The 144,179-nt window shown below is 44.6% G+C and overlaps 4 protein-coding genes, 1 long non-coding RNA gene and 1 other non-coding gene across 12 annotated transcripts in view; 2 read left to right on the top strand and 4 right to left on the bottom strand.

The window, feature by feature from the left end:
- LOC140206916 (uncharacterized) overlaps window positions 1-41,765 on the bottom strand; it is a 79,112-nt gene extending 37,347 nt beyond the window's left edge. The window contains exons 1-2 of one of the 2 annotated variants that reach the window (XM_072275193.1): window positions 40,273-41,765; window positions 34,180-34,310 (exon numbers count right to left, since the gene is read on the bottom strand). In XM_072275193.1, the coding sequence (XP_072131294.1) occupies window positions 34,284-34,310; window positions 40,273-41,367 (1,122 nt within the window). In that variant the 5' untranslated portion in view covers window positions 41,368-41,765 and the 3' untranslated portion in view covers window positions 34,180-34,283. Of the gene's footprint in view, window positions 1-34,179; window positions 34,311-40,272 lie in introns of those variants that run through there. The other variant, XM_072275194.1, reaches the window with a different exon arrangement.
- Window positions 31,987-32,656, top strand: LOC140207664 (uncharacterized). Its single transcript, XM_072276220.1, has one exon. The coding sequence runs from the start codon at window positions 32,109-32,111 to the stop codon at window positions 32,610-32,612; it is 504 nt and encodes a 167-aa protein (XP_072132321.1). The 5' UTR covers window positions 31,987-32,108; the 3' UTR covers window positions 32,613-32,656.
- Window positions 41,766-53,480: 11,715 nt separating the features above from the next.
- LOC140207663 (uncharacterized) lies at window positions 53,481-64,624 on the bottom strand. The gene is made up of 3 exons (XR_011888613.1): window positions 64,505-64,624; window positions 61,763-61,899; window positions 53,481-53,569 (listed from the first exon to the last, which is right to left on the bottom strand). It is a non-coding gene; the product is annotated as an uncharacterized lncRNA (long non-coding RNA).
- An 18,888-nt stretch (window positions 64,625-83,512) lies between these two features.
- On the bottom strand, window positions 83,513-83,703 carry LOC140208819 (U2 spliceosomal RNA). The gene has a single exon (XR_011888943.1). It is a non-coding gene; the product is annotated as a U2 spliceosomal RNA (small nuclear RNA).
- Window positions 83,704-84,043: 340 nt separating this feature from the next.
- On the top strand, window positions 84,044-105,233 carry LOC140207661 (serine/threonine-protein kinase Chk1-like). Of its 6 annotated transcripts, none has more exons than XR_011888611.1 (5): window positions 84,044-84,108; window positions 84,778-85,446; window positions 87,613-87,677; window positions 88,214-88,283; window positions 90,648-90,830. XR_011888611.1 is itself a non-coding variant. In XM_072276216.1 (5 exons), exons 2-5 carry the CDS (start codon window positions 85,386-85,388, stop codon window positions 105,134-105,136), a joined length of 345 nt encoding a protein of 114 aa, XP_072132317.1. In that variant the 5' UTR covers window positions 84,044-84,108; window positions 85,362-85,385; the 3' UTR covers window positions 105,137-105,233. The 6 variants fall into 6 exon arrangements, 4 of the variants coding, with proteins under 4 accessions (XP_072132317.1, XP_072132316.1, XP_072132318.1 ...); XR_011888612.1 differs by having other exon boundaries at window positions 90,645-90,830; XM_072276216.1 differs by lacking the exon at window positions 90,648-90,830 and adding an exon at window positions 104,988-105,233 and having other exon boundaries at window positions 85,362-85,446.
- Window positions 105,234-119,714: 14,481 nt separating this feature from the next.
- Window positions 119,715-121,146, bottom strand: LOC140207660 (muscarinic acetylcholine receptor M2-like). The gene has a single exon (XM_072276214.1). It carries the CDS (start codon window positions 121,144-121,146, stop codon window positions 119,734-119,736), a length of 1,413 nt encoding a protein of 470 aa, XP_072132315.1. The 3' UTR covers window positions 119,715-119,733.
- Between the last annotated feature and the right edge of the window lie 23,033 nt (window positions 121,147-144,179).

The following is a 144,179-nucleotide window of genomic DNA, read 5'->3' as shown; positions in this document are numbered from 1 at the left end:
CACCAGATGGTCCGGTGTTTACAAGTTAATTTGTCCCGGGACCCACACCCACACCCACTCATAACCCCGACCCACACAGACAGACAGACAGACAGACTGTCCCTTCGCCCCAAACCCCCTGCAGAACCACAAGGAATTGATCCACGGTCCGGGCTCGGTCGCAAAGTGAAAACCGGGGCTGAGGAGAGCCCGGAGACAAACACCCCGCTGCCCACTCCACCAACAACACGGCACAGCCGGACACATCTCACAACACCGGATCCGGTCCCGATGAAACCCGAATTTAATTTTGTTGTTCCAGATCGGACCCAACAAAAGGTGTTTTAAAATTGAAGCGCGCCTCTCACGTGACGTCACACAACAGCCCCTCCCACGCGCCTGACGTCACCCATGGTCTCCCCGTATCTGCATCTGCTGTCACGAGCACGGTGCCTTACGTCACACACGCGCTGCTGTGCTCGAACTTTTTCGGTTTAACGGCTGAGCTACTCAGCACGAGCCACGCCCCCTCCCCGAACAGTCAACAGAGGAATTGAGTTGATTGCAGAGCTGCGCTATTCCCATTGGTGCGAAGAGATGTCAATCACTGGTTACAACCAATAGTGGAGGCGGACCAGCCGAGGGGGCGTTACCCCGTCCTCTGGCGCAGCTCGACCTGTCCGTTAAAGCGGAACAAATCCCAAAGTAAATGTCCGCTTTCTGATTTATTTCCATTTCCCTCCGAGGGAAGTTGGGGCGTTTGTGAAGCGTCTCCTGCGGCCGGAGTCTGATGTATCGCTGAGAGGTAGGAGGAGACCGCTCGGCCCGTCGGTTTGATGCCGGTTCCCCGGGGAGGGAGAGGATGAAGACGGTGAGAGAGGGGGCGGACAGGATGTTTGTCCCGGTGGGGACAGGAGGGGCTCATCTGTGGAAATGTCTGAGCCCACGGTGGTGGCGATTCACCACATTGGGGGGCAAACACCGGCAGACTGTTGCCCTGCAAGCGGGGCCAATGGTCCGGGCAAAGTGGGGATGGGAGTCGCGTTGGGGGCCCGGGTGGACCGGTCCGAGGTTTTATTGAATGACAGGACGGTGTGGAGGGGCCGAGAGGCCTGCTCCTGTTCCTGGTGTCTGTGTCTTCAAATACAAGGAATAACCAGACCCTTCCCGGGCCTGCAGGATGTCCCAGTCGGTGTTGTAGAGACCGGTGCTCGGAGTCCAGTTGTTCCCAAACTGTGTCAGCCATTTGGCTGAGAGACCAAATCCAACATTTCCAAATCTGTTACTGACACAAAATGTATGTTCATAGAAACATAGAAAACCTACAGCACAATTCAGACCCTTCAGCCCACAAAGCTGTGCCGAACATGTCCTTACCTTAAAATTACCTAGGTTTACCCATAGCCCTCTAATTTGCTCAGCTCCCTGTACCTATTCAAAAGTCTCTTTAAAGACCCTTTCATATCCGCTTCCACCACCATTGCCGGCAGCCCATTCCACACACTCACCACTCTCTGAGTAAAATACTTACCCCTGACAATCTCCTCTGTCCCTACTCCCCAGCACCTTAAACCTGTGTACTCTTGTGATAGCAATTTCAGCCCTCGGAAAAGCCTCTGACAATCCACATGATCAATGCCTCTCATCATCTTGTACACCCCTATCAGGTCACCTCTCATCCTCCAGCTTGAACTCCATCTGTCACTTCTCAGCCAAGTTTTGCATCCTATCAAAGTCCCGCTGTAACCTCTCCTCCGTCGCTCCAAGGAGAAGAGGCCGAGTTCACTCAACCTATTCTCATACAGCATGCTCCCCAATCCAGTCAACATCCTTGTAAATCTCCTCTGCACCCTTTGTATAGTTTCCACATCCTTCCTGTAGTGAGGCAACCAGGATTGAGCACAGTACTCCAAGTGGGGCCTAACCAGGGTCCTATATAGCTGCAACATTACCTCTCAGCTCCTAAGTTCAATTCCGCGATTGATAAAAGTCAATGCACCATATGTCTTTTTAACCACAGAGTCAACGTGCATAGCAGTTTTGAGTGTCCTATAGACTCGGACCTCAAGGTCGCTCTGATCCTTGGCACTGCCAAGAGTCTTACCATTAATACTATATTCTGCCATAATATTTGACCTACCAAAATGTACATAGAAACACTTATCTGGGGTTAACTCCATCTGCCACTTTACAGCCCAGTTTTGCACCCTATCAATGTCCGATGTAACCTCTGACAGGCCTCCACACTATTCACAACACCCCCAACCTTTGTGTCATCAGCAAATTTACTAACCCATCGCTCCACTTCCTCATCCAGGTCATTTATAAAAAGAGTAGGGGTCCCAGAACAGATCCCTGAGGCACAGCATGCCTCCTTACTTTCTCAGTGAGCCTATCATGGGGTACCTTGTTAAAGATCATCTGAAAATCCAAGCAAAACAACATCCACTGGCTCTGCTTTATCTATCCTGCCTGTTATTTCCTCAAAGTATTCCAAGACATTTGTCAGACATAATTTCCTCCAAAGGAGTCCTGCTGAGTTTGCCCTACTTCATCAGGCGTCCCCAACTACAGTACCCAAAAAACTCACCCATAATACACACTATCACCTTCCTGACCACTGTGGTCAGCCGAACTGTCCTATAACTCCTTTATTCTGCCTCCCTCTCTTAAAGAGTGGAGTGACATTTGTACTTTCTAGTCTACCAGAACCGTTCCCAAATCTAGTGATTCTTGATACATTTTAAGAGAAAACTAAGGGGGAAATTATTCATTCAGAGGCAGGGACAGTGTGCAATGAGCTGCCAGAGCAAGTGGCAGGGATGATTTCAACCTTTAAGAGAAGTTTCCTTTGGTCCATGGATGAGAAGGATATGGAGGGCTATTGTCCAGGTGGAAGTTGTTGGAACTCGGCAGATTAATGCTTTGGCACAGACTAGATTGGCCGAATGGCATTTTCCTGTGTTGTGGTGTTCTATAACTCTAATAACTTCACAATCTCTTCAGCTATCTCTTTCTGAATCCCGGGGTGTTCACGTTCTTGTCCAGGAGTCTTATCTACCTTCAGGCCTTTCAGCTTCCGAAACACCTTCTCTCCTGGGTAAAAGCATGTAACCTCACTTCTGCCCCAGTTACTCCCAAATGGTTGGCATTTATGTAATAAATTTAATGACACAATTGTAGTGGGTTACTTCAATCTGTAGGACAATTGGGAAAGTCAGCTTTGTGTCAGATCGGAAGAGAGGGAATGTATCAAATTCCTACGAAAGGGCTTTTTAGAGCTGCTGATGGTTGAGCCTACTCGGGGAACTACAATCTTTGATTGGGTATTGTGTAATAACCCAGATCTTATTAGGAAGGTTAATGTAAAGGAACCATTAGAAGGCAGGGACAATAATATGATTCAATTCCTACTGCAATTTCTGAGGGAGAAGCATAGGTCACATGCGTAGTATTGCAATGGAACAAAGGGAATAACAGAGGCATGAGAGAGGTGATTCCCCAGGTGGATTGGAGAAGGATACTCGTGGGGATGATACCAGAGCAGAAATGGCTGACGTTTCTGAGAATAGTTCATAATGTACAGGATCGATGTGTCCCGATGAAGTAGCTCTCAAACAGCGGGGCAAGGCTACTGTGGCTGACAAAGGAAGTTAAGGACTGTATAAATGTGAAGGAAAGTGCATATAAGGTAGCAAAAGTGAGTAGGAAGTTAGATAATTGGGTAGCTTTTAAAATCCAAAACAGGCAACGAAAAATAGATAAGAATGCTAAAGGTAAAATATATGGGCAAACTAGACAATAATATAAACTAGTTATAAAAATGCGAAAGGGAGGCGAGAGTTGATATTGGACCGCTGGAAAGTGATGCTCATGAGGTAGACATGGGGAAGAGATGGTAGATGAACTTGATAGGGACTTTGCTTCCGTCTTCTCTGTGGAAGACACTAGCAGTGTGCCAGAGATCCGTGAGTGTCAGGGAGGAGGAGTGAGTGCCATTGCTATTACAAAGGAAAATGAGCTGGGCAAACTCAGGTTCTTAAAGTGGATAAGTCACCTGGACCAGATGGACTACATCCCAGAGTCCTGAGAGAGGTTGCTGAAGAGATAACAGATGCATTGGTCATGACCTGTCAAGAATCACTTGATCCTGGTCTGGTCCTGGAGGACAGGAAGATTGCAAATGTCAATCCACTCTTTGAAAACGGAGGAAGGCAAAAGAAAGCAAATTATAGTCCAGTTAGCCTAACCTCGGTGGCTGGGAAAGTGTTTGAGTCTATTATAACAGATGAGGTTTTGGGCTACAAGTAGACTAATGATAAAATAAGTCAAAGCCAGCATAGCTTCTGTACAGGGAAATATTGCCTGATCAGTCAGGGCAGTACAGAATATATCAAGGAGGCAGGTGCATGGGGTTGAGTCTGAACAATGATCAGCCATGATAGAATGGCGGAGCAGACTCGATGGGGCTGAATGGCCTAACTCTGCTCCTATATTTTATCGTCTTATACTGCTTGTGTTTTACACAGTGAAGATTGACACAAAATACTTATTACATTTGGCCGCTATTTCTTTGCTCTATTACTAACTCGCCAGCATCATCTTCCAGCGGTTCAGTATCAGCTCGTGCCTCCCTTTTACTCTTTATGTATCTGAAAAAGAAATTTTGATGCTTGATATTATTGGCTCACTTACCTGAATTTTTCATCTTGTCTCTCCTGTGTGTTTTTTTCAGTAGTCTCCTGCTGGTTATTTAAAAGCTTTCCAATCCTCCAACTTCCCACTATTTTCTTGCTATTTTATATGACCCCACTTTTGTTTTTATCAAAACAGGAGAAAATCTGTGGATGCTGGAAATCCAGGCAACACATACACAAAATGCTGGAGGAACCTAGGAGGCCAGACAGCATATATGGAAAATAGTAAACAGTTGACGTTTAGGTCAGAGACCCTTCATCAGGACAGGGAAAAAAAGATGAGATGTCAGAGGAAGAAGTGTGGGGGTGAGAGGGGTGGAAGAAGTTGGAGGTGATAGGTGAAACTGGGAGAGGGAGAGTAGTGAAGGGAAAAACTTTCTAGGATATCATTTCCTTAACGATTCTCGAAAGATCATTTCCAATGCCTCCACATCTCTTCAGCCACCACTTTCATATCTCTGGGGTGTACACCATCTGGTCCAGGTGATTTATTTACCTTCAGACCATCTCTGTTTCCCAAGAACCTTCTCCCGAGTAACGTAACTTTACACATTCTGACCACTGACATCTGGGACTTTCATATTCCTGCCAGTGTCTCCGACAGATAAGAGTGATGTACAATACTTATTCAGTTCATCTGCCATCATCTTGCACCCCCACCCCATTACTAACTCTCCAGCATCATTTTTCAGTGGTCTGACATGCACTTCCGCCTGTCTTTTACACTATATGTAGCTGAAGAAAAATTTGGTATCCTTTTTAATACTACTGCCTAGCTCACCTATGTATTCCATCTTCCCCTTCTTATTTATTTTAGTTGCATTCTGTTGGTTTTTAAAAGCTTCCCAATCCTCTAACTTCCTGGTAATTTTTGCTCTCTGCACTCTCTTTGGTATTTATGTTGTCTTTGGTTTCTCTTATCAGCCACGGTTTTGTCACCTCACCTTTAGAATACTATTTCCTCTTTGTGATGTATATATCCTGTGCCTTCTGAATTGCTTCCAGAAATTCCAGCCATTGCTGCTCTGTTTTCATCCCTGCCCATGTGCTTTTCAAATCAATTTTGATCTTTTATTTTCTTATGCCTCTCTAATTCTCCTTATTGCACATCTGACATTGGCTTCTCCTTCTCTAATGTCAGGGTGAATTTGATCACATTAAGATCACTTTCCCTTAAGGGTTCTTTGAATTGAAGTGACCTAATTAATTCAGGTTCATTACAACACCCAATCCAGAATAGCTGATCCCCAAGTGGGCTCAAACTCGAGCTGCTCTAAAAAAGCATCTTGTAGGCATTCCAGGAATTCCTCCTCTTGAGACCAACACCATCCTAATTTTCCTAATCACCTGCATGACAATCCCTCATGACGATTGTAACATTGCCCTTTTGGCACGCATTTTCTACCTCCCTGTGTAATCTGTGGACCGCATACTTACTACTGTTTGGAGGTCTCCATACAATTCCCATCAGGGACTTTTTTTTTTACATTTATTGTTCCTTAATTCTACCCACAGATTCTACACCTTCCAACTTTAATTTTACCAGAAGAGCCACACAACCCCACTACCAGCTTGTTCTTTCAAGAGGCATGTAAGTATCTGGGAAACAAGAGGACCTGCAGATGTTAGAAATCTAAAGAACTACACAAAGTGCTGGAGGAGCTCAGCATGTCAGGCAGCATCTATGGACAAAATTTAGTTCAAGGTTGAAAAAAAAACTGCCAAACAGAGCTTAATAGTTAACAAACACAACAAAGGCAAGAAGCACTACTGTAGCCTACTGACTCTCACAGCTATCTGGACTATTCCTCTTCTCACCCTGTCTCTTGAAAAAATGCCATCCCCTTCTCGCAATTCCTCCATCTCCGCTGCATCTGCTCTCAGGATGAGGCTTTTCATTCCAGGACGCGGGAGATGTCCTCCTTTTTTAAAGAAAGGGGCTTCCCTTCTTCCACTATCAACTCTGCTCTCAAACATATCTCTCCCAATTCACGCACATCTGGTCTCACTCTATCCTCCCGCCACCTCACTAGGAATAGGGTTCCCCTTGTCCCCACCTACCACCCCACCAGCTTCTGGGTCCAACATATAATTCTCCATAACTTCCGCCACCTCCAACGGGATTCCACCACTAAGCACATCTTTCCCTCCCCCCCCGCTGCTTTCCGCAGGGATCATTCCCTACGTGACTCCCTTGTCCATTCATCCCCCCTATCCCTCCCCACTGATCTCCCTCCTGGCACTTATCCTTGTAAGCGGAACAAGTGCTACACATGCCCTTACACTTCCTCCCTCACCACCATTCAGGGCCCCAGACAGTCCTTCCAGGTGAGGCGACACTTCACCTGTGAGTCGGCTGGGGTGATATACTGCGTCCGGTGCTCCCGATGTGGCCTTTTATATATTGGCAAGACCCGACGCAGACTGGGAGATCATTTCGCTGAACACCTACGCTCTGTCCGCCAGAGAAAGCAGGATCTCCCGGTGGCCACGCATTTTATTCCACGTCCCATTCCCATTCTGATATGTCTATCCATGGCCTCCTCTACTGTAAAGATGAAGCCACACTCAGATTGAAGGAACAACACCTTATATTGTCTATTTTCTATTGTCTATTCCATCTGGGTAGCCTCCAACCTGATGGCATGCACATTGACTTCTCAAACTTCCACTAATGCTCCACTTCCCCCTCGTACCCCATCCGTTATTTATTTATATACACACATCTTTTTTTCTCTCTCCTTTTTTCCCTCTGTCCTTCTGACTATACCCCTTGCCCATCCTCTGGGCTCCTCCCCCCTTCTTTCTCCCTAGGCCTCCTGTCCCATGATCCGCTCATATCCCTTTTGCCAATCACCTGTCCAGCTCTTGGCTCCATCCCTCCCCCCTCCTGTCTTCTCCTATCATTTTGGATCTCCCCCTCCCCCTCCCACTTTCAAATCTCTTACTAGCTCTTCTTTCAGTTAGTCCTGACGAAGGGTCACGGCCCAAAACGTCGACTGTACCTCTTCCTAGAGATGCTGCCTGGCCTGCTGCGTTCACCAGCAACTTTGATGTGTGTTGTTTGAAATTCCAGCATCTGCAGATTTCCTCGTGTTTGCACGAAGAACTTGCATCAATACAGTACTGACATTGACTATTTTTTATCAAAATATCTTGGTCCCATTTCAATCAGTAAAATTTACAAAGATAAATAAGAACTTTAGAAAACTTTAGAAAAAACCATTTATACTCAAACTCACTTCGATTAACCAATTGCCCACTATTGAGAACATCTACCATAAACGCTGCCTGGGGAGGACGAAAAGCATTATCAGGAATGCATCTCACCCTAACCATGGACTTTTTACTCTCCTCCCATCCGGTAAGCGCTACAGGAGCCTCCGCTCCTGCACCAGCAGGCACAGGAAGAGCTTCTTCCCTGAGGCTGTGACACTGCTGAACTTCTCATCACAGTGCTAAGCAGTATTGCATCTGTATTGTACTGCCTCAGTACTTTTATATTTGTGTGCTGTAGCACTTTTTTTTATTAGCAGTTATTTTGTAAATAACGCTATTCTTTGCATTTCTGGTCAGATGCTAAATGCATTTCATTGGTTTTGTATCTGTACTCGGCACAGTGACAATAAAATTGGATCTGATCTAATCTAACCTAATCTACCTTGGACAGAAGGAGAATGAGGAATAACACACATGAAAAAAGAAATCACACAAAAGTCAGATAAAACTTCTAAGTATATATAATCTTTCATCAAAAATGAACAGGATTCAGCACTCCAGGTGTGTCTATGCCATCGTGATAAGAAATACAGACCAGAAAACTTCAATGAGAGGCCAACTCAGAAAAATGAATCATCACTATGGAAGAAGACGTTAACCAGTGGAATGAGTATGACCCTCGATGGGAGACATCCCAATGATCTGAGCAGTCAAGATGTTGACAAGGAAGCATTGAGCACCTGACTGAGAGTTGGAGACCTCTTCCCAGAAACAGAGGGGTTCCTTGCAGAAATACAAGGTGGTTAACAAAAGGAAAAAAAAATACATGAAATACAAACAATCAAGGCAGCAAGTGCAGAAAATGCCAAGAGAAACTAAACACAATATAACACATTCCAGGATCCTGCAGCAGTTTAACTCAATCTGATTACTTACAAAGTTACAGTCAAGTGGCAAATGTCATTCACCAAACTTGCTTTAAAATACAAACTCATGATTGACGCCCATAACTTCATTGAGGCACCATAAATTCAAGCTTACATAGAAACATAGAAAATAGGTGAAGGAGTAGGCCATTCGGCCCTTCGATCCTGCACCACCATTCAGTAGGATCATGGCTGATCATACAACTCAGAACCCTGTACCAGCCTTCCCTCCATACCCCCTGATCCCTTTAGCCACAAGGGCCATATCTAACTCCCTCTTAAATATAGCCAATGAACCGGCCTCAACTGTTTCCTGTGGCAGAGAATTCCACAGATTCACCACTCTCTGTGTGAAGAAGTTTTTCCTAACCTCGGTCCTAAAAGGCTTCCCCTCTATCCTCAAACTGTGACCCCTCGTTCTGGACTTCCCCAACATCGGGAACAATCTTCCTGCATCTAGCCTATCCAATCCCTTTAGGATTTTATATGTTTCAATCAGATTCCCCATCAATCTTCTAAATTCCGATGAGTATAAGCCTTGTCGACCCTGCCTTTCATCATATGAAAGTCCTGCCATCCCAGGAATCAATCTGGTGAACCTTCTTTGTACTCCCCCTATGGCAAGGATGTCTTTCCTCAGATTAGGGGACCAAAACTGCACACAATACTCCAGGTGTGGTCTCACCAAGGCCTTGTACAACTGCAGTAGTACCTCCCTGCTCCTGTACTCTAATCCTCTTGCTATAAATGCCAGCATACCATTCACCTTTTTCACCACCTGCTGTATCTGCTTGATCCAGCCAGAGACAGAACCTCACAATTTATATGACAGTAAATACATTATTACAGATAGGATAATCTAAAATAACCATCTGGATATAATATTACAGGATAAACAAGCAGGAACAACTCCCTCAATAGATATAACCATTCCCAACACACACGTGCCTCGACCAGTGGAGCATCTCACCACAGGCATTGTTTGTGTCATCGGTCAGACAACCAAATTATTTTCTCTGCCAATTAGCTTCCAAATGTTGCTACTCTGTCACTCATTGCCATACCCCGCTACTGATTTCCTTCTCCTCATCATACATTCTTACCCCGACCATCGTCCTGAGCCCCAATCTCTGCCCTGTGCAGACCTGCCTCTGGTTCCTGACCCTGCTCTGTTGAACATCCAACTAATGGTTTCCCATTCTGCTTTCAGTCTTTAGAGGACAGTGGTGTTTTCGAACAACCCTTTAAGAAGTAGGGAAAATGACACACAATGTGGAAATGAGCCCTGAATAAGGAGATGCCAATGGCATTCTTCCTCAGCCCTGAGACTTGAGGGGGGAAGAACATCTCAGACAGAACAACTTCTTCGGTCTGCAGTAAATTCAAGGGAAACCTCTTCACCCACAGAATGGTGACTGTTTGGAACCCATCACCACAGGGAGAGCAAGAGGGGAACAACAGGGGAGGATTTAAAAGGACTGTCATGGAACAGAATTACTGGCAGGGTCCAGATGGCCTGAGTCGACTCTCTACTGTAAACTAGGTGTGTTATAAATTCATTAAGTACTGGAGACAGAGTTTAAAATAGAACTGATTTATTTGTCACAGATGCAGAATATTAAACTCCAGTTCCATTAAAGGTGAATATGCAGCAGAAGAAACTCCTCCCATGCCCAGTGACCAGGGTGCAGAACTGGGTGTGGTGAGCAGCAGCAATAATTGCAGAGTTCAGCACCGACAGTCACTCTCGAAATTGAATCAGCAACAGTGATGGACAAATATCCAGCATGAAGCTTATTGAAACTTTCTCCCCAGTGTGAACCCGGTAGTGCGTCACAAGTGTAACACGATGTAAGTTTCACTGCTAATGTAATGGCCTCTCTGTAATGTTTCACTGCTGAGGTGATGGTTTCTCTGGAGCAGCAATGTGAAATGAAATGAAATATCTTCATTGTCATTGCATAGTACAATTTGACATGCACCAATACAGCGAAAAAGAGTTTGCAACTCTCATACTCAATGCTATAAAACAAATAAAATGAATAAACAATAAATAAAATCAAGTAACCAGCCAGTACAAGCAATGTCCAGCAGTACAAAAACACAACTCAGATGCATAACAGCCATAAAACCAGTATTAAAGTAGCAATATAACACATTTATGGATGATGCTTGGCCAAATTAGTTCAGAGCAATTATAGCTCTGGGGCAAAAGCTATTTTTCAGTCTGGAAGTGCGGGGCATAGAAAGTCTTATAATGTCTGCCAGATGGAAGAAGCTCAAACAGATGATTGCATGGGTGTATATTGTCCTTACAGATGCTTGTAGCTTTCCTTAGGCAGCGAGAGCTGTAGGTGTTCTTCAGGGCTGGGAGCTGTGTCCCGATGATCTTCTGTGCACTAGAGATGACCCACGCAAGTGCTTTAGACCAGCTTTCTTCAGCTTCCTGAGGAAAAACAAGGGACTAGGTTACGAATAGAAATAACAGGGTTTTGGAGTTCAGGGCTATCCAATGACAGAAATATTCTTCCTTGTGAGTCTGGAACAGAGATTTTCGTGGTCTTTTGTTGGGGAGAGATGAGACAATGCGAATGGAGAGAGTGGGCCCTTTTTCTTTCTTTTTGTTTACTTCACTCGCCATATAGTCAAAGTAAGAATTATAAAACTCAATCATTTATTCACATCTTGTGTACCATTTGTTATATCAGGTTACTAATTTGTAACGGGTACAAATCACGCAGCATCCACCCAAACAAGATTTCTTAAGTTTGGCCGGGCTGGGGGGCTATCACCCCCTATATTAAGCTGCTAGCCAAAGCGCGAGTTACATAAGGTTACATTACTGAGTGATTTGCTTCCCACATTCAGAGCAGGTGAACGGCCTCTCCTCAGTCTGAACTCAATGATGCACATTTGGTTGATTTGGCTGAGAGTATCTCTCCCTTTCTTTATTAATCTTTTTATTGATTTAAAAAGCACATATATACAAACACGAGAATTATGTCAAATATAAATATCAATAGCAATACAAACAGACATTATCAAGATCATACATAGTATTAAACTAATTAGTATATAATAAAAAAGGAAAACAGCTAATTCTCTTATCAATTCATAAAGAGAGAAAAAATGTTTAATTTTTTAAAATGAAAAGCAAAAGAAAACACCCACAGCTCTATATAAAAAAAAGGTGGTGGTGGGGGAGAAGGACTGGGCAGTCCATTCTGAGGACACGACCAATAAAAAGGAAAGAGTTCCTGATCAAATCTAAAACTTTGAAAATAAATAGTTGGAAGAGTTATAAATCAAATCAAATGAAAATATTGAATAAAAGGTCGCCAGATTTGCTCAAATTTAAAAGATGTATCAAGTGTCTGACTTCTTATTTTCTCTAAGCTTATACAGGACGTAATGGCGGAAAGCCAATAAAAGACAGTAGGTGGATTAGAATCCTTACACTTCAATAAAATGGTTCTCCTAGCCAATAAAGTTGAAAAGGCTATCATACATTGACTGGAAACAGGAATATTTCCTGCTTCTGATGGGATAATCCCAAAGATTGCCGTAGGTAAATTAGATTGTAGGTTCAGATCCAAGACTTTTGGTAGCATTTTAAAAATGTCTCTCCAAAAATTATCTAGCTTTACGCAAGACCAAAACATATGAGTTAAAGTGGCCACCTCAGTATTACATCTCTCACAAATAGGATTGATGTTGGAAAAAATACATGCTAGTTTATCCTTTGACATATGGGCCCGATGCATTACCTTGAATTGTATCAAGGAATGGCGGGCACAAATAGATGAGTTATTAACAAAATGAAAAAATTTACTCCATTGATTACCTAAAAATGACTCTTGAAATTTCAATTCCCAAGCATGTTTAATTTTATCATTAGGTATCATTCGTGAATTCAATAACCGTTTATAAATTATAGCTATCAACCCTTTTTGAAGTGGTTTAAGCTGAAAGAAAGCATCTGTCATATTAGTTGGATAAGTAGAAGGGTAATTTGTCAGCATACCACATAAAAAAAAATCCTAATTTGTAAATATCTAAAAAAGTGTACATTAGATAAGTCATATTTATCCACTAACTGAGAAAAAGACACTAAACAATCCCCTAAAAACAAATCTGAAAAAGTTGTTATTCCCCTGGTTTTCCAAGTTAAAAAGGCCTTATCCAAAAGTTTAAAACAATAATTGAAATGGATATTACTAGAGAGAACAAAATTATTTAACTCAAAAAAATCTATGAAACCAAATCCAAATTCTTAATGTATGTTTAATAATGGGATTAAAGTCTTGTCTACTAATCTTAGAAAACAAAAAGGGAAGGGGAGCTCCCAGTAAAGAGGCCAAAGAGAACCCCTTTACTGAGATTTCCTCCAAATCCAACCATGAAGGATATTCATGTATGTCTGAATAATGAATCCAAAAAGTAATATATTGAATATAATAATTCTAAAATTTGGCAAAGCCATACCACCATCCTTTTTTAATTTCTGCAATAAGGGTTTACTCAAGCTAGGATTTTTATTATTCCAAATATAAGATAAGATTATAGAGTCTATTCTGTCAAAAAACGTTTTAGGAACAAAGGAAGGAACAGCCTGAAATATATCTAAGAATTTCGGTAGAACTATCATTTTAATAGTATTAATTTGACCTATTAATGATAATGTCACAAGTGACCATTTAGAAAGCATTTGTTGAGTGTAATAAATTAATGGAAGAAAATTATATTTATACAGGTCCTTAAAATTTTTAGTAATTTTATTACCAAGTAAAGTAATTTTTTAGCAATACTAAAGGGTACTTGATGATATTGATCTGAGTAATTATTAATGGGAAATAACTCACTTTTATGTAAATTTAATTTATATCTAGAAAAACTACTGAATTCAGGAAATATAGATAACATAGAAGGAATAGATTTCCTAGGATCTAAAATATAAACTAACAGGTCATCTGCATACAACGAAGCCTTGTGTACTTTGTCCCCTCTCTTAATAACCTGAACAGTATTGGAATCTCTAACAGCAATAGCAAGGGGTTCTAAAGCCAAGTTAAATAATAAACCGCTAAGAGGACATCCCTGCTGAGTACCTCTGTTTAATCTAAAGTAAGGAGATTTTTGATTATTAGTTATAACCGCAGCCATAGGGACTTGATAGATCAATTTGATCCAGGAAATAAATCACAGTCCAGAATTAAATTTTCCAAAACCTCAAATAAGTAAGACCACTCCACCCTATCAAAGGCTTTCTCTGCATCAAGAGAAACAACACATTCAGATTCTTTAGATGGAGAAGAGTGAATAATGTTTAATAATCTTCAGATGTTAAAATGTGAATATCCATTTTTAATAAATCCAGTTTGATCATTGGAAACAACACTAGGTAAAATACTCTCAAGTCTGTTAGTCAAGATCTTAGAAAGAATTTTAAAATCCACGTTCAGTAGAGCTATTGGTCTGTAGGAAACACATTCAGATAAATCTTTTTCTTTTTTAGGAATTAATAAGATTGATGCTTCATAAAAAGTTTTCGGGAGATTCCCAGAGGATATAGATTCAGTGAAAATTTGACATAAATGAGGTGTAAGTATTTCAGTGAAAGTCTTATAAAATTCCACTGTGTATCCATCTGGTCCCAGAGCCGTACCTGGTTGGGAAGAGGACATAGCCCTTGCTATTTCCTCTTGTTTAATAGGTGCATCTAATGTATTCGTATCTTGGATAGAAATTTTATGTATATTCAATTTTTGCAAAAAGTTATTCACAAAAGAAATATTGTCTGAAAATTCAGATTTATAAAGGTTAGAGTAGAAATCCATAAATACCTTATTAATTTCATAAGGAGCTACCATTTCAGTTCTATCAAGTCTTTGTATTTTCAGGATCTGTCTTCTAGCCATATTTGCTTTTAATTGACCAGCCAATAATTTGCCTGACCTGTCCCCATGTATATAAAATTGGCTTTTAGATTTAAGAAGTTGTTACTCAATGGGAAAGTCAAAAGCAAATCATGCTGTGTTTGGAGTTCCACCCTTTCCTTAAAGAGATCTTCACTAGGCATTACTGAATACACCTTATCTATTTCTTTAATCCTATTAGTAATCACTAAAAGTTCCGCCTTGGTTTTCCTTCTTAAACCTACTGAGTATGAAATCATCTGACCCTAAAAAAGATTTCATCGTATCCCAAATAACCAAATTTGACATTCCTTCAGTTGTATTTAATTCAAAAAATAGAGAAATTTGCTCTTTAATAAAATTTACAAGGGTTGAATCTTGTACCAATGCAACATTAAATCTCCACTGTGGTATCTTCAGAATATTATCAGAAAACATCGAAGTTAGTTTCATGGGGGCATGATCCGACAACGCAATAGCATCATATGCACAATCAGCGACAGAGGGCACCAATCGCGTGTCCAGCAAAATATAATCAATTCTTGAGTATTTATGGTATACATGTGGAAAAAAAAGAAAAATCCTTATCTTTAGGATGCCTAAATCTCCAAATATCGACCAAACCGCATTCTAATAAATAAGTATTAATACAAGTCACAGATTTATTAGGAAGTGACGAATTGGTGGACGATCTGTCAATCAACTGATTGAGACAGCCCATAATCAACTGATATTCCTTTAAATTCGGCAGCACAGAAGATAACTTCTTAAAAAATTCAGGGCCATCTATAATTAGGTGCATAAACACACACCAAACCCACTTCTGACCACATAACAGACCAGTAACAATTAAATATCTTCCAATTAAGTCAGTGACAGTATTAAAATGTACAAAATGGATTTTAGAATGAATACAAATAGATACCCCTCTTATTTTATTTACCGATAAAGAATGAAATAAGGTCCTTTCCAATACTTAAAAAAAACTATTTTCATCCTGCCTACGGATATGAGTCTCCTGCACAAAAACAATATCCTCTTAAAAATCTTTCTGTGCTTAATAGGTTGACTCATACCGTTCAGATTCCAAGATATTATACTAATTTTATTAAGATCCATATTTAAAGTGTAATTTAAAATTGTCTAAAGAAAGCTAATGCGCAGGCACAAACTAAATCTGAAGAAAGGACAAAGCATGACTTGATCAGAAAGAAAAGCAAGATAATTGACAAAAAAAACCTATCAGGATTGCCCAGTCCAAAAAAAAATTAATGTAATAGATCCACCCCCCTCCCCCGGAAACTGTCCACTAGGCAGACAGCATGCTACTCAAACCCTTGGCCCCCGTCTCCAATTAGCAGCCACTGCTTACAAAGTAATACGTTACCATCACCAAACAGACACAATAAAGGGTACATAAAAAAAAACAAGTTCCAAATCTTTTCATATTATGTCTACCAATAGATAACACCTAACTAAAACAGCCATCTTAAATTCATTTAAAATACTTAACCATGTATTCAAAAAAAGATAAATCCAACCAACTAATATACTACAACTAATGTTAAAGACTGACAATTAAGTAAATAATAAGTAAAAAATAAGTAAATAAATATATAAAATCCAAAACTATATTAACTATTAAAGCAAACAACAGAAGATCTAAGTCAACCAAGTCCATGTCTGGGCACTCATAAAACGAGGAGCAGACTTTCATTGAAGCCATTACAAACAGCTCCCAGATAAGGATTAACTTTTGAAATTGTTTATGAAATAAGCTTAAACTCCTTTAAAATTTTCCAACCGTCTTCTGGGCAGTCAATCTGTTTTGGACGAGTGTTAGGTGGAGTAATTATCAGACAAGCCAAATAGCGCAGAGAGGAATGACAGTTAAATCTTAAAAAGTTCAGCCATGACTTCCCAATATTTGATTCTATCAGCATAAATCTCTGTGGTGAAATCTTCAACTATATGAATCTTTATATCGTTATAAATTAGCTCATCCCTTTTCCTTGCATCCTGAAGAATAGCTTCTTTGGTTGTAAAATAATGGAAAAACTATCACAGGACGTGGTTTCATTTTGGCTGAAGGCTTAGGACGTCGAATTCGGTGGGCTCTATCCAGTATCAGACAGGCTTCAAGAATGTCACTAAAAAGTAAATATAACACGTTCAAAAAGAACTTTAATGGCTTCTCTTCCCAAAGTCTGAGCAGGCGATTGGCCTCTATCCAGTGTGAACTTGCTGGTGTCTCTGCAGTTGAGATGACCGAGTAAATCCCTTCCCACACACTGAGCAGGTGAATGGCCGCTCCTCGAAGTGAACTGACTGGTGTGCCATGAGGGATGATGACTGAGTGAATCCCTTCCCACAGTCTGAGCAGGTGAATGGCCTCTCTCCAGTGTGAATTCGCTGATGTACCTTCAGATTAGATGAGCAAGTGAATCCCTTCCCACAGTCTGAGCAGGTGAACGGCTGCTCACTGGTGTGAACTCGCTGGTTAGCCAATAGGTCAGATGACCGAGTGAATCCTTCTCCACAAATTCAGCAGATGACCAGCCTCTGTGCAGTGTGAACCGACTGGTGTGTCCACAGGTGGGAAGACCAACTGAATCCCTTCTCACACACAGAACAGATGAACAGCCTTGCCCAGTGTGAACTTGCTGATGTACCTTCAGTTGAAATGACCGACTGAATCCCTGCCCACAGTCTGAGCAGGAGGAATGATCGAGTGAATCCCTTGCTCCACTTTTTCAGTATCTGGACAGAGACAGCAAAACTGGTGTGCTGTGTTCGAGATTCCCGTAGACAAATTCTTTGTCATTTTTAACCTGTAAAAAGATGTACAAAATCCATCAATGAGTGCAGGACAACATTTCAAATGAGTTGCAAATGGCATCTGGCATGAAGTTCAACTCAAGTTGGAGAGAGAAATCATCTTCTAACTATGCACAGTGCTGGTCTAGGACCATAACTAAATCATTATGCATAATGAATAGACCATAAGACAAAGGAGCAGAAGTCGGCCATTTGGTCCATCGAGTCTGCTCCGCCATTTTATCATGAGCTGATCCATTCTCCCATTTAGTCCCACTCCCCCGCCTTCTCACCATAACCTTTGATGTCCTGGCTACTCAGATACCTATCAATCTCTGCCTTAAATACACCCAATGACTTGGCCTCCACTGCTGCCCATGGCAACAAATTCCAGATTCACCACCCTCTGACTAAAAAAAATTCTTCGCATCTCTGTTCTGAAAAGGCGCCCTTCAATCCTTAAGTCATGCCCTCTCGTACTAGACTCCCCTATCATGGGAAACAACTTTGCCACATCCACTCTGTCCATGCCTTTTAACATTCGAAATGTTTCTCTGAGGTCTCCCCTCATTCTTCTAAACTCTAAGGAATACAGTCCAAGAGCGGACAAACGTTCCTCATATGTTAACCCTCTCATTCCCTGAATCATTCCAGTGAATCTTCTCTGTACCCTCTCCAACATCAGCACATCCTTTCTTAAATAAGGAGACCAAAACTGCCCACAGTACTACAAGTGAGGTCTCACCAGCACCTTATGGAGCCTCAACATCACATCCCTGCTCCTATACTCTATTCCTCTAGAAATGAATGCCAACATTGCATTCACCTTCTTCACCACCGACTCAACCCGGAGGTTAACCTTAAGGGTAGCCTGTACAAGGACTCCCAAGTCCCGTTGTATCTCAGAACTTTGAATTCTCTCCCCGTTTAAATAATAGTCTGCCCGTTTATTTCTTCTGCCAAAGTGCATAACCATACACTTTCCAACATTGTACTTTATTTGCCACTTCTTTGCCCATTCTTCCAATCTATCCAAGTCTCTCTGCAGACTCTCCGTTGCCTCTGCACTACCGGTCCCTCCACCTATCTTTGTATCATCAGCAAACTTAGCCACAAAGCCCTCTATTCCATAATCCAAATTATTGATGTACAATGTAAAAAGAAGCGGTCCCAACACGGACCCCTGTGGAAAACCACTGGTAACCGCAGCCAACCAGAATAGGATCCCTTTATTCCCACTCTGTTTCCTACCAATCAGCCAACACTCTATCCACGTATGTAACTTTCCCGTAATTCCATGGGCTCTTATCTTAAGTAGCCTCGTGTGGCACCTTGTCAAAGGCTTTCTGAAAATCCAAATATACGACCTCCACTGCATCTCCCTTGTGTAGCCTACTTGTAATTTCCTCAAAAAATTGTTATAGGTTTGTCAGGCAGGATTTTCCTTTAAGGAAGCCATGCTGAGTTCTGCCTATCTTGTCATATGCCTCCAGGTACTCTGTAACCTCATCCTTGACAACTGACTCCAACAACTCCCCAACCACCGATGTCAAACTAACAGGTGTATAATTTCCTTTTTGCTTCCTTGCCCCCTTCTTAAATAGCGGAGTGACATTTGCAATCTTCCAGTCCTCCGGAACCATGTCAGAATCTATCGACTTTTGAAAGATCATTGCTAATGCCTCCGCAATCTCCACAGCTACTTCCTTCAGAACACGCGGGTGCATTCCACCTGGTCCGGGAGATTTATATACCTTTAGACCATTCAGCTTCCTGAGTACTTTCTCTGTCGTAATTGTGACTGCGCACACTTCTCTTCCCTGCCACCCTTGAATGTCCAGTATACTGATGTCTTCCTCAGTGAAGACTGATGCAAAATACTCATTCGGTTCCTCCACCATCTCCTTATCTCCCATTACAATTTCTCCAGCATCATTTTCTATCGGTCCTATATCTACTATCACCTGTCTTTTACTCTTTATATACTTGAAAAAGCTTTCAGTATCGTCTTTGATATTATTTGTTAGCTTCCTTTCATAGTTAATCTTTTCCCTCTTAATGACCTTCTTAGTATCCTTTTGTAAGCTTATAAAAACTTTCCAATCCTCTGTCTTCCCACTAATTTTTATTTCCTTGTATGCCCCCTCCATTGCTTTAACTTTGGCTTTGACTTCTCTTGTCAACCATTGTTGCTTCCTCTTTCCATTCCAAAATTTCTTTTTTGGAATATACCTGTCTTGCACCTTCCTCATTTCTCGCATAAACTTCAGCCACTGCTGCTCTGCCATCTTTCCCGCCAGTGTCCCTTTCCAGTCAACTTTAGCCAGTTCCTCTCTCATGTCACTGTAATTTCCTTTACTCCACTGAAATACCGACATATCAGATTTCGGCTTCTTTTTCAAATTTCACAGTGAACTCAATCATGTTATGATAACTGTCTCCTAAGGGCTCCTTCACCTCAATCTCTCCAATCACCTCCGGTTCATTACACAATACCCAATCCAGTACATCCGATCCCCTAGTGGGCTCAACAACAAGCTGTTCTAAAAAGCCATCTCGCAGACATTCTACAAATTCTCTCTCTTGAGATCCAGTGCCGACCTCATTTTCCCTATCCACTCGCATGTTAAAATCCCCAACAATTATCATAACACCGCCCTTCTGACAAGCCTTTTCTATTTCCTGTTGTAATTTCTAGTCCACATCACTGTAGCTGTTTGGAGGCCTATAAATAACTGCCATCAGGGTCCTTTTACCCCTGCGATTTCTTAGCTCAACCCATAAAGATTCTGCACCTTCCAATCATATACCACCTCTTTCTAATGATTTAATATCATTTCTTACCAATAAAGGCACGCCTCCCCCTCTGCCTACCTTCCTATCCTTCTGATACACCGTGTATCCTTGGACGTTCAGCTCCCAGAGACATGCATCCTTTAGCCACGTCTCTGTGATGGCCACAATATCATACCTGGTACTAGAATGACCAACAAATTCTCTGATGCTCCTCCTGTCTCTATAAGAATGGAGCATTTCTGTCATCTCCAGTCTGTGAACTGACTCAGTTTGATTCTCTCCATTGATATTATTCCCTGTTTCCACTGAGCTGCATGGGTGCCTGGCCCCACAGTAACTGAAACACTCTCACACAAATAGCCGGCAGTGCATTCCATGCACCCAAGACTCGCTGTGTAAAAAAAAAACTTACCCCTGACATCCCCTTGGTATCTATTTCCAAGCACCTTAAAACTATGTCCCCTCGTTTTAGCAATTTCAGCCCTGGGAAAAAAACCTCTGGCTATCCACACGATCAATGCCCCTCATCATCTTATATACCTAAAAATGGCTCTAAAGATAAACAAGGAAATTATACATTGCTTTAAGGATTTGTTAGAAGTATACAAAATTATGAGGGTATAGATAGGGTAAATGCAAGCAGCTTTTTCCACTGGGGTTGGGTGGGATGACAACCAGAGGTCATGCGTAAGTGGGGGAGGTGAAAATTTAACGGGAATATTTGGAAAAGCTCTGTACTGAAATGGTCATAAGAATGTGGAATGAGATGCCAGCACAAGTGGTAAATATGAGCTCAGTTTCACCACTTAAAATACATTTGGACGGGAGCCTGGATGGTAGGGGTATGGAGGGCAATGGTCCTTGTGCAGGTAGTTGCATTAGACAGCTTAAATGTTTTTTCGGCATTGATTAGTTGGGCCAAATACCCTGTTTCCGTACTGAACTTCTCCATGTTTCTATGGCAGACTTGTTTGGAAGGGAAAAGGTAAGAATGACAGTGGAGCAGCAATGGCTGGGTTTTCTGGTAGCAATTTGAGAGCTGAGTGATTGATACATCCCAAAGAAGTGGAAGCATTGGAAAGGCAGGAAGACGCAACTGTGGCTGAAATGAGAAGCCAAAGTTAACGTACAATCCAAAGACAGGGCAAACAAAAGAACAAAAACTATTGGGAAGCTTTTAGAAATCAACAGACGATGATATAAAAAGAAAGTCAGATGAGCTCAGGGCATGGAATTATGATATTGTAGTCATTAATGAGTCTTGATAGGACCCAACAGACTGAGCCATTTGGAGGAACAAAATATAAGGGGCCTCAATATCTCTTAAAGACCAAGGTTCCCCACACCAGTTACCTTTCAATTTTTATTTTTGCAGGCTCATACGAACTTTACACCCCAAAATTTCACTTCTGAATGCCTCCCACTTACCAAGTACCATTTCAAGTTCCAACTCCTTAAAGTGCAGGGTTACAAGCTGCAGCTGGATGCACATCTTGTAGGTGAGGGCATCAGAGACACTGGAGGTCTCCCCACCTTCCCATCAATGTCCCCTCTAATTTGTAATGACCAGTGTGCACATAAATCTTGTACTGTGCATTTTTTACCCAGTGACAAATTGAATTTTATATAGCGAGGTAGTCATTTTAACAGCTAGCAAATACTGTCGAAAAGAACTTTGATCTCCTCTGGGTTTGATCGAGTTCATCTGCACTCTCACACAACCTATGCAGCAGGCCTGTAATGGGTAATGAAGGATTTTCTCACCAGAGCTTTTGCACATTTTCCATACGTGATTTGCTTCCTAAATTATGCTTTAAAAAGGCAGATTTCCAAATATCACTCAGGTAACACCAGTTTCTGTATTGTACATAAATATTTCCCCTGAACCCTCCCCCAGGTGACTGACGGTGGTGAACTCATTGATGGCAATGCCAATGAATCTGAAGGGAAGGGCTGTATTCTGTCTCGTTGGAGTCTGGCTCATTTGTGGTGTGAAAGCGACTTGTTGCCCAGGGCAAAGTTGTTTGATGTCATTATGTACGCACAGAGAATAGGTCAAAAACTGCTGGAGGAACTCAGCAGGCCAGGCAGCATCTATGGAAAAGAGTACTAATGCTGAATTCATCCAGCATTTTCTGCGCGTTGCTTGAATTTCCAGCATCTGCAGATTTTCTCTTGTTTGTGATTGGAAGTAGAACAAAGGTGATTTTCTCACCTGCTGATGTAAAAGATTTTGTTCCCATTCTCCGAGTTCCTAATCCTTGCATTTAGAAAGCTGGAGCTCAGCTCTGTCTTGAGAGATCCATCGGTTCCCATTCCCTCATCAGCCGGAAGCTCCCCGGGGCCCGTGTACGGATCGTGGGGCTGAGAGAGAGGGACGTGCCCGGATTGCTAGCCATGGAGTCCGCAGCTGACAGCAATTGACCCTCAGTAGGTGTTGGAAAACCGCCCGGAGAAATGCTCTTACCTGCAGTCGATTGTTTGAAGTCTTTTGTATACTGCGCGCATGCGCGATTTTCGGGACCGTCCGCAACCCCGACGCCTCCGCATTTGATCGGTGCTTCAGCGACGGCGAATATTTTAGCACAGGGCTTTATGGGTAATCACGGTGCCATTAAAGATTACTGCCAGCCCTGGTTCCAAATCCATACCTCTGTTTTTTTTGTGTGTAGAGAAAAATCAGCAGCTGTTTTAACGTAGAAGCCGGTTCCCATAAAATCATGCATTCTGTGTATCGAATGCCAAAGTACAATCCTCTTGCAAATGCAGATATAAAACACAAGAGATTCTGCAGTTGCTGGAAATACAGGGACGCACCCACATAAAATGCTGGAGGAACTCTGCAGTTCAGGCAGCAACTAAGCAGAGAAGTACACAGTCTGGGCATGCTGAAGGGGCTCGGTCTAAACGTTGTTTATTTATTCCTCTCCACATTTGCTGCCTGATCTGTTGATTACCACCAGTAATTTGCAGAAATTACCACATTTTTTCGAACAACCAGTTTCCAAATGTTTCTGAGTTTTCATATGTAGGCAGATTATGCTGGTCTGATTCCTATTCTTCCTCCTTATAAACTCCAGACCCCATCTCTCTCTCTCTGGATCCTCAAAGCCCTGACTCAGGCTGGCAACTCCGGTTTCTGACTGCTCTATCAAACATTCACTTGCTAGTCTGCTGTCAGGCTTCAGAGGCACATTCCAACAACCCAGCTGTCTGAGGCAGAGTCCTTTGAAACTAGCTGGTGCATTCAGAATTGGCTTTTGTCAGCAGAAGGTAGATGATAATTACGCGTATGATCAGTGGTGACGTGCAGGGATCTGTTCTGTGATCCCCTGCTTTTAGTTTTTTAAATAGATGATTTGTTTGAGGAAGTGGAAGGGTGGAATTTGTAAGTTTGCAGATGATATGGAGATTGCTAGAGTTGTGGTTAATATAGAAGATTGTCGTAGCTTACAACAGGACATCGACAGGATGCGGAACAGGGATGAAAAGTGCCAGATGGGGTTCAACATGGAAAAGTGTAGAGTGATTCTCTTTGGAAGGATGAATTTGATGGTTCTTCCTCCCTCCACTGACCTGTATGTCACCCTTGGGCGAGGCATTGCTCCTACTTAGCACAACCCCTCCCGCCACCCCGATCAGGGTGATGTGAAGCCATGGGATCTTATGAGTAGCCAGCGCGTGTCACAAGTTCTGCTAATGTGTCCACTGACACCGGGCAGTCTGTCTCTGAACAGTACTGATAACGGCTGTCTCTGACCAGTACTGATAACGGCTGTCTCTGAAGAGTACTGATAACGGCTGTTTCTGACCAGTACTGATAACGGCTGTCTCTGAAGAGTACTGATAACGGCTGTCTCTGAGCAGTACTGATAATGGCTGTCTCTGATCAGTACTGATAACGGCTGTCTCTGAACAGTACTGACAACGGCTGTCTCTGAAGAGTACTGATAACGGCTGTCTCTGAACAGTACTGATAATCCCAACATCTTGAAAAGACACTGCCCAGAAAGCAGCAATGGCAAACCACCGCAGTAGAAAAATTGCTGAGCAATCAGTCATGGAAAGGCCACAACCACCTACATCATGTGACACAGCACATGGCGAACGAACGGACAAATATAAACTGGGACCTGCTGACTGTAAGTGATTTAGATGTAGAATTTGTTAGGCGCATCTTAATGCAACATGTGTATTGTCCAACAAGCGGAAGGCCTGTACTGCATCGGGGGTTGGGTAATGAGCCCAGCCAGCAGACTGAACAGTGAACAGAACACCTCCAAACCCTGTCACTATTTCCAACTTCCCACCTGCCCCCTCAGCTGGATCCACGTCTCACTCCCCAGCTCTTGCCCCATCCCCACCCCTCACCTCTCTTCTCTGACTATTTCCCATCCATTCTCAGTCCAGAGGGAGGGTCTCGGCCCGAAATGTTGACGGTCCATTTCCCTCCACAGATGCTGCCCGACCCACTGAGTTCCTCCGGCAGTTTGTTCTTTGGTCTGTATAACCCGTGTTAGTGTGGGGAGCGGGATTTTACACCATATTCCCGGTACAATCTCAACAAAACACAAATAATTGTCACTTTTCCCGGACCATTGGCCCCGCTTGCGGGACAACAGTCTGCCGGTGTTTGCCCCCCAATGTGGTGAAGTCCACTGCTCGCCACCACTGTGGGCACAGACATTTCCACAGATGAGCCCCTCCTGCCCCCACCGGAACAAACATCCTGTCCGCCCCCTCTCTCACCATCTTCATCCTTCCAATAAAATCCTCCCCCTGCCATCTTCTGCTGGGATCCTTCCTTCCCAACCAGGGGAGCCGGAATCGCCAATGGGTCGAGTGGTCTCCTCCCACCTCTCAGTGAAGGATCAGGCTCCGGCCACAGAAGACACTTCACTAACTTTCTCCAAAAATGTACTTTATTCAGAAATACTACAAAATAAAGTTATTTACAAAAAAAAATTGTTGACTGAGTCTTTAGTCAATAGTTATTTACAATAAATCATGCATTGACTCTCAGTCCTTGTTCAAAATAAAGACGTTTACAATATATCATTCGTTGACTCTCAAACCTTAGTCAAAAATAAAACTTATTTACAATAAAAAGCCAGGCGTTGACTCTCATTCCTTTATCGAAGTTCCATTACAGTCAATACCTTTCTCCATTTCTAGCCACTCCTGTGACACGATGTTGATTCAACTATCCATACTGCTGATGAGGTGTACACTGCCCACCCGACCCTCCCACTCCCACAGGTGACGAATCTTAAACTGTGGCCCTTCCCCACCGGGCCCTTGCGGTGGCTGCACCGAGTTTCAGTGCGTCCCTCAGCACGTACTCCTGCAGCCGAGAATGTGTCAGTCGGCAGCATTCTCCCACGGACATCTCCATGTGCTGGTAGATCATCAAGTTTTGGGCCGACCAAAGAGCGTCTTTCACCGAGTTGATGTTCTGCCAGCAGCACCGGATGTTGGTCTCCCTGTGCATCCCCAAGAGCAGCCCATAAATCAGGGATCCTCGGTTACTCAGTTGTTGGGCATGAGTCTCGATACCGTCCCTTCCATCCTGCTCCACACCCTCTCTGTGAACTCAGTGTACAAGATGTGGTTCACAGACTCCTCCTCATTGCAGTCCTCCCATGGGCAACGGGGTGTGAAGACGACGTCCCGGGCGTACAGGAGGGCTCTGACTGGGAGGGCCCCTCTCACCGCCAGCCAGGCGAGGTCCTGGTGCCTGTTGGTGAGGTCTGGCGATGAGGCATTTTGCCAGATGAACTGGACGGTCTGCTCAGGGAACCACCCCACTGTGTCCATCACGTCCTTCTCCCGCAGGGCTTGCAGGACATTACGTGTTGACCACTGCCTGGTGGCCCTGTGGTCAAAGGCAGGGGACCCCAACCTTTCTGGCACCGCAGACCGGTTTAATATTGACAATATTCTTGCCGACCGGCCGGCCGGGGGCACCTCTGTGCGCGTGCATGATGTGTGCATGCGTGTATGTGGCGATTCTTTTCTACAAATCGTGTTTGGCGATTCTGTTCAGTGAAACTACACTGTACATACATTATTTCTACTTTATATAGGCTGTGTATTTATCATATCATTCCTGCTTTTACTATATGTTACTGTTATTTTAGGTTTTAAGTGTTATTTGGTATGATTTGTTAGGTTATTTTTTTGGGTCTGGAAACGCTCAAATTTTTTTTTCCATATAAATTAATGGTAATTGTTTCTTTGGCGTAAAGCATTTCGGCACGAAAAAGTATTTTATGTAATTCAAATACAATTCGCCCAAATAAAAGGCCACAAATTGGAAGTACAATCTGAGCTGTTTTTTCTCCAAACGATTTAGTAGGTAGATCTTGCCTTTCACTAGGTCGAGGTAGGGGATCTTGGGCTTAAAAAGGTTGGTGACCACTACTTTAAACCATCGCACACCCAACACAGCCATGGGCATTTCCCAAATATCACAAACCATTCAATAATAACCAGGGTTGAACCCTGCCCAAAATCTTCTTACTGCAGAACCAAAACGGTCTGTTCAATCACCAGACTTGCCGAGGTCAAAACACCATTAAATGAATTTGAGGTAAACTGGAGGGGAATGGGAGAAAAATAATAAATTCAGCTGGAACCCCTACCACCTTCCCTTAGCATACACATCGAACAAATAGACCCATGGTCTGCAGCACTCCCATTGATTCAGATGTTGCTCTGAAGAGCAAAGCTCTAGTTCCAAAGTTTCGGTGACATGCGGGGAAATGTTCAAGCTTGATGGGCAGCCTCCTCCCACATGGGCTAATGGATCTCAAAACTGTTTAACCGTATCCAACAAATGCTCACCATCAGATAGCATGGAGATGACTGCAGTTATTGAAGAATGTGCACATCTCAGCCTGTTACGTTGCTAGAAATGCTTTGCACACTGAGCAAAGAGAACAAAGATACAGAAACGATCACTGACTCAAGACCCATTCAGCTTTTCATCATTGTCAACTGGTACGAATATTGTTGCTGAGGGCTTGAGTATAGTTCTAAAAATAAAAGAGAAGTATAACATAGCAAAGACGAGTGGGAGGCCGGAGGATTGGGAAACGTTTAAAGAGCAACAGAAGGTAAATAAAAAGGCAATATGTGGAGGAAAAAAATGAGGTATGAAGGTAAACTAGCCAAGAATATAAAGGAGGATAGTAAAAAGCTTCTTTAGGTATGTGAAAAGGAAAAAAAAATAGTTAAGACCAAAATTGGGCCCTTGAAGACAGAAGCGGGTGAATTTATTATGGGGAACAAGGGAATGGCAGATGAGTTGAACAGGTACTTTGGATCTGTCTTCACTAGGGAAGACACAAACAATCTCCCAGATGTAATAGTGGCCAAAAGAACTAGGGTAATGGATGAATTGAAGGAAATTTATATTAGGCAAGAAATGATGTTGGACAGGCTGTTGGGTCTGAAAGCTGATAAGTCCCCAGGACCTGATGGTCTGCATCCCAGGGTACTTAAGGAGGTGGCTTTAGAAATCGTGGAAGCATTGGTAATCATTTTCCAATGTTCTATAGATTCAGGATCAGTTCCTGTGGATTGGAGGGTGGCTAATGTTGTCCCGCTCTTCAAGAAGGGAGGAAGAGAGAAAACAGGAAACTATAGACCGGTTAGTCTGATTTCGGTGGTGGAAAAGATGCTGGAGTCAACTATAAAAGATGAAATTACAACACATCTGGATAGTAGTAACAGGTTGGTCCGAGTCAGCATGGATTTACAAAGGGGAAATCGTGCTTGACTAATCTTCTGGAATTTTTTGAGGATGTAACTATGAAAATGGACAAGGGAGAGCCAGTGGATGTAGTGTACCTGGACTTTCAGAAAGCCTTTGATGAAGTCCCACACAGGAGATTAGTGGGCAAAATTAGGGCACATGGTATTGGGGGCAGAGTACTGACATGAATTGAAAATTGGCTGGCTGACAGAAAACAAAGTAGCGATTAACGGGTCCCTTTCGGAATGGCAGGCGGTGACCAGTGGGGTACCACAGGGTTCAGTGCTGGGACCGCAGCTGTTTACAATATATATTAATGATTTAGATGAGGGAATTAAAAGTAACATTAGCAAATTTGCCGATGACACAAAGCTGGGTGGCAGTGTGAAATGTGAGGAGGATGTTATGAGAATGCAGGGTGACTTAGATAGGCTGGGTGATAGGGCAGATGCAGCTTAATGTGGATAAATGTGAGGTTAAACACTTTAGTGGTAAGAAAAGGAAGGCAGATTATTATCTAAATGGAGTCAAGTTAGGAAAAGGGGAAACACAACGAGATCTAGGTGTTGTTGTACATCAGTCACTGAGAGCAAGCACGCAAGTACAGCAGGCACTGACAAAAGCTAATAGCATGCTGGCCTTCATAACAAGGGGAATTGAGTATAAGAGCAAAGAGGTCCTTCTGCAGCTCTACAGGGCCCTGGTGAGACCACACCTGGAGTACTGTGTGCAGTTTTGGTCTCCATTTTGAGGAAGGACATTCTTGCTATTGAGGGAGTGCAGCGTAGGTTCACAAGGTTAATTCCCTGGATGGCGGGACTGTCATATGTTCAAAGATTGGAGCGCCTGGGTTTGCATACTCTGGAATTATGAAGGCTGAGAGGGGATCTTATTGAAACATATAAGATTATTAAGGGATTGGACACGTTGCAGGCAGGAAGCATTTTCCCGCTGATGGGTGAGTCCAGAACCAGAGGCCACAGTTTAAGAATTAGAACAGAGTTGAGGAAAAATTTTTCCACCCAGAGAGTGGTGGATGTATGGAATGCTCTGCCCCAGAAGGCTGTGGAGGCCAAGTCTCTGGATGCTTTCAAGAAAGAGATGGATAGAGCTCTTAAAGATGGTGGAATCAAAGGGTATGGGGATAAGGCAGGAATTGGGTACTGATCGTGGATGATCAGCCATGATCACAGTGAATGGCGGTGCTGGCTCGAAGGGCCGAATGGCCTACTCCTGCACCTATTGTCTAAATGTCTCAAATGCTGTGAATAAGGCATAACGATACCCAATTTTTGTTCTATTACACAATAAAAGTGAAGAGATTTGCATCCTTATACCTTGGTCATCAAGTAACAGAGTCTCTGGTTTGATGTCCCTGTGTGTAATTCCATTGCTGTGAAGATATTCCTGAAAGTAGGCAAAGACAAATATAAATCAGGTATTCTGAATTTACATCTTTTTCTAATTCTCCAAGCCCACAAAATATCAATCGTAGAAATGGAACAGATTTCTGGCAGAATTAGTGACACTAATAAGTCAGATACAATTGCTGGACAATCGGTTCAGAGAATATTTTGTGACTTAATCTGGGTGCACACTAGACTTCCAGTGCCGATATGAAAGTTGAGTATGAAGGCTGGCCTGGAAGAATGATGAAACTTCTGAAGATGCTTTGGGAGGTCACCCATCCATGAACAGCATTTTACTGTCAAAGGGAACTATGGTGAGCTCCAAAATTGATCTCATTTGAAAATTGGGACAAAGCACTGTTAACCTCCTTACTGCTGGTTATAGTGCTAGTTCAATTCTGGCAGACAAAGCTCTTCGAGAGCAAACATGGGCAGGTCAATCCATCTATGATCATGCTCAGTAATGTACGTCGAAATAGAGAAAACTGCTGCTGCACGTCATGAACACTCACTTAAAACAAAGGGATAAATGATGAGGAGCACTTACCACTCCTGCTATCAGCTGCTGGAAAAACCCATCAGCATCTGCCTCGGGCATCCCCACGTCAGGCTCTGTGGGAAGGCAGATCACATTAATCAAAGGCTGAACTTGGGATCAGTTCGCAAATCATTAATATTGTCTGAAATTATGTCATTTTACATCATGCTTAAATTTAATCTCAAATCCCAGGCCTCATTTCACTCAGGTGCCCAAGTAGATGGATTCTCCAACGTGCCAATTGTACCCTATGATCAAATACAAAACAGTTGTGTACATTGCAAAACTTCTGAATGATCCATTGAGTTAAATGCATCAGAAACAGAGCATGAGCCAAATGGCTCTTCATTCCTGCTTCCCCATGCAATAAGATCATTATTGATCTGGTTTTGGCCTCTACACTACTTTCCAACTCTCTCTCTGCACCTGTAGATTTCCATGTAGTTCATATGCCTACAATATATTGTATATTCTATGGCTCTACCATAACTCTTAACGTGGAGAATTCCAAAGGATCACAACCTGCAGAAGAAATTCGTCTTCATCTCCTGATCAATGGGAAACCAATTACTCAAACTATATCCCATTTTCTCGATATCCTCACTTGGAGAAACATCGTCTCAGCATCTTGTCTGACAACACCCTCAGAATCTTGCTTCAGTAAGATCACTTCTCATTGTTCCCTACACGCTCACCCCTCGTCCCCATATGTGAATCCCCTGATTCAAGTATGTCCTTTATTAAAGACGAGATCTAAACTGTACACAGAACGCCAGGTGTTGTCTCAGGAGCTCCCAATAAAGTTGCTACAAAATATCCTTACCCTTGTATTCCATAACCCTTACAATAAAGGCCAACATTCCATTGGCCTTTCTGCATATTTGTTTAACCTACACACCCTTTTTGTGTGCTAGAGATTGAGTTTGCACTGCAACATTCTCTAAACACCTCTCTATTTAACAATCAGGTTTGTCTTTCTTCTTTCCAGAGCAGGCAGGCAACTTCATATTTTGTTCTATATTATATTTCAAAGGCCACTTTCCTGCTCATCCACTTAACCTGTGCTCATCACGTTGCAGGCTCACCTGATAAGCCACTTATCTTTATATTTTCAACAAATTTGAGAACATACATCCGGTCTCCTCAGATTACAACCAATGCATCCACTATCTCTGATGCCACTCATTTGTAAAGATACAAATTTGTCCTGTACTTTTTCACTGATAAAAATAAAAAAAATCTCTCTCCCTACAGACCTTTGCAATCTGTTATTACTTTCATTATTTAGAATCTGTACCTTCTCATTCCCAATTTTACAATGAGCCTCAAAAACCAACATTACTTTTGGCTTTTTGCTTGTATTTCTGTAAAAACCCCATCAATATTTTTAATAATTTACTCATGTGTCCCACATTCTTTACAATTTTTGTGGCATACCTTGTAGTTTTAAACTTTCCCAGTCCTCTTGACTACCATCAATTAATTAATCCTCATTACAACGTATATTATTTCAAAGATATAGCATCCTAACTTCCTTGGGAATTCTCCACAGATGGTTCACCCTTTTCGTGGGGCGTTTCTTCCTCCAGACTTTTGCTGTAAGTTAAGAAATACCTCCTTAAATGAGTGCTTGCACTGACATCAGACGCTAGAGAGGGCGGGCGGAACAGTTCGACAGGACTATCAGCTGAGAGGAGGAGTATTCATACAAACCAGGTCCGCCTCTCTCATTTGGTTGGTGAAATATCAGCTATTTTACACGATCAGCTATATTCGAAAAGAGCTTTCGCGACGAGGGAGAAAAAGACAACTTCTGTCAAAGATTGAGAGAAATTACACCAAACCTACTTCAAACGTTGGAGAGAAGTAGGATAAATCGGTGTCCTGTAGACAGTCGGTCTAACTTAATAGAGGGAAGACTAGCAGGATCCGAAAGGGTCCGGACAGTTGTGGGTATCGCTTCTCCGCTTTTTGGCTGCATCGTCGCACAGTGACAAAGGCAGTGTACAGCTTGCCGCTTGCGTTTTTCTCCGACCTCGGAAACTGCAGAACCATGGCCGGCAAAAACCCCGAGGTTTTTATGGACATCTCTATTCGGGATAAACCCCAGGGTCGCCTAGTGATGGAGCTAAGACCAGATATTGTCCCAAAGACTGCAGAAAACTTCCGTGCATTATGCACAGGCGAGAAGGGTTTCGGTTACAAAGGCTCAACGTTCCACAGAATCATTCCTGGCTTCATGTGCCAGGGTGGCGACTTCACAAAACATGACGGCACTGGAGGCAAGTCCATCTATGGGGAGAAGTTTAAAGATGAGAATTTTCAGCTGAAGCACACGGGGCCAGGCATCCTGTCCATGGCCAATGCTGGACCAAATACAAATGGTTCCCAGTTCTTCATATGCATCACAGGGAGCAGCTGGTTGGATGGGAAACATGTTGTGTTTGGATCTGTGGTAGAAGGAATGGATGTGGTAAGGAAGATGGAGAGATGTGGCACCATGAATGGAACACCAAAAGCCACGGTTAAAATCACTGAGTGTGGGCAGTTGACCTAAAGTATTTGAATTTGGAATTGTACTGTTTAGATAAAGTGTGATTGTTTGGAACTCCAAAAAAAAAACACACAAAAAAACGTCCGGTGCTGCTGGCAGATCAGCTCGGTGAAAGACGCTCTTTGGTCGGCCCGAAACTTGATGATCTACCAGATGTCCAGTGTAGACAGGAAAACCTGGATCAGGGGTCGATGGACCGGACCGTGAACCGGAATACCGTCTTTATGGACCGGACGATGACAACATATTTTGGTCTTGTTCTATACAGGAACAGTACTGGATGTCAGTTTTTTCGACAATTTCTAAAGCACTTAAAATTAATTTACAATTTAGCAAATTAACTGTGCTTTTTGGAATAATTCCTCAAAATATCCGTGATATCTCTATGTCTGACCATCATGTTATTGCATTTGTTACATTGATAGCTAGGAGGGTCATTTTGTTGAAGTGGAAGGATACATCAGCTCCCACTTTGTCACAATGGTTCTCTCAAGTGATGCTATGTCTTAGTTTGGAGAAAATTAGAAGTCGAACCTTTGAACCTTTATTTGATTTTGAGAAAAGATGGGGTTCATTTGCTCGTTATTATCATTTGAGTTAATTGATAGATTTCCTCCATGATCTAATTGTAAATTTTTGGTATATATTTTTTTTCTTGCTGGCGGTTTGATGTTTATTTTTAGAGGCTTTTTGTAGGACGCATGGCTCCGGGTTGTACACCTAATGGGGTTTTATCCCAGATTTTCTGCTTAGTAGTTTTTTTTTTAAATTATCAGCAACATTTTTCAATCTTTAAAATAATGTTTTTTTTCCTCTAGACATTGTGTTGCTTAATTTGATGTACTCGTGTTATTTTTGAATAATATAATAATAATAAAAAGATTTGAAAAGAAAAAAGAAAGAAACTGCCGAGATACAGTCAGCTAAGAGCCAAGTGCTGATAAATGGGACCCGTGTAGAATTGATGAAGTTCCTGTCTCTTTCTCCATTCATGTTTCCTCCTTACAGCAAAACTAACCCTCTCACTGTGTCAGAATCAGTGATTAAATCCGGCCCCAAACACTGTGCTTTCATCCCTGCACATTGTAATTTGAACCGTCTCACTGAGGGTCTGATGGAGACACAACCCCTGCCCTCTGCACATGTGATCACATCTCCCCTGCTTCTGACATGTCAAATAACCTCAGAATGGTTTTCTGATTCAGTCTGAAGGTTATGGTACATTCAGCTCATCGTATGACCTGACAAACCATGTCTTCCCACAGCTGGTTCCACCTGTTGGTGGGTCCTCTTTCCTCCACCTCCAGAGAAGCTGCATCTCCACACAAACTCCTCACTTGAGACGACTGTCTGTACCCGTGACACAGAAAATCACAACACTGTCACTCTCCTGATACCATCCGGGAAGCGGTACCGCAACAGAAAAGCCAGGACCAACAGGCTCTGGGACAGCTTCTTCCACCAGGCCGTCAGACTGATGAACTCACGCTGATCTGAGTGTACACTATATTACATTGTCTATTTTATTTATTATAAATTACAATGATTACACGTTGCACATTTAGATGGAGACGTAACGTAAAGATTTTTACTCCTGATGGAGGTAAGAAATTAAGTCAATGCAATTCAATTCCTGATTCCGTATCTGAGCTGCTCGCCTCCGGATATCCTCCGTCAACGAGCTCCTTCCTCAGTCACCATCTGTGAGATTATAAAAAACAATTAAAAACGATCTATCAGACAGCTCCTGTACCCCTCCACCCCTGAACAGGTTCCCCTGTTAAAACTCTCTGCTCAGCCCCTTCCCTATTCCCTTTCCCTTTCAGACTCCCGATGTGCCAGCAGATCCGAATTCACCGTGTGGACATTTCTACCCCACAGGAGGCTGTACAAACCCGTGTCCTTCTCTGATGCACAGCTCAGTGACCCCAATCCCTGTCTGCACTCGCAGCCCATGACGGTGACAGCTGTCCTAGACTCTGTAACTCACAATCTTGTAACACAGAATCTTGTTCACAGCAAGTTTAGACAGTCATTAATATGAAGAGAGAATTGTTGTTTCCTGAAAGGACAGGCGAGCGAAGCTGTCTGATCCAATTCACCAGATGGTGCGGTGTTTACAAGTTAATTTGTCCCGGGACCCACTCATAACCCCGACCCACACAGACAGACAGACAGACAGACAGACTGTCCCTTCGCCCCAAACCCCCTGCAGAACCACAAGGAATTGATCCACGGCCCGGGCTCGGTCGCAAAGTGAAAACCGGGGCTGAGGAGAGCCCGGAGACAAACACCCCGCTGCCCACTCCACCAACAACACGGCACAGCCGGACACATCTCACAACACCGGATCCGCTCCCGATGAAACCCGAATTTAATTTTGTTGTTCCAGATCAGACCCAACAAAAGGTGTTTTAAAATTGAAGCGCCCCCCTCACGTGACTTCACACAACAGCCCCCCCACGCGCCTGACGTCACCCATGGTCTCCCCGTATCTGCATCTGCTGTCACGAGCACGGTGCCTTACGTCACACACGCGCTGCTGTGCTCGAGCTTTTTCGGTTTAACGGCTGAGCTACTGAGCGCGAGGCACGCCCACCACCCGAACAGTCAACAGAGGAATTGAGTTGATTGCAGAGCTGCGCTATTCCCATTGGTGCGAAGCGATGTCAATCACTGTCACACCCAATAGTGGAGGCGGACCAGCCGAGAGGGCGTTACCCGGTCTCCTGCCGCATTGCGACCTGCCCGTCAAATCGGAACAAAATCCCAAAGTGAACGTCCGCTTTCTGATTTATTTCCATTTCCCTCCGAGGGAAGTTGGGGCGTTTGTGAAGCGTCTCCTGCGGCCGGAGTCTGATGTATCGCTGAGAGGTAGGAGGAGACCGCTCGGCCCGTCGGTTTGATGCCGGTTCCCCGGGGAGCGAGAGGATGAAGACGGTGAGAGAGGGGGCGGACAGGATGTTTGTCCCGGTGGGGACAGGAGGGGCTCATCTGTGGAAATGTCTGAGCCCACGGTGGTGGCGATTCACCACATTGGGGGGCAAACACCGGCAGACTGTTGCCCTGCAAGCGGGGCCGATGGTCCGGGCAAAGTGACAATTATTTGTGTTTTGTTGAGATTGCACCGGGAATATGGTGTAAAATCCCGCTCCCCACACTAACACGGGTCACACAGACCAAAGAACAAACTGCCGGAGGAACTCAGTGGGTCGGGCAGCATCTGTGGAGGGAAATGGACCGTCAACATTTCGGGCCGAGACCCTCCCTCTGGACTGAGAGTGGACGGGAAATAGTCCGAGAAAAGAGGTGAGGGGTGGGGATGGGGCAAGAGCTGGGGAGTGAGAGGTGGATCCAGGTGAGGGGGAGGTGGGAAGGTGGAAATGGTGACAGGGGTGGGAGGTGAGTGGTTGACCTGGAAAACATATACTTTATACTTTATAGTCGCCAAACAATTGATACTAGAACGTACAATCATCACACTGATACTTGATTCTTTGCTTCCCACTCCCTGGATTACAAATATTAAATATTACAAATAGTAAAAATTAGTAAATATTAAAAATTTAAATTATAAATCATAAATAGAAAATAGAAAAATGGAAAGTAAGGTAGTGCAAAAAAACCCGAGAGGCTGGTCCGGATATTTGGAGGGCATGGCCCAGATCTGGGTCAGGATCCATTCAGCAGTCTTATCACATTTGGAAAGAAGCTGTTCCCAAATTTGGCCGTTCAAGTCTTCAAGCTTCTGAGCCTTCTCCTGGAGGGAAGGGGGACGAAAAGTGTGTTGGCTGGGTGGGTCGTGTCCTTGATTATCCTGGCAGCACTGCTCTAACAACACGCGGTGTAAAGTGAGTCCACGGACGGAAGATTGGTTTGTGTAATGTGCTGGGCCATGTTCACGATCTTCTGCAGCTTCTTCCCGTCTTGGACAGGACAACTTCCATACCAGGTTGTAATGCACCCTAGAAGAATGCTTTCTACGGTCATCTATAAAAATGACTGTGGGTTCTAGGGGACAGGCCAAATTTCTTTAGTTTCCTCAGGAAGTAAAGGTGCTGGTGGGCCTTCTTGGCAGTGAACTGTGCTTGGTTGGACCAAGTCAGGACATTTGTGATATTGACCCTGAGGAACTTAAAGCTTTTGACCTGTTCCACTTGCACACCACCGATGTAAATGGAGTCGTGCTGTCCACTACTCCTTCTGATTTAAAAACCAATTCCTTCGTCTTGCTGACGTTGAGCGATAGGTTATTGTCTTCACAACATGCCACCAGGTTCTTAATTTCCTCTCTGTACTCAAACTCATCATTACCCGAGATACGGCCTACAATTGTTGTGTCATCAGCAAACTGATATATTGAGTTCGATGGAAACTTGGCTACACAATCATGGGTGTACAGAGAGTACAGCAGCTTCTCCTTCTCACATTTCAGGATGAACTCCAATATTTTACGATCACTTGCCCCTGTGGGTTCTTTCTCCTTAAGTGCTCTAATTAATTCCTGTTCATTGCACAACACCCAATTGAGAATAGCTGATCCCCAGCTGGGCTCAACCAGGAGCTGCTCTAAAAAGCCATCTTGAGGGCATCGTAGGAAATCCCCCTCTTGGGATCCTGCACCTACCTGATTTTCCCAATATATCTGCATGACTATCTCTCATGACTATTGTAACATTGCTGTTTTGGCATGCATTTTCTTTCTCCTGTTGTAAATTGTGGATAATATACCTCCTACTGTATGGGGATCTTCAGAAAACTCCCATCAGGGTCATTTCACCATTGCTGTTCCTTAGTTCTATCCACAATGACTCAACATCATCCAACCGTATGTCACCTCTTTCTAATGATTTGATTTGATTTTTTCCCAACAGAGCCACACCACCCTCTTTCCCTGCCTGCGTGTCCTTTCGATAAACATACCAGTATCTGGGACACGAGATATTGCAGATGCTGGATGTCTGGAGCAATACGCACAAAGTGCTGGAGGAGCTCAGCAAGTCAGGTAGCATCTATGGATGAGAATCAACGTTTGGGGCCAAGACCCTTCATCAGGACTCTTGACACCCAGCTATCTGGAATACCAAAAAACAATGACAATAGAAAAATAGAGCAAAAAGGAAAACTTCTAACAACGTTTGCTTCAAGGCTTAAGAACATTTACCAAGCAGACATCCATGGTATAACAAATAGAACAGAGAAAATAGAAATCTACAGCACATTACAGGCTCTTTGTCCCACAATACTCTGCCTGCCATGTAATCTACTCTACCGTAATGTCCTTTATTTTTCTAAGCTTCATGTACATGTCTAAGAGTCTCTTAAAAGATTGTATAGTATACACTACTACCCCCTTATCCTGCAGTGCATTCCATGCACCTACCATGCTCTTTGTGAAAAAATTACCTCTGACATCCCCTTTGTACCCATTTCCAAGCACCATAAAGTTATGCTCCCACGTGTTAGCCATTTCAACTCTGGGAAAAATCCTCTGGTGTCCATGTGATTAATGTCTTATCCACAGGATCAATGCTTACAACAAAGGCAATAAACACTTTCGCTGTACCCATATTATCGTATTCTTTAGGTAAATATCTTGGTCCCATTCCAATCTGGAAACTTTACAAAAAAACTGAAATGACAAATTTAGAAAAGACTATTTACACTCAAACACACTTAGATTAACACTATCGAGGACAGAAGGAGGAAGAGCTACCACCCAACGATCTGATATGCTTTCTAAAGTATATATCTTCATACAATATAAACAGGATTCAGCACACCATGCAGGTATATGCAATTCGGATAAGAAATACAGACCAGGAAACTTAAATGAGAGGCCAACTCAGAAAAATTATTCATCACTATGGCAAAAAGCTAACGAGTGGAATGAGGATGACACTCCATGGGAGACATCCCAATGATCTGAGCAGACTAGACGGTGACAAGGAAGCATTGTACGTCTGACTCAGAGTTGGAGGTCTCTTCCCAGAAACAGGGGTTCCTTGGGGAACTACAGGACAAGGTGGTTAACATTTTAAAAACTCAAAAATGTATAAAAGACAAATAAACCAGGCAACAAATGCAGAAAATGCCAAGAGAAACCAGACACAATGCAATATATTCTGGGATCCTGCAGCAGTTTAACTCAATCTGATTAATTACTCAGGTACAATCAAGTGACAAATACCATTCACCAAAATCTTGCTTTAAAATACAAACTTCTGAAAGCCCTCTATCACTTCATAAAGGACCAATAAATTCAAGTCAGATCCAGTTTTGGAGTCAAAATCTTACAAATTATATGATAATCAATACATTATTTCAGATAGGACAAACCATAATAACCATCCGGATATAACATTACAGGATAAACAAGCAGGAACAACTCTCTCAATAGATAAAACCATTCCCAACACACACATGTTCCTCGACCAATGGAGCACCTCACCACAGGCATTGTTTGTGTCATCAGTCAGACAACCAAATTATTTTCTCTGTCAGTCAGCTTCCAAAAGTTGTTACTCTGTCATTCGATGTCACGCCCCTCATCATACATTCCCTTCTCCTCATCATACGTTCTTACCCTGACCATCGTCCAGATCTCCAAACTCTGCCCTGTGCAGACCCGCCTCTGGTTTCTGACCCTGCACCGTTGAACATCTAACTAATGGTTTCCCATTCTGCTTTCAGTCTTTAGAGGACAGTGGTGTTTTCTAACAAGCCTTTAGAAGCAGGGAAAATGACACATAATGTGGAAATGAGCTGTCAATAAGGTTAACTACCAATGTCATTCTTCCTCAGCCGAGAGATTAGAGGGCCAAAGAACATCTCAGACAGAACCGCAGCTTGATTTTGTCAGTCTGCAGAAAATTCAAGGGAATCCTCTTCACCCACAGAGTGGTGACTGTTTGGAACCCATCACCACAGGGAGAGCGAGAGATGAACAACAGGGGTGGATTTTAAAAGACTGTCGTGGAACAGAATCACTGGCAGGGTCCAGCCGGCCTGAGTCGACTCTCTACTGTACACTAGGTATGTTATAAATTCACCAAGTACCGGAGACAGAGTTTAAAATAGAACTGGTTTATTTGTCTCAGATCCAGAATATTAAACTCCAGTCCCATTAAAGGTGAATATGCAGCAGAAGGAACTCCTCCCATGCCCAGTGACCAGGGTGCAGAACTGGGTGTGGTGAGCAGCAGCAATAATTGCAGAGTTCAGCACCGACAGTCACTCTCAAAATTGCATTCAGCAACGGTAATGGACAAATATCCGACATGCAGCTTATTGAAACTTTCTGCCCAGTGTGAACCCGGTAGTGTGTCACAAGGTTAGATTACTGAGTGAATCCCTTCCCACATTCACCACAGGTGAATGGCCTCTCCCCAGTGTGAACTCAATGATGCACATTTGGTTGATTTGTCTGAGAGAACCTCTTCCTAATGTCTGAGCACGTGAACCGCCACTACCCAGTGTGAATTCGTTGGTGTTTCAGTAGGCTAGCTGCCTGAGTGAATCCCTTCCCACAGTCTGGGCAGGTGAATGGCTTCTCCCCAGTGTGAATTCGCTGGTGCATCTGAAGGTTGGATGATTGAGTGAAGGTCTTCCCACAGTCTGAGCAAGTGAACGGCCTCTCTCCAGTGTGAACTCGCTGATGTACCTTCAGTTGAGATGAGCAAGTGAATCCCTTCCCACAGTCTGAGCAGGTGAATGGCCTCTTCCCACTGTGAACCCGCTGGTGTGCCAGCGGATCAGATGACTGAGAGAATCTCTTCCCACGTTCTGAGCGGGTGAACAGCCTCTCCCCAGTGTGAACTCGCTGGTGTGCCAGCAGATCAGATGACCGAGTGAATCCTTTCCCACATTCTGAGCAGGTGAATGGCCTCTCCCCAATGTGAACTCGCTGGTGTTTCAGTAGGCTAGCTGCCTGAATGAATCCCTTCCCACAGATTGGGCAGGTGAACGGCTTCTCCCCAGTGTGAATTCGCTGGTGCATCTGAAGGTTGGATGATTGAGTGAAGGTCTTCCCACAGTCTGAGCAAGTGAACGGCCTCTCTCCAGTGTGAACTCGCTGATGTACCTTCAGTTGAGATGAGCAAGTGAATCCCTTCCCACATTCTGAGCAGGTGAATGGCCTCTCCCCATTGTGAACTCGCTGGTGTGCCAGCAGATCAGATGACCGAGTGAATCCCTTCCCACGTTCTGAGCGGGTGAACAGCTTCTCCCCAGTGTGAACTCGCTGGTGTCTCAGTAGGCTAGTTGTCTGAGTGAATCCCTTCCCACAGTCAGAGCAGGTGAACGGCCTCTCCCCTGTGTGAACTGACCGGTGTCGCTGTAGGTGGGATGACTGGGTGAATGTCTTTCCACAGACTGAGCAGGTGAACGGCCTCTCCCTGGTGTGAACTGACTGGTGTCTCTGCAGGTGAGATAGTAAAGTGAATCCTTTTCCACAGTCTGGGCAGGTGAACGGCTTCTCCCCTATGTGAAATTGGTGGTGTCTATGAAGGTCAGCTGGTCGATGGAATCCCTTCCCACAGACAGAGCAGGTGAATGGCCTGTCCCCAGTGTGAAATCGCTGGTGTATTAGTAGGCTGGATGATAGAGTGAATCTCTTTCCACAATCTGAGCAGGTGAACGGCCTCTCTCCGGTGTGAACTCGCTGATGTACCTTCAGTTGAGATGATTTAATGAATCCCTTCCCACAGTCCGAGCAGGTGAACTGCTGCTCCCTGGTATGAACTCGCTGGGGAGCCATTAGGCCAAATGACCGAGTGAATCCTTCCCCACAAATTCAGCAGATGACCAGCCTCTGCCTTGTGTGAACTGACTGGTGTGTCCACAGGTGGGATGATCGACTGAATCACTTCTCACACACAGAACAGATTGGCCTTGTCCAATGTGAACTACCTGATGTACCTTAAGTTGAAATGACCAAGTGAATCCACCCCTACAGTCTGAGCAGCTGAACAGCCTCTCCCCTGTGTAAAATGACAGACTTGCCAGTCGGTCAGATGATCGAGTCAATCCCTCCCACAGTCTGAGCAGGAAGGATGATCGAGTGAATCCCTTGCTCCACTTCTTAAATATCTGGACAGGGACCGCAAAACTGGCATGTTGTTCTTGAGATTCCCGTAGACAAATTCCTTGTCATTTTTAACCTGTAAAAACATTTACAAGATCTATCAGTGGGTGTAGGACAACATTTCTGCTGAGATCACTTGAGTTGTCAAGGTGTGAACTGACATCACACTGTTATAGTGAGGTTCAACACAAGTTGGAGAGAGAAATCTTCTAAATGGGCACAGTGCTGGTATCTGGAATGACCATCAAATTCTCTGACCCTCTTCCTGTCTCTATGAGAATGGGGTATTTCTGCCATCTCCAATCTGTGACCTGGCTCAGTCTGACTCTCTCCATTGGTATTATTCCCTGTTCCCACTGAGCTGCATGGGTTCCTGGCCCCACAGTAACTGAAACACTCTCACACAAATAGCTGGCAGTGTATTCCACGCACCCACCACTCTCTGTGTAAAAAACTTACCCCTGACATCCCCTCGGTATCTATTTCCAAGCACCTTAAAACTACGCTACCTTGTCTTCGCCATTTCAGCCCTGGGAAAAAAAAACCTCTGGCTATCCACACGATCAATGCCCCTCATCATCTTATACACCTAACAAAAAGCTCTAAACATAAACAATGAAATTATACATTGCTTTGAGGATTTGTTAGAAGTACTGTATACAAAATTATGAGGGTACACATGGGGTAGATGCAAGCAGCTTTTTCCACTGCGGTTGGTTGGGATTACAACCAGATCTCATGGGTAAGTGGGGAAGGTGAAAATTTAACAGGAATATTTGGAAAAGCTCATTACTGAAACTGGCGTGAGAATGTGGAATGAGGTGCCAGCAGAAGTGGTGAACATGAGCTCGGTTTCACCATTTAAAAAAAAGTTTGGATGGGAGCCTGGATGGTAGGGGTATGGAGGGCAATGGTCCCAGTGCAGGTAGTTACATTAGACAGCCTAAATGTTTTTTCGGCATTGACTAGATGGGCCAAATAGCCTGTCTCTGTACTGAACTTGCCCCATGTTTCTATGACAGAGGAGCTGGCCAAACCTGTTTGGAAGGGATACGGTAGGAGTGACAATGGAGCAGCAATGGCTGCAGTTTCTGGGAGCAATTTGGAAGCTGAGTGATCGATACATCCCAAAGAAGTGGAAGCATTGGAAAGGCAGGAGGACACAACCATGGCTGAAATGAGAAGCCAAAGCCAACATAAAAGCCAAAGAGAGGGCAAATAATAGAGCAAAAACTACTGGAAAGCTTTTAGAAACCAACAGAAGATGACTAAAAAAAAAGTCAGATGATCTCAGAGCATGGAATCATGATATTGTAGTCATTAATGAATCTTGGTCACACCCAACAGACTGAGGCATTTAGAGGAACAAAATATCCCGGGCCTCAATGTCTCTTGAAAACCCAGGTTCCCTGTACCAGCTACCTTCCAACTTTTATTTTGGCAGGCAGATAAAAAGGTGTCAGATCCTTTCTGATACCATTAATATTAACCTTTCTCCAATTTAGAATCTCAACCCATGATCCAGACCTCTCGTTTTCCATATTTACTTTGAATCTCATGGCATAATAGAACATAGAATAGTACAGCACAGTACAGGCCCTTCGGCCCACAGTGTTGTGCCGACCCTCAAACCCTGCTTCCCATAAAAGCCCCCACCTTAGATTCCTCCATATACCTGTCTGGTAGTCTCTTAAACTTCACTAGTGTATCTGCCTCCACCACTGACTCAGGTATTGCGTTCCACTCACCAACCACTCTGTGAATAAAAAAACCTTCCTCTAATATCCCCTTTGAACTTCCCACCCCTTACTTTAAAGCCATGTCCTCTTATATTGAGCAGTGGTGCCCTGGGGAAGAGACACTGGCTTTCCAATCTATCTATTCCTCTTAATGTCTTGTATACCTCTATCATGTCTCCTCTCATTCTCCTTCTCTCCAGAGAGTAAAGCCCCAGCTCCCTAAATCTCTGATCATAATGCATACTCTCTAAACCAGGCAGCATCCTGGTAAATCTCCTCTGTACCTTTTCCAATGCTTCCACATCCTTCCTATAGTGAGGTGACCAGAACTGGACACAGTACTCCAAGTATGGCCTCACCAGAGTTTTATAGAGCCGCATCATTACACCATGACTCTTAAACTCTATCCATCGACTTATGAAAGCTAATACTCCATAAGCTTTCTTAACTACCTTATCCACCTGTGAAGCAACTTTCAGGGATCTGTGTAATTTCTGTCACCAGCCCTGGATCATTTTCCAACAGCTTATTGCCCACTTCTACATCAGGAATTCTATGTTCTGATTAAGGGCACATTTGATAAACTCTACCCCATCTAGTCCTTTTAAAGTATGTGAGTCCCAGTCAGTGTATGGAAAGTTAAAATCACTTACTGAATCAAACTTTGTTTCTTGGCATGGTCTGCAATCTCTCTACAAATTTGTTCCTCCAAATCCCTCAGACAGTTGGGTGCAACCAAGTTACAATAATGGCTACAATAACATAATTCCTTGTCCTGACCACAGTACAGCTTTCCTACAATGCTTCTTGCATTGCGATATACACAGCTCAGCACATTCATCGCACCATGCTCAACCTTTTGATTGCTGGCCCTACCTGAGGTCTGAACATCTGACTGGTGTCATGAAAACAAACTCTCCCTCATTGTCACAAAAACAAAGGAGCTGATTGTGGACGACAGGAGGAATGGAGACAGGCTAACCCCTATTGACATCAATGGATCTGGGGTTGAGAGGGTGAACAGCTTTAAGTTCCTTGGCATAAACATCACCGAGGATTTCACATGGTCTGTAAGCACTGGCTGTGTTGTGAAAAGAGCACAACAGCACCTCTTTCACCTCAGATGGTTGAAGAAGTTTGGGATGGTGTCCCAAATCCTAAAAACTTTCTACAGGGACACAATTGAGAGCATCCTGACTGGCTGCATCGCTGCCTGGTATGGGAACTGTACTTCCCACAATCACAGGAACCTGCAGAGAGCGGTGCAGACAGCCCAGCACATCTGTAGGTGTGAACTTCCCACTATTCAGGACATGTGCAGTGACAGGAGTGTAGAAAAGGCCCAAAGGATATTAGGGACCTGAATCACCACAATCACAAACTGTTCCTGCTGCTACCAGCCAAGAAACAGTACCACAGCAAAAGGACCAACAGGCTCCGGGACATCATCTTCCACCAGGCCATCAGACTGATTAATTCATGCTGATACAATTGCACTTCTGTGTTATATTGACTGTTCTATGTACAAACTATTTATAATAAATTACACATTGCACATTTAGACAGAGACGTAACGTAAAGATTTCTACTCCTCATGTATATGAAGGATGTATGTGATAAAGTCAATTCAATTCAATTCACTATCCACTATCTGTTCTGTCATTCTGGCTCCCATTCCCCCTACAACTTATTTTAACCACATCAACCACCCCCCACCCACACCAGCTCCAGCAAGCCTTACCACTAGGATATTAGTCCCCTCTTGTTCTGTTCCCCTAACGAACGAATCCCCTATCACCCCCTTGACTTTCCTCTGCCAGGTAATCTCCATCACCCCCCCCCCCACCAAGAGTTTCTAAAGTGGTCCACCTCTTGTTGTGTGGGATAGCAACAAGAGTACTCTGCGATGGCTATTTAACCTCATTTCCCTTCCTGACTCTCACCCAGTTTCCTGTGTCCTGCACCTTTGGTGTAACTCACCTCTCTTCATGTCATATCTATCACCCCCTCCAACTCCTGGATGATCCGGAATTCTCCATTTCAAGTTCCAACTCCTTAAAGTGCAGGGTTACAAGCTGCAGCTGGATGCATATCTTGTAGGTGAGGGCATCAGGGACACTGGAGGTCTCCCCACCAATGTCCCCTCTAATTTGTAATAACCAGTGTGAACATAAAACTTGTATTGTGCATTTTTTTACCCAGTGACAAAAAGTGCATAGTGAATTTTATATAGGGAGGTATTCATATTAACAGCTAGCAAATAACTGTAGATAGGAACTTTAATCTCCTCTGGGTATGATCGAGTTCATCTGCACTCTCACACAACCTATGTAGCAGGCCTGTAATGGGTAATGAAGGATTTTCTCACCAGAGATTTTGCACATTGTCCACATGTGGTTTGCTTGCTAAATTACACTTTAAAAAGTCAGATTTCAAAATATCACTGCAAAAACTGCAAATTCTCCAGCAACTTTTGCATCACCACAATACCACCAGTTTCTGTATTGTGCATAAATATTTCCCCTGAACCCTCCCCCAAATGACTGATGGTGGTAAACTCGTTGATGGTAATGCCAATGAATATAAAGGGAAGTGCAGTATTCTGTCTCATTGGAGTCTGGCACATTTGTGATGTGAAAGCTATTTCTTGCCCAGGGCAAAGGTGTTTGATATCATTATGTATACAGAGTGAATGGGTCAATACATGTCCTCACGGGTAGAAAGGTCCAGAACAAGAGGAGGTAGAACAAGCAACACACACAAAATGCTGGAGGAACTCAGCAGGCCAGGCAGCATCTATGGAAAAGTGTACTAATGCTGAATTCCGGCATTTTGTGTGTGTTGCTTGGATTTCCAGCATCTGCAGAATGTCTCTTGTTTGTGATTGGAGGTAGAACGAAGGTGGTTTTCTCAACTGGTGATGTAAAAGATTTTGTTCCCTTTCTCCGAATTCCTAATCATTGCATTTAGACAGCTGGAGCTCAGCTCTGTCTGAGAGATCCATCGGTTTCCATTCCCTCATCAGCCGGAATCTCCCCGGGATCCGTGCAGGGATCGTGGGGCTGAGAGAGGGGGAAGAGAACAGGACTGTCCCGGGATCGCGGGGCACAGTTTCCGGGAGTCACAGCAATTGCCCCTCAGTCGGTAGTGAAAACGGGCGCACGCAGAAACACTTACCGGCAGCGACATCCGAGGCCTTTTATGGACTACGCATGCGTGATATTCGGGACTTTCCGAAACCCTGACGCCTGCGCATTCGATCGATGCTTCAGAGACGGCGAGAATTGTTACGCAGAGCTTTCTGGGTAATCACGGTGCCATTGAAAGTTTCCGCAAGCACCGGTTCAAGTACATACCTCAGTGTTTGTGTGCAGAAAACTGAGCACCTCTTTTAACGCAGAAAGCAGCTCTAATAAAACAAACAATATCAGCAAACTTTCCTCGTGTTTAATGCCAAAGTAGAACGTTCTTACAAATGCAGATATAAAACACAAGAGATTCTGCTGTTGCTGGAAATGCAGACATATACACATAAAATACTGGAGGAACTCTGCAGTTCAGGCAGCAACTAAGCAGAGGAGTACACAGCCAATGCATGCTGAAGGGGCTCGGCCTGAACGCTGTCCATTTATTCTTCTCCACATTGACTGCCTGATCTGTTGATTTCCACCAGTATTTCGCAGAAATTAAACACTTTTTTTTCGATCAATCAGTTTCCAAATGTTTCTGATCTTTCATTTTTAGCCGCATCCTGCTGTTCTGATTCCTCTTCTTCCTCCTTCTTGTAAATTCTAGTTCCCATCTCTTTCTGGAACCCCAAAGTCCTGACTCAGGCTGGTAACTCTTTGATTTCTGACTCCCCTCCATCGAAGATTCACTCGTTCGTCTGCTGTATGACTTTAGAGGCGCGTTGCAACAACCCAACTGTCTGAGGCACAGTCCTTTGAAATTAGTGAAAATGACACCAAAAGTTGAAAAGAGCAGGGAAGGAGGAGTTTAACCGCCTTAGTCCGGAGCCCTGAAGAACGTGAAAACCACAGTGAGCTCATCGTCTTATTCCGTCTGGAGAGAATCATGCAGGGAATTGATACAGGTGTATAAGATGATGAGAGGCATTGGTCGTGTGGATAGCCAGAGGCTTTTTCCCAAGACTGATTTTCCTTCCTGATGAGAAGTTGCTGGTGCTACAGCAGCTAGGATGGTTTAGTAAAACTCTTTGCTCACTCCGGACAGAAATGTGGCCTCTACGCCTCTACTTATTGTGAACTCACTGGAGGATCACAAGGTGGGTTAACTGAATGAGTCTCTTCGCACACACGGAGCAGGTGAACGGCCGCTTCCCAGCGCGAAGCTGTTGGTGTATCTGCGATGGCCGACTGAATCCCATCCAAAATGAGAGCCAGTGAATGACGTCACACTGCCAGCAACGTCATGGCAATGTATCCAATCAGATCACGGACATGGACACCTGATCGGGCTCTCCTTGTAGCGAGTGGGGCGCTGTCTTCTCCAGCATCTCCGCCTCTACAGTCAAGGATCGGCGGCATTCAAGCGCTGGTGAACTGACAGATACAGCGGAACTAACGTGCTGTTGTATTTGTGATTACCATACACAAATCCTTTGACTTTTCTACACTGTTAAAAGTTTACAAAGCACGTCAGTGGGTGAAGTACAACATTTCAACTTAGAAAATTTCAGCCTCCATGGTTTCTTCTGATAAAAACAATTTCACAGCTCAAAACAATTTGGAGGAACCAGAAACACACACAAAAAATGCTGGTGGAACGCAGCAGGCCAGGCAGCATCTATAGGAAGAGGTACAGTCGACGTTTCGGGCCGAGACCCTTCGTCAGGACTAACCGAAAGAAGAGATAGTAAGATATTTAAAAGTGGGAGGGGGAGGGGGAGATCCGAAATGACAGGAGTAGACAGGAGGGGAGGGGTGGATCAAAGATCTGGAAAGTTGATTGGCAAAAGGGATACGAGGCTGGAAAAGGGAGAGGATCATGGGAGGGGAAGCCTGGGGAGAGAGAAGGCGGGAGGGGAGCCCAGAGGGTGGAGAACGGGCAAGGAGTCATAGTGAGAGGGACAGAGGGAGAAAAAAGAGAGAGAAAAAATGGGGAAAATAACAAATATATTTTAAAAAATAAATAAGAGGTGGGGTGTGAAGGGGAAGAGGAGCATGAACGGAAGTTAAAGTGGTCAATATACATGCCATAGTGTTGGAGGCTCCCTAGACGGAATATAAAGTGTTGTTCCTGCAACCTGAGTATGGCTTCATCTTGACAGTAGAGGAAGGATAGACATATCAGAATGGGAATGGGACGTGGAATTAAAATGTGTGGCCACTGGAATAACAAGACTCTTCCCGGGCCTGCAGGATGTCTCAGTCGGTGTTGTAGGGACCGGTGCTTGGAGCCCAGTTGTTCCCAAACTGTGTCAACAGTTTGGCTGAGGGACTAAATCAATATTCCTCAGTCTGCTATTGACAAAAAAAAAGTAGATTTATATCCTGAAAATGCCACCAGCTATATATTAGATCCCGAGAGTTTCGGGAGTTTGGAAAAAATAAATAAGGGTGCCTGTGGGTTTTTGTTTCCCGGGGTTTGTTTCCACGCCCTGATATCGATGGAGTGAAGCCGGAGTTCAGAGCCGACACAAGCGGGGTCCGATACAGGTCAGACGGGGTAGGTTACGGGCGACACTCCGCTCCGGGACCATCAGCACCGAAGCATTTAGAGTAACGCCGCAGTAATTTGGAGCAGGTCTGGGAGAATATTAAATAAAACCAACATGGGAACTTTCTGATCCGATCCCCTGATAGAGTGTGAAGGAGCCGCGGCGAAGTGTAGTTGCGGAATTTAAAATAAGCGAGCCGAGCCGGGCCAGTGTGGGCGGAAGCCGAGGAGGAGATCGATGCCTGCGAACGGGGGAAGTAAATCTGCAACGAGCTTTGGAAACTGTCCGTGGACAAAGTCGGAGACAGCGGGGCTGAGCGGTACCGGACAGTGTGAACAGATGTGACCAGATCGCGGGAATCACCGCCGCTGAGAAAGTTGCCGAGGCTTTCTCGGCTTTGCATATCAGTCAGAAACCTGATGGATAGAGATTTACACTGATTTTCCAAAGCGCTCCCGGCCTCCTTCCCAAACCCTGCTCTCCGTGCAGCGCCCCGGACCGGAACGTTTCTCCCGGCATTGGCACCTTTGAGGCGCCGGCGATCCCCGCCTTCCGCGTTTTAAACCGCCGGGAATCAGCTGCTCTCTATTTCCATCATCTCCCTGCCCCGGGACCCACGGAGCGGACAGACAGTAACTCGCTCGCTCTCTCTGTTGTTTCCCAGTGAATTTAGTGGCGATGGTGATCCTGTCCCGGGGAAAGTGCGGCCTCTCCACCCGCACCACTCGCTACCTGGTGGCCACGGCAGCGGCGGATCGACTGACCATCGTGTTTGTGGTGATATTGTGGCGGGTCGGTTATTATTACTTCCCCGGGACTTTCCTGCACTTCACCCCCGTGTGCAGTGTGATCTCTGTCCTGGGAGAGTCAGCAACAGAAAGTTTTGTCTGGTTCACCGGCACTTCTACATTTGATCGGTTTGTTGCCATTTGCTGCCAGAAGTGGAAAATAAAATATTGCACCGGGAAAACTGCGGCTGTGGTTGTGACAACAGCCGGCGTTCTGCTCTGATTTAATAATGTGCCCGAATTCTTTATATATCGTCCTGTGAGAGTGGTTGACAATACACCCTGGGACTGTATTGAAATACCGGGCTACTATACGGATCCCGGGTGGGTGGGATATAATCGGCTTTCTCCCGTCCTAACGCCATTAACTCCCGTTCGTGTTAATACTGTTCAACGCCCTGACAGTCAAACACATTTTAGTGACCAGTCGCGTCCGTAAGGGGCTGAGGGGTCAGAGCAAAGCGGAGAACCGCAGTGACCCGGAGATGGGGAGTAGGAGGAGGTCTGCGATCTTACTTCTCACCATCTCCGGAAGCTTCATCATCCTGTGGTCGGTGAGTGTTGCCGAATTCCTTTATAACACCAACGCCGGACTTAATCAAAATAATTACAACGATTCTGAATACATGTTTCAACACACCGGAGACATGCTGATGATATTAAGTTGCTGCACACACACGTTTATTTGTGGGGTAACTCAGTCCAAGTTCAGAGAGCAGTTCATCAGCGCAGCGAAATATCCGTTCACTTCAGTTATTCAATGAATTAACAAACAAAATATCTGAGCTCTTCTCGGCGGCGGTCGCAATGTTTTCGATCTTGACTCTGCAGAATCAATGATCATCGGAGAACGTGGCAGCGGGGAGAGTAAATCTGGTTTAGAGCCCGGGAGAATCACAACACAGGAACAGACGCTCCGACACCCGCACCCCGCAACTCCACTCCTACCGATTATTAAGCTCAACCTACCTTTTATTTTCAGCTTTCCACCATATTCCCGCACTCGTCACCGCCAGACCCTTTTCGGTCTGAGAAAGCCAGACAGGTTCTGGGGACATTCAAGACCAAATCGGCAAAAATGCCGCTCATTTCCTACTTTAGTCTTTTGCATAAAAATTAAATTGGAAAAAAAAAGTTAACACAAACTTACAGTAAAGCTTGTACTCGTCTGTCGCATTAGACAAAAATGTTTGGAGGAAAGTTTAACACCACAGCACTCATTCCCAATAGCGCAAATTGTTACGGAAACCTCCAATGTCTGCTCTGCTTCAAGGAAAATAATGACATCTCACTTCCTGATTTCTAATAAACGCCCGTCCGATCAAATTGCGTGTTGACCCTCTTCTACATTCACTCCAGTAGAATCACATGTTTATTTTTATTTTTTTTTATCTCAGCTAAAACTGATAAAAAAATTCTGTTCCAGACGCCGACAAGCACACAATTGTTTGGAAAAGGCAATAAGCTGAAAAGTAGGAATCTGACAGCATGGGAGAGTGGATCATGGGAGAAAGAGCAGGAGAGGAGGCACCAGAGAGAAATATGAGGCAGTGGAGGAGAAGCGAGAAGGGAGGACAGAATGGGAGAGGGGAAAGAGAAGGTTGAGGTGGAAGTTAAAGAAATCGATGCTCATGATGTCAAGTTGGAGGTGACTCAGATGCAATATAAAGTGTTGATCCTCCAACCAGAGAGTGGCCTCATCTTGTTAGTAGAACAATGAACCGGCATGTCACATTGGGATGAAGAGTGGATTATAAATGGTTGGTCATCGGGGAATACATTTCATTGCGGACGGAACGAATGTGCTTGATAAAACCGTCTCCCAATCTACATCGGGTCTCGGCCCAAAACGTCGAGTGTATTTCTTCCTGGCCTACTGCATTCCACCAGCATTTTGTGTGTGTTGACTGCAGTCAGCTCGACTTCTTCAGTCTGCAGGAAATTTAAGGGAAACCTCTTCACCCACAGAGTGGTAACTGTTTGGAACCCATCACCACAGGGAGAGCGAGAGGGGAACAACAGGGGAGGATTGAAAAGGACTGTCATGGAACTGAATCACTGGCAGGGTCCAGCCGGCCTGAGCTGACTCTCTACTGTACACTAGTTGTGTTATAAATTCAGTAAGTACCAAAGACAGAATTTAAAATAGAACTGATTTATTTATCTCAGATCCAGAATATTACACTCCAGTCACATTGAAGGTGAATATACAGCAGAAGAAACTCCTCCCATGCCCAGTGACCAGGGTGTAGAACTGGGTGTGGTGAGCAGCAATAATTGCAGAGCTCAGCACCGACAGTCGCTCTCAAAATTGCATTCAGCAACAGGGATGGACAAATATCCGGCAAGCAGCTTATTGAAACTTTCTCCCCAGTGTGAACCCGGCAGTGTGTCAAAAATGTAACATGCTGTAAAATTTCAGTGCTCATTAATGTTTCACTGCTGTGGTAATGGTTTCTCTGTAGGCTACGACTAGAGATAACAGGGTTTTGGAATGTGGGGATATCCACTGAGAGAAATGTTATTCTTTCTTGTGAGTCTGCAAGAGAGATTTTCACAGCCTTTTGCTGGGGAGAGATGAGAAAACATGAATGGAGAGAGTAGGCCCCTTTTCTCTTTTTTGTATTCTTTACTTAACCCTATTGTCGAAGTAAGAATTATAAGGCTCAATCGTTTAATTACATATTGTGTACTGTTTGTAATTTCGGGGTACTGATTTGTAACAGGAAACACATTGCGCAGTATCCACCCAAACAGGATTTCTTAAGTTTGGCCCGGTTGGGGCGGGGGGGGGCGGTTATCACCCCCTATATTAGGCTGCTAGCCAAAGCGAGAGTTACATAAGGTTAGATGACTGAGTGAATCACTTCCCACATTCACAGCAGGTGAACAGTCTCTCCCCAGTGTGAACTCAGTGATGCACATTTGACTGAGAACTGACTGGTGCGCTTGTAAGCTAACTAACTGTGTGGATCACTTCCCACAGTCTGAGCAGCTGCATATCCTCTCCCCAATGTGAACTCTGATGTACCTTCAGCTGAGATGACAAAGTGAATCCCTTCCCACTGTCTGAACAGGTGAACGGCCTCTCCCCAGTGTGAACTCACTGATGTACCTTCAGTTCATATGAGCCAGTGAATCCCTTCCCACAGTCCGAGCAGGTGAACGGCCTCTCCCCGCTGTGAAATCTCTGATGTGCCTTCAGTTTAAATGAGCAGGTGAATGCCTTCCCACAGTCTGAGCAGGTGAACGGCCTCTCCCCAGTGTGAACTCGCTGATGTGCTCAAGGTCAGACGACCGAGTGTATCCTTCCCACAAATTCAGCAGATGACCAGCCTCTGCCCAGTGTGAACTCAATGGTGTGTCCACAGATGGGAAGATCAACTGAATCCCTTCTCACCCACAGAACAGGTGAATGGCCTCGTCCCAGAGTGAACTTGCTGACGGAATCTATTCCCAATGTCTGAACAGATGAATGGTTTCCCCCCTGTGTAAAATGACGGGTGTGCCAGTCAGTCAGATGACCGAGTGAATCCCTCCCCACAGTCTGAGCAGGAAGAATGATCAAGTGAATCCCTTCCTCCACTTCTTAAATATCTGGACAGAGACAGGAAAACTAGTGTGTTGTGTTCAGGATTCTCGTAGACAAATTCTTTGTCACTTTTAAGCTGCAAAAAGATTTAGAAAATCCATCAGTGGGTGTCGGACAACATTTCAGATGAGATCACTTGAGTTGTCAAGGCAGGATCTGACATCACACTGTTACAGTGAGGTTCAATCCAAGTTGGAGAGAGAAATCATCTTCTAACTGGGCACAGTGCTGGTATCTGAAATGACCATCAAATTCTCTGATGCTCTTCCTGTCTCTATAAGAATGGGGCATTTCTGCCATCTCCAATCTGTGACCTTGCTCAGTCTTACTCTCTCTATTGCTATTATTCCCTGTTCCCACTGAGCTGCATGGGTGCCTGGCCCCACAGTAACTGAAACACTCTCACACAAATAGCTGGCAGTGTATTCCATGTATCCACCACTCTCTGGGTAAAAAACTTACCCCTGACACCTCCTCGGTTTTTGTTTCCAAACACCTTAAAACTATGCCCCCTTGTGTTAGCCATTTCAGCCCTGGGAAAAAACCTCTGACTATCCACACGATCAATGCCCCTCATCATCATATACACCTAAAAAAGGGAATTAACACATTACTTTGAGGATTTGTTAGAAGTATACAAAATTATGAGGGTATAGATAGGGTAAATGAAAGCAGCTTTTTCCACTGAGGTTGGGTGGGACGACAACCAGAGGTCATGGGTAAGTGGGGAAGGTGAAAATTTAATGGGAACATTTGGGAAAACTCTTTACTGAAATGGTCGTGAGAGTGTGGAATGAGATGTCAGCACAAGTGGTGAATATGAGCCAGATTTCAACATTTAACAGAAGTTTGGACAGGAGCCTGGATGGTAGGGGTATGGAGGGTGATGGTCCCGAGGCAGGTAGTTGATTTAGACAGCTTAAATGTTTTTTCAGCATTGACTAGTTGGGCCAAGTGGCCTGTTTCCATACTGAACTTCTTTATGTTTCTATGACAGAGAAGCTGGCCAAACTTGTTTGGAAGGGAAAGGGTAGGAGTAAGAACGAAGCAACAATGGCTGGAGTTTCTGGGAGTAATTCGGGAGGTGAGTGATTGATACATCCCAAAGAAGTGGAAGCATTGGAAAGGCAGGAGGACACAACCGTGGCTGAAATGAGAAGCCAAAGCCAACATAAAAGCCAAAGAGAGGACAAACAAAAGAGCAAAAACTATTGGGAATCTTTTAGAAACCAATGGAAGATGACTGAAAAAAAAGTAAGATGAGCGCAGGGCATGGAATTATGATATTGTAGTCACTAATGAGTCTTGGTAGCACTCAACGGTCTGAGGCATTTAGAGGAACAAAATAGCCAGGGCCTCAATATCTCTTGAAAACAAAGGTTCCCTGCACCAGCTGCATTTCAACTTTTACTTTGGCAGGCACATACAAACTCTACATATTCAAATTTTCACTTCTGAAGGCCTCCCACTTACCAGGTTCTCCTTTGCCAGAAGACCACCTGTCCCAAACTACATTTGTCAAATGCTTTCTGATATCATCAAAATTGACCTTTCTCCAATTTAGAATCTCAAACCATGGTCCAGACCTCTCTTTTTCCATATTTACTTTGAAACTCATGGCATTATGATCACTAATTTCTGTCACCAGCCCTGGATCATTTCCTAACAAATTATTGGACACTTTTACGTCAGGACTTCTACGTACTGTTTAAGGGCACATTTGACAAACTCTACCCCATCTAGTCCTTTTACAGTATGGAGTCCCAGTCAATATATGGAAAGTCAAAATCAGTTACTGAATCAGCTTTGCTTCTTGGCATGGTCTGCAATCTCTCTACAAATTTGTTCCTCGAAATCCATCAGACTGTTGGGTGCAACAAACTCCCAGTAATGGCCAAAATTTCATAATTCCCTGTCCTGAGCTCATCTGGCTTTCCTACGATGCTTCTTGCATTGTGATATACACAGCTCAGCACATTCATCGCACCATGCTCAGCCATTTGATTGCTGACTCTGTCTGAGATCTGAACAACATCTGACTGGTGTCAAGAAAACAAACTCTCCCTCATTGTCACAGAAACAAAGGAGCTGCTTGTGGACGACAGGAGGACTGGAGACAGGCTAACCCCTATTGACATCAATGGATCTGGGGTTGAGACGGTGAACAGCTTTAAATTCCTCGGCATAAACATCACCGAGGATCTCACATGGCTGTGTTTTGACCGAGGATCTCACATGGCTCTTTCACATCAGATGGTTGAAAAAGTCTGGGATGGGGCCCCAAATCCTAAGAACTTTCTACAGGGACACAGTTGAGAGCATCCTGACTGGCTGCATCACCACCTGGTATGGGAACTGTACTTCCCATAATCGTAGGAACCTGCAAAGAGTGGTGTGGACAGCCCAGCGCATCTGTAGATGTGAACTTCCCACTATTCAAGACATTTACAGAGACAGGTGCGCAGAAAGGGCCCGAAGGATCATTGGTGATCCAAATCACCACAACCACAATCTGTTCCTGCTGCTACCATCCAGGAAATGATACCACAGCAGAAGGACCAACAGTCTCCGGGACATCATCTTCTACCAGGCCATCAGAGTGATTAATTGATTTCTATGTTATATTGACTGTCCTATGTACAAACTATCTATTATATATTACTATAAATTACACATTGCACATTTAGACGGAGATGTAACGTAAAGATTTCTACTCCTCATGTATATGAAGGATGTATGTAATAAAGTCAATTCAATTCAATTCACCCTCTCCACTATCTGTTCTGTCATTCGGGCTCCCATCCCCCCTACAACTTATTTTAACCACATCACCCCCTCCCCCCACGCGAGCACTAGCAAGCCTTACCACGAGGGTATTAGTCCACTCTCATTCTGTTCTCCGAACTAACGAATCTGCTGTCATCCCTTTGAATATTTTTCTGCTAGGTAATATCTCCAACAGCTTCAAAAGTGTGTGGGATAGCAGCAAGAGTACTCTGTGATGGCTGTTTAACCTCATTCCCCTTCGCGATTCTCACCCAGTTTCCTGTGTCCCGCACTTTGGGTGCAATTCACCTCTCTTCATGTCATATTTATCACCCCCTCCAACTCCTGGATGTTCTGGAATTCATCCATTTCAAGTTCCAACTCCTTAACATACAGGGTTACAAGCTGCAGCTGGATACACTACTTGTAAGTGAGGGCATCAGGGACACTGGAGGTCTCCCCACCTTCCCACCAATGTCCCCTATAATTTGTAATGACCAGTGTGCACATAAATCTTGTACTGTGCATTTTTTAACCCAGTGACAAAATGTGCACAGTGAATTTTATATATAGAGATATTCATTTTAACAGCTAGCAAATCACTGTCGTTAAGAACTTTGATCTCCTCTGGGTTCGATCGAGTTCATCTGCACTCTCACATAAACTATGTAGCAGGACTGTAATGGGTAACAAAGTATTTTCTCACCAGAGCTTTTGCACATTGTCCATATGTGGTTTGCTTGCTACATTACGCTTTAAAAAGTCAGATTTCCAAATATCATTCCACTTCTTCCCACTTGTGAATTCTCCAGCGACTTCTGTATCACCACAAACACACAGGTAACACTAGTTTCTGTATTGGACATAAATATTTTCCCTGAATCTTCCTGAGGAATTGAGGATATATTAAAAAATCATTTCGAACCTATGTAACCTCTGGCTAAAAGAATAATTGGGACTGAACAGGAATTTTTGAACTGAAGTAAACTCTGTCTTCAGCGGTTAGCTAAGACAGACTCATTACCAGTTCTCTGCGGCTTGCAGAGAGACACACTGAGAGCTGAAAGCATTATACATTGTACTCTCATTAGTTGATAACATAATACATTGTACCGTCGTTTGAGTAAAGGGAGGAGGACTCACTGATAAGGACAGGAATGAACATCTGTCTGTAATTAAGTCAGGGCCTTGCAAAGGGAACAACTGACAAGGACTGGATAGTACATCCATCTGTAACTAAAACCTTGATTTAGTGAACTCTCTTATCTAATTAATTAAGTTTTGCACCAACAGACATGGTGGCTGTATCAGTTCTAATAACATCTACCAATAGTAATGCATGGGGCTTACTATGTATAAATATAAGGCTGTAACCTGACTAAGGTATTTACTTGTCAGTTGGTGGCAGTGCTTACGTGCCTTTCCTTTGACAACATGGGTGTTAAACTCCTGCAGGAGAATGCACAATAAACTGTGGTGACGATAAGAAGCTGGTCTCCTGAGTTTTATTCAGATTCAACTTTAACATTTGGCATCACAAACAGGATCCCAATATCGGGAGTGCCAAGCAGACTCTGGTGGGATATTACCTCATGAGAAAAAGCAGTAAATTTAATATGGAAAAAGAACTGTGGAAAGAAGTGGAAATTGTTGAAAAGGGAATGGAAGGAAAAGGCAGATGTAAAGTGGAACAGTATATTATTAGCAAGTTGGAGGAATAATGCATGTGAAAAAGGGATAGAGGTATGCACTACAGAAGGAACGCCAAAGGTTGGGAGACGCTAAAACTGGAGTGTAAATGGTGGATGGGCGCTGAAAACAAGAGCAGGAAAAACAACGTAAGCAAACTAAGGCCGGCCTAAATAGGAGAGAAGGGCAGGAACATTGGTCTAAAGTTCGAACTGATAGGGAAACAAGGATCCCGAACCCATATCTGGCAGACCGACCCTGTTTGAGGACAGTGACGATGATGAGGAGTGGGCACCCACCGTAACTCCTCCCCCACCTTACCAGGGGCCAAGTGCACCCAGTGCTTCTGAATCCCAATCCTCCCAGTACTCAGATACGGTGGCCGCTCAGGTAAAACAGCGGCATCAGGGAAGGGGAGGTCCCGATACCCTAAGATCCAGAAAGGGAATATCGTGCATCATTCCGAGACAGGGGGGGAAGAATCCAATAAAACCCCAGAGTTAATGGCTCCACAAAGACAATTGCCCACCCAAATGCTGCCCAATCCACAAGCAGGACTGCCTTCAGTGATTCCTGTGTATGCACCCTGGAAGCCTCAGGAAATGATAATGATCATGAATCAGAAAAGAAAAACCAGCACAGTTTGCTCAGTATGTCCGCAGTAATACACAAATGTTTAAAGTGACACCGCAAGATTTATTCAGTCTCTGCTGCATGATTCTGTCAGCCGATGAGGGGTGGAAATGGAAGGCAGAATTGAGATACCAAACCTATCAGGAGTTTCAGGCAGGAAACCATAATGAGAATGAACAGACAGACCAGATAATTCAAGCCTTGGAAAGGGCTCTCCAGCAACTCGTAAACATCACTAAAGTACAAGAATGGAAACCTCAGCCTGGGGAATCGGGACCAGACTATTGGGAGCGATTTGTGGCCTGCTAAGGCACTTTCACAGGAGACCAAGCCTTTAATGTGGGAATCCGTCCACCCAGTTTAACGCCTTACTGCTCCAATGCTTACCAACTAAGTCAGCCAACATGATTAAAACCAATAATATGGATTGGCCTGACAATGACCGAAATCGAATGCGACGAGCTTTGACATACTATTGGGACCCAGCTTTCGAATCCCGATCAACCCCGAAGGGAACTAATATTAAAGGTGAATATGTTTAGCGGGAAGCAGGACGTGAGCGGACTATATCTGGGGAACAGAAATGGGAACAAAAACCTACCAAGGGACAGGTGGGGACAACAACGTGTTCAGAAATTGACAAGCAAGGATGCTTCCTACCGTGATTACCACCCCTCAGGAAGAGCCCAATGTGGTAATGCAAGTTGCTGGAATTCCACTTCTGTTTATGATTGATATGGGGGCAACCACAACCACTCTCGATCAGGAAATAGTATCGGAAAAGGAATTTCAGCTATCAGACACTACAATCAGTCTGTCTGGGTTCGAAGGCACAGAATGTATGTATTCACGTACCCAGCCACTGCAGGTGGATTTCCAGGGGAACCAGTGTGAGGTTTCATTCACACTCTCCACCATTCGGGGTGTAATCTTGCAGGGAGAGACTTGCTGTGTCCATTGGAAGTCAAGATTCTATGCACAGACAAGGATATCAACCTGGGACGAGTTAATAACTGACATCCTCCCCAGTTACCGTCCTCCACCCCCCCCACCCCCGCTGTGGTGGGCACTTAATTTGGACCCCACTTCGTTTGAAGCCCCTCTGCCAGTGGTTCATCCCCATGTGACTCTGTGTTATGAGCCTATGGGGTGCTCAACTGAGGAAAGCCAATATTATGCACCCTTCGAGGGACAGAATTTCCCACTCATGGTGTTTGGAGAGGTTAAAGGAAGAGAGGGCAGTGCATTACTGGACTGTGCAACAGACAAAAGTGCGAACATTTACACCGACTCCTGTTATACATTTGGAATTGTACATGACAACGGGCCAACTAACTAAAATTCTCCAAGCATTACATTCACAGGTACGACAGGCTTACAAGGAAGAGAACTACCCCGCAGAGAGGAGTGACTATCCCACCACAGAACCTGGGGATTTTGTCCTGATCAAGAACTGGGATCGAGGGAAACTCAGACCTCGGTGGAGAGGATCGCATCAGGTGTTGCTGACCACTCCCATGGCTGTGAAACTGAAGAGGCAATCTCGGTGGATACATCGAACAGACAACAAACGTGTTACTGCAGGAACTGAGTAGAAGGACTCTCTCAGACTAAAGGAAAATGTATTGGCTGATAGTGGTGTTCGTGTTTGTGACTTTGAGAAGGCTCACCCAAGCATCTGGGGCCCCCATGTTAACACCTTTCTGTCACACCTGTGCCAAACAGGTAGAACTAGGGACCTGCTGGGTTTGTGCCGAAATTCCCCAGCATGGTAAAACTATGATTCCAATGTCAGTAATCCCGCTCAGCCTGGGTTTTCTCAAATAACATGTGGGGCAGTGAGTTGAGAAACTGTGGTCCAGTCAGAGATGACTGTGGCTATCAGTGTTTTGAGGGATGGTATCTCAGGCCCCCACCAAACAGAACTTCCTATACTGGGAAACATGCATCCTGGCCATACTTGCAGGTGCCCAGCAGCGGAGAGGAATAACTGAGACTGAGCGATTTTGGATGATCGCTTTTCTCTCCTATGGAGTAGCCAGCAATTCACAAGAGATAATCAATTTGGCTACAGCACTTGAGGAGCTGGCCACAATACTGCAGGAGCCCTGACAGAAACACAGGCCCAAGTAACAGAAATATCCACTGAAATGATTGCAATCTGGCAAAAAGTCGTACAGAATCGTATGGCTTCAGATTTTATCCTGGCTGAGAAAGGGGGAACCTGTGCTATTATTGACACAGAATGCTGCACCTATATCCCTGATGACTCTACTAACATTACATCTCTCTCCGAGCACACTGCCAAGGAGACTGACAGCATCAAGAAAGTAGAGCAGGATTTACACGGTTTCACCGAAGGGTCGAAATGGTGGTCTTCGAAGGCCTGTTTGGTAATATGTGGGGCGAGATATTGCATTATGGCTGAATAGTTGTACATATGATTGTTATCATTACCATTGTTGCTTTCTCTGTAAAAAATTACTGCTTTGTAGATCAAGTAATAATCAAAAGGAGGGAATGATAAAGTATGTAAAAGGGTTAACACTTCGTTAAACAATAGCAGTCTGCTTTTCTGAAAGAAACTGCTGATGATCAACAGATGTGCTCAGTCATGCTGAGCCATATTTCTTCTTGAGGGCAGCTAGCTAGGGTTTCAGGATGCTTATCTCCCTGTGCACTCATGCGTAGAGATAGGATAGCTTCAGTCTGTTCTGTGTGTGTAAGCCATGATGACTATTTTGTAATTTGTCTTTAGGGGTTGTCATGTTGTAAATAACTTTGGCTCCAGCCTGTCTTGTGTGGGGGGTATCTGCACGGATATACCTGTGGTGTAAAGGGAATTGTTAGTCAGTTAGTGGATTGACCCGGAATAGTCATTGACTGTTTCTGTTTGAGCGACTAACTGAGTAAGCCCCGGGTATTTGGAATAAAGAGTTTGTACTTTTACTGTCTCTGAGTGACTTTGTTCAGATTCGACTTCCACAGAATAGGAATGGTTTTAAATAGCAGGGCTGCTGGAAGCACATTACCAGACCTGGAGTGATTGCAACTGGGTCTGACAGAGGCATAACTGGTTCTTCTGGGCGCATTCAGTCTCACTCCAACTATTTCCCACTTCCTTTGTACATGTATGTAATGTAATGTCAAAATGAACAGCGTTTGAGTAAATGACACTCACCAAACTTTCCCCTGACCGAATCACTGGATTCTCCAAGTCAGATGGGTCCTCTCCAGTTGATGCTCCCAATCTTCGGGCTGGTTCACTTGTTGCTGTTCCCTTGTATTCTTCCAATAAATCTCTTACCACAGGTCTAACTTTAACATTAAAGACAATGAAGCACTTTAACAGTACAAAGGAGAACCAAACATTTCTGCTTGATATTACTAAGAACAAACCTGACTGAAATTTAAACATTGAAAGCAGATATAATGATCTCAGTGAACAATCTTTTATTGTCCCTCACATGTCACAAAACAATATGGAATAAGAAGGAGCCATCATTCAGTCATGGTGAGACATAAGACACAGGAACAGAATTAGGTGATTTGACCCCTCTGGTCTGCTCCACCATTCAACCATGGCTGAGTTTTATTCCAACACCATACTCCTCCCTTCCTCCTGTAACCCTGAAGGTACTTAGTAATCATGAATATATTAATCTCTGTCATAAATATACCCAAATAGCAGCCTGAACCAACCTCTGTGGCAACAACTTCCACAGATCAGAGATATTTTGGCCAAAATTTTTTTCTCATCTCAGTGTAACGTTCCGTTATATTGGCTCGTGTATGTCTGGGGGAAATCCCGCCCAGCACCTGCTTCAACACTCCCCTCAGGAACAGTCACCGCTCGAATCAATCACAAACATCAATCATCAGCCAGCACACCCAGTAAATTTTAACACATACACTTTATAGATATTACTAATTCTAGGGCATTAATATACATTTGATACAGAGAGGAAAGTAATGGAAAAAAAAGGCGCCAACATTTATCAAAGTCCAAGTTCTTCGCGCGCTACCGTTGGAGCTCAATTCGACGTCAGACGACCACCCGGATCCTGTCGACTCACGGCTCGGGACCACCCTGAGTGATTGACCGGAGCCTCTCCGCACGTCCGCGGTCCTCCTCGTCTCTCCTCCAACTCCCCGCCAAAACTCAGTCCACAGTCATATCATACAGAATGGCATCCGAAAACAAAACAATACATAACCACCCATTGGCTAATAGAACCCCGTTATCTCATTTTAAAGTAAACAAACTGTTAGCGCAAACTATCTTCAGTGTTAAAGCACAACAAAGCCGCATTCCCCAGACTAACATAACAAAATTCCCATTTTAAATGTAACAAAAGAAAGAAAAACAAAAAAAAGAAAGGGAGCCATCTTTATTCTGAAACTGTGCTGTCAGATCACTGACCCTCCATCTTACGGAAACATCCTCTGCAATGTCCACTGTATCCAGGCTTTTCAGCATTCAGTAGGTTTACTTAACCATACATCCCTCCACCCCCACCGTCCCTCTGAACTCCATTGATCACAGGTCCAGAACCATCAAATTCTCCTCATACATAAAGCTGATCATTCCTGAGATTATTCTTGTAATCCTCGTCAGCAACAACTGAACAAGTTTCCAGGAGTAACAGATAGATTGGTACCAGGATAATTTACAGGGAACATTTGAGCTTTCTTTACTGTTCTACAATCACAGAACGAGCTATTTCCATTCCCAGGTTAGAACAGGTCCATTTCAGGAAATATAAACCATTCCAGGGTGAATGTAATAAAAAGACACTGGAATTACCAGAAACACACAGCTGGTGAGGAATAGGTGTGGGGAGAGGAACAAACTTTACAATTCAGTTTAATAACGTTTTGTCAGAATGACTTCTAACATTTTCTGTTTTTAGTGCAGATCTCCAGCAACTTGAGATTCTGCTTGATTTCCACCATGTGACAGACAGGTGACAGTGAGTTTGGGGGGGGGGGGTTTGCAAACACAGTTTGAACACCAAACTCACGGGTCTATTTCTACTGTTGTAAACATGGAACAGCCCATTTACTCACGGCCTCTCCTTGTGAGCATGGAATGGGAACTCATCCTCTCCTCAGATTAGTAGTCATTGCATCCAAAGGAACTCCAGAAACAAACATCAGATCCCAGACCAGAAATACTCACTCAGCACCTCATAAGCCCAAGCAGCCCGAATCCCGGGTCCATTTTACCTGCATAATGCACCAACTGCCGTCGCTGGGCTCTTAACATGCAGAAGCAATGTGTGGTTAAGTGCCTTGCTCACGGACACAACACGCTGCCTGGACTGAGGGATGAACTCACAACCTTCAGATTGCTAATTCAACTGCTTAACTACTTGGCCACGTGGACATCACAGAAACCATTCTCCCCCCTGGACTTCCCAGTCCCTTGGTAAACCAGGCCGTGAAATCAAAGATCCCCAAAACCTGAGACATTCTCCTTTCTCACTCACCCCAGTCGTGGTGAAGGCACAAGAGCCATAAAGCTTCAGGACAAATGCGAGGAGCCTCAGGAAGTGAGGCGAGTTGGGGAAAGTTAACGGGACTCAGTGCCCAACATCAGATTTCCCAACACAATGTGGAGGAAGCATCACCACCCATTCGGGTATTATAGCAGACACCACATCATCTTGCATCATAAAGAGGAGGGCGGGGCAGACCTGCGGGACACAGCCTCACGTGACCTGTTGGCAGGTCTTCCATTTCAATTCTGCGGAAATAGACAGCTTGGGCCCCTGGTTTGGATCGTTCAATGCAGATTAAGTGAAGTCTACGCATTTCCGACGAGCCCAGATAACTGGAAATTAAACGAGTAATCGGCCCTCAGTTCGGGGCTCATGGCCAACATCAGATCTTCCCACTCGGGATCGGTCTCAATACTCACCGTTGGGAAAGTGATATCTTCGGCCCGCAGACAGTGATCCCGACCCCCGGCTCCACGACCCAGGAGGCGAGGACCCCTTGCCGATCACATAGAAGATGCCCTTCAGCACTGAGCGGAAAGGAAAACACCAATCACTCGGAGACAGAGGGCATGCGCGAAGTGATTGTTGCATCATCGGGAGGGCGGGGCCTCGGAAACAGACGCGCAGATGCTGCCCATCTGCGGTTAAGCGGGAGGGGCAAAAGGGATTATGTGACCGGTGGGGTCTCCCACCCGAGGCAGAGACTCCAGCTTCCCACTACTCTATAGAAAGAAACAAACTTGCCGCTCACATCTCCTCTCACATTAAACGTATTGCACATTTCAACCCCCAGGAAAAATATATCGTTTGTCCACTCTATTTCCTGAGGAGACTGAGGTCCTTTAACATCTGTCGGAAGATGCTGTGAATATTCTACGAGTCTGTGGTGGCCAGTGCTATCATGTTTGCTGTTTGTGCTGGGGCAGCAGGCTGAGGGTAGCAGACACCAGCAGAATCAACAAACTAATTCGTAAGGCCACTGATGTTGTGGGGATGGATCTGGACTCTCTGACGGTGGTGCCTGAAAAGAGGACGCTGTCCAAGTTGCATGCCATCTTGGACAATGTCTCCCATCCACTACATAATGTACTGGGTGGACACAGGAGTACATTCAGCCAGAGACTCATTCCACCGATGTGCAACACAGAGCGTCATCGGAAGTCATTCCTGCCTGTGGCCATCAAACTTTACAACTTCTCCCTTGGAGGGTCAGACACCCTGAGCCAATAGGCTGGTCCTGGACTAATTTCCATCCGGCATAAACTACATATTATTATTTAATTATTAATGGTTTTATATTGCTATATTTATATTCTATTCTTGGTTGGTGCAACTGTAACGAAACCCAATTTCCCTCGGAATCAATAACGTATGACTATGAATATGACTATTCCTCTCATCATCTTATAAACGTCTATCTAGTCCCACCCCAGACTGCTCCGCTCTGGAGTAAACAATCCAAGTTTGTCTAACCTCTCGTTATAGCTCATGCCCTCCAATCCAGGCAGTATGCTGGTAAACCTCTTCTGCACCTTCCCCAAACTCCGACATCCTTCCGAGAATGGGGACGACCAGAAATGTATGAAACATTCCAGATGTGGTCTAACTAGTTTTATAAAGCTGTGTTACGAACTGTAACGTTTTAGAAACGAACCAGCAGTAACAGAGTTCACACTGGATTGATCTCCTGTGGATTATACGAAGTGATAGCCACACACATTCGTTGTGGTTCCGTGTACCGATGATCAACTCACTCTTGTGGGCATAGGAGAGTTCCAAGTCTCAGCTGCGACAAACTGAAGCTATCAGCTTTTCCAGTCTCTCTCTCTCTGTTTCGACCGGCCGACTGCCTGTCTGCAGATCGCTCTCTCTCTCTTATGGTTAAATCCACAGTTAGCGCCGTCAGCCTGTGACTGACGTCATAGTCCCGCCTCCTCACTCCGGCGCTCTTAAAGACACAGTCACAGTCCGACCGCAGGCTCGTAACAGCCGCAACACAACTTCCCGACTTTTCAACTCAGTGCTTCAACTAATAAAGACAACCACGCCATTTGCCTTCTTAACCACTCAATCAATCTGTGCAGTCTCTTTCAGGGACCGATGAACTTTTAGTTTAAATTCCTCTGATCATCAACACTGTTCAGGGTTTTGCATTTAACAGTGTACTGTCTCATACATTCGACCTACCGAGCTGCCAAGATGATCATCACTAATCAAATCTCACTGAGTTTTCTCAGGTCCTGTTGAATTTATTGCCAAGTGCACAAGTACGGGAAGGTACAGGTACAGAGAAACACTGACTTGTGGCAGCATCACAGGCAAGTACATTCAGATAACACACGGAACACAGATTATACGATTCTCTGTCAGTCACAATCTATAAATACGTTTTATGTCATTAACAATATATAAAATACATTGTGTCAGGATCAATATTAAAATGTGAATTTTGTGTCAATAACAGACTTGGAAATGTTGAATTTGGTCAGTGTCTCCATTCCTCCTGCAGTCCACAACCAGCTCCTTTGTTTTTGTCACCATGAGGGAGAGGTTGTTTTCTTGACACCACTGTGTCGGGGTGATGACTTCTTCTCTGTAGGCTGCCTCGTTACTATTTGAGATTGGGCCAATCAATGTAGTGTCGTCATCGAATTTGATTAGCAGTTTGGAGCTGTGGGTGGCGACACGGTCATGGGTGCACAGTGAGTAAAGGAAGGGGCCAAGGAGACAACCCTGCACGTATGACTGCTGAGGGTCAGAGAGACAGAGGTGAGGGAGCCCACTCTTACCACCTGCCGGCGATCTGACAGGAAGTCCAGGATCCAGCTACACAAGGCAGGGTGAAGGCCGAGGTCTCTGAGCTTCTTGTCGATACTTCACGCCTTCGTATGGCTACCGCTCTGCCCATGACTGCAAGGAACTGCAGAGAACTTTGGAGAGCGGAGAACATCAGAGAAACAAGCCTCCCCTCCATGGACACTTCCTACACTTTCCCTGCGTCGGAAAAGCAGGCCATGTACTCAAAGAACCTCAGAACCTGGACATTCTTGCTGCAAACCCACTCACCGTGCCAAATTCGTTTAAACCCTCACTAACAGGTTTATTAAATGTGCCCGCTAGGATATTGGATCCCTTTGGGTTCAGGTGTAACCCGTCCTTTTTGTACCGGTCGTACCTGCCCCGGAAGAGGCCCCAATGATCCAGGAATATGAAGCCCTGCCCCCTGCACAAGTCTCTCAGCCACACATTAATACGCCTGATCACGCTATTCTTACATCGCTAGCACGTGGCGCAGGCAGTAATCCTGAGATTACTACCCCAGAAATCCACAGGGGTCTGTGTTGGCAACGTTTCTGTTTACGTTCTATGTCAATGCATCGGATGACAGTATTGATGGTCCTGTGGCCAAATCTACGAATGAAGTCGAATATTCAAAGGCCTGGATAGAGAGGTCGTGGAGGGCTATAGTGTCTGGATATCACAATGCCATAAATACAATTTACATATACAATGCTCCTGTCTACAACACCAGTCGAGGGTGGGGGCGCAGGGTCTGTGATATAATGCTCCTGTCCACATCAACGCGGGGTTGTCTATGATGTAATGCTCCTGTCTACATCAACGCATGGTTGTCTATGATGTAATGCTCCTGTCTACATCAACAGTGGGGGCGTCATATACAAACGACAGCCCTTGCTCCCCGGCCTGAGATTCTAAATTGGAGAATGGCGCTTCATTCACAAAATCCTCCCAGACCACAGTGACTGTAAACTGATCCCAGCAATGGATCCCGCCACTGCAGCCCCACAGTGCACTATGTACTGATTGCAAAGCTACGAAATTGCATGTGAATAGCATCCCCTCCCCCACCTCCACTCTTTCTGTGTCACCAGCAGGCTGGGACATCTCACATCTCGCTGCCTCCACCAGGCCTTTAAACTGTGAACAACTGTGGTCAGGGACTGATCTCTGGGGTACTCCAAACGCTACCCCCTTCCAGTCTGAAAACGACCTACTCATCCAGCCACGCACCACCGGCCGTTTATCGATCTGCAACGGGAAAGCTTAATCACCTGCTCCTGAGATTCAATAACATTACTGACTCTGAATATACCACCATCAACTCCAGGAGGGTCATAATAATCTGCTGTGTACATACATCTACCGATGTTTCTGGACACATCTTCAGTGATGTTCCTGGAATCATCGGGTGTTTCGGATCTTTCAACATCATACATCCTCCTCCAGGTGATCCAGCCGGGGCTGATCAGACCCCAGCTTGTGTCCAGATGGCTAGCTACTGATGACTCCATGGCTCCCCTCTTTTGAGCCACAGCCGTAGGTCTCTAGTCGCAGCCGTGTAAATAAACTGTGATCGTAGTGGGTGTGTGGAGCATGCTCAGAATGCGAAGGAGACAGACAAACTGAGCCAAGTCACAGACGGATGAAGGGGAGGAATGATCCATTTTCATACAGTGAGAGAAACGGAGAGTTTGATATTGTGCCTGAAGCCGACACTGTAGCCAGTCAGAAAATGAACTCTTGCTCCTCCAATTGTTTTGAGTTGTGACAGTGTTTTTATCGGAAGGCACCATGGGGACTAAAATTATCTGAGTTAAAATGTTGTCCTTCACCCACTGACGTGGTTTGTAAACTTTTAACAGTGCAGAAAATTCAAAGGATTTGTGTATAGGAATCTCAAACACAACATCACGTTAGTTCCGCTGTATCTGTCAGTTCACCAGCGCTTGAATGCCGCCAATCCTTGAATGTGGAGGCGGAGATGCTGGAGAAGACAGCGCCCCACTCGCGACAAGGAGAGCCCGATCACGTGTCCATGTCCGTGATCTGATTGGATATATTGCCATGACGTTGATAGCAGGGTAATGTCATTCCCTAGCTCTCATTTTGGGAGGGATTCAGTCGGCCATCGCAGATACACCAACAGCTTCGCACTGGGAAGCGGCCGTTCACCTGCTCCGTGTGTGCGAAGAGACTCATTCAGTTAACCCACCTTGTGATGCTCCGGTGAGTTCACAATAAATAGAGGCTACATTTCTGTCCGGAGTGAGCAAAGAGTTTTACTAAACTATCCCAGCTGCTGCAACACCAGTAACTTCACATCAGGGAGGAAGTTCAAATCAGCTCTGTGTCAAATGTTTAATCATCGCGGTGACTGAAGGCAGCTGCAGGTTCATGAGGGACTGTTACTGTCAGATTCTGCAGTTCTTGTGGCTGCTCATCGCACCCAGGACTGAACCCTGGTCACTGAGCATTGGAGGAGTCCGTTCTGCTGATGTTAGCCTTAAACTAGACTGGTGTTTAATATTCTGGATCTGTGAAAGATAAATCAGTTCTGTATCAAATCCTGTGTCTCAGGTACTTCCTGTCTCTACCACATTCACAATGTACACTACAGAGGTCACTCGGCCCATCTGGTCCCTGCCCATGTTTCTGTTCCATATCAGTATTTTAAAACCAATCTCTGCCGCTCCGCTCTCAGTCTCCCTGTGATGACAGGTTGCAACTAGTCACCATTCCGTCGGAGAAGAGATTTCCCTTGAACTTCATAGAATCATATAATCTACAACACATTACAGGCCCTTCGGCCCACAATGTTGTGCCAACCATGTAACCTACTCTGGACTCTGTCCAGAATTACCCTACCTCAGAGACCTCTATTTTTACCGGCTGCATTTAGCAATCTAAGAAACTCTTAAAATACCCTGTTGTATTCGCCTCCGCCACCGTCACCGGCAGTGCATTCCACACACCACGCTTTGTTTAAAAAACTTAGCTCTGATATCTCCTCTGTACCTACTTCCAAGCACTTTAAAACCACGCCCCCCTCCTGTTAGCCATTTCCGTCCTGGGAAAAAGCCTCTGGCTATCCACATGATCAATGACTCTCATCATCTTGTACACCTGCATGAATTCCTTTCATGTTTTTCTCCAGGCTGAATAAGACAATGAGCTCACTGTGGTTTTGCCGTTCCCCAGGGCTCCGGACTAAGGTGGTTAAACTCCTTCTTCCCTGCTTTTTTCAACGTTTTGGGTCATTTTCACTCATCTCAAATGAATGTGCCTCAGACAGCTGGGTTGTTGCAATTCGCCTCTAAAGTCTAACAGCAGACTAGTGAGTGAATCTTCGATGGCGCAGAGTCAGAAACCGGAGATGCCAGCCTGAGTCAGGGCTTTGGGGCTCGAGAGAGAGATGGGTCCGGAGTTCACAAGAAGGAGGAGGAAGAGGAATCAGACCGGCAGAATGTGACTACAAATGAAAGATCAGAAACATTTTGAAACTGTTTGATTGAAAAAAGAAGGTGGTTAATTTCTGCTGGTGGAAATCAACAGATCAGGCAGAATGTGTGGAGAGGAATAAATAGACAACGTTTAGGACGAGCCCTTTCAGCATGCCTAGACTGTGTACTCCTCTGCTTAGTTGCTGCCTGAACTGCAGAGTTCCTCCAGCACTTTGTGTACATGTGCCTATATCTCCAACAACAGCAGAATCTCTTGTGTTTTATATCTGCATTTGTAAGAACGTTCCACTTTGGCATTAGACACGCGGAAAGTTTGCTGATATTAATTGTATTGTTTCATGGGAGCTGCTTCCTGCGTTAAAAGAGCTGCTGAGTTTTCTACACACAAAAAAAAAACTGAGGTATGGACATAGAACCGGTACTTGCAGAAACTTTCAATGGCACCGTGATTACTCAGAAATCTCTGCGTGAACAATTTTCGCTGTCACTGAAGCATCGATCAAATGCGCAGGCGTCAGGGTTGAGCCGTTCCCGAATATCGCGCATGCGCGCAGTACAGAAAGGCCCTTGCTAGGTCGGCTGTGGTTAAGAATATCTCCGGACGTAACTTTTAAACACCGACTGAGGGTTAATTGCTGTGATCTGCAGACACCGTGGCCCGCAATACCGGGACAGTCCTGTTCTCTTCCCTTTCTCTCAGCCCCACGATCCGTACACGGGCCCCGGGAAGCTTCCGGCTGAAAAGGGAATGTGAGCTAATGTATCCCTCAGACAGAGCTGAGCTCCAGCTATCCAAATGCAAGGATTCGGAACTCGGAGAAAGGGATCAAAATCTTTTACATCAGCTGTTGAGAAAATCACATTTGTTCTACCTTCAGTCACAAACAAGAGCAAATCTACAGATGCTGGAAATCCAAGCAACACACACAAAATGATGGAGGAATTCAGCATTAGTACACTTTTCCATCTATGCTGCCTGGTCTGCTGAGTTCCTCCAGCATTTTGTCTGTGTTGCTTGTTCTACCTCCTCCTGTTCTGAACCTTTCTATCCGAGAGAACATGTTTTGACCCATTCTCTCTGGGTACAGAATGATATCAAACACCTTTGCGCTGAGCAAAGCTTTCACATCACAAATGTGCCAGACTCCAATGAGACAGACTACTGCCCTGCCCTTCATATTGATTGGCATTGCCATCAGTGAGTTCACCACAGTCAGTCACCTGGGGGAGGGTTCTGGGGAAATATTTAAGTACAATGCAGAAACTGGTGTTAGCTGTGTGTATTGTGATGATGCAAAAGTTGCTGGAGAATTTGCAAGTGGGGAGAAGTGGAGTGATATTTGGAAATCTGAGATTTTAAAGCATCATTTAGCAAGAAAATCAAATATAGGCAGTGTGCAAAAGCTCTGGTGGAAAAAAAAAATCCTTCATTACCCGCTTATAGGCCTGCTACATAGGTTGTGTGAGAGTGCAGATGAACTTGATCAAACCTAGGGGAGATCAAAGCTCTTAGTAACAATGATTTGCTCGCTTTTGAAATGAATACCTCGCTATATAAAATCCAGTTTATGCATGTTGTTGTCACTGGGTGAAAATTGCACAGCGCAAGATTTTTGCACACACTGATCATTACAAATTAGAGGGGACATTGGTGAGAAGGTGGGGAGACCTCCAAGTGTCCCTGATACCCTGACATATCTGAGTCCCTGCAGTCCTGCATGTTAAGGAGGTGGAGCCAGAAATGGATGAATTTTGGATCACTCAGGAGTCAGAGCGGATGATAGATATGACATGAAGAGAGGTGAGTTACACCAAAAGTGCAGGACACAGGAAACTGGGTGAGAGTCAGGAAGGGGAATGAGGTTAAATAACCATCATACATATTTCAGGATTGATTTTTTTTATTGATAGCCAAATGATTTCATTAGTTCGATCCTGTGAATCTAAAGAGATTGCTGTTTCAGAGATTGCTGTGTTTTTACCTTTAAACCTCCTTGGTCTCCCGCAGATAAACAGATTTTGGCCTGCTGCATTCACCAACAACTTTGATGTGTGTTGCTTGAATTTCCAGCATCTGCAGAATTCCTCGTGTTTGCGTTTGGCATTTCAATCTAACTTTGCTTTCTGATAAGGATTTTTAAAAGTTTTTGGAGAAACAAACTATTCTTTTTTGAAGAAAATACGCTGGACGAGACTTCCAGTCTTATTACACGGGATGCTTTTAAGGCCTACATTAGAGGACAAATTATTTCTTATACAGCAAGTGTTAAGAAAAAAGCTAATAAAGAGAGAATTGAATTAGCTAATCAGTTGAAATAATCAGACCAAGAATATGCCTCGGCTCCAGGTCCTGTTTTATACAAAAGGCGTGTTGAAATTACAACTAATTATGATATTCTTTTAACATAGCCAATTGAAATTCAACTCCTAAAAGATAAAAGTCAATTCTATATTCATGGAGACAAAACAGGTAAACTATTGGCTAACCAATTAAAAACCTTTATATCTAAACGGCAAATTAAAGGAATTTGTAATGCTGATGGTGATAAGACAACTGATCATTTAGAAATAAAAGATACCTTTAGAGAATTTTATTCTAACTTTACAGTTCTGACCCTCTTAAAGATAATACTGTAATGATTTTTTTTTAGACCATTAAACATCCCTGAACTTTCTGCTGATAACCGAAAACAGTTGGATCAACTTATTTCTTATGAGGAATTTACTGAGGCTGTACGTTCATTGCACTCAGGGGAGGATCCAAGTCCTGATGGATTTTCTGGAGAATTTTATAAGGCTTTTTCCTCACTGCTTATACCTCATTTATGTTCAGTCTTTTGGGATTCTTTTAAGCTGGGTAGGCTGCCACAATCTTTTTATGAAGCCTCTCTTTCGCTTATTCTTAAAAAGAATAAGAACCCAATTGAATGCTCTTCATATAGACCAAACTCTCTACTTAATGTTGATACTAAAATTCTATCCAAAATTCTGGCTCGTAGGATTGAAAATATTTTACCAGCTATTATATCACCTGAGTTACAGAGAAAGGTTGAACAAGTTGGGTCTTTATTCTCTGGAACGTAAAAGGTTGAGGGGGGACTTGATAGAGGTACGGTATTTAAAATTATGAGGAGGATAGATAGAGTTGACGTTGATAGGCTTTTTCCATTGAGAGTGGGGGAGATTCAAACAAGAGGACATGAGTTGAGATTTAAAGTGCAAAAGTTTAGGGGTAACAAGAGGGGGAACTTCTTTACTCAGAGAGTTGTAGCTGCCTGGAACAAGCTGCCAGCAGAAGTGGTTGAGGCAGGTTTGATGTCGTTTAAAGTTAAATTGGACAGCTATACAGACTGGAAAGGAATGGAAGGTTATGGGCTGAGTGCAGGTTGGTGGGACAAGGTGAGAGTAAGAGTTCGGCACAGACTAAAAGGGCCGAGATGGCCTGGTTCCGTCTGTAATGGTGATATGGTTATATGGTTATATCTGATGATCAGACTGGATTGATTAAAAATCGGTACTCCCATTTTAATATTCGTCATTTACCTAATGTTATCTATTCTCCTTATAAGGAGATATTGGAATGCGTGATATCTTTAGACACTGAGAAGGTTTTTGATCGGGTTCAATGGAATTATTTATTTGAAACCTTAGAAAATTTTAACTTGGGGCCCGATTTCACTCATTGGATTAAATTACTTTACTTATCTCCCTCTGCTCGGGTTCTTACTAATTTTCAGAATTCTAAACCATTTAAACTCCAATGTGGAACCAGACAGGCTTTAGAACCCTTAGCTATTGCTTTTTGAGAATCTGGTGATATCACTGGTATTTTAAGAAGTACTACCCATAAAGTTTTTCCCCATGTGGATGACCTATTGATTTTTATTTCTAATGTTGAGACTTTGTTACCTTCTGTGCTTTCTTTACTCTCCTGTTTCAGCCAGTTTTCAGGATATAAATTGCATTTACATAAGAGTGAACTTTTCCCTTTGAATAATTTGGTATCTATTAACACTAACCTTCCTTTTAAAATTGTAAGAAATCAATGTGCCTATCTGGGTGTAACAATTACTAAGAATTATAAACACATATTCAAAGGAAATTTTCTTACCCTGCTGAATTATGTAAAAAGGGCACTATCAAATTGGTCGCCCCTCTTGTTATCATTGATTGGCCAAATTAATTCTATTAAAATGAATATCTTGCCTATATTCATTTATCTTTTTCAGGCCTTACCCATTTTTATTCCTGAGACCTTTTTTGACTCTCTTGATTCTACTCTGTCTCCTTATATATGGAAAAACAAACATTCTCAACTAAATAAAGTTCACCTTCAAAAAGCTAAAAAGAATGGAGATTTAGCTTCACCGAATTTTAGGTTTTATTATACGTCAACATTTAGTGCCGAGATCCTCTCTTTGGAATGAGAGGAGATGGGATATAGTCAGAGAAAAGAGGTGAGGGGTGGGGATGGGGCAAGAGCTGGGGAGTGAGAGGTGGATCCAGGTGAGGGGGAGGTGGGAAGGTGGAAACAGTGACAGGGGTGGGAGGTGAGTGTTTGGGGCAACACGGGGCTGCAGAAGATGGAAATTAATTCCATAGAGGATTAACAAAGAGGTTAGAGAGTATTTGCTGTAGAGAGTGCAATGAAGATTCACCAGACTGATCCCTGGAATGGTGGGGTCATCATATGAAGAACGATCAAATATGATAACCCTTTCATTTAGAGCAGGGGTCCCCAACCTTTTTAGCAACGCAGACCGGCAGACCGGTTTATTATTGGCAATATTCTTGTGGACCGGCCAACCCGGGGTGGGGGGGTGTAGGGTTGCCAACGGACAAGATTAGCAGTCAAATACATGGTGTTTACCCTGTGAAGGACTACAATGACCATGAAGCCTTGAGCGGGCACCAGTGTGCATGCGTGACCTGCACATTTTTTTCTACAAATCGTTTTTGGCAATTCTGCTCGGGGGAGGGGTGTTAATCACGACTGGAATATAGGTGATAAGTGGCTAATACACTCAATTTCATTTCTAAAAGGGTTTATCTAACGAATTTAATATTAAACACACAGTGCATATTTTCCTCGCATGAATATAGTGATAAGTCAATTATCAGGGGAGGACAGGGGAGCTTGAAGTAAGTGTTGAACAAACTTCCAGTAGAAGTGGTAGAGGCAGGTTTGATAATTATCATTTAAAGAAAAATTGGATAGGTATATGGACAGGAAAGGAATGGAGGGATATGGGCTGAGTGCAGGTCAGTGGGACTAGGTGAGAGTAGCATTCGGCACGGACTAGAAGGGCAGAGATGGCCTCTTTCTGTGCTGTAATTGTTATATGGTTATATGGTTATATAAATCACTTAGAACTCAATAGCATCATAACATTTTAAGTAACATTTCGATATTAAGCACACAGCGCATATTAGTCATAGTCATACTTTAATCCTGGGGGAAATTGGTTTTCGTTACAGTTGCTCCATAAATAATAAATAGTAATAGAACCATAAATAGTTAAACAGTAATATGTAAATTATGCCAGTAAATTATGAAATAAGTCCAGGACCAGCCTATCGGCTCAGAGTGTCTGACCCTCCAAGGGAGGAGTTGTAAAGTTTGATGGCCACAGGCAGGAATGACTTCCTATGACGCTCTGTGCTGCATCTCGGTGGAATGAGTCTCTGGCTGAATGTACTCCTGTGCCCACCCAGTACATTATGTAGTGGATGGGAGACATGGACCAAGATGGCATGCAACTTAGACAGCATCCTCTTTTCAGACACCACCATCAGAGAGTCCAGTTCCATTCCCACAACACCACTGGCCTTACGAATGAGTTTGTTGATTCTGTTGGTGTCTGCTACCCTCAGCCTGCTGCCCCAGCACACAACAGCAAACATGATAGCACTGGCCACCACAGACTTGTAGAACATACTCAGTATCGTCCAGCAGATGTTAAAGGACCTCAGTCTCCTCAGGAAATAGAGACGGCTCTGACCCTTCTTGTAGACAGCCTCCGTGTTCTTTGACCAGTCCAGTTTATTGTTAGTTCGTATCCCCAGGTATTTGTAATCCTCCACCATGTCCACACTGACCCCCTGGATGGAAACAGGGGTCACTGGTACCTTAGCTCTCCTCAGGTTTACCACCAGCTCCTTAATCTTTTTCACATTAAGCTGCAGATAATTCTGCTCACACCATGTGACAAAGTTTCCTACCGTAGCCCTGTACTCAGCCTCTTCTCCCTTGCTGATGCATCCAACTATGGCAGAGTCATCCGAAAACTTCTGAAGATGACAAGACTCTGTGCAGTAGTTGAAGTCTGAGATGTAAGTTTTGAAGAGAAAAGGAGACAAGACAGTCCCCCGTGGAGCCCCAGTGCTGCTGATCACTCTGTCGGACACACAGTGTTGCAAGCACACGTACTGTGTTCTGCCAGTCAGGTAATCAAGAATCCATGACACCAGGGAAGCATCCACCTGCATCGCTGTCAGCTTCTCCCCCAGCAGAGCAGGGCAGATGCTGTTGTATGCACTGGAGAAGTCAAAAAACATGACCCTCACAGTGCTCGCTGGCTTGTCCAGGTGGGCGCAGACATGGTTCAGCAGGAAGACGATGGTATCCTCAACTCCTGATCGGGGCTGGTAGGCGAACTGGAGGGGGTCTAAGTGTGGCCTGACCATAGGCCGGAGCAGCTCCAGAACAAGTCTCTCCAGGGTCTTCATGATGTGGGAGGTCAATGCCACCGGTCTGTAGTCATTGAGGCCGCTGGGGCGGGGCGTCTTTGGCACAGGGACGAGGCAGGACGTCCTCCACAGTACAGGAACCCCCCGGAGCCTCAGGCTCATGTTGAATACATGGCAAAGTACTCCACATAGCTGAGGGGCACAGGCTTTGAGCACCCTGGTACTGACACCATCCGGTTCTGCAGCCTTGCTTGGGTTGAGATGTTTCAGCTGTCTTCTCACCTGTTCAGCTGTGAAGCCCACCATGGTGGTTTTGTGTGGGGAAGGGGTATAGTCATGAGATCAGGGTGAGGGACTGTGAGGAGGGGTAGGAGGGGAGAGTGGAATATGTGTTGGTTGGGGGCCGACAACAGATGGCTCATGTTGGGGATGGGCAGGGATCACAATGTCAAATCTGTTAAAGAAGAGTTTAAGTTCGTTGGCCCTGTCCACACTGCCTTCCACTCCTCTGTTGCTAGTTTGCCGGAACCCAGTGATGGTCCTCATCCCCCTCCAGACCTCTCTCATGTTGTTCCTCTTATGAACATATAAAATCATTGCAACACACCAATATCACTGAATCAGTGGGAGCCCTGGGCTTGTTTCCCTGCAACAAGACGGTGCCATTGAGGGGTGATGGGAGACAGTGATACTCGAAGGGAGTTCCTTATGTCCAGTCTATTCTGCAATTTAGTTTTCATTACATTCATTGCAGAGATATGTTGCAAATGGAATCAATGTTTTCAGTGCTTTCTTGGCTATCAGGATATTCAGCCTTGACTTTGATCCAGAATGCTGGCAGAGGTGTTATGTCAAACATACTTTTCAGCTCGCCGTCCTTTGCAAGCTCGAAGAGTTGATCTCCTTCCCGCGCTGACATGGTTGACGTGAGGGTAATAACCTCGCGTGCGTTCAAGTTCAACAGTGGGCGTGACAGGGAATGCAGCTGACTCATATTGCCAAATCATGTTGTTTCCTCGCGGCCCGGTAGCGCATGCTTTGCAGCCCAGTACTGGTCCCCGGCCCGGTGGTTGGGGACTGCTGATTTAGAGAATGGATGACTGAGAGGTGAACACATTGAAATGCACAGCATCATTACAGACGTCCCACCTCTGCTGGAAGTTCCGGGAGTCTCCCGCATATTGATAGTGGCTCTCTGATGCCCAGAAATTATATACAATATCCTGGAAATTGATTTTATTGAGAGGGAGAGCGAGCATCCTGATTGGTCTCTCTTCATGCTAAGAGTGGTGGAAACAATATGATATGGCGATATGAGCCCGCTGCACCTTTCCTCATTCCCTGTCACGCCCACTGTTGAACTCGAACGCATGCGAGGTCATTACCCGCGCGTCATCCATGTCAGCGCGGGAAGATCAACTCCTCGAGCTTGCAAATGACGGCGGGCTGAAAAGTATGTTTGACGTAACATCTTTGCTGGCATTCTGGATCAAAGTCAAGGCTGAATATCCTGAGATAGCCACGAAAGCACTGAAAACATTGCTTCCATTTCCAACATATCTCTGTGAAGCAGGGTTTTCTGCAATGAAAACAAAATTGCAGAATAGACTGGACATAAGGAACTCCCTTCGAGTATCACACTCTCCCATCACCCCTCGATGGGACCGTCTTGTTGCAGGGAAACAAGCCCAGGGCTCCCACTGATTCAGTGATATTGGTGTGTTGCAATGATTTTATATGTTCACACGAGGAAAATATGCGCTGTTTAATATCCAAACGTTACTTAAAATGTTATGATGCTATTGACTTATAATTGATTTATCACTCTATTAATGTGAGGAAAATATGCGCTGTGTATTTAATATTAAATTCGTTAGATAACCCCTTTTAGAAACGAAATTGAGTGTATTAGCCACTTATAAGTGACTTATGGTTGACTTATCACCAATATTCCGGTCGTGATTAACACCACATCCCCTCCCCAGTCGGCCGGTCCACAAGAATATTGTCAATATTAAACCAGTCCGCGGTACAGAAAAGGTTGGGGACCCCTGTTAAGTAGACCTATCAGTTTTCTCTGTGGATGGGCTTTACAGTCGACCTCAAAAATAATGACAATGTTGCTCACTGCACTGTTTGCAACAGTGACTTTTCTATTGCCCATGGTGGGCCAAAATGTGAAAGACATGTTGAGGTGAGTTTAACAGGTGTCATTTGTTCATTAGCATAGCCAACGTTATTTAAACTACACAAACACGAGGAAATCTGCAGATGCTGGAATTTCAAGCAACACACACAGGCTGGCTGCTGAGGAGCTACGCTATTGATGTCCTACGTGATGAGGCCGAACTCCTTGTAGACTTGCTTAAAGTTGTAATAGAATAAACATAATAATATAATATAAGTACATATTTTAATGTCACATTTTCTGCATATACCCAACTTGGTTTACAGATTAGACAAGATGATTAAACACAGTAGTACATAAACCCTTGGAGATCGACGGGGGGCGGGGGGGGGGACGGAGTAGATATGGGGTTGCAGGGGGCGGGGATGCTACCTCCCTGAAATGAGTTTTGCAGGGTGGGATGTCTGCCATTATCGGTTGAACCAGGGATCCCAGTCTCTGAGAAAGGGGGTGGACTGTCTGGGACTGAGATGAGGGGAAATGTCTCCACTCCGAGGGTGGTGAATGTCTGTAAATCCCCACCACAGAGGGCGGTGAAGACTCAGTGATCGTCCTCACATAAAACAGAGGCTGGCAGATGTGTGGAGACCGGAGGGATCGAGGAAATGAAGATCGGGCAGAAACATGTGGCTGAGAGGGGAGAGCAGTCGCCATCTTGTTGATAGTTAGAGGGGCTGAATGAGCTGTTTCTCACTTGGTGTTTCAGTGTTCCAGTCCAGTGAGGCCGGAGGAATGTAAATAGAAATGAGTGTTTATAAACACAGACTGATTTGAATGAAACCTGCACATTTCCTGTTTGGGTCTGAATTGAGTGATTTGATCAGACTAGACGCAACTTTATTGTCATTGTGGCGACTACAGATACAAAGCCAATGAAACGCAGCTGGCGTCTGTACTGGGGTCAGGACTATCACGTGACGGCTCTGCCCATTTACCTGGTCGGAAGGCGCGTCACCTGCCAATCAAGGTTTGACCCCACCCCGCCCATCAATGCGCACCTCACCATTGGCCCCTTTAATTAGCCTTGTACTTGGCCTCGGGCAATTGGCCTTTGTAATCAGCTTAACCCTGCTGGCACCGAGCCATTGGCTTCCCTGTGAATCACCTGGGCTGGACCTTCCAGTCCTATAAAGGAGCCCACGTGTGCGTGACCCTCTCTCTTTTTTGCTGCCTCCGAGGGACCACCCTGCTGTTTGTGAGTTGTGCTTTGAATAGGGTTGGGAGTGTGGATATTGTCCCTAAGCAGAAGAGATGTGCCTGCACAGAGTCAAGGGTGGTTGTGTGTGTGTGTACTTTGTCCCCACGCGATTTAATGTGATTTATTGCTGATCCGACTACTGTAAATTGTGCGCGTGTTGCTTCTGTTGCCATTTTCCCCCGTTTGCCTTCTGTAAATAAAATCCTTCACTACCCAGACTGTGAGCCCAGAACCCTTGACTTTGAGACCTGCAGAATCTGTTTCCTGACTTACAACAATTGGCGCTGCGTGGAGAAAGTGTTCTGGAACGGGCAAAAAAGCCAGTACAGACACCGAGCATAGGATTCCCGGGTGGACCGACGAGAGAGGGATTTGAGCGCTGGCGGACCACTGTAAACCGGTTGACTGGTCCGAGCAGAGGGACCCACGTCGCGAGCACCTGCCCGCTGGGCTGCTCCGGCTGTGGGATGAGGGGGTGGGGGGGGAGGCAACATGAACCTCTCTCTTCGAGACGCGAGCTCCCTGGGGAGCCTCTCTGACCAAGAACGCATCAACAACGCCCTATGGGTGCCGAAGCCGGAGATCAGGGAAGGCTGTACCCTGTGGGATCGGTTGGTGACCGCTGTGAGGGTCCGGTACCCCACCCTCCTGGAGTGGGATCTACACCGGCGCCCGCAATGGGGTATGGTCAGTGAGGGTACCCGGGCTGTTAAAGAGTGTGCGCTGGTCAACGGCATCTACCAGGGAGCCTGCGACTGTAATTTTTTAGCAAACACCCGGGTGACCGGTGCCCTAACAGGATACTGGTCACCACCGCGCACCCCGATTTAAATCAGTGATACTGCCCCTCATGGCACCAGCTAACGGGAGGACCGTGCGGGATGCCATCACCGTCCTGGAAGGGCTTGAATAGATGCAGCGGGGGGCACCCACCCTGGTCCGTAGGGCAGAGGCAAGGGCTGGAGATACAACCCCTCCCCGTTTTACGCGCAGGCAGCTGTACATGGACATGGATCCCCAACCCTGACCTCTACACCCTGTGGAAGGAGCTTTGTGGCGGTAGGGTGGTGGGCAACTGGTCGATTGCACCCATTCTCGTTATCATCGCTGTGTGTATATTATGTTGTGTCTGCCCAATTATTAAGAGCACGTCTGCCTATCTTTAGTCACAAAAAGCGTTAACTTTAGAAATAGTTAGTGTAAGACTTCCATTAAGATATATTCCTTTCCTTTTCACTGTGGTAACGCTTGGTGAGTGGCGTGGCTACCGAGGGGTGGACTGTACTGGAGGGGTCGTGACTGTCACGTGACAGCACTGCCCACTCCTGGTCAGAAGACACGCCCCCTGCCAATCAAGGTTTGACCCCTCCTCGCCCATCACTGCACACCTAACCACTGGCCTCTTTAGTTAGCCTTGGATATGGCCTCGGGTAATTGGCCTTTGTAATCAGCTTTAGGGTACGTCCACATTACGCCGGATAATTTTGAAAACGAAGCTTTTTCTCTTCGTTTTGCCCTCCCGTCCACACTGAGCCGGCGTTTTCAGCCCCCCAAAACGGAAATTTTCGAAAACACTCTACAGAGTGAATAAATGTGAAAACGCTTAATATCCGGCGTAGTATGTACGGGGTAAACGGAGAGATTTAAAAACGTTGTCGTGACAACACCACAATAACCATGCTTTTTTCTGCTTCTGCTTGGTACTGCGCAAGCTGTTATAACGCGCAGTCGGTGTGAACGGCGTGACAGCTAAATTGTAAAGTGAGGTTTTTTGACTATTTAAAAACGCTGTCATGACGTGCTGGAACAGATGTTCGTTGTTTTCTTGAACGCCGCCACCTAACAACTTCAGAACAGACGGACGAGACTGAAGCCATAAGGGTTAGAAATGTACTCACCAAATACTTTGACCCATAACTTACTGAATAAATACGTATTCTCACTTCGCCCTGTTTTCTGTCCTTGCTTGTATGAAGGTAGTTTACCTATTTATGCAAGTACTTCTCTGACAATAAATGTGTAACAGCCTAATGTAACATTGTATGGAAATAACGCTGATGCAGACGTTTTATACATTTAACAAGGTGCTTTATTAATGCAACAGCGTTAGTCAGTTTTTCAATGTTCGTCGTCAGCTGGGTCATACTGTCCGTGAACTCCCTGTTGATTGCCTCCATTCGCTCCGGTATTTGTTTTTTTTAATATAAGTTTTAAGTCCTGCGCGAGAGCCAAGAGCAATTCCTTTCAAGTTTCTCTAGTCTGTAACTGGACAAACGCGCACTAAGTACACCGTTTCCTCTTCGCTTGTTTTCTGTGTGTCCTGTGCATGCCCAGTAGGAGGAGATTCGCCCAAATATCCGTCTAATGTGGAAGGAGATATTTTCAAAAACGCTTAGTGTGGACGCCTGTCGTTTTTACTCGAAACCGGCGTTTCCAAAATTATCCGGCGTAGTGTGGACGTAGCCTAACTCTGCCGGCACCGAGCCGTTAGCGTTCCTGTGAATTACCTGGGCCGGGCACTTCAGCCTTCCTGCATTAAAAGGGCGCCCCGTGTGCTGGACGCTCTCTTTGCCATTTCTGAGGGACCACTCTGCTTCATTTTAGGCTGAGAACCTTGGAACAGCGCTGGAGAAAATTGTTGGTAGGCTGTGCATTGAATAGGGTTGGTGATTGTCCCTGATAGCATTGAGCCGTGCCTGTACAGTGAAGGGGCATCGTATTGACTTTTCCCTTGGATATGTATGTACTTTATTCCCAGGTTCGTTTTTTTAATTCTCTGCGTGTGTTTTACTGCCGATCCGACTTTATCCACGACTGCTGTAAATTGTGTGCGTGTTGTTTCTGTTGCCTTTGAGACCTGAGGAATCCGTTTCCTCGCTTGTAGTTCTTTCTTCCATGTGGTGGTCCAAGAGGCTCCTAAATATTCTGTAAATAAACTGCTTTACCCACTCAAGCCTACGTGTGTCCTCATTTAAAAACAAACATAGCCTGCAAGAAGTACGAGGCAGAAAGAAGAAATATAACCCCATAGCCTGCCTGCGAATAACAGAATTCTATTTTTTTTAATTTGTTGTTAGTCTCCCCGAAAGGGAGGTGCACCGTTCCCAGAGGCACTGCAATACCGGGTCGATGCGCGGAGTGGACGGAGCAAGCCCCTAGTCCATCTCCCTGTCCCAAAAATCAATTTAATATATGGTCCCCAGATAAGGGACGTATCAGATATTAAACTGATAAGAACAGATACTAAACTTGATCTTAGCCAAAAGGCCGAGAAGCGATATCCACAACTGTCCGGACCCTTTTGGATCCTGCTAGTCTTCCCTCTATTAAGTTGGACCGATTGTCTACAGGACACCGATTTATCCTACTTCTCTCCAACGTTTGAAGTAGATTTGGTGTAATTTCTCTCAATCTTTGACATAAGTTGTATTTTTCTCTCTTGTCGCGAAATCTCTCTCGCAATACAGCTGATCACGTAAAATAGCTGATATTGCACCAACCAAATGAGAGAGGCGGCCCTGGTTTGTATGAATACTCCTCTTCTCAGCTGATAGTCCTGTCGAACTGTTCCACCCGCCCTCTCTAGCGTCTGATGTTAGTGCAAGCGTGATGACGTTTACGGAAGGCGTTGCAGCGAGAGAAGCAAAGTTTGGGCCGGGTCGTTCGGCGGGCTCGGCGGGGCAGGTGACTGGGGAAGGGGGCCCTCCGGAGACGGGAGGAGTGTGGATAGGAACATCGGATGGAAGCGATGGCTGGGGTTGTAAATGGGGGAAGTGAGGCTGTTTGATGAGGGACGATGGGTAGTTGGGGGGAGAGGGACGGGGTAGAGTCGGACGAAAGGGAGGGGGGAGGGTTGCAACTTTGACAATATTTAAATATGAGCTCGCATGTGGCAAATAACGGCATAGCAGTCAATGGATTATTTCCACAGGGAAAAAAAATCTAACCGTCCCGCTGGACTTCAGCTTTTTGACCAGAGCTGGTTCCGTTAAGAAATTGGTGATAATCGGGAGAATGTGGGTACACTGCTTTCCTGATATCCCAAGGTCTTTCTGCCATATGCCACAAGCCAAATACTGGAGATATTTATGAATATTCCGCATTTGCCTAAATTTGTGCAGCTCCATCCAGCATTTAACAACGTTCTCCAACCTATGGCTTACTACATCTCCAAGGAGAGAAAAAGGTGGAAATCTGAGGAAAAGAGGCATAAAATACCGAAAAGGATTCGGTGGTAATGCAGCATTCTGTAGAGAATGATTCAGATGTGATGTGATTCTTAATCATGGCAGAGATCTTTCATCAGTTCTAAGGAAGAGCCATTAACCTGACACATTTGCTCTTTCTCTGCAGAATGCTGAATGAAGTGACAAGTATCCCCAGCACTTATTTTCATTGAAAAGATATTGCCGTTCCGTCATTGTGGTGGCTGGATCGAAATCCTGGAACGCCAACGCTTTCCCCATCAGGAGTACAGAGATCCTTAACCAGAAGAAGTGCGGTAGTTCCAGATGCATTCACTGTCACTTCCTTTGGGCAATGATGGATGTGCAGTGAAATCTCACATTGGCAATGAAGTGTGGATTCTGAAAAACCAATAACTAAAAATAGCCTTATAGAACACTACAGCACAGTGCAGATCGTTCGGGCTAACCACTCCCTCCTAAATCACCCTCTACTTTTCTAAAATCCCTTTCATGTACAGAATATATCAGCCTCTACCAACACTCTGGTAGTCAGTGTGTTCCACACACCACTCTCTGTGCTTTATATAAAAAAAATCTTACACCTGATATCCCCCTGTACTTTTCTCCGGTCACCTTAAAATGATGCCCTCTGGTATCAGCCACTTCTGCACTGGGAGGAAAGGTCTCTGGCTGTCCTTCAAGTGTACCTGAAGATGACTTCAGCTTGTGATCATGCGTTCCCCTTTTCAGCATCATTCGTGACTGTGCAGGACGATGGCAGTTCCGTTTGTGCAAGATTGGGATCTGCTGCAGACTTTGGGTGAAGGAGCATATGGTGAGTAAGTCATGCAGTTCAAAAAATAATTCTTAAAAACTGGTTTGGTAGATTAGCAATAGCACTCATTTAAGGAGGTATTTCTTAACTTGCAGCAAAAGTCTGGAGAAAGAAATGCCCCACGAGAAGGGTGCACCATCTGTGGAGAATTCCCAAGGAAGTTAGGGTGATAATAACGTGTTATAATGAGGATTAATTAATTGACAGTAGGCAAGAGGACTGGGAAAGTTTAAAACTACAAGGTATGCCACAAAAATTGTAAAGAATGTGGAACATATAAGAAAATTATTAAAAATATTGATGGGGTTTTTACAGAAATACAAGCAAAAAGCCAAAAGTAATGTTGGTTTTTGAGGCTCATTGTAAAATTGGGAATGAGAAGGTACAGATTCTAAATAATGAAAATAATAACAGATTGCAAAGGTCTGTAGGGAGAGAGAAATTTTTATTTTTATCAGTGAAAAAGTACAGGACAAATTTGTGTCTTTACAAATAAGTGGCATCAGAGATAGTGGATGCATTGCTTGTAATCTGAGGAGACCGGATGTGTGTTCTCTATATTTTCAACAAATTTGAGATAAGTGGCTTATCCGGTGATGCAGAGTACACAAGCCTGTGATGTGATGAGCACAGGTTAAGTGAACGAGCAGAAAGGTGGCCTTTGAAATATAATGTAGAACAAAATCTGAAGTTGCCTGCCTGCCCTGGAAGGAAGAATGAAAAACTTGATGGTTAAATAGAGAGGTGATTAGAGAATGTTGCAGTGCAAACTCAATCTCTAGCACACAAGAGTGGTGTGTAGGTTATTGTAAGGATTATGGAAAACAAAGGTAAGGATGTTTTGTAGCAAATTTATTGGGAGCTCGTGAGACAACACCTGGCGATCTGTGTACAGTTTAGATCTCGTCTTTAAGGAAGGATATATTTGAATCGGGATTCACGTATGGGGGCGAGGGGTGAGCGAGTAGGGAAGAAAGAGAGGTGATCTTACTGAAGCAAGATTCTGAGGGTGTTGTCAGACAAGATGCTGAGACGATGTTTCTCCAAGTGAGGATATCGAGAAAATGGGATATAGTTTGAGTAACTGGTTTCCCATTGATCAGGAGATGAAGAAGAATTTCTTTTGCAGGTTGTGATCCTTTGGAATTCTCCACTTTAAGAGTTGTGGTAGAGCCATAGAATATACAATATATTGCAGGCATATGAACTACATGGAAATCTACAGGTGCAGAGGGAGAGTTGGAAAGTGGTGTTGAGGCCAAAACCAGATCAATAATGATCTTATTGCATGGGGTAGCGGGGATGAAGAGCCACTTGGCTCATGCTCTGTTTCTGATGCATTTAACTCAATGGAGTATTGAGAAGTTTTGCAATGTAGACAACGGTTTTGTATTTGATCATAGGGTACAACTGGCAATTAGTCGATGAACAGAGGAAGCAGTGACAGTGAAGAAAGTGGTCACCACACATGCTTGTGACTACCCTGATAACATCAAGAGAGAAATCTGCATCAATAAGATGTTGAACCATGAAAAGACTGTCGGCTTTTATGGGCATCGTCGAGGCCCATATCCAATACTTGTTTTTGGAGTATTGCAGTGGAGGAGAGCTCTTTGATAGAGTAGGTAGGATCTGTGCTTAAACTTAGGGTTTAAAATAGAGAAGTTTGGGTTGAGGGGGGAAAGGGTTAAAGATGTTTTGTATACGGATTGGCTAATTTTAATAATTTTGGTTGTACTGTTGCTGTCACTTTTACAGATATACTTGTGTGGGTTCTTTAGTAACTGCACCTTTGTGTCCTGAGCTGGAAAAAGCTGGCATCCACTCCCAGACATTCTCCCTATAGAACACCCAGAAAACTAAATTATGGGAGAAATGGAACATCTGAAGTTGTACATAATACATTTCCAGATGTTATGGGGACAAAGCAGGACAGGCTTTAAAGTTCAGTATGTAAGCTGCTTCAGCTGTCCTAGGTTTTTTTGTCTGTGGTCTAAATAGGGCATGTTGGAGAATCCATCTACTTGGGCACCTGAGTGAAATGAGGCCTGGGATTTGGGATTAAATTTGAGCATGATGTAAAATGACATAATTTCAGACAATATTAATGATTTGCGAACTGATCCCAAGTTCAGCCTTTGATTAATGTGATCTGCCTTCCCACAGAGCCTGACGTGGGGATGCCCGAGGCAGATGCTGATGGGTTTTTCCAGCAGCTGATAGCAGGAGTGGTAAGTGCTCCTCATCATTTATCCCTTTGTTTTAAGTGAGTGTTTATGACGTGCAGCAGCAGTTTTCTCTATTTCGACGTACATTACTGAGCATGATCATAGATGGATTGACCTGCCCATGTTTGCTCTCGAAGAGCTTTGTTTGCCAGAATTGAACTAGCACTATAACCAGCAGTAAGGAGGTTAACAGTGCTTTGTCCCAATTTTCAAATGAGATCAATTTTGGAGCTCACCATAGTTCCCTTTGACAGTAAAATGCTGTTCATGGATGGGTGACCTCCCAAAGCATCTTCAGAAGTTTCATCATTCTTCCAGGCCAGCCTTCATACTCAACTTTCATATCGGCACTGGAAGTCTAGTGTGCACCCAGATTAAGTGACAAAATATTCTCTGAACCGATTGTCCAGCAATTGTATCTGACTAATTCTGCCAGAAACCTGTTCCATTTGTACAATTGATATTTTGTGGACTTGGAGAATTAGAAAAAGATGTAAATTCAGAATACCTGATTTATATTTGTCTTTGCCTACTTTCAGGAATATCTTCACAACAATGGAATTACACACAGGGGCATCAAGCCAGGGACTCTGTTACTTGGTGACCAAGGTATAAGGATGCAAATCTCTTCACTTTTATTGTGTAATAGAACAAAAATTGGGTATCGTTATGCCTTATTCACAGCATTTCAGACATTTAGACAACAGGTGCAGGAGTAGGCCATTCGGCCCTTCGAGCCAGCACCACCATTCACTGTGATCATGGCTGATCATCCACGATCAGTACCCAGTTCCTGCCTTATCCCCATAAACTTTGATTCCACCATCTTTAAGAGCTCTATCCATCTCTTTTTTGAAAGCATCCAGAGACTTGGCCTCCACAGCCTTCTGAGGCAGTGCATTCCATATATCCACCACTCTCTGGGTGAAAAAGTTTTTCCTCAACTCTGTTCTAAATGGCCTGCCCCTAATTCTTAAACTGTGGCCTCTGGTTCTGGACTCACCCATCAGCGTGAACATGCTTCCTGCCTGCAGCGTGTCCAATCCCTAAATAATCTTACATGTTTCAATAAGATCCCCCCTCAGCCTTCTAAATTCCAGAGTATACAAGCCCAGTCGCTCCAAGCTTTCGACATATGACAGTCCCGCCATTCCGGGAATTAACCTTGTGAACCTACTCTGCACTCCCTCAATAGCAAGAATGTCCTTCCTCAAACTTGGAGACCAAAACTGCACACAGTACTCCAGGTGTGGTCTCACCAGGGCTCTGTACAGCTGCAGAAGGACCTCTTTGCTCTTATACTCAATTCCCCTTGTTATGAAGGCCAGCATGCTATTAGCTTTTTTCACTGCCTGCTGTACTTGTATGCTTGCTTTCAGTGACTGATGTACAAGAACACCTAGATCTCATTGTGTTTCCCCTTTTCCTAACTTGACTCCATTTAGATAATAATCTGCCTTCCTGTTCTTACCACCAAAGTGGATAACCTCACATTTATCCACATTAAACTGCATCTGCCCACTCACCCAGCCTGTCTAAGTCACCCTGCATTCTCATAACATCCTCCTCACATTTCACACTGCCTCCCAGCTTTGTGTCAATGGCAAATTTGCTAATGTTACTTTTAATTCCCTCATCTAAATCATTAATATATATTGTAAACAGCTGCGGTCCCAGCACTGAACCCTGCGGTACCCCACTGGTCACCGCCTGCCATTCCGAAAGGGACCCGTTAATCACTACTCTTTTCAGTCAGCCAGACAATTTTCAATCCATGTCAGTACTCTGCCCCCAATACCATGTGCCCTAATTTTGCCCACTAATCTCCTATGTGGGACTTTATCAAAGGCTTTCTGAACGTCCAGGTACACTACATCCACTGGCTCTCCCTTGTCCATTTTCATAGTTACATCCTCAAAAAATTCCAGAAGATTAGTCAAGCACGATTTCCCCTTCGTAAATACATGCTGACTCAGACCGATCCTGTTACTACTATCCAGATGTGTCGTAATTTCATCTTTTATAATTGACTCCAGTGTCTTTCCCACCACCGACGTCAGGCTAACCGGTCTATAATTTCCTGTTTTCTCTCTTCCTCCCTTCTTGAAGAAAGGGACAACATTAGCCACCCTCCAATCCACAGGAACTGATCCTGAATCTATAGAACATTGGAAAATGATTACCACTGCGTCCACAATTTCTAAAGCCACCTCCTTAAGTACCCTGGGATGCAGACCATCAAGTCCCGGGGACTTATCAGCCTTCAGACCCAACAGCCTATCCAGCACCATTTCCTGCCTAATATAAATTTCCTTCAAATCATCCATTACGCTAGGTCTTTTGGCCACTATTACATCTGGGAGATTGTGTCTTCCCTAGTGAAGACAGATCCAAAGTACCTGTTCAACTCCTGTCCTGACGAAGGGTCTCGGCCTGAAACGTCGACTGTACCTCTTCCTAGAGATGCTGCCTGGCCTGCTGCATTCACCAGCAACTTTGATGTGTGTTACCTGTTCAACTCATCTGCCATTTCCTTGTTTCCCATAATAAATTCACCTGCTTCTGTCTTCAAGGGCCCAATTTTGGTCTTAACTATCTTTCTCCTTTTCACATACCTAAAGAAGCTTTTACTATCCTCCTTTATATTCTTGGCTAGTTTACCTTTGTACCTCATTTTTTCTCCACGTATTGCCTTTTTAGTTACCTTCTGTTGCCCTTTAAATGTTTCCCAATCCTCCGTCTTCCCACTCGTCTTTGCTATGTTATACTTCTCTTTTATTTTTAGAACTATACTCAAGCCCTCAGCAACAATATTCGTACCAGTTGACAGTGATGAAAAGCTGAATGGGTCTTGAGTCAGTGATCCTTTCTGTATCTTTGTTCTCTTTGTTCAGTGTGCAAAGCATTTCTAGCAACGTAACAGGCTGAGATGTGCACATTCTTCAATAACTGCAGTCATCTCCATGCTAGCAGGTAGGAAGACCGACTGAATCCCTTCTCACCCACAGAACAGGATTCACAGAAGAGAGATTTTCATGGTCTTTTGTCGGGGAGAAATGAGAAGACATGAATGGAGAGAGTGGGCACTTTTTTTTTGTTTACATCACTAACCATATAGTCAAAGTAAGAATTATAAAGCTCAATCACTTAATCACATATTGTTTACTGTTTGTTATTTTGGGGTACTGATTTGTAACAGGGAACACATCATGCAGTATCCACCCAAATGAGATTTCTTAAGTTTGGCCAGACTGAGGGACTATCATCCCCTATATTAAGCAGCTAGCCGAAGTGGGGGTTATATAAGGTTAGATGACTAAGTGAATCGCTTCCCACAGTCTGAGCAGGTGAATGGCCTCTCTCCACTGTGAACTCAATGATACAAATTTGGTTGATTTGGCTGAGAATCTCCTCCCAAAGTCTGAGCAGGAGATCGGCCTCTATCCAGTGTGAACTCGCTGGTGTCTCTGTAGTTGACATGACCGTGTGAATCCCTTGCCACAGACTGAGCAGGTGAACTGCCACTTCCCAGTGTGAACTGACTGGTGTCTCTGAAGGAAGGATAATTCAGTGAATCATTTCCCACAGACTGAGCAGGTGAATGGCCACGCCCTGGTATGAACTAACTGGTGTCTTAGTTGGTGAGGTGACAAAGTGAATGTCTTCCTACAGACTGAGCAGGTGAACGACCTCTCTCCAGTGTGAACGTGCTGATGTACCTTCAGTTGAGATGAGGAAGTAAATCCCTTCCCACAGTCTGAGTAGGTGAATGGCCTCTCCCCAGTGTGAACTCTCTGATGTATCTTCAGTTTAGATGACCGCGTGAATCCCTTTCCACAGTCTGAGCAGGTGAAAGGCTTCTCCCCAGTGTGAACTCGCTGATGTACCTTCAGTTTAGATGATGAAATGAATCCCTTCCCACAGTCTGAGCAGGTGAATGGCCGCTCCCCGGTGTGAACTCGCTGATGTCCCATTAGGTCAGATGACGAAATGAATCCCTTCCCACAGTCTGAGCAGGTGAACGGCCTTTCTCCAGTGTGAACTCGCTGATGTACCTTCAGTTGGAATGAGCAAGTGAATCCCTTCCCGCAGTCCGGGCAGGTGAACAGCCGTTCCCCAGTGTGAATTCTCTGGTGCTCTTGTAGGTTTGATGCCTGAGTGAATCCCTTCCCACAGACTGAGCAGGTGAACGGCCTCTCCCCAGTGTGAACTTGCTGATGTACCTTCAGATTAGATAACCAAGTGAATCCCTTCCCACAGACTGAGCAGGTGAACGGCCTCTCCCCAGTGTGAACTCTCTGGTGTACCTTCAGTTTAGATGACCAAGTGAATCCCTTCCCACAGGTCGAGCAGGTGAACGGCCTCTCCCCGGTGTGAATTCGCTGGTGAGCCATTAGGTCAGATGACCGAGTGAATCCTTCCCCACAAATTCAGCAGATGCCCAGCCTCTGCCCAATGTGAACTGACTGGTGCATCCACAGGTGGGAAGACCGACTGAATCCCTTCTCACCCACAGAACAGGCGAATGGCCTTGCCCAGTGTGTACTTGCTGATGTACCTTCAGTTGAGGTGACCAAGTGAATCCATTACCACAGTCTGAGCAGATGAATGGGTTCACCCCTGTGTAAAATGACGGGCGTGCCATTCGGTCAGATGATTGAGTGAATCTCTCCCCACAGTCTGAGCAGGAAGGCTGATCAAGTGAATCCCTTGCTCCACTTCTTAAATATCTGGACAGAGACAGCAAAACTGGCGTGTTGTGTTCAAGATTCCTGTAGACAAATTCCTTGTCATTTTTAACCTGTAAAAAGATTTACAAAATCCATCAGTGGGTGCAGGACAACATTTCAGATGAGATCACTTGAGTTGTCAAGGTGTGATCTGACATCAAACTGTTACAGTGAAGTTCAACCCAACTTGGAGAGAGAAATCATTTTCTATCTGGGCACAGTGCTGGTATCTGGAATGACCATCAAATTCTCTGATGCTCTTCCTGTCTCTACAAGAATGGGGCATTTCTGCCATCTCCAATCTGTGACCTGGCTCAGTTTGACTCTCTCCATTCGTATTATTCCCTGTTCCCACTGAGCTGCATGGGTGCCTGGCCCCACAGTAACTGAAACATTCTCACACAAATAGCCTTTGTTGACGTACTGCTGGGATTTTCTTTTATGTACTGTTAATTTAAAGTGCCACAGTTTTAACACCCTGTAAATGACTCTGACTGAGATGTATGGTTGGTCTGCACAGCTGTTAAAAGGAATTAGAGTGAATATTAGTATCATTTTAGGTTCTTGTCACAGTCATAGAAAAGTACAACACAGAAAGAGACCCTTCGGCCTATCAAGTTTGTGCTGAACTATTTAAACTTTCTACTCCCATATCTCTACCATCCAGGTACCTACACAAACCTCTTAAATGATGAAATTGAGCTTGCATTCACCACTTGTGCGGGCTGTTCATTCCACATGCAGATGTTCATCTGTGTGAAGAAGTTTCCCGTCATGTTCCCCTTAAAATTTCACCTTTCACACTTAATCCATGGCCTCTGGTTGTAGTCTCATCCAATCTCAGTGGAAAAAGGCAGCTTGCATTTACCCCATCTATAACCCTCACAATTTTAAAACGCCTCCATCAAACCTCCCCTCAATCATTTATATTCCAAGGAACAAATATCAGCAACAAATATCTTGTTCTGGATGCTGTTGAGGGGGATGACCTGACAGAGGACGCCCATGGTGACCGGGGTCTCTGGCACTGAGCTTGGCGCTGTTGTGCAGGAGAGAAGGAGGGAGAAGAGAAATGCGGTAGTCGTAGGGGATTCCATAGTCAGGGGAACGGACAGGAGATTCTGTGAGCCTGATGGAGATACCCGCATGGTGCGTTGCCTCCCAGGTGCCAGGGTACGGGATGTCTCGGATTGAGACCTGAATATTCTGAAGGGGGAGGGGAGCAGCCAGTTGTCTTGGTACATGTTGGTACCAATGACATAGATAGGACAAAGGAGGAGGTCCTGAAGAGAGGTTTCCAGGAGTTAGGAAGGAAGCTGAGAAGCAGGACCTCCAGGGTAGTAATCTCGGGATTGCTACCTGTGCCACGTGCTAGCGAGGGCAAGAATAGTAGGATCAGACAGATGAATTCGTGACTGAGAGACTGGTGTAGGGGGCAGGGCTTCAGATTCTTGGATAATTGGGATCTCTTCTGGGGGAAGTATGACCTGTTCAAAATGAACAGGTTACACCTGAACCCGAAGGGGACCAATATCCTGGCGGGAAAGTTTAGTAGAGCTGTTAGAGAGGGTTTAAGCTAATTTGGCAGGGGGGTGGGAACCGGAATGATAGAGCGGAGGAAGGGGAAAACAGAAATAAATCTAAGATAGTGAACAGTAAAGATGTCAGGAAAGACAGGCAGGTGATGGAGCAAATTTGTAGCCATTGGGATGAGTTGCAGTGAAATCAAAGTGAAAAGTATCAAATACTGGTCTCAAGGTGTTGTACTTAAATGCACGCAGCATAAGGAATAAGGTGGATGATCTTGTCGTACAGCTACAGATTGGCAGGTATGATATTGTGGCCATCACTAAGACCTGGCCAAAGGATGCATGTCTCTGGGAGCTGAACGTCCAAGGATACACGGTGTATTGGAAGGATAGGAAGGTAGACAGAGGAGGAGGCGTGGCTTTATTGGTAAGAAATGATATTAAATCATTAGAAAGAGGTGATATAGGATCAGAAGGTGCAGAATCTTTATTGGTTGAGCTCAGAAATCGCAGGGGTAAAAGGACCCTAATGGCAGTTATTTATAGGCCGCCAAACAGCTGCAGTGATGCAGAATACAAATTACAACTGGAAATAGAAAAGTCTTGTCAGAAGGGCAGTGTTATGATAATTGTGCGGGATTTTAACATGCGAGTGGATTGGGAAAATCAGGTCGGCACTGGATCTCAAGAGGGAGAATTTGTAGAATGTCTGCGAGATGCTTTTTAGAACAGCTTGTTGTTGAGCCGACTAGGGGATCGGCTGTACTGGATTGGGTATTGTGTAATGAACCGGAGGTGATTAGAGAGATTGAGGTGAAGGAACCCTTAGGAGGCAGTGATCATAACATGATTGAGTTCACTGTGAAATTAGAAAAAGAGAAGCCGAAATCTGATGTGTCGGTATTTCAGTGGAGTAAAGGAAATTACAGTGGCATGAGAGAGGAACTGGCCAAAGTTGAATGGGAAGGGACACTGGCGGGAAAGACGGCAGAGCAGCAGTGGCTGGAGTTTATGCGAGAAGTGAGGAAGGTGCAAGACAGGTATATTCCAAAACAGAAGAAATTTTCGAACGGAAAAAGGATGCAACCGTGGTTGACAAGAGAAGGCAAAGCCAAAGTTAGAGCAAAGGATACAAGGAAGCAAAAAATAGTGGGAAGAGAGAGGATGGGGAAGTTTTTAAAACCTTACAAAAGGAAACTAAGAATGTCATTAAGAGGGAAAAGATTAACTATGCATGGAAGCTAGCAAATAATATCAAAGAGAATACTAAAAGCTTTTTCAAGTATATAAACAGGAAAAGACAGGTGAAAGTAGATATAGGACAGATAGAAATGATGCTGGAGAAATTGTAATGGGAGATGCGGAGATAAGGAGATGGTGGAGGAACTGAACGAGATTATTGCATCAGTCTTCACTGAGGAAAACATCAGCAGTATACCGGACACTCAAGGATGGCAGGGAAGAGAAGTGTGCGCAGTCACAATTACGACGGAGAAAGTACTCAGGAAACTGAATAGTCTAAAGGTAGATAAATCTCCCGGACCAGGTGGAATGCATCCTCGTGTTCTGAAGGAAGTAGCTGTGGAGACTGCAGAGGCATTAGCGATGATCTTTCAAAGTCGATAGATTTTGGCATGGTTCCGGAGGACTGGAAGATTGCAAATGTCACTCCGCTATTTAAGAAGGGGGTAAAAAGCAAAAAGGAAATTATAGACCTGTTAGCTTGACGTCGGTGGCTGGGAAGTTGTTGGTGTCGATTGTCAAGGATGAGGTTACAGAGTAGCTGGAGGCATATGACAAGATAGGCAGAATGGATTCTTTAAAGGAAAATCATACCTGACTAACCTATTACAATTTTTTGAGGAAATTACCAGTAGGCTAGATGCAGTGGATGTTGTATATTTGGATTTTCGGAAGGCCTTTGACAAGGTGCCACACATGAGGCTACTTATCAAGGTAAGAGCCCATGGAATTACGGGAAAGTTACATGCGTGGATAGAGCATTGACTGATTGGCAGGAAACAGAGAGTGAGAATAAAGGGATCCAATTCTGGTTGGCTGCCGGTTACCAGTGGTTTTCCACAGGGGTCCGTGTTGGAGCTGCTTCTTTTTACATTGTACATCAACGATTTGAATTATGAAACAGATGGCTTTGTGGCTAAGTGTGCTGATGATATGAAGATAGGTGGAGGGGCCAGTAGTGCTGAGGAAACGGAGAGTCTGCAGAGAAACTTGGATACATTGGAAGAATGGGCAGAGAAGTGGCAAATGAAGTACAATGTTGGAAAGTGTATGGTTATGCACTTTGGCAGAAGAAATAAACGGGCAGACTATTATTTAAATGGGGAAAGAATTCAAAGTTCTGAGATGCAACGGGACTTGCGAGTGCTCGTACAGGATACCCTTAAGGTTAACCTCCAGGTTGAGTCGGTAGTGAAGAAGGCGAATTCAATGTTGGCATTCATTTCTAGAGGAATAGAGTATAGGAGCAGGGATGTGATGTTGAAGCTCTTTAAGGCGCTGGTGAGACCTCACTTGGAGTACTGTGGGCAGTTTTGGTCTCCTTATTTAAGAAAGGATGTGCTGACTTTGGTGAGGGTACAGAGAACATTCACTAGAATGATTCCGGGAATGAGAGGATTAACATATGAGGAACGTTTGTCCGCTCTTGGACTATATTCCTTGGAGTTTAGAAGAATGAGGGGAGACCTCATAGAAACATTTCGAATGTTGAAAGTCATGGACAGAGTGGATGTGGCAAAGTTGTTTCCCATGATGGGGGAGTCTAGTACGAGAGGGCATAACTTCAGGATTGAAGGGCGCCCATTCAGAACAGAAATGCGAAGATTTTTTTTTAGTCAGAAGGTGGTGAATCTATGGAATTTGTTGCCACAGGCAGCAGTGGAGGCCAAGTCATTGGGTGTATTTAAGGCAGAGATTGATAGGTACCTGAGTAGCCAGGGCTTGTAAGGTTATGCTGAGAAGGCGGAGGCGTGGGACTAAATGGGAGAATGGATCAGCTCATGATAAAATGGCGGAGCAGACTCAATGGGCGGAATGGCCGACTTGTGCTCCTTTGTCTTATGGTCTTATGGTCTAAGAGAATTTTCGCAGTGTAATCGCTATTTCCAGTTATTACCCAGGAGGCTATGCTCTATTTGCCCGGTTTCGTTCTCCTGGAACGCTTTCACTTACGTGTCCTTTATCAGACGGCTTGGAGCATTCTTGTGGATGAGTTGTTGACGGGATGCGTATCTTGCCCAATTCTCCACTGAGAGAATGCTCAAAAGCGGAAGGAACAGACAGGCTACAGAGCTGACGGATGGTACCGCGGAAATTTCACCTCAGGTGGCTGAAGGATGGACGTCCGCAGTGGACGGAGGACCATGCGGACATGACTGAAAGAGCGCTGAACTCTGGCATCAGGGACTGATTCGGACGGGACATTGGAGTAATCTGGATATAAGTGCATATAATTATAAACCCACTATGTCGATTTAGTTGTGTCTTTAGTTATGCAAACACGTGCCTTCAATTTATCCCCCAAACCTCGTTTACCGTCTGTGCCGCCTGAAATGTCTTTGACTCCCTTCTTCACCGTTTGCACATCGCACCCCTTATCACTTCATTTCTTGAATATTGAGATCATTTTTCTTTATATCGGTATGGGAACGTCATGGGAGAAAATTTCTGTTAACAGAATGTATGTATGTACAGCTCGGAAGGCAGTTCATCGAAGCGAATAAGGAGTCAGTGTGGTCTCGTGCCGGCCATGTCATGTGTCACAAATATGTCTGTGATTTTAAAGGAATAATCTCGACGATTTAACGAAGCAGGAAGGTAGATAGAGTTTGGATGGACTTTCATTATGTTTCTAACAAGGCACCCATACAGATACAGGGACGCCAAGATGAATTGTCAAACTAGTAACAGAATTAGCTTGGTAAAAGGATGCAAATGGTAGTGTGCCAGCGTGTCTCTCCTCCCGGACGCCGGCAATAAGTGGCGAGCTGTACATTTGCTGCAGGGTCCTTTATTGTTTGTAAAAGTGTATATGAAACAAAATGTGACTTAATCCACATTGTGAAATAAAAGTCTGGGAGGACATATAGACCTTCAGAGGGTCGTTTTTAGTTGTAACCTTTCAAGGCTAGGCTATACCTTTCTGAGTGCAGTGAGACAGTACAGCGAAAGTGGATTTTGTTATCCTTGCATTGTTCACCGAGGGTTTGTGTGGAAGAATTCCGACTCAATTTTACAGCTATACGGAGCACTGGCTAAACGGACTGAGAGCAATGGGTGCAATTCTGGTTGCCACGCCATGGGAAGAATTTTGTAAGAACTGAGAGATGGTGGATCAAATTCACCAGATTGTTTACTGGACTGTGGGGAAGGGGATAAACTATAAGGAGAAGTTTGATTATCTGAAATAGAAAATAAAGTGAAGGGTCCTTGTAAAAGTGTATACAATTATGAGGAAGTAAATATTGTACAGATAGCCAACAACTTTGTCTTTTCTTATGTCAGCAGTGGCTAAAACTACAGGCGCATGCAGACACAGATCTGAAGGCACTCTTTTATCTCCCAGTGCTGCGTGGTTATGTGTACAGCAGACGTGCTGGATGCAGGTGATAATAAAATCATGGAAACGTGTCTAGACAACCCTTGGTTAACAAAGGTAGCGAGGGACACGGGCTGTTCTATGGCTCAGGGGATTGGCATAGGTCGCCATAGTCGGGCTGGGGCAGAATCTCTGCAATATTGATTTCCCACTGCAATCTACAAGAAGGTAGCTCTGTCACAGCGCTGACCGCACTGAATCTCCAGTGCCAGCATGAAAGTCATTGCGATGGCTCCACCTTTACCCGGGTTACCCTGCGGCCGAATGAGCCCTGAGTGTCAACGCAGCTGTCAAACGCAACGAGTGAATGAAATCAACTAAGCGATCGGATACCGGGATTGTTGATGACGTCACGGCTACCAAGGACGCTCCTGTACGGAAATGAATTTGAGTGTTATTTTATTCCATGTCGATTTAATAGCGAGACGCATTACACCTAAACACCCCAAACTCAGATGTACATCGCGACCCAATGACGGATGCCCGATGCGGGGCATTAGTAGATAACTCGACCTTTAGGAACATGTGCTTTGCTTTACCTGCGTTTTTTAAACAATATTAAAAACAAAGTCCAAGGAGATTTTAACACCAGCAGCATTTCTTCTCTAAACTTATTCTGAGTCGCTGTATAAATGCAGGTGTTAGTGCAGGAGCTCAGATACATGAGCATGTTGCCGGCTTCAGTGGCGACGTATGCAGAGTGGGTGTAATCACCGTCGTAATGCGCGGTTCCTGTGATTCGGGTGGTCTGAAAGCTCACGGCGGCCGTCAGCCACAACAAAATGAAACTGCCGGACACACTAAAGAGTAAAATGATGGATTTCTGGCGGCTTTCCATCTCCGGATCCTTCTGTGTTGACTGCTGTGACCGCGCAGTCCGCGGCGCACTTTACTGGCTAATAAATTGCGCCTCACTGTCAGACAGTTAAACAGGGTTATCAGAACAAAAGGTAATATAGGCGTTAAAATACTCTGCAGAAAGGAGAATGCGATTCCCACAAGAGACGTCATGAACCACGAACTCAGCTGACAGCCCTACTGAATACCTTTAACTATACCCATAGGTTTATGCTCAAATAGAAGCGGAACGCTCTGTAAATGCCCCAGGAGCGCCACGGTTATAATACTGGCAACAGCTGTCCTAACTGTGCAATATTTCGCTTTCAGTTTCTGGTAACAGATCGCTACAAACCGATCGACTGTGAACAGGACAGTGTACCATACGGAGGTTAGCAGGCTGGTCAATGTGAAATACAGGACGACCTTATAGGCGGACGTGTAGGACAGGAAGGAGATTGGAAACTGATACATGATGATATGGTACCCGATTACACAGAACATCATCACCAGGAGATCTACCATTGCCATGTAGAGCGATATACATTTGGAAAGGCCGCAATTCCCTCGGAGGAGCACCACGATTGCCAATAGGTTCGCTAAGGAAAGAGTCCAAATTGTGAGATACATACAGGGCGAGGAGAAGCGTTCTCGGAATCCAATGTGAAAATACTATTCCGATAGTGATCGGCAAAATTACCGGGGAAATATGTTCCAAGAGAGAATAAAAACTCTTTATTCAGTGAACTAAAGATGATCGGAGCCGAAGTACGCAATTACTCCTGGTTAAGTTGCTGGTGACGTGCTCTCAATTTCACCTTGGCGATGTAACCGATAGGGGGGCAGCACTGCTCCTGGTTAAGTTGCTGGTGACGTGCTCTCGATGTCACCTTGGCGATGTAACCAAGAGGGGGCAGCACTGCTCCTGGTTAAGTTGCTGGTGACGTGCTCTCAATTTCACCTTGGCGATGTAACCGAGAGGGGGCAGCACTGCTCCTGGTTAAGTTGCTGGTGACGTGCTCTCGATGTCACATTGGCGATGTAACCGTTAGGGGGCAGCACTGCTCCTGGTTAAGTTGCCGGTGACGTGCTCTCGATGTCACCTTGGCGATGTAACCAAGAGGGGGCAGCACTGCTGCTCATTCGTCATCACAACGCAGAAAAATAGGGGAGATCACCATGTTCTCCCGTACCTCCCTTGCGCACTACATTCCCTACCCGTGCGACCATCATTTCAATGGCTCTTACCCTCGAAGCCCCATTCAGGCACCAGCCGGAGGGAATGAGAGCCGTGAGAGAGCTCAACACAGTAGCTGTAGGAGGATCGGCTGATGTGCAGCCGGCAGATTCCACTCAAAGAAACTCTCATTATTATTGAGCCGGTACTGGCCCGGAGTAACTGGGGCCGTGCCCGCTGTCGGTCATCAGTTCCAGGGTGAAACCGATGTACTCGTTCCCTCCGTTCAGTCAATGAATGAGCGTAGGGCCTGGTGAACAGAATCGGACTTCACTGACTCGTCCAGTGTCGCTTGTACACAATCTAGCTTAAACTCGAATAGTTTCAGAATCGTCCATCAATAAATAAGCTCTTCCACTTGGATATATCAGCCATTTTCGATCACATTCATTATCATCTTAAAGGTGCGATAGGGAGAAATTAATTCAAATCCCCAGCTGGACACCACATTCTTGTGCTAGCTATATTTACTATAATCCCCAAATGGTACGGGTATGACATATAATCAAATGTTTGATCGGAAATCCACAAAGAGGTATAAAGAGGTATAGGGAAGGAGAGGGAGAGAGCAGGTGAGCGAGAGAAAGACAGAGAGAGAGAGAGAGAGAGAGGGGGGGGGTCGGAGAGTGGGGAGAGAGAGAGGACAGAGAGACAGGGAGAAAGAAAGAGAGACACAGAGACAGAGATACAGAAACAGAGAGAGTGAGTGTGTCTGAGAGAGAGAGAGAGAGGGAGAGAACGAGAGAGAGAGAGGGGGAGAGAACGAGAGAGAGAGAGAGAGAGAGAGAGAGAGAGAGAGAGAATTTAGCTACGGCGGCAGCTGGTACAATCCACAATGTTCCCACAATTCGTACTGTTCTACTGCTCTTTCACCAAAAGTTACGTCACAAAATATATTTCAATCTGTAACAATCCGCGGTATCAAATTTACTCTGACAGTGGTCAACAGCGGAGAGGATTGATCTCTCTGAATTTCAGCAATATCGTTTGTGCTGAACTTTGGAGGGAGTGCAGCGGCAGTGAACTTGACCCTGCATCAGCGCATAGAGCGGAGACGAACCGTTCAGCAGCAGTAGTCTGCCGTGTCTCCGCGCTGGGCTGGTTTCGCCGATAAACAACACCCAGTGAAATGACTGTTAATAGAGGACAGTCCCTTACATTTCAGACAGAGGATGTGTCGACTTACCCGGAACACCGAAAGCTGCGAGAATAGGGTAAAATACAATCCTTACATGCCGGATTGTCGGTAGAGCCATTTTCGGGTATTGTACACAATGAACCGCACTCCTTGCAGGAAGCGCCAGTCGCCTGCGTTCTGATCTCGCTGCCCTTTTATATATTAATCTATTCCCCGGTTAAAAAAAAACACCAACAGCAACAAAGTTTGCACAACAACTCGAGTTAGTTACAGTCAGTTAACAAACAAGGTACCGTTTCTATTTCTGTGTTCCCTCGGCACCACGGGGAATACTTAAAGCTCAGTCCAGAACACCGTCTAGTAAAGTAGACAATCAGAAACTTTTTAAAGCTGTTCCGCGCATTCTGGATTGAAATGCCAGTCATGACCTATCACCTACTTCTATTGTTGCCTTCACATTCATTTTATTTGATATTAATTGTATGACATCTCGCTCCATATTTCACAAAGCCAATGTTAGCTTTGAGTTAGCTCACGATTTATCCTGAAATCAATCCCACATCGTATGAACATTAAAGCGAGCTTGCACAGTCTGCGTTATTTGTCCAATGTAATTGTAGACCACACGGATTTCATCACCTTATTCCAACTTTGTCCACACTTCTTCAGTCACACTGAACTCACCAACCCATTGTGCAGGCGTGATTGACAAGGGCAGCACGAAATGTATTGAAGTAACTCCTGATTTTTGACATTGAAGAGTCAGATTGATCTTGGCGTAGGCTAAAACATGGGCACAACCGAGTGCCTACGAGAGTAATTAGGGATAGTATCAATTCCAAAGAAGAAGCATACAAATTAGCCAGAGAAAGTGGCTCACCTGAGGACTGGGAGAAATTCAGAGTTCAGCAGAGGAGGACAAAAGGCTTAATTAGGAAGGGGAAAAAAGATTATGAGAGAAAACTGGCAGGGAACATAAAAACTGACTGCAAAAGCTTTTATAGATATGTAAAAAGGAAAAGACTGGTAAAGACAAATGTAGGTCCCCTACAGACAGAAACAAGTGAATTGATTATGGGGAGCAAGGGCATGGCAGACCAATTGAATAATTACTTTGGTTCTGTCTTCACTAAGGAGGACATAAATAATCTTCCAGAAATAGTAGGGGACAGAGGGTCCAGTGAGATGGAGGAACTGAGCGAAATACTTATTAGTAGGGAAGTGGTGTTAGGTAAATTGAAGGGATTGAAGACAGATAAATCCCCAGGGCCAGATGGTCTGCATCCTAGAGTGCTTAAGGATGTAGCCCAAGAAATAGTGGATGCATTAGTGATAATTTTTCAAAACTCGTTAGATTTTGGACTAGTTCCTGAGGATTGGAGGGTGGCTAATATAACCCCACTTTTTAAAAAAGGAGGGAGAGAGAAACCGGGGAATTATAGACTGGTTAGCCTAACGTCGGTGGTGGGGAAACTGCTCGACTCAGTTATCAAAGATGTGATAACAGCACATTTGGAAAGCGGTGAAATCATCGGACAAAGTCAGCATGGATTTGTGAAAGGAAAATCATGTCTGACGAATTTCATAGAATGTTTTGAGGATGTAACTAGTAGAGTGGATAGGGGAGAACCAGTGGATGTGGTATATTTGGATTTTCAAAAGGCTTTTGACAAGGTCCCACACAGGAGAGTAGTGTGCAAACTTAAAGCACACGGTGTTGGGGGTAAGGTATTGACGTGGATGGAGAATTGGTTAGCAGACAGGAAGCAAAGAGTGGAAATAAACGGGACCTTTTCAGAATGGCAGGCGGTGACTAGTGGGGTACCGCAAGGCTCAGTGCTGGGACCCCAGTTGTTTACAATATATATTAATGACTTGGATGAGGGAATGAAATGCAGCATCTCCAAGTTTGCGGATGACACGAAGCTGGGTGGCAGTATTAGCTGTGAAGAGGATGCTAAGAGGATGCAGAGTGACTTGGAGTGGGCAAATTCATGGCAGATGCAATTTAATGTGGATAAATGTGAAGTTATCCACTTTGGTGGCAAAAATAGGAAAACAGGTTATTATCTGAATGGTGGCCGATTAGGAAAAGGGGAGGTGCAACGAGACCTGGGTGTCATTATACACCAGTCACTGAAAGTGGGCATGCAGGTACAGCAGGTGGTGAAAAAGGCGAATGGTATGCTGGCATTTATAGCGATGGGATTCGAGTACAGGAGCAGGGAGGTACTACTGCAGTTGTACAAGGCCTTGGTGAGACCACACCTGGAGTATTGTGTGCAGTTTTGGTCCCCTAATCTGAGGAAAGACATCCTTGCCATAGAGGGAGTACAAAGAAGGTTCACCAGATTGATTCCTGGGATGGCAGGACTTTCATATGAAGAAAGACTGGATGACTGGGCTTGTACTCGTTGGAATTTAGAAGATTGAGGGGGGATCTGATTGAATCGTATAAAATCCTAAAGGGATTGGACAGGCTAGATGCAGGAAGATTGTTCCCGATGTTGGGGAAGTCCAGAACAAGGGGTCAGAGTTTGAGGATAAAGGGGAAGCCTTTTGGGACCGAGATTAGGAAAAACTTCTTCACACAGAGAGTGGGGAATCTGTGGAATTCTCTGCCACAGGAAACAGTTGAGGCCAGTTCATTGGCTATATTTAAGAGGGAGTTAGATATGGCCCTTGTGGCTACGGGGATCAGGGGATATGGAGGGAAGGCTGGGGCGGTGTTCTGAGTTGGATGATCAGCCATGATCATAATAAATGGCTGTGCAGGCTCGAAGGGCCGAATGGCCTACCCCTGTACCTATTTTCTATGTTTCTATGTTTCTATGCCATATTGCTGTACGCATTATGCGCTCATGTGTTGCTGAAACGTTTAGGGTGAGACTTGTGACCAGGTACCTCCTTACTGATGACAGTAATGCAAAGTATTCTGCACCTTGAGGGTCCTTAATGGTGGATGCCGTCTTCTTCAGTCATTGCTTTTTGAATATGGTGGGGAGCCTGATGTCGTTGTTGGAAATGACTGAATTTACAACACTTTGTGGCTTTTTTCCGATCTGCTGTATTAGTGCCTCCACACCTGACGGGATGCAACAGCCCGCATAGTGTCCAAGGTACACGTGTATGAATGTTCTGGAGACTTTTGAGACAACATAAATCTTCTCAAACTTTCTCGTAATTGCATTAATTCTTCTCTCCCAATCCATCATCTACAGAGCTGTGGACCCACGGGAAATGGAAGCTTCTCGGTCTCTCCACTGCTGACCGATCGATGGAGATGTACTTGTTTACAGTTCAAATTTCAAAGTGCGTTCATTATCAATGTATACGTTTTCAACATTTAGATTTGTCTCCTTACAAATAACCACACAACAAAGAAAGCCGACAGAACCGACTAAGAAAGAAAACAGTCAAACACCCGATGTGCAGGGTGAAAGACAAAAGGACCAATGCTGCAAACGATAAACATTCAGAACTGAAGGCCAGGAAAGTGAGTCCCCAGCCAATCCACCCCCCCCCCCCCCACCACGCCGCAGACAGGAAGCCAGACGTTGCAAGAACCGATTGAAGAACATGTCCCTGCCCCAGTACAAAGCAGCGTCCATCGTACAGACTGGTCCGTCGATGAAAACGTCCAAACGTCGCATCGCTCCTCGCTTTCGGACCCGGGCTCTGCTGCTTCGATACGCTCTCGGGCCTGGCCTCACCGCCTCGATTCTGCTCGTTCCGAACTTTCCAATTCGGCCCCACTTTAAAATCGATCTAATCTCGGATCTGTCCTCGGTCGCGGGCACGGGACCGGGCTCTGTCTCGCCTCCGCTCGGCTCTGTTCTGCCACATCGAATCGTCTCAGTCCGTTCCAGCGATGGCTGTACAGCGGCTCGTTCTCGGATCTCCGACCCGGACCCCGACGGCTTGATTCAGCTTTCAAGGCAGCAGCATACAGCGCTTTCGAGATTTCATTTCACACCGCAAAAATGCCAGTTCATGCAAGCGGTTTAAAAGCTCATCTCCGAATGGAAAGTTAGAGGCTTTTGTTTGCAGCGATCGTTTACTAGAATAAAGTTATTAATAACGTATTTAGTTGTTTTCTTTGTTTTTTATTGCCGCCGATAGGAGGTCACTGAGCTTCACCACCACCATCTTAAACCAGAAGCTTCTCCGCCTCTTCCCACTTCTACTTCCTGGAGACCACAATCAATTCAATAGTTTCGGTGATGTTGGGTGCAAGGCCGTTGTTGTGACATCACTCAACCTGCGGATCTACCTCACTCGTGTACCGTTCCTCGTCACCCTCTGAGATCCTGCTTACAACAGTTGTATTATCAGCAAAATTATAGGTGATGTCTGAGCTGTGCCTATGCCATTGTTACAATTAAAGAACGAAGCAGCCGAATAGGCTTGGCGTACTCGTAGTCACCCGGATATAATGAACCCGATCACACGGACAGGATTAGTAGACCAAACCTAACGGAATAATATCCCAATCCCGTGATGTCACATGACACACCGATAAAGAGTCGCCCTGTGGATCGGACATCTCTCCACCCTATATGCTTTTAGGCGAAGCCAACTTGATGATATTCCTCCTGTTTTCTGGTCCGTACTGATAGGCGGAATCCAGAAACCCCAGGCTCGAGTGATGATCCGGGTTCAGTGTTTGCAACTGGGGATTCTTCTCGACAAGTTGCGGGGCTAACCCGGCTTGTTCACTAGCCCGTTGTGGAACGGTTGATTCACTCGGCCATCTGTTGAGGTAGTCTGGATGTCGGCGGCATACACTCAAGTTCTCAAATAACCATCCTCAAGCGTTGAAGAAACTTGCTGGTCCTCCTTCACCACAACTTCTCCTTTCATCCACCTTCGGCTCTCAGGGTTCCGGCGAACATAAACCGGATCTCCCACCTCAATGTTCCGATGTTGCCTAATTCAGTCGTAACGCACTTTCAATGTCTTTTTCTCTCTTACTCGTTCGTCCGGATCTGGCGCGATAAATCTAATCAGGAATGCAACCTGCGGCCCAGAAATACCTCTGCAGTGGTTAGTGAAGTTATCTGGCATCCGGAAAAAAAACAGTCAGTAGATCCTGTGGTGCATCTCCTCATGAAACTTTTGAGTCCCCTGCGTGACATCTGAGCAGCTCATTCAGCCATACTGTTTAAAGATGGGCGATAAAGGGACGTATGCTGCGATCGAACTACATTATCTTCTGCAAGTACTTGGAATTCCTTACTTGTAAACGCGGGACATTTATCACAGACTACAGTATCAGGGATTCCATGCGTAAAAAATGCGTGAAGTGTTTATCGTCGAAGTCTTCACCGTTTTGACCTCAATCCATTTAAAATGCGCATCGACTACTGCCAATGATTCGTGTCCGCCCAAAGGACTGGCGAGTCAACGTTAAACGTCTCCAAGTTTAGGTCGGCCAGTGCCATGGGACGGGAGGTTTTACAGTTCGAGACTGCTGGCAGGGGTCGCGTGCACCAACTATGTGCTCGATGTTTTCATCAAGTCTCGGCCACCAAACGGAATTCAGCCCTTTGGTCGTGTTGGATCCACTTTTCTTCGCCCCCAATCTTCTCCATTCTTTTTATTTTTCCAGACAGGTTTGCCTGATAGATCCATCACTAAGCCACTGTACCATCACTAGTCAAGGGCTGCATCGCTGCAATGCATCTGCATCTCTTAACCAGAACATTGTGTAATTTTCATACCACAGTGCCCAAAATCCATCCTGAAGACTTTGTCTCATTCATGGATTCACAATGTAGGGCAACCATTTGAAACAAAGGTACTGCAATGAAATGAGAAGTTAATACAGTTTCTGTGCATGCATATTGAGGGTATTAACGAATACAGATGTCAAATGACGTTAATATAAATCAGAGAGACACCAGAGAGCATGATAGTGTTACCAAAAAGATGAGGGTGCTACATGTCAGTTTTACATTCATTTCATTCAATGAAGAGAAACTAAAGGAAGGCAATGATGAGGAATGTAAGATGCAACAGGCACCTTACTTTAGCCCCATTGTCCCATGAAATTTTAATAGTAAGGTATTGTTAATGATTCACTGGCACTGACCCGAAGGAAAGACATTTCCACTTTGACACATATTTGAATAAAATAAGCATTCTGCAAATGACCTTGTCTAACAGCAAGGCAGTAATCATAGAGGAATCAATAATTACGTGTATTAAGAGCGTGCTGATCATTTGTACTGAGAAGTTTGTAAGCTATAATTCAGCATAGCTTCCAGCGTTCAAAATCAGAGGTAATCAAGCTGGAGAATTTCTAAAAACCATAATAGTTCAAAAGATATTTTGTCTTTGATATTTTAAAACAAGACATAATCAGCAAATTACAGTGGTATTCTCTATTAGATCATAAATCTCAGCTGGATATTGAGTAAGGATATAGTCAAGTTACTGGAAACAAAACAGATTTTTCTTTCTTAATATTATTGAAGGAGACAAATTAAGTGCGTAGTCTTTAAGGTATTTATTTTTTGGAATCCACTTATTAAAAAAAAAAACAACTGTTTTCTTTTATGTTGCATGCGGCATCTCTTCCTGGGGTTTGGTAAAATGAGCTCCAGTGTATGTGGGAATTAAAGTTCCATGCCAGTTGCAGCGTGACAAACCTACAGTCCCTTCATTGCCAACTGAAAACAATAGCTAGTTTATCCATGTTTGGAACAGGTGGCAGGTTTTAGAGAGAAAATCCTTCCTGATGCACAGACATCTGATACATTGTTTCTTATTGATGTTTAGGTGGATGAATTGCTTCTGAATATTCCATGCAGTTATCAAAACTCCTTAGTATTCATTCCTTCCTCTCTCTCTTTGAGTTGCTTGCCCTCTTTCTCCAAGCCCTCACCTCATTCTTCATCACAAGAGAAGAATGGCTCCAAATCCCTGTCATATCTGGGATAAACTGGTTTCTGCATAAATACAAGACAAAGCACAGGTACACCAATCCCTGTGCACTAGCCCAAGTCTAGGAATTCAAGAAACAAACAAACCCCTGAGACATCCTATTCACAGCAAGCAGAAATCAATCAACAGTTTTGAGACTCCTCAGGACCGACCTTCCTTTTCAAAACTGTACAGCTATTTCAAAATATCCTTATGTGCAATGGTAATCATAAAATCTTTCATTCCTTTAGACAGTTCTACCGATACAAAGTTTCAATTCTTTCATCATTGTGATACGTGTCTATACAGTGTTGTGATGCATTCCTATTTATCCCAAACAACTTGCAGTGGTAACACTACCCCTTTTAGCACAGCAGGCTAACTTGAAATACTCATACATTTTTTTGAAAAACTCAGGTTAGTTGACACTACGCTGAGAGATTTGATTTATTTCTGATTGGTGAACTGGAAATCCACAAAGTTTCGGTTGTTTCTAATATTTACACTTGGGCAGTGTACAGGGAATGATGTGCCAAGCCACTAAGCTTTTGGTTTGACTTCAAGGTTTCTGCAGGCACCAGTTTCTCCCAGATATGGGGGACGGGGGCGTGGACAAACAGGTATTCTTCTTGTATGCAGAATGAACAGAGAGCATAGACAGAAGGACAAGCTGTTTGATGAGACAGGAAGTTGCGGGGGACACTGAGGGAATTCTCTTGGAAGAAGGGCTCTCATACACAAAATCTTCAGGAGCATTTCTCTGAAACTCAGTGAGAGAACAATCTACCAGGCGTTGGTGGTTCAGTAAAGACTCTCTCACTCAAAATTGTCACCTTCTCCAGCCATAATTAGAAGCTCAAACCTGGAGAGGCAATGTACTGGCTGTCACTTTCCTAAGTGAGAGTCTCCAATGCCAGAGAAGCAAGAAAGGAATTCGTGAATAGCTTTGTGCAAGCTTCTTCACTGTGCAGGGTGATCAGACCACAACTCTGCAGATGCCACATTAAAGCTCTGGATATCTACCTGGCAACCACAAACCCCTTGCTTAATAGTATCAGTCTCTGGCATATAAAAGGCTGGGGACCCCCGATCTTGGTGCAACTTGAGCAAAAGGAATAAACACCCTCTTGGTGGCAAGACAGTGCGTGACCGATCAGTGAATTGACACAAATCAATGCTGGTGCCTGGAGCTGTCGAAGATGCTTGTGTTCTGTAATGGTCTGCTGCAGCCTGCAGCTGAACCACCACAACTATCCAAAACGCAGTTATGGGAGTTCAAGGGTTAATGCCTACAACATGGTCTGCAATACAGGGATTCCTGCACACACAAATGCCACGTGGTTACCAAACAAAATTGTAAAAGAGCAAAGAAATGTTCAGCTGCAACAAAGAATCTACAGCTTCCACCACCCAGGAGGAGCTCTGCAATACACAGCAGAAGAAAAAAGGGGGAAGTTTAAGGGGATCATGAAGGGAAACTTTTTCACTCTGAGGGCTGTGAGAGTGGGGAACGAGCTGCCAGCACATGAGGTACATGCAAGCTCAATTTGAGTATTTAAGAGAAGTTTGGACAGGTACATGGATGGTAGGAGCATGGAGGGCTATGGTCCTGGTGCATTCGATGGGAGTAGGCAGTTTAAAGTTTTCGGCCCCTCTAGATGGGCTGAAGGGTCTGTTTCTGTGCTGTATTTTGATGGTTCTATGGCTCTAATTCCGCAGTGTGCCGCACAGGCTTCCCTTTGCAGGGGCTCTGCTTTTTGTTAACCAGCTCCGTGTGAAGCAGCTAGACACTCAGAAAAAGTGTGTGTGTGTGTGTTTGGCGGGGGTGGGGGGGGGGGGGGTTGGTTTCAGAAGCAGAAAGGGAACAAGATGAAAGAGAAAAAGTAGCGGCATGCTTGGCCAGGTTGAATGCTCGCCCAGTTACAGTACCAATTCATCCAACTGCAGCAGTAAAGCAGATCCTAATTCACTGTTCTTCAAAAATGTATTTAGCTGCAACACGAAATACAAAACAACAAAATAAATATTCCAAACCGCTTTTATCAATCCAATCTTGGCAAGTGGAATAAGAACATTTTTTCACCCTTAGTGCCTTTACCTAAGTGGATGGCGACAGAATGCTCCATTGGTCAGCTGGGGGAGACAAAGGCCAACAACACAAGTTAGTCTCCAAAAAATCTCACTTACTTATCCAAAGATTGGTAAGAAGGTAGAAATCAAAATTGCCATGACAGGAGGTGTCTTAAGTAAATAATACAGAAACACTTAAGTGGAGACTGAATAGAGTTTGTGAAGAAGGAAATACATTTGTCTGCTGATCGAGACACCTCCTTTTCCCATATTAAGGAAAAAGAGAACCTGTGGTATGTCGAAGACCAGGTGAAACTCGAAGTGTTTGCGGTCATTTCAAGTCTGTGTCTTTGCAATTGCGTTGCTCACACTTGTCTGCTTGGTGGCGGTGCCGATTCTTACTTTTTTGTCGGTGGCGGGAGGGGAGATTATTTCTTGCAACCGCTTTTGCACGGCAGGGGGGAGCTGGGGGTGGGGACTTGGGCGTTCTTATGTTTACCTGTCGTTCATTCTTTGGGGCACTTTGGTTGGGTGGATGTTTGCGAACACAAAACGTTTCAGGATGTATATTGTACGTATTTCTCTGACATTAAATTGGACCTTTGAACCTTCGATGGAATTATTGAAGCAAGTTGGGAGGAGATTCATGCAGAGCAAAATCAGCGGTAGGGCTGGCTGGGCTGAATGTAGCCTGGTCGAGGAACTTTAGTGAAGGAGACTGCAAATGGCTTTGGTGTGCAATTATGGTTCTGGAAGGCTGTCCTTACACTGTATCCTCCCAGCAGGATTAGCATCATTTCTGATGAGAAGGGCTTCTGCTTATCCTGTGAGGCTTGGATATCCTTTCTCATAATGACAAGATAACTGGCAGAATGATAATGGTGGGATAATGAATGCAGTCTTTACTTCACAACGTCACCGCTGCTCCCTCCGCACGACAGCCCAGCTACCCCAGCCCTGTGAACGAGGTGAGAATATTGTATTGTTACAACATTCTGTCATCTCTTTTGAACATTAGTATTCCCAGTATGCTGGCCACATCCTGAGTTTAGACAGTGAAAATCTGAGCTTCCACATCGACACACATACACCTGGTTGGAGTCCGCCTGTGCTGCGTCAGGATCTGAGATATCAGCTGCAAGGCACTGGGTCTTCAACCCAAAATGAAGTTCTCAGCGCTTCTGCGAATCATTGGATGGGCTCCAATACATTTGCAAGTTTGACGTGGATTCCTCCATGCTCTTTGACATTACTCACAGGTTTTCTGGAATCAAGAATTTCACCTTTTTTATCCTTCTTATCTACGAAAGTCCTTACTTAACCCCTCTTTTCTAGAACCTGTCTGTATTCTACTGAATTATTCGTACATACCCTGCCCAAGGTGCATGCCCAGGGTCACTCCACATGCTAGATACACGGCAGAGCCCATCTCTAAATAATGCACTTGGTTTGGTTACAGACTGAGTGAATTTGTGCCATCAGTTAAATTCCGTTCCATCACCACTTTACGAAAGTGTTATTCTTGTCCAGCTGAAATGGATCCCACGGATGTTGCAAAGTGTTGAGGGGCACGGGCGAATGTAAAATATGCATTTTCCTGTCACATGCATTTTGTAAAGCAGGAGAAATTGTGGATTAAGGGAAAAGTAGAATTTGAGAAGGGTTAGCCATTCAGCCGTGGGTTGACCATTGACCCAATAGGTTTGTCCCACTAGCATGAAGCAGCACTTCTCTGTTTGAGGACATGTGATAGAATATCTCAGCCATTCTAACCACTGCTCCCTGTCTAATGTCCCGGATGGAATGAGATAGAATGAATTATTCTGATTTATACAAGACTATTTGAATATTGTGTCTGTTATTGTTGAACTGTGTACAACCTATGAACAATAGATACAAGACTTACTACATGTTCAACTGTGTTACTGAGTGTATGAATGCTAGTTATGAACCTGGTTGGCAGGCAGTGATCAATGAGACAATGGTTAATGCGACAGTGGTGCACAGAGGATGTCTGATGCAAACACGAGGAAATCTGCAGATGCTGGAAATTCAAGCAACAGGCAAGGCAGCATCTACAGAAAGCAGCACAGTCGACGTTTCGGGCCGACATCCTTCGTCGGGAATAGCTGAAAGAAAAGATAGTGAAAGATTTGAAGGAGGGAGAGGGAGGGGAAGATCCGAAATGATAGGAGAAGACAGGAGGGGGAGGGGATAAAGCTAAGAGCTGGGAAAAGGGATACCAGACTAGAGAAGGGAGAAGATCATGGGACAGGAGGCCCAGGGAGAAAGAAAGCGGGAGGGGAGCCCCGGAGGAAGATGGAGAGCAGGCAAGCAGTTATTGTGAGAGGGACAGACAGAGAGAGAGAGAAAGGAAAAAAAAAAGCTGGGAAATAGAATAAATGAATGAATGAATGAATAAATAAATAAATAAATAAATAAATAAATAACGGATGGGGTAAGAAGGGGAGGTGGGGCATTAATGGAAGTTGGAGAAGTCAATGTTCATGCCATCAGGTTGGAGGCTACCCAGACGAAATTTAAGGCGTTGTTCCTCCAACCTGAGTGTAGCCTCATCTTGACAGTAGAGGAGGCTGTGACAGACATATCAGAATGAGAATGGGACGTGGAATTAAAATATATGGCCACTGGGAGATCCTGCTTTCTCTGGCGGACAGAACGTAGGTGTCCAGCAAAACGACCTCCCAGTCTGCGTCGGGTCTCACCAATATATAGAAGGCTGCATCGGGAGCACCCCACCACCAAGTACACCTTACCCTCCCCACCGCACCCCCACTCTCTCTGCTTTCCACAGGGATCGATCCTTACGCGACACCCTTTTCCATTCGTTCCCGCCCACCCACATCCCTTCCCACCGAACTCTTTCCCGGCGTTTATCCTTGTAAGCGGAACAAGTGTTCCACCTTCCCTTTCACTTCCTCCCTCACCACCATTCAGGGCCCCAGACAGTCCTTCCACGTGAGGCGACACTTCATCTGAGAGTCAACTGATGAGATTTACTGCGTCCAGTGCTCCCAGTGCGGCCGCTTCGTGTGCTCGTCCAGTCCAGGTGTCTCGTCCTGTCCCTGTGCCCCGCCCAGCCCAGGAGTACCTCACCCAGCCCGGTTAGAAGCCATAGAAACCAGAGAAACTACAGCAAAGAAACAGGCATTTTGGCCCTCCTTGGCTGTGCCGAACCATTTTCTGCCTAGTCCCACTGACCTGCACACGGACCATATTCCTCCATACACCTCCCATCCATGTATCTGTCCAATTTATTCTTAAATGTTAAAAATAGTACCCGCATTTACCACCTCGTCTGGCAGCTCATTCCATACTCCCACCACTCTCTGTGTGAAGAAGCCCCCCCTAATGTTCCCTTTAAACTTTTCCCCCCTCACCCTTAACCCATGTCCTCTGGTTTTTTTCTCCCCTTGCCTCAGTGGAAAAAGCCTGCTTGCATTCACTCTATCTACACCCATCATAATTTTACATACCTCTATCAAATCTCCCCTCATTCTTCTACGCTCCAGGGAATAAAGTCCTAATGTATTCAACTTTTCTCTGTAACTGAGTTTCTCAAGTCCTGGCAACATCCTTGTAAACCTTCTCTGCACTCTTTCTACCTTATTTATGTCCTTCCTGTAATTTAGTGACCAAAACTGAACACAGAACTCCAGATTCGGCCTCACCAATGCCTTATACAACCTCATCATAACATTCCAGCTCTTATACTCAATACTTTGATTAATAAAGGCCAATGTACCAAAAGCTGTCTTTACGACCCTATCTACCTGTGACGCTACTTTTAGGGAACTTTGTATCTGTATTCCCAGATGCCTCTGTTCCACTGCACTCCTCAGTGCCTTACCATTAACCCTGTATGTTTTACCTTGGTTTGTCCTTCCAACGTGCAATACCTCACACTTGTCTGTATTAAACTCTATCTTCCATTTTTCAGCCCATTTTTCCAGCTGGTCCAAGTCCCTCTGCAGGCTCTGAAAACCTTCCTCACTGTCTACTACACCTCCAATCTTTGTATCATCAGCAAATTTGCTGATCCTATTTACCACATTATCATCCAGATCATTGATATAGATGACAAATAACAATGGACCCAGCACTGATCTCTGTGGCACACCACTAGTCACAGGCCCCCACTCAGAGAAGCAATTCTCTACCACCACTCTTTGGCTTCTTCCATTGAGCCAATGTCTAATCCAATTTACCACCTCTCCATGTATACCTAGAGACTGAATTTTCCTAACTAACCTCCCATGCGGGACCTTGTCAAAGGCCTTAGTGAAGTCCATGTAGACAATATCCACTGCTTTCCCTTCATCCACTTTCCTGGTAACCTCCTCGTAAAACTCCAATAGATTGGTCAAACATGACCTACCACGCACAAATCCATGTTGACTCTTCCTCATAAGTCCCTGTCTATCCAAATGCTTGTAGATTCTGTCTCTTAGTACTCCCTCCAATAACTTACCTACTACCGACGTTAAACTTACTGGCCTATAATTTCCCGGATTACTTTTCGATTCTTTCTTAAACAACGGAACAACATGAGCCACTCTCCAATCCTCCGGCACCTCACCTGTAGACAGCGACATCTTAAATATTTCTGCCAGAGCCCCTGAAATTTCAACACTAGTCTCCTTCAAGGTCCGAGGAACACCCTGTCAGGTCCCGGGGATTTATCCACTTTAATTTTCCTCAAGACAGCAAGGACCTCCTCCTTTTCGATCTGTACAGTTTCCATGATCTCACTACTTGTTTCCCTTAATTCTATAGACTTCATACCACTTTCCTTAGTAAATGCAGACGCAAAAAACCTATTTAAGTTCTCCCCCATTTCCTTTGGTTCCGCACATAGCCGACCACTCTGATCTTCAAGAGGACCAATTTTATACCTTACAATCCTTTTGCTCTTAATATACCTGTACAAGCTCTTTGGATTATCCTTCACTTTGACTGCCAAGTTAACCTCATGTCCTCCTTTAGCCCTCCTGATTTCTTTCTTAAGACTTTTCTTGCATTTCTTATACTCCTCAAGCACCTTATTTATTCCCTGCTTCCTATACATGTCATACAACTCCTTCTTCTTCTTTATCAGAGTTGCAATATTCCTTGAGAACCAAGGTTCCTTATTCCTATTCACTTTGCCTTTAATCCTGACAGGAACATACAAATTCTGAACTCTCAAAATTTCTCCTTTGAAGGCTTCCCACTTACCGATCACATCCTTGCCAGAGAACGACCTGTCCCAATCCACGCTTTTTTAAATCCTTTCTGATTTCTTCAAATTTGGCCTTCTTCCAGTTAAGAACATCAACCCTAGGACCAGATCTATCCTTGTCCATGATCAAATTGAAACTAATGGTGCTATGATCACTGGAACCAAAGTGCTCCCCTACACGCACTTCCGTCACTTGTCCTAACTCGTTTCCTAACAGGAGATCCAATATTGCATTCCCTCTATTTGGTCCCTCTATATATTGATTTAGAAAACTTTCCTGAACACATTTTACAAACTCTAAACCATCTAGACCCCTAACAGTATGGGAGTCCCAATCAATCTATCGAAAACTAAAATCCCCTACCACCACAAATTTATGTTTCCTGCAGTTGCCTGCTATCTCTCTGCAGAATTGCTCTTCCAATTCTCGTTGACTATTGGGTGGTCTGTAATACAATCCCACTAATGTGGCGATACCTTTCCTGTTTCTCAGCTCCAACCATAAGTACTCAGTAGACAAGCCCTCTAATCTGTCCTGCCTGAGCACTGCTGTAATATTTTCCCTAACAAGCAATGCTACTGCCCCACATTTCATTCATCTGCCTCGATCACATCTGAAACATCGGAACCCTGGAATATTAAGCTGCCAGTTCTGCCCCTCCTGTAGCCAAGTTTCACTAATTTCTATAACGTCATAATTCCACGTGTCAATCCACATCCTCAACTCGTCCGCCTTCCCCGCAATACTCCTAGCATTGAAATATATACACCTCAGAAGATTTTTACCACCACTCACAACCTTTCTATTAGCGGATTTGCTTGAACTGTTAACATCATTTGCTTTCACCCCAGCCACACTGTCAGCTCTGGCACTCTGGTTCCCAACCCCCTGAAAATCTAGTTTAAAGCCTCCCCAATAGCACTAACAAACCTCCCTGAAATGATATTGGTCCCCCTGTAGTTCAAGTGTAACCCGTCTCTCTTGCACAGGTCCCACCTGCCCCAGAAGAGGTCCCAATGATTTTGAAATCTGAAACCCTGCCCCCTACGCCAGTTCCTCAGCCAGTTGTTCATTCTCCACACCATCCTATTCCTACCCTCACTGGCACCTGGCACAGGTAGCAATCCTGAGATTACCACCCTCGAGTTCCTGTTTTTCAGCTTCCTACCAAACTCTCTATACTCACACTCCAGGACCTCCCCACTCTTCCTTGCTATGTCATTGGTGCCGATGTGCACCACGACATCTGGCAGATCAACACCTCACCCCCACTTCAGAATGTCATGCAATCGATCAGAGACATCCTTGACCCTGGCACCTGGGAGGCAACAAACCATCCTGGATTCGATGTCACGACCACAGAACCTCCTATCTGTACCTCTAACTATCGAATCCCCTATCACTACCGCTCTGCTCTTTTTCCACCCTCCCTTCTGCACTGCAGAGCCAGACTCAGTGCCAGAGATCCGGCTACTGCAGCTAGTCCTAGGTAAGTCATCCCCCCCAACAGTATCCAGTGCATTATACTTGTTGTTGAGGTGAATGGCCACAGGGGAACCCTGCTCTGCCTGCCCTTTCCTCTTCCCTTGCCTGACAGTGACCAAATTTCCTGTCCTCTGCTCCTTTGACGTAACTACCTCCCTGTAGCTGCTATCTATAATCTCCTCATTCTTCCGAATGATCCGCAGGTCCTCCAGCTCCTGCTCCAGTTCCCTAACGCGGTTTGTTAGGATCTGCAGCTGGATGAACTTCTGGCAGGTGTGGTTGTCAGGGACACCGGAGGGCTCCCTGACTTCCCACATCCTGCAAGAGGAGCATTCCAACATCCTGCCTGGCATTCTCTCTACGCTAGACAATCTGAACAAAAAAACTAATCGGAGCCTACCCTGGCCTCTGCCCGTTCTCGCCGAAGCCTGTTGAGCCAAAGCCATCCCACTCTGACTCAGTCCACTCCGACGATGGCCGCTGTATAGGTGGTCTGCTTTTAAACCTTGGCGCGCTACGTCACGCGCCCGCGCAATGCAGACCCTTCTCCCTGAGCAGTGTTTAAAAAAAAAACTGCTTTTTCTACTCGATTTCTTCCACTCCCTTCTTCAGCTGCTTGCTTCGACTGAAACCATAGTTCTGGAGTTCCCTCGTCCTGTCCTGGAGTCTCACGTCCAGTCCTGTAGCCACGTCTTGTCCTCGCCTAGACTGGGGTCCGAGCCCAAGTCAAGACCCAGGTTTCGGGTCCTTGTCCAGTCTCTGGCTCGGAGCCCTAGCTGAGGCTCCAAGTTCCTAGATCCACGTCCGGGTCCCTTGTCTCTCCTCCAAGTCCTAGCCCAGGCCCAGAATCCTATTCTCGTTCAGGGCCTGTGTCAATGTCAAGGGTCATTTATTCCTGTCTTCCCTTGCTTTCTTGACACAACTAGCCCTGTTCCTAGTAGTTCAGTGTCTGTGTCTTGCATTTGGGTCCGCCAACAACGGCTCCCTTATGACAAGTGATTAAGTTTCGAAGCAACCAATTACAACTACCAACTAAACTGTAATGAAGTGTGTATCCATTAGAAACACAAAGTTAATAAAAGGACAAGATACAATTTTTGATACTGAGTAATATGATAAAAATGAACGTTACCGCTTGAATGTGTCAATGTTGACTTTTATAATTCAGTGAAATGGGATTAATTGGTCCATTGGTTAATTGGGGCAGCCACTGTTTTAGGACAATACTTAATGAAAATAAAAACGGAAAAAATGGGATTCCTTTGTTCATTTGGGAAGCTATGCCTCTTAATTGGGGCAGGAATCTGTTGCCAAACAGTTTCTAACTAGCGTCAGTGACATGAAAGTTATATGGCCGTTATACACTATGCCGTAATTAAAAGAACCGTTTTAAATAGCATTACTTGTGTGTTTGTGTTCAAAAAGCAGTGATTTTTTGTCATTGATCGTAGGCAAATGATAAACGGTAAGACAGTTTGGAACTGTTTTACTCACTGCGGTTTCAAACATTCAGACTTGCGGATGCCAGAACGGCTGGGGTGAAATGAAACAATTTCAATACTTCAACAAGTTAGGCACTATGATCAATTTGAAGGTATCAGCAATCATGTTGAATGTTAGAATTAAAATAAGGATTTGGAGGTCCCAATCAGCGAAAGTACTGTTTGAAAGCTGTCCACTATCTGCACTTGGTGTCTGTGATGAAGTTGTTTACTTACAGTCAATCAAAAGAACACGTCAGGGTACACTTAATGAATTCCAGCGTAATAATTAGGAACTAATACAGTTTTATATACTGTGGTGATTTTGGTTGTGTTCTAATTTATTCTGTATTTCATTTCAATACATAATTTGTTACTTATTTAAATGGTAATTTGTCTTTTTTATACTTTGTTAACTATTTCCATGAAAGTTCGGCTAATTGGGGCAACCATGTAATCGGGCCAAAATGTACAAATCCCAGTGTGCCCCAATTAACTGGAAGGCATTGTATTTGCAATTTAGGCAGATTCATTTACGATTTCACTCCGAAACATCATAATAATCAGAACACTCTTCATTTAAGCAGATGTTAGAAATTCATTAGACATAACTCGTGTGCTTTCACCATATTACATATAATGTCTACTTGAACCATAAATTTGCATTTTGAACATTTACTTACATACATTTATAGATAAACATTATGAAAGTCATCTTTAACATGTATATAATGTTCATGGAGATGAGCTTGTTGCTGATTTTATCTTGATGCACCAATGTCTTTATATTGATACAAGAGAAGATGTTTGAAGGTTTTCTTGAAGGTAGTGTTGCATAGTGCATAGCAGGCTGGGTTGATAGTACTGTTGATGTAACAGAGCCAGTATCCAATAGTCCATACTTTGTTAGGGACGCAGACTGAACAGAAAGTGTTAATGAGTACCATGACATTGTATGGGGTCCAGGTGATGATAAATGCCAGCAGAATAGCCAGGATGGTCCTGGTCACCTTCTTCTCCCGGGTAACAGATCCCTTCTTTTTCTTAGCAGGGGTCTTTGTCATTTTAATAATCTTGTGGGCTGCGGTGAGCTTTTTGTCTTTACTATTCTTGGTGCTGTTGTCTGACACTATTTCAACTGTGGTAGCGCAGTACTCACTCTTTTGGGATTTAGTGACAACCTTTATGCTGGAGAGCTTGGAGCTGCCGATGCTAAAATGCCTTTGTGCAGTGGAGACCTGTGTGCTCTCATCAATCGTTCCTTCCTCCTCCTGGATGGAAGGGACCACACTGAGCGAAGTCGAGTCATTGGAGATCTCCTTTTCCTCTCCTTGGCCACAATGATCCGTCATTACTTCCCCAGCTGCCTCGCCATTTTGTACTTTGACATTCTGCAACCCATCAGGTGCACTGGAAACGTTGTTGTTACTCGGTTTCATTATTTTGCCCCGCACTAGACTGGGAGAAATGGTGTCTTTGTTTGACTCGGGCTCTTTCTTATCCTTCTTGATCTGACTCTTGCTAGCACGGGATATTTGCACATACAAAATAGTCATGGTAATAACCGGTAGATAGAAAGCTGCTATTGCAGTGCCAAAAGTGACAACTGGATTTGAGAAGAACTGTACATGGCACTCACCCTCTTTAGCTGTCCGCCCTCCTACAATGAACTGCCAGAAGAGAATGGCAGGAGCCCACAGGATAAATGACAGCAGCCAAGCAGCTGCAATCATCATCCCTGCCATCTTGCTGGTTCTCTTCACAGGGTAGCTGAGAGGCTTTGTCACACAGAAGTATCGGTCAAAGCTGATGATAAGAAGGTTCATGACAGATGCATTACTAGCAACATAATCTAGAGCCAGCCATAAATCACACATCACTGGGCCCATGGGCCAGTAGCCAATGACGATGTAAGTGGTGTAAAGGTTCATAGAGAACACACCAATAATCAAATCAGCACAGGCTAAGCTGGAAATGAAATAGTTGTTAATTGTTTGTAACTGTCTGTTTACTTTAATAGAAAGCATAACCAGAATGTTTCCGATAATGGTCACCAGACTCAAAGATAATGCTGAAGTCACAATGAAGATTACTCCAACTGTTTTGTAAGCGCTTCCTCTTTCAATGTCTGTTAGGTTGCTGAGAGATGCATTTGCCTGTGTTGAATTAGCCATCCTTTCCCTTTGAGTTAGCACTGAAACGGTCTAAACGTAGAAAATAAGAGAAAAAGGAGAAAATATTAGCAAACAAGCATTAAAGGATTTCTAATTGAAGTCTCACCATCAAGAACACGCAAGACCATCTGCTGTAAAAAAAAAATCAAGATTGTTGTTGAGAGATTAATTTTTAAACAGGAAACACAGAGATCACTTTTTGTACGTAGTGCCTAACTGAATGACGGTGTTGATGCCCGACATTGCAAACATGTTTTCATTGCATTGGTCCACCTTTATGCACATAAAATGATGGGAAACCTCTGATCCCTTGGTTCCCTTCAGTGCACGTGCTTTAAAAGCAAAAACTATATGAACACGAGAAATCCCAATTGCCTACAGAAATGACGCAAGAAAAACAGATACACATAATTATCCCTCACCTAAAGGAGGAACAACCATGCAATCCAATAAACTTGCAGTCAGAAGTAGAAATGAAGCAAAGTCGAGGAGGGAGAGAAGAATCTGGGACTGAGTTACGTCAGATCAACAACAAGTGTTTCAAAACAGAATGCTAAAGAACCATGTTAATGGTGGCCTAACACTATTGATTTACCCTAGTTATGAAACCCATGAGAACTCTAAACAATGATGGTCTAATATTCTTGAAACTAATAGCCTAAAAGGGGAAGTTATGACCTGCAGAAAAAAGATTAGTGACACCGGAAGCCAAGTGACAGCAATATCCTTGTGGGCAGGTTTGCTGGAGCTGTGGAGGAGGGTTTAAACTGATTAGGCAGGGAGGATGGGAACTGGAATGATAGGTCTGAAGACGGGGCAGTTGGTATACAAGTAGATTCAATGTGTAGTGACACTGTGAGGAATGACAGGCAGATGATAGAGCAAAGTTGCAGTGACTGGGATGAGTTGAAATCTAACATAGTGGTAGAATCGAAAAGGGTAAGGAATACAAGTTTGAAGGTGTCATATTTTAATGCACACTGTACAGTATATGCAATAAGGTAGAGGTTAGAGATTTCAGTTATGACATTGTGGGCATCAGTGAATCGTGGCTGAAAGAAAATCATAGTTGGGAGGTTAACGTCAAAAGACACATTGTATGGAAAGGACAGAGAGGTAGGCGGGGGGGGGCGGGGTGGAAAGGATTTGTTCGTAAAAAGTGAAATCAAATCCTTAGAAATCGGAAACATTGGATTGGAAGATAGAGTATCCTTGTGATTAGAGTTAAGAAACTGCAAGGGTAAAAAGCCCCTGATGGGAATAATATCCAGACATTCGAACGGTGGCCTAGAGATGGGGTACAAATTACAACAGGAGACAGAAGGGGCATATAAAAATTGAAATGTTACAATAGTCATGGAGAATTTCAATTTGCAGGTAGATTGAGAAATTTAGGTTGGTGCCGAACCCCAACAGTTGGAATTTGTAGAAAGCGTACAAGTTGGGTTTCTACAACCGCTTGTGGTTGAGGACACCAAGCGAAAGGCAATTCTGGATTGAGTGTTGTGTTATGAACCAGATTTCATTAGCGACTTTAAGGTAAAGAAACCCTTAGGAGGCAGTTGTCATAATATGTTAAATCCACCCTGCACTTTGGGAGGGAGAAGATGAAGTCAGATATATTAGGATTTCAGTGGATAAAAAGGGGTTACTGTAACTAAACCATGAGAGAGGAGCTGGCCAAATTTAACTGGAAGGGGACAGTGCCAGGGATGATAGCAGATCAGCAATGGTTGGTGTTTCTTGGAGGAATTCAGAAGGCGCAGGATAGATACATCCCCAAGTATTCTAAAGGGAGGATAAGGTAACAGTGGCTGACAAGGGAAGTCAGAGACAGCATAGAGGGAAAAGAGAGAACAAATAATACGGCAAAAATTGGGAAACTTTTAAAAACTAACAAAAGGCAACTGAAAATTGATAAAGAGAGAAAAGATGAAATATAAACATAAGTTAGCCAATAATAAGATGATACCAAAACTATTTTTTATTCAGAAATATAAAATGTAATGGAGAGACGAGAGTGGATATTGGACCACTGAAAAATGATGCGGGAGAGGTAGTAATGGGGGAAAAGAATTGGCATACAAACTTAATACCTATTTTGTGTTTGTCTTCACTGTGGAACACACCAGGAATATGCCAAAAATCCAGAGGTATTGGGGGCAGAATTGAGTGTTGTTGCTATTACCAAGGAGAAGGTGCTTTGGAGGCTGAAAGGTTGAATGTTAGATGTCAGCTGGACCAGATGGACTACACTCTGGGGCTCTGAAAGAGGTAGGAGCGGAGGTTGTGAAGGCATTGACAATAAACTGGACTGGTCAACGAACACTGAGGCTGTCTACAAGAAGGGCCAGAGCCGTCTCTATTTCCTGAGGAGACTGAGGTCCTTTAACATCCGCCGGACGATGCTGAGGATGTTCTACGAGTCTGTGGTGGCCAGTGCTATCATGGTTGCTGTTGTGTGCTGGGGCAGCAGGCTGAGGGTAGCAGACACCAACAGAATCAACAAACTCATTCGTAAGGCCAGTGATGTTGTGGGGATGGAACTGGACTCTCACGGTGGTGTCTGAAAAGAGGATGCTGTCTAAGTTGCATGCCATCTTGGTCAATGTCTCCTATCCACTCCATAATGTACTGGGTGGGCACAGGAGTAGATTCAGCCAGAAACTCATTCCACCGCGATGCAGCACTGAGCGTCATAGGAAGTCATTCCTGCCTGTGGCCATCAAACTTTACAACTCCTCCCTTGGAGGGTCAGACACCCTGAGCCAATAGGCTGGTCCTGGACTTACTTCATAATTTACTGGCATAATTTACATATTACTATTTAACTATTTATGTTTTTTTCACTATTTATTATTTATGGTGCAACCGTAACGAAAACCAATTTCCTCCGGGATCAATAAAGTATGACTATGACTATGACTATGCAGGCATTAGTCATGATCCTTCAAGAATCATTAGGTTCGAGAATGGCTCTAGAAGATTGGAAAAATGCAAATATCATTCCACACTTTCAGGGAGGGAGGCAAAATAAGCTAATTATCCTGACTTCAGTAGTTGGGAAGTTGTTGGAGTTATTATTAAGGATAAGGTTTTGATGTAGTTGTAGGCACATGATGAAGCAGGCAAAGTCAGAGTGGTTTCATTCAGGTGAAATCATGCCGAACAAATCTGTTTGAATTCTTTGAGGAAATAACAATGACGATAGACAACAGAAAATCAGTGGATGTTGATTAGTTGGATTTTCAGAAGGGCTTTGACAAGGTGCCGCACGTGAGTATGCTTAACAAACTAAGAGCCCATGGCATTACAGGAAAGATAATAGCATAGATTGAACGTTGGCAAACTGGCAGAAGAGAAGGAATGAGAATAAGGGGCCTTTTCTGGTTTGCCACAGTCTATTAGTAGTGTTCCACAGTGGTCTTTGTCGGAGCCGATTCTTTTCACGTTATATGTCAATGATTTGGATGACTGAATTGATGGCTTTATGCCAAGTTTCAGGATTACACAGCAAGAGTTGGAGGGGCAGGTAGAGTTGAGGAAACAAAGTATCTGCAGAAGGCTTAGACAGACTGGGAGAATGGGCAGATGGAACATAGTGCAGGGAAGTGTATATATAGTCATGCACTTTGGTAGAAGGATTAAAGGCACAGACTATTTTCTAAATGGAGAGAAAATTTAACAATCAGATGTGCAAAGCGACTTGGGATTCCTTGCTCAGGATTATCTAAAGGTTAACTTGAAGGCTGAGTCTGTGGTCACTTTTATTTCAAGAGAACTAGAATATAAGAGCAAGTATGTAATCCAGGGGCATTATAAACATTGGTCAGACCACACTTTAAGCACTGTGAGTAAATTTGTGCCCCTTATCTAAGCAAAGATGTGCTGGCATTGGAAATGGTCTAGAGAGGTTCATGGGAATAAAAGTGTTAATCTATGAGGAGAATTTGATGGCTCTGGGCCTGTACTCACTTCAGTTTAGAAGAATGAAGGTGAATCTCATTGAAACCTATCGAATATTGAACAGCCTAGAGAAAGAGGATTTGGAGCGGATGCTTCTTATAGTGGGAGAGACTATTTTAATTAGTTTCCCGTCTGCCCAGTTATTTGCAGCTTGAAATAACTCTTCTCAGTTTCGTTTGACCTCTGACAGGTTTCAGATGTGTATACAATTATATTACAGCAGCAAAATTACAAAATGCTGGATGAACTCAGCAGAGATTTGCCAGAACATTGTGTGTGTTGTTTTGCACTTCCAGCATCTGCAGATGATTTCGTGTTTTTGTACATCAGCAACGTGACCATTTGTCCGATGTTGATCTGTCTATTGTATCTCCGTTCGTATCTGTGTTTCTGTGTGTGCGTGTGTGCGTGTGTGCGTGTGTGTGCGTGTGTGCGTGTGTGCGTGTGTGTACGTGTGTGCGTGTGTGCGTGTGTGTGTGTGTGTGTGCGTGTGTGTGCGTGTGTGCGTGTGTGTACGTGTGTGTGTGTGTGTGTGTGTGTGTGTGTGCGTGTGTGTGCGTGTGTGTGTGTGTACGTGTGTGCGTGTGTGCGTGTGTGCGTGTGTGCGTGTGTGTGTGTGTGTGCGTGTGTGTGTACGTGTGTGCGTGTGTGTGTGTGTGTGTGTGTGTGTGTGTGTGTGTGTGTGTTTGTGTGTGTGTGCGTGTGTGTGCGTGTGTGTGCGTGTGTGTGGGTCTATGTGTGTGTGTGTGTGTGTGTGTGTGTTTGTGTGTGTACGTGTGGGTCTATGTGTGGGTCTATGTGTGTGTGCGCAAGCTTGTGTTTGGCCAGGAACGTGTTGAAGCACTGAAGGGCAGTTCAAAATGGGAAACCGCAGGGGCAGAGGTTCGGTCGGGTGGCGTGGGTGCACATCGTTTACAGATGTACAATTAGTCAACAAAACCCTGAAATCTGTAAATGTGGCTGTTCCGTGATGAAGTCAGTCTTTGTCATTAGAGCTCCCGCATTGTTTTAAATAGATGAATCACTGCTGAGACAATACCCAAGAATTTTGGCGTATTGTCTTCAATCGGCCGGATACTTTCATCAGAAACAACGGTTTTGATTAAAGTGTTTGTTCAAGTAGCTGTAACTAAGAAGGTTAGTCAGGGATGCAAGAATATCTCAGGAGACCGCTACTTCGTATAAATCAGCGCCGTTTTGACGAAATCAGCTCAAAGTGTCTGCCCGAGCTGTGGATTCGGGAGTAACAGAATTCACACATTCTCACTGAAATGGATTATCCTCTCATCTGTCAGATAGAGTTCGTCTACTATCCTTTTATTTCAGCCTTTGGAATTCCCGGTAGGCCGCAGTGTCAGCTGCCGTTGGTGGAAATTGAAGGTTAATTGTGATATTGTGATCGCTCCTGTCGCTGGTTTCCACTGTCACATGTCCAGTCCCGGTGTCCTGCATTTCAGGGATAGAATGGAAACACCGAGATTGTGTATTCTGGGATCCGGATCGAAAACAAACTACGGCAGTAATTTAGCGAATCGGCCAACATTTGTGGATTTGAACGGGTTAGGCAGCGTTCTTCCAGCTGTTTGTGTTCAACAATGTGATGTTCAGGTTTCTGTGCTTTTGGTCTTATAGCTGCTGCCTATATAGCATTTGGGAATATTGGGTTTACACATCCCGCTGAGATTAAACGAATTGATTGTCTGCAGTTGTATTTGAACGGATGTTGAGTTAGGTGTAACAATAAAACTATCTTTTGGTAGTAACAATTTGGCAAATCTGAGGAGTTATTTTTCTCAACTTGCTGTTCCCTCTCTCTCTTCCAGCGAACTTGATGGCGATTGTGATTCTGTCCCGGGGAAAGTGTGGTCTCTCCAAATGTGTCACTCGTTACCTGGTGGGAATGGCAGCGGCCGATCTCCTGGTCGTTATCTCGGATCCGCTGCTGAGGTGGACCGCATCGTTTTATTTTCCCCGATCATTCCTTTTCATCACTCCTGTGTGCAGTCTCAGTGGATGGCTGGTTTTCGCGAGCACTGCGTCCTCTGCCTGGCTGACTGTTGCTTTCACCGTCGATCGATTCGTTTCTATTTGCTACGACAAGCTGAAAACAAAATATTGCACCAAGGGAACGGCGACTGTGGTTATCGGGACAGTGAGTGTATTGACCTGTTTGGAGAGTGTCCCGTGGGGGTTTACATACGAGCCTATGGTACCGATTGATAATGTTCCCTGGTATTGCGGTCTTACATCGAGTTTCGAAAACTCTCCCACATGGGCCGCATTTGAATTGTTTCACCGCATTTTAACCCCTTGTGCCCCATTCTTTCTGATTTTACTGTTCAATATACTGACTGTCAGGCGAATTCTAGCGGCCAGTCGAGCCCGTAAGGAGCTCCGGAGACAAAAGAGTGGAGAGAACGATAAGGATCGGGAGATGGAGAACCGTCGCAAATCCATAATTTTGCTCTTCAGTGTATCCGGTAGTTTCATATTGTTGTGTTTAACACAGGTGGTATTTTATATCTGTCAGCGGATTTCACTGAGTTTTGTTTATTCTGTCACCGATCCCCGTTACATCGCAGATGAGGTTTCAGCGATGCTGCAGGTTCTCAGTTCCTGCACCAACACCTGTATTTACGGACTGACTCAGAGCAATTTCCGAGAGGAACTAAAGAATGCCGTGAAATACCCATTGGATCTGATTTTTCTGAACAGAGTTAGAAAACAAACCACGTGATGAACAGAGATATAACGCAAACATGAGAAAATCTTCAGATCCTCGAATTACAAAAACAACACACATAAACTCAGAGTCCTGATGAATGGTGTCGGCCCCTGTTTACTCTTTTCCACAGAATTTAGCTTTGCACAAATCCTCCCTCTCTTAATAAATTGAAAGTTCAGGTGAGCCTGTTACCCCTGCTTCTCGGTTTTGACAACATAGCCTGATCCCCGAGTGTAACTTCGTCTGTATCAAACACTCCCGCTCCCGTCGGACCCGTCTTTACCGACACGCTCTTTTTTTCCTCCTTCCCTAACGGTAGGTCCTCATTCCCTCTGACACCTTCAGCTGTCTTACAGCTAGAGAGGTTTAACTGAGCTTTAGAACACCTAGCGCCGTGCCGTAACAATGCAGATATTTACTACAGCCGCTGCCAGAGCGGGAGGGTGCATAGCCTCACAACATCTAGCAAGATACCGTAAAGGTACATACCTTTTAACTGCTGTCAGTAATTGAGCGGTGATTGAGCGCCAGGAGGGAGCGCAACAGAGAGCCGAAGTGAGAGACAGCAGGCGAATGAGAGCAGGAGAGAGACAGATAGAGCGAATTATATCAGGAGGCGGGTATGGATGTATTCTCAGACGTGTGGATAACAAAGAGGAGGAGACTTTAGGTCAAAGAGCAGTAAGATGGTTAAATCCTCCGGGGGATTTAGTCAATGAGGCAACCAACACAGATGCAGGCAAACACATAGTGAGCTGAGGGGAAACAACAATCTCTCTCTTCCCCTCTTCCCACAGTCAATCTTCCGGGACCCCAACCCCGGTCTTTCGCACCATCCCACGGGTCTCTCCCCCTAACACCCTCCCCGCTGGATCGCTCTCCACGCAGACTCTCCTCCCTCCTACTCTCTCTTTCTCTTAGTTTTACTCCAGTTTCTCTCCCCCTGGTCTCACTGTCTACTCAGCGTCTCTCTCCCGGTCTCTCTCGCTCTTCCCGTGTCTCTCATTCTCCCCAGTGTCTCTTCCCCCATTCCCAATCACCACAATCTCGCTCTCCCCGTGTCTCTCTCCCCTGTCTCTTATCTTCCAGTTTCATTCCCCGTCTTCCTCAAGTCTCTCTCCCCGATTCCCATTCTCCTAGTCGCTCTCTCCAGCATCGCTCTCTCCCCGTCTACTCTCAGCCCATTATCCCACTCTTCTTCCATTCTCTCCCCCTCGATCTCTAACCGTCTGCCATTCATGCTCTTCTAGTCTCTCTCCCTCCTACTCTCCTCGCCTTTCTCTCCAGTCTCTCTCTCTCTCCAGCCTCTCGCCGTCTGTTTTTTTTTATCCTCCCCAAAGTCTTCACGTGTACTGGTGAGCATTAAAAAAATGCCGGGGATTCTTCATTGTTACCTTTTCATAAATACTCTTGCTCTGATGGTGAGGACAGGAAATTCATTTCCAGTTGCAGCCACTAAAACAGGTTGCCTGGTGACGTCACAGAGGCCGCCCTGGCGGTCATACCTCTCCGGCGACTTTCTTTGTCAGGCAGCCTGGTCAAGGCTGTGTCTTCAAATTTTCCCACCCTTCCTGAACAAACTGCACTGAGCTGAGAGGTATTATGACAACGATACTTCCATGAGGCATACATGGTTTCTGTGGAGTTATATGTGTGTTTTCACTTTTCCGACAGCCCACTCCAATCGGGAGCGGGAGAGGAGACAATTCACAGGCCTGTGAGTGCGATTACGAAAGGAAAGTTCGAGGGCTTTCCGCTTTTGTCCTGTGGCCCAGTTGAATTGGGACTTAGAGAGGCGGCTACTCTCGGGACGGTAAGGGTGATTAAGAATAAAGCTGCTCTCACGGTCTTGCGGTGTTTTCCTACGGCCAATTCCAGCTTTATGCTTCATCCGGGTTTCACCTATCGCCTGGGGTCTCTCTCTCCCCTCTCCCCACTTTTCAAATCTACTCCTCACCTTCTCTTCTCCAGTCCTGCCCGAAACGTCGACTACTTTTATTTACCACAGATGCAGCCTGATCTGCTGAGTTTCTCCAGCATTTTGTGTGTGTTGCTCGGATTTTCAGCATCTGCAGATGTTCCCTTGTTAGAGTGGAGAGGCTTCACCGAGAACAAGCTTTGTCTGGCAAGTATCTGATTAGTTTATTCTTCATTCTTCCTCTGTCAGTGCGAATGGTCCTGGTGCAATTTTGTTCTCTTTTTATGAGATGTAGATATTCCGTTATATTCTCCCGGATAATGACATCTTCAGCAGGTGCACCGAGCGGCATTTCTTCACGCAAGTCAATAAGGAAGTGGAACTGCAGCTTGATGATCGTCGCGTTACAAGAGACACTGAAGAGGTGATAGATAAGGCTGCAAGAAGATAATCACCCCAAAGTCTCAGGCGGCATGCACCTGGGTGAGTGTCAGCAGCTGTAAGGAACAGAGCAGACGGTGTAGATTACAACCGTGATCAACCTCAGTAATCAGTATACCACTTTGGAGACTGCAGGGAAGGACGAACTACCAGTGCAGCCACAGCGATCGGATCTCTGGCTCTGAATCTGACACAATTGCTCAGACGAGACGGGGGTGGGGGTGGGAGAGAAGGGGAATGCAGTTGTCATCGGGAATTGCATAGTAAGAGAAGTAGACATCAGATTCTGTGGATGCATTCGCGCCACTGCGATAGTATGTACCCTTCCAGGGTTACAGGCGAATATCATAGGGGTATGGGTAGCTGACTGATTGGTCTCAGGATAGGGCAGTAGGTATGCAAGCAGAGGGAGTGGTTAATGAGACGGCCAGGAAGGACAGGCAGGTGACAGGGCAAAACGACAAGAATGGAATAAGTTGCGGTGTAACAGGTCGACAAGATCGAAAAGGATGATCAATACAGGAGTGAAGGTTTTATATTGAAATGCACGGATATACGGAATAAACTCTCTCCCTCTCTCTCTCTCTCTCTCTCTCTCTCTCTCTCTCTCTCTCTCTCTCCCTCTCTCTATCCCTCTCCCTCTCTCCCTCACTCTCTCTCGAAGACTGCCGTCCGCCCCCCCCCCCGTTTCCCACTGCACGAGCCTTCGTTTTAATAGTTTTCCGGGAAATACGGATTACCCCATCAGAGTCTGTACCATCGTATCTCTCGGGAACGGGTCCAAGATACAACACTTAGAAACAGGACAACATGTCCATATGAAATAAATTATGATTCCTGTATCTAACATCAGGAAAGTGCGTCTATGGACACATACGGTCTATAAACTCGTACTCACACTGAGTTGTAAAATATCACTCTGCAATAGTCTTTGGTGTACTCTTGTAAAACATTCCCACTTTACAGACTGAAAAAGAACGGCTTACGAAGATCGATGTTTTTTGTTCATGTCTTGGCATATTTCAAAGAGGAATCAAACTTAACTCCTTCTTTACACGAGTGCAGATTTGGCCGTATTAGAACGTCGGGATAGAGCATGAGTTTGCGAGGTAGGTAAGGATGGGCTGATTGAGTTATTGATTAGGGAGCGGGGCGTAAATTCATAAGTTCTCCATCTAATAACAGATACAACATTTTACCACTCTTTTCAGCCCCCTTTCCAGTTTTCCTGCACACATAAGCCATTTCTCGTGCACCTTCATCTGTGTTTAGTGACCACCCCATTACCCGAGCAGGCATATACACTGTTTCCTACCTTCTTCGTGTTACCAATTTACACGCAGCCTGCCACATATCCAATCTCAGATCCTCTACTTCACTCAAAAATAAACATTAAAATCCTGTCCGAAGGCCTGTCCGGAACCTATCATACAAGTATGGTAGCAAAAGGGCGCGGCGTCGCCTTTGCGTCCCCGTGGGTCTGCGGAGATTCGGCATGTCATCAAAAACATTGGAAAACTTCCGTGGGGTCTGGGGTGTGCTGACTGACTGCATTGAATACGGCCGGGTATGGGAACAGCAATGCCATTGAGCGGAAAATCCGTCCGGGGGAATGATTCGGTCGAGTATATTCCGGCTGGATCTCTCCCAACTATTGACCACATCTCCATAAAACGTTGCCGTGGGACAGCAGCGTCCATCATTGGGGATTCTCACCACCCAGGCCGTGATCGTTCCTCGCTGCTACCATCAGGTAGAAGGTGCAAGTACTTCTGGACTCGCACTACCAGGTTCAAGAGCGCCTGATACCAGTTAACCATCAGGTTCTTGAACAAAAAGGGATAACTGCTCTAATTGAAATACACCTTTTTTATTTCATTCTCGTTGTTTATTGAGATTTATTTATATCGGCATTTGCACAGTTTGTTGTCCATTGATCCTGTTTCTGTTACTATTCTATAGATTAGCTAAGTGTGCCCATAGAAAAAAAAATCTCAGGGTTGCATGTGGTGACATGTATGTACTCCGATTAAAGATTTTCTTTCAAAGTTTGGACTTTGAAGAATCCATATTCCCCATCTCACACACGTACCTTCAACCACATTCCGTATCTCTCACGTTTGCATAGTTATCAATTAATATCACTCTCTGACCGAACATATATGGAATCGCACAGAGCCCCTTCTGGATAAATAGGTACCTTGAATATATACAGACACGCACTCACATCAACACATATAATACTCGAATAATCGGCAACATGATCGACAAAGTGCGAAACGACATACTGACACGAGCGCACACATTTCTATGAATGCACAAACAAATGCACTATTTTTTCTTGGGGCCGTCCGCCGCTTACTCGACCGTTCCCCTCTTTAAATTCTGATAGCATTGCGCAACACTCCACACCCTGTCAGTCAAACTTCTCCACCAGTATTCCTGCTACTGAGCAACCTCTCCCCCTCCCTTGCCCCACTTCTGCCTGTTTCGCTGAACCGCCAACTTCTATTCCACCTCCCGATCTCTGCGACCGCAGCGTATTCCACACTCGATGGAACGCAGCTCCCAACGGAACGGATGGAATAACGGGGAAAACTGCAGTGGAGGATCAGTCTGCTAGAAATCAAGGTCCAGGATAATGAGCTCAAATCCGGGGGTGTATTTGTGTTTCTGAACGCCATTCGATTTTAAAGCATATAAAGCTGATATTTTGAATTGACGGTGCACTCCGCGTGAACTTGATAAATTTGCATCACATTTACAGCAATATTGCGATAAATCTGTGCTCTACTCATCCAAAGCAACACAGATAAAATGCTGCTGGATCTCAGCATCTATAGGATTGAATAAAGAGTCGACGTTTCGAGCCAAGAACCTACTTCATCTGTCTCGCTGATACATTTCCCATCAGAATGCAGTGAGATCGACGGATTAAAATTATGACAGGATGAGGGACTGTGAACGCAAAATAGCAGTTGGACATGTTGTGCAAATTATTTGTTTGGGCTACAGATGAAGTTGTTCGACTACTGAGGATCAGTTCCATAATCGAGGAACATTGATCAGTAAATAAATACTGAAAAGCGATGGCGAACTGAAATCCCTGAACGGTCTATCACAGTGAGACAGAATGTGAATTGGATCAGAGTTTAGATGAAGGCCAGACAATTCATGGGGAGTAATACATTACCTACTGGTAATGGACACACAATGAAGTCAGCAAGTCGGGACTTGGGAGAAAAATATGAGAAGTTAGAGTAGGAAGGTGGGGTGAGGAGAGGAAGAAATATAGGGTAGGAGGTGATCGGTTGATTTTCATTAATCTGCAGATTTTCTGTTATTGGTTGCTGGATTAATAGATTATTTGGGATATTTAACACTCGAGAAAATCGCTTCAGTGTAACCCCAGTCACGTATGGACTCAAGATTCACAATAAGCAGAGGATTTTTAGAGCAGACATTTCACCTCAGGCTTGTGGGTTCCAGCTCCACAATGGGCGGCAAAACGTTAAAATTGTTTCTCTTCTTTAGTGACTGCATCCAGGCCAGGAATGTTGGAGCACGTGGTGGGAGGCATGACGTAATCCCGGAGAGATTATATAGTTTATCGGCCCAGCTATTAGAAACTGACCAAGATGCCCATCTGCTGGTCACATTGGCCCGCGTATGGTACATATTCCTCCTAAACTTTCCTGTCCATGTACCTGTCCATATACAGATGGAGAGAGTAGGGAGAGATGTAATCTGGGGAGGTGGGGATGGGGCAGTTGGATAATGAACTGTTCCCCCCATAAAAAAATAAAACAATCACTTTCCAGCCACACTCTCGTATCGGTCGTCTTCCAAGCACTCGTCAGGGCCAGTACCCCCTCCATTTGTTGCTCTTCATTCCATGGTCCACCATGTACTCCAATGAGATTTCATCTACTTCGGGCCTTTGTCATTTCTACCTATCAGGTCGTGGGTTCGTCCATTATTCCTACTCACCAGCCACCTTCTCACCCGCCTAATCGCCAGTCTAACTTGAATCGGCATCTTATTGGGGGATTTTAACCAGGCCAGTTTGACAAGGTCACATAAAAGTTATGATCAACAATCACGTGTAGTACCAGTGTGAACAACACACTGGTACACTAAGATGAAGAAAGCTTACCGTGCTAGTTTACGCCCACACTAGGAAAGTTTGGTCAGCCGGCTGTATCCCTACTTAATGAGTATAGGCAGAGACTTACGACCGCTGCATCAGCAGTGAGAGCCAGGAAGAGATGGACAAGGAAAGCAGAGAATCGCTCACAGGACTGGTTTGAATCTGTGGACTCAACTGTATTCAGGGATTCATCTTCGAATCTGAATGAGTACTCCGCTGTTATCACCTTCGTCATTTAAACATATGTGGATGAGTGTATGCCTACGAGGACCTATTGTACATTCCCAGACCAAAAGACCTGTATGGACCACGAGATTCGCTGTCTGCTGATGGCGATCTGTGGCACTGAAGTCTAGTGACCCATTCCTGTACAATAAAACCAGGCGTCACTTGCGGAGAACTATTTCAAGAGTGAAGAAACAACTCCCAGAGGGGTTTGAGGCGACATCGAATGCACCAGAACTCTGGTGGTGTTTTCAGGACATTGCTTTACACGAAGCGAACCCAATAGTATGAATGACACCAATGCTTCACTACCAGACGATCTCAACGCCTGTTATGCCGGCACTGAAAAAGAGAAAATAGCTACATCTGCGAAGATGCATTTTTTGCCCGTGACGCTGTGATCTTTTTCTGGAAGGTCAATATCAAGCTGACTTTCAACCCTCGCAAGGCTCCAGACCAGATCAAGAGCATTATAAGGCGTTGTAAGCCTGTGCCTACTAGCTGCCGGTTGTATTGAAGAATATTTCCACACTCTCATCGCTGTGGTCTAAATTTCCACCCGCATCAGAAGGGCAAGAATGATGTCAGTGACGAAGGAGAGTAGTGTGAGCTGCCTTACTGATTATTGTCCATAGCACTCACATCTACGGTGATAAAATGCTTTGGGGAGGTGAGGTTCGTTGTAACCAGAATTAAATCATGCCTCAGCAAGGAACTGGACCCACTGCAATTTGGCTATCGTCACAATAGGTCTATGGCAGACGGTCTTCACGCGGTTTTGATCACCTGGACAATACAATCATCTATGTCTCGATACTCTTCGTTGACTAGCACATTATCATTCTTGCAGTCCTGAATGCTAAATTACGGAACCTGGGCCCCGTACCTTCCTCTGCAATGCGATCCTCGATTTCCTAACCAGTAATATACATTCTGTGCGGTATGGTAACGATGTCTCCTCTGCGGTGATCATCAACACTGGCGCGCGTCAGGGATTTGTGCTTATCCCAGTTCTCCACTGCCACTAAACTCACCCAGGGAACTGACCCATCACATCGATGCAGTTATAAAAAGGCAAGACATCGGCTGTGTTTCATTCGGGAGTTTGAGGATTGGTTTGTCACCTAAAATACTCGAAATCTTCTACAGATGTACAATGGTTAGCATCGTGACAGGCTGCTTCATTGTCTGGTATGGGGCTGGGGGACTATTGTGCAGGATCAAAGGAAGCTACAGAAAAAATTGCAAAATGTGGCAGCTCCATCTTGGCTACTGCCTCCCGTAGTGTCCCAGACATCTTCAAAGAAGGACAACTAAGAAAGGCGCCGACAGTCATTGAGGACCACCCGCCCCCCATCACCCAGGACATGTCCGCTTCTCATTGCTATCGTCAGGAAGGATGTACAGAGCTTAAAGTACACCTGCAGCGATCCAGGAGCAGTTTCTTTCGCTTTGAAATAGGATTTGGCAATGGACATTCAACCAATTAAAATCTACCACACTTTCATTATTTCTGTTTTTGCATTATTTTAATTTTACTGTATAGAACATAGAACATAGAATTGTACAGCACAGTACAGGCCCTCCGGCCCACAATGTTGTGCCGACCCTCAAACCCTGCCTCCCATACAAGCCTCCACCTTAAATTCCTCCATATCCCTGTCTAGTAGTCTCTTAAACTTCACCAGTGTATCTGCCTCCACCACTGACTAAGGCAGTGCATTGCACGCACCAACCACTCTCTGAGTAAAAAACCTTCCTCTAATATCCCCCTTGAACTTCCCACCCCTTAACTTAAAGCCATGCCCTCTTGTATTGATCAGCGGTGCCCTGGGGAAGAGGCGCTGGCTATCCACTCTATCTATTCCTCTTATTATCTTGTACACCTCTATCATGTCTCCTCTCATCCTCCTTCTCTCCAAAGAGTAAAGCCCTAGCTCTATATCTGTAGCTATATATCTAAATCTATGTGTGTGTGTGTGTGTTTATTTATAAATAAATAAAATTTAAAAAATATATATATTTAATACATTTATAATTGATTGATTTTCTAATTCCTTTCTATATTATTACATTGCAGATTAACAAAATTTCACGACAGATGACAGTAATATTAAACCCAATTCTTATTCCGATTTTGATCAAATTCCCACGTACTCCACACCTCCGCATCACCAGCACTGGCATCCTGGACCTCGTTCAGGAACTCGGCCCGATATCTCGACTGCCCATATCTGCCAATCGATGCTAAATTAGTTTTCTTTGAGTTATAATCATGAAGCCGCTTTCCATCAGCGTATAACATCATTTTGAGGTTACTAATGACTCTGAAGAGATACAGTACATAAAAATATATATATTTTCGGCCAGAACGTTTTCGCCATTTCAGCTGCATTGTCCGAGCAGGCATTCATTTAAATGAATAAACATTTTTAAATCGTCACAGTTTTCATTTTGTAGTTTTAATTCGCTGTTAGACCAGTGTTTGTTTGATTGAATCTTAGTGGGACATTTATCAGTAGGCTGTCTGGCTCTCTCAGTGGGTTTCCATTCTGTTGAGGAGGTTTAGTAAACTGTGATGCACGATAAACCTGAGTGTCCCTGAGCTGAGATATTTACAGATGTTTAGACATGATGAACTTTCTCCAGCGTATTCGGCACTTCGTCCGGCTCTGAAGTCTACCCTAACTCATGTTTTATTTCTTGAATTTACTTCATCGATTCACGTGTTTTGCAATCGGGAAAAACATAAATTATTTTAATGCCCTTCATGATACTAGATTTTTGACTGATTTTGAGTTCCGGAAGTGCTTTATCTCTTTATGGCACGTTGACGCAATTTGTTTTTATATATCTGGAATGTATTCTGTTTCTCTACGCTTTTTACCTGGCTCTAGTATTAAATCTGATAGTGTTCGGATTCCGGAAGGACATACATATATGCTTTCTCCGTGGATGGTCACCTTGTCACTGTGGAGAAGCTTGTGTGACCCTGAGATCCCGAGAGCGCTGCCGTCTGACCTGTGCTCCTGGTAGGGTCACCTATGACAAAGAACAATCCAACCAAGACCTCAACGGTGGAGCAGGCGGACGGAGTTACTTCAAACTCAACGGCTCTGAAGGCGGATGAAGGCTGCAAAAAAGTCCATCAGCTCCAATCGTCATGGTTTCCATGCCATTGGAATCAGTTAGTCGATTTGTGAAGTATCGTGTGCTTCTTGGAGTGCAACATCAAGTATTCGTTAAACAAATACACGCACAGGCGTCTCGCTCTGTGGGCCACTTCTTCAGAACGAAGACCATCATCCTCGACTCGAAGGATAACAACAACGACGATATAGATGCACCGCTTTGTAAGCGTCAGGTGTTGAAATATGCTAACCAATGTTACAGATGCCAGGTGATAAGACGGTAAGAGAATGGGAACAGAATAGAGGGCATGACGACAGGACACCAGCGAGCTGAGCCAGTAAATCCAGACCGTATTGGGATCACATTATTACTGAATGGCATTTACTGCAAGGGGATTAGAAACAGGGAACAAGTTTTGTTACACATGTGCATATTTGTGAAGTCTGGACAAATTCCTCCACAGTCTACAACCATTCATCCCTCTCCTCCCCAGCGTAGTCTGGGAAGGATACAGTAACTATAGAAGTGTTAGAAGAAAGAACATTATAGACAGAAATCCGAACACCGGCTTCTATCCAGGGTTTATCACTTTCTCAGAGGAAGTGGTCATTCTTTATTCCGCTGCCAGTAACATGCCAATGATAGTATTCCATTACTACCATGTTTAACAGTGTAGATACTACACCCGTGTCGTTAGCGACTCCACCCTGAAACATGTTATGGCAATATTTGTCAGTTTTCCGAAAAGGATAAATGTTTCTCCGCTATGTTCAAATTCGTTAATTATTGTTTTCTGATTTGACGCCGAGGTGTTTTCAAACGAAGGAGGTTTTGGACACGTGTTAAAGGTTAGAACAGTTATATATGAAACACGCTGTAACGATTCACTGCTAAAGTAATGGCTTCTTTATAATGTTTCCCTGCTAAAGTTAATGTAATGCCTTCTCTGTAATGTTCACTGCTGAGGTAACGGTGTCTCTGTAGCAGCAATATTTGTGTTATGGCTGGAGATAATAGGACTGTGATTATGCATGTTAGCTAATCAGAGATTGTTGCTCTGTCTTGTGAATCTGGAACGATGTTCTTCACGGTCTTTTGTCGAGGAGAGCTAAAGAGGAAAGACGTGTGTGGAGAGAGCTGGTAGACCACGGGACGGAGTGGACTGAGCTCTAAGGGTTAGAAGATCGACGACGCTTGGAGAAGATTGATGGTGGAAGAATGACGACTGAGTGAGCTCCAACGTGCACTTTTGACTTTTCCCAGAATTGGGCCTTTTTAAATTTTTCTTCCTAACCCTATATTCAGATTAATTTTCATAATGTTCAATCTTTTAATGCATATAGTCTACTGTCCAATAGTTTGCGTTGTGGGTTTGTTAAAGAGTGGTACATTACGTAGCGTCCACACAAACGTGATTTCCCAGATCAGCGGGGCCAAAGGCGGATTCCCCTAGACGAACACGAGCTGGGCAAGCCTAAAGGTACTAGATTGATTTCGTTGGATGCTGCGTGATCGCCCTGTTTAAATCTGTGCTGGTATGGATGTTGCTGGGATGGAGCAGTGGCGTCCCTCCATGGGGTTGCCGGTAATTCATGCGTCCGTGTTAAGTGGGGTGGATATTCGTACCCCGGGTGATTTGTTAATTCGATTTTTGAGTATGGGTAAAGCTGTTGGCAAAGTTGTATCGTAGCGGGAAGGTTTGATAAAATGGCGGACTCAGACCTCGTTTTATTTCAGACTAGCCCTGACGTAACAGCGGTGGGACAGCCAGTGTCTATCGGTGCCACACGTGAGGCGGGGCCATGGCCAGTCCATACTGTTAGGGAGAACGAACCGGCTCAGGTCACAGTCCCCTCAGTGGGTGAGCATCTGGGGTACAGTGACCACCGCTCTCGGGCCTTTAGCATTATAATGGAAAAGGATAGAATCAGAGAGGACAGGAAAGTTTTTAATTGGGCAAATCATGAGGCTATAAGGCGAAATCTTGCGGGTGTGAATTCGGATGACGTTTTTGCAGGGAAATATATTATGGACATCTGGTCGATGTTTACGGGGTTCTTGCAGGATGTTAGGGATAAATTTGTCCCGGTGAGGAAGATAAAGAATGGTAGGGTGAAGGAACTATTAGTGACAAGTGAGGTAAAAAAAAAAAAATCTATTCAGGTTGAAGAAATCAGCATACATGAGGTTTAGGAAGCAAGGATCAGATGGGTCTATTGAGGAACATAGGGAAGCAAGAAAGGAGCTTAAGAAGGGGCTGAGAAGAGCAACAAGGGGGCATGAGAAGGCCTTAGCGAGCAGGGTAAAGGAAAAGCCCAAGGCATTCTTCAATTATGTGGTGAACAAAAGGAGGACAGGAGAGAATGTAGGGCCGATTAGAGATAAAGGTGGGAAGATGTGCCTGGAGGCTGTGGAAGTGAGCGAGGTCCTCAATGAACACTTCTCTTCGGTATTCACAAATGAGACAGAACTAGATGACGATGAGGACAATATGAGTGAGTTTGATGTTCTGGAACATGTTGACATTAAGGAAGAGGAGGTTTTGTACTTGTTAAAATACATTGGAACGAATAAGTCCCCGGGGACTTTTGGAAAGTTCCCCAGGCTTCTGCACGAGGCGAGGAAAGAGATGGCTGAGCATTTGGCTAGGATCTTTTTGTCCTCGTTGTCCACGGGAATGGGACAGGAGGATTGGAGGGGGGCAAATGTTGTCACTTTCTACAAAAAATGGTAGTAGGGATAGCCCGGGTAGCTATACACCAGGGAGCCTTTCGTCTGTGGTGAGAAAGCTGTTGGAAAAGATTCTTAGAGATAGGATCTATGGACATTTGGAGAAGTATTGTCTGATCAGGAACAGTCAGCATGGCTTTGTGAAGGGCAGATCGTGTCTAACAAGCCTGATAGAGTTTTTTGAGGAGGTGACCAGGCATATAGATGACGATAGTTCAGTGGATGTGATCTATGTGGATCTTAGTAAGGCACTTGACAAGGTTCCACTCGGTAGGCTTATTCAGAAAGTCAGAAGGCATGGTATCTAGTGAAGCTTGCTCAGGTGGATTCAGAATTGGCTTCCTGCAGAAAGCAGAGGGTCGGGGTGGAGCGAGTACTTTCGGATTGAAGGGTTGTGACAAGTGGTGTCCCAGAAGGATCTGTTCTTGGACCTCTACCTTTCGTGATTTTTATTAACGACCTGGATGTTGGGGTAGAAGGGTGGGTTAGCAAGCTTTCAGACTACACAAAGGTTGCTTGTGTTGCAGATAGTGTAGAGGATTGTAGAAGATTGCAGAGAGACATTGATAGGATGCTGAAGTGAGATGAGAAGTGGCAGATGGAGTTCAACCCGGAAAAGTGTGGGGTGGTACACTTTGGAAGGACAAATTCCAAGGCAGAGTACAAAATAAATGGCAGGATACTTGGTAGTGTGGAGGAGCAGAGGGATCTGGGGGTATATTTCTGCAGATCACTGAAAGTTGCCTCACAGGTAGATAGGGTAGTTAAAAGAGGATATGGGGTGTTAGGCTTCATAAGTCGAATTATAGAGTTTAAGAATCGCGAGGTAATGGAGGAGCTCTATCAAACTCTGTTTAGGCCACACTTGGAGTACTGTGTCTAGTTTTGGTCACCTCACTATAGGAAGGATGCGGGCGCATTGGAAATGGTACAGAGGAGATTTACCAGGTTGCTGCCTGCTTTAGAGCGTATGCATTATGATCAGAGATTAAGGGAGCTAGGGCTTCAGTCTTTGGCGAGAAGGAGGATGAGAGGAGACATGATAGAGGTGTACAAGATAATAAGAGGAAAAGATAGGGTGGATAGTCAGCGCCTCTTCCCCAGGGCACCACTGCTCAATACAAGAAGACATGGCTTTAAGGTAAGGGGTGGGAAGTTCAAGGGGGATATCAGAGGAAGGGTTTTGACTGAGAGACTGGTTGGTGCGTGGAAGCACTGCTTGAGTCAGTTTTGGAAGCAGATACACTAGTGAAATTTATTAGACTACTGGACAGGTATATGGAGGAAATTGTGGTGGGGATTAAATGGGAGGCAGGGTTTAAGGGTTGGCACAACATTGTGAGCCGTAGCGCTTGCACTGTGTTGTACTGTTATATGTTCTATGCTCTACGAGAAGAAGACGGAAGCCGAGTAGTCTGGGTCACAGTCTGAGTTGCCCGTAGCTGGGCCGGTGATTTCAGAGGCAGGGTTCTCTCATACCTGAGGAATGAGGGGAAAGAGTGGTCGGATTTGGAAAATTTAATTAGTCCACGTCCTCCAGTGAAGAGTATCGCTTCTGAGTTGGCATCAGCCCTTACTTCCCTGGCGAATAAGTGGTCTAGTGCATAGGCAGAGGGTTCCCGTCAGAGGCTACGAATATTCCGTGGAATTATGTGCACCCCCGAGGGGGAAAGTAGTATGAGACGTGTGTGTAGCAGATCTCTCAGTTGTTAGATGAGTGGCAGTGCTCTGATGACGAAAAGCAACACAGATTGGTTGAAGGTTTGAAGGTGTTGGCGGCTGATATAGTGAGCGCCGTGAAAACAAGCCAACCCTCTGCTACACTTGCTGAGTGCTGTATCTACACGCATTAGAGAGCGCTTTTGGTACGACAGGGAGCCCACTGGAACTTATGCAGGGTTTCAAAATATGCGCCAGGAAAATGGGAAGAAGCTTTCTGCTTACATTTTTCGGCAGTTAAATTGTTTGCGTCGCCGGGGCGTCATTCAGGCGGCTGAGGTGGATAAGTTAAGGACGGATCGGAGAGCCAAGCGCGCCCATTCCCAGGACACGATTGCTTGGGGTCTCCGACAGTCCCGTAAAACGCGCCCTCCTCCCTCATATGTTGAGCTGCTCAGAGAGGTGCGGAAGGAAGAGAACGTATCGGAGGCGCGGGAGCACTCCGTCAGCAGGTAAAGTCCACGGTAGTAGCCCCTTGTGGTGAAGTGACCGCGGCCAGCCCAACGGTAAAGGAGGTGGTGAAGGAGATGGAGGCAGAACTGAGAACTGAGATGTCCCGGGTGTTAACAGCGGGTGTGGACCCTCCGGATGATCGGACTGGTAGAGAGCCCCCCCCGCCCCCACAAGGGGACGGATTACCCAGAGGGCTGCGGGTGGCCGGGGTTCCGTGAGCGAAGGGACGGCCGGCAGAGTCTTCTTTAAAATTGTATATTTCGTTGTCACACAAAACATCATAGAAGCATACTTGCTTCACGGTCTATAAACCATTGGACATTCAGTGCCGTAGAAGGATATCATTAGACTCTCCTGTCGGCACCGTTCCGTCTAGCAACTGAATACAAGCGGCATATGATTATGCAACTTCAGATTCCTTATCAAATGAACAGTGACCAGTATTAAATTAAAGTAGAAGTCACTAATGTCTTCGTTGTAAGTGTAACAAATTACTTTTGTCCGTACTATGTGATCATATATTCCATAAACACTCGCTTTCTCTGGTCTGCCCGGATTGTACCACAACCCGATGTAATGATAAAAAGAACAGACAACGAGCCTTCTTCCCCAGCAGCTTGAATGTTTACTAATATCCTTGTGCAAAAGAAACATCATATGATCTTGATGTTTATTTGCTAGAAATCCCATCAATAATACCAATATTATCGTACTGACTGTGCAGTTTTGTATCTTGCTGAGCACTGAGCAGCTTTATTTGCTGCATGTGAGCGGGCATTAACAATTCAGTATATTACGAATGTTGTTGCACTCTCCCTTCGTAACGCGTGACAATGGGATCAATGATAGTTGGACATTATCTTTGGTCGCAAACACGAGGAAATCTGCAGATGCTGGAACTTCAAGCAACACACATCAAAGTTGCTGGTGAACGCAGCAGGCCAGGCAGCATCTCTAGGAAGAGGTACAGTCGACGCTTCGGGCCGCGACACTTCATCAGGACTAACTCAAAGAAGAGCTAGTAAGATCTTTAGTCGAATAGTTCTGCCGAGTGACGTACTTTGAAAGTGTAGAAAAATCTGCTTATTGAAAGCAAGAGCCCGTAATCTTTCTGAAGTTCCAGCATGACACTCATTGTGTCTGCTTCGTATCCGCTGTTCTGCAGTTCCAATCCAGGTAGTGGCTCTCCATCAGGTCGGAGAGATGAGTTTGATTGTCATCGGCTGAGACTTCGGACAGATTCATCAAGACTGTGTTTCACATCCATCCGCATTTGCAATGAACTCTTCCTTTTCTCTTTTGGAGCAATGTTTACAAATCATTCCAAGATCTTCAGCAATAGCGTGTTTTATTTTATCTTTTGCAAACATGTGGCGTATTTCATAATTCGGCATGTGCTGAACTGAAACCGCTGAACTACTACTATTCCTGACTGCAATTAATCTGATTTGTGATGTGCAATAATTCGCTTTGTTGTTGTACACAGCCAGGTTGAATCAAAGCAAACCTGAACATTTATTAGGAACAATCTTCACAATACGTTTAAGTGTTTAAATATGTTAAATGCGTGCATA

Source organism: Mobula birostris, chromosome 13 (genome assembly GCF_030028105.1).
Source record: "Mobula birostris isolate sMobBir1 chromosome 13, sMobBir1.hap1, whole genome shotgun sequence".
NCBI lineage: Eukaryota > Metazoa > Chordata > Chondrichthyes > Myliobatiformes > Myliobatidae > Mobula > Mobula birostris.
Note: the sequence above shows the minus strand (reverse complement) of the source record. Positions and strands in the feature narration are given on the sequence as shown.

Excerpts from the sequence above, each read along its gene's own strand:
- LOC140207664 (XM_072276220.1), top strand. The coding sequence starts at position 32,109 with ATGGCCGGCAAAAACCCCGAGGTTTTTATGGACATCTCTATTCGGGAT.
- LOC140207661 (XM_072276216.1), top strand. The coding sequence starts at position 85,386 with ATGGCAGTTCCGTTTGTGCAAGATTGGGATCTGCTGCAGACTTTGGGT. Across the intron at positions 85,447-87,612 it reads TTTGGGTGAAGGAGCATATG|AGCCTGACGTGGGGATGCCC; the intron begins GTGAGTAAGTCA and ends GCCTTCCCACAG. Across the intron at positions 88,284-104,987 it reads TCTGTTACTTGGTGACCAAG|AGCTGTGGACCCACGGGAAA; the intron begins GTATAAGGATGC and ends CATCATCTACAG.
- LOC140207660 (XM_072276214.1), bottom strand. The coding sequence starts at position 121,146 with ATGGCTAATTCAACACAGGCAAATGCATCTCTCAGCAACCTAACAGAC.